This window comes from Capricornis sumatraensis, chromosome 15 (genome assembly GCF_032405125.1).
Source record: "Capricornis sumatraensis isolate serow.1 chromosome 15, serow.2, whole genome shotgun sequence".
NCBI classification, from domain to species: domain Eukaryota; kingdom Metazoa; phylum Chordata; class Mammalia; order Artiodactyla; family Bovidae; genus Capricornis; species Capricornis sumatraensis.
Window position 1 is genome coordinate 19,638,835 of NC_091083.1, and position 121,896 is coordinate 19,760,730.

General features: G+C 39.3%; 1 protein-coding gene and 1 pseudogene across 1 annotated transcript; both read right to left on the reverse strand.

The window, feature by feature from the left end:
• Nucleotides 1-24,278: 24,278 nt before the first annotated feature.
• Nucleotides 24,279-118,679, reverse strand: UPF2 (UPF2 regulator of nonsense mediated mRNA decay). The gene is made up of 22 exons (XM_068986999.1): nt 118,633-118,679; nt 113,255-113,631; nt 110,069-110,848; nt 100,295-100,455; nt 96,983-97,180; nt 96,373-96,522; nt 95,020-95,123; nt 92,369-92,454; nt 80,589-80,697; nt 73,173-73,286; nt 68,089-68,205; nt 59,585-59,770; nt 57,544-57,747; nt 56,562-56,837; nt 54,038-54,221; nt 48,798-48,937; nt 43,596-43,700; nt 43,205-43,303; nt 38,032-38,199; nt 30,977-31,118; nt 29,579-29,699; nt 24,279-25,517 (listed from the first exon to the last, which is right to left on the reverse strand). The coding sequence occupies exons 2-22, from the start codon at nt 113,611-113,613 to the stop codon at nt 25,508-25,510; spliced, it is 3,813 nt and encodes a 1,270-aa protein (XP_068843100.1). The 5' UTR covers nt 113,614-113,631; nt 118,633-118,679; the 3' UTR covers nt 24,279-25,507.
• On the reverse strand, nt 62,326-62,423 carry LOC138091940 (small nucleolar RNA U3; annotated as a pseudogene).
• Nucleotides 118,680-121,896: the final 3,217 nt, after the last annotated feature.

Below are 121,896 nucleotides of genomic sequence, written 5' to 3' on the forward strand. Positions count from 1 at the left end.
TTCCCAATTTGGAACCAGTCTATTGTTCCATGTCTAGTTCTAACTTGCTTCTTGACCTGAATACAGGTTTCTCAGGAGGCAGATAAGGTGGTCTGGTGTGCCCATCTCTTTAAGAATTTTCCAGTTTGTTGTGATCCACACAGTCAAAGGTTTTAGGGTAGTCAATGAAGCAGAATTATATGTTTTTCTGGAGTTCTCTTGCTTTTTCTATGATCCAATGGATGTTGGCAATTTGATCTCTGGTTTCTCTACCTTTTCTAAATCCAGCTTGTACATCTGCAAGTTCTCAGTTCACATAATGTTGAAGCCTAGCTTGAAGGATTTTGAACATTACCTTGCTAGCATGTGAAATGAATGCAATTATGCAGTAGTTGAACATTCTTTGGCATTGCCCTTCTTTGGGATTGGAATGAAAATTGACTTTTTCCAGACAGATGATGGATAGATAAACAGAACTGATAGAGCTGATAAGAGTTGACATAGATAGAGTTGATAGGTAGGTAGATCCAGAGTTGGTAGAGTTCACAGACAGATAGGAAGTCAGATTTGAAAGATAAACAGACAGACAGACATATATTGAGTCCATATATATATGGATGAACGTATTTACTCCTCATATCAGCCCTGTGGGGTGAGGCAGGTACCACTGGAGGAAGTTGAGGACAGCATGGCTAGGTAACTTCTGGAATCTCGCAGCTGGTAGTCATCAGAGCTGAGGTTCAAGCCCAGGCCGTCTCGCTCTTGGTGACAGTGACCACTTTCCCACACAGGGTCCTGCACTGGTCATTTCTCACCCTCTAGGGCTCACAGGAGCCAGGAGTCATGGTGCATATGACCTCGGACCCAGGGCAGGCCAGGCAGTGGAGCCCGCAGGTTAGACAATCTCGGAGGCCCTCTTTAAGGCACAGACTACAACACAATGTTGACTAATCCTACAGGTTTTGGAAGCAGCTGGGCCAGGAACAGCCCCGGGTTTTCAGCTCTGCTGGCCTCATGTAAACAAGTCTCTGCCCTGGTGGTCTCTGGGGCTGTCAGTCTCTGATTATCTGTGCAAGGGATTCTGGGATTTTTCTGTCCACTGGCACCTTGCATATCTCTTCTCTAGGAAGAGGAATGATACCTTAGGAGGGGAAACCATAGTGGGGTCCACAGGAAACCCCCAAATCCCCAGGCTCCCCCTCAGCCCACTTCTGAGACAAGGGCTGGGATCTGGGGCCCTTGGGCAGGGAACTGAGTGCAGGCTGCTTTGAGCCACGCAGGCTCGGAAGCTGCTGGCCCTGGGGCATGCTTTCAAAGGCATGAAGAGCTGCGGGAAAGCTATGGAACATTTCCTGCCCAGACCTGAAGCTGATGGGATCATTAAAATGTAACCTGTCCAAGGCCATGCATGGGGCCTAACACACAGAGGGAGAAGAGGCCCAGCGACCCCTAACCAGAGGAGCCTGGTTAAAGTTAGATCAAGGAGAGTCTTGTCACCATTCATTCTCCACTAAAAAGAGTCAGGGCTCTGGGGAGAAACAGCTGATTCCACAGCTTGGGACCAGAAACCACAAGATGAGCCCAGAACATATGCTTGTGCTAGAAAGGGAGGAAGTACTCAAGGAATGGTGGGGCCGTGTCAAAAAGACACAGAGGCTGGCCTTAATGGGCTCCCAGAGACCAGATCTGGGATGATCTGAGCATCAGGATAAATAATGATAAAAATGAGTCATAATCCACTGGATGAAAACCACAAGTCCACACATATGTTAATTGATTGATTGTGTTAATTAATTTACTCGGATATTTAGAATTATTAACCATAATTATATTTGATGCATAATTGGTTACTTACATAGTTTCAAAGTATTTCTCCACAAAACACTTACTAATTAGAGACAAAAACTCACATCAGTGGAGAAACTTGGCAGACAGACCTTAATCAGGAATTAGTTCCATCAGTGACAGAGCAAAGAGAAAATTGTGCCATGAGAACAGGAACCACTTCCATTCCTACCAAGATTCAGACCCTGAATCTAAGCATGAGGCAACATCAGAAAACTTAAATTGTGGGACACGCTATAAACAGTAGTGTCTGTGATGCTCAGAAGTGTTGAGGTCATATAAGCCAATAAAAGACTGAGGGGCTTCTCTGATGGCTCAGTGGTGAAGACTCCACCTGCCAATTCAGGGAACACAGGTTTGATCCCTGCTCCAGGAAGATTCCACATTCCACGGAGCAACGGAGCCCATGTGCCCCAACTATTGAGCCCGTGCTCTAGAACCCAGGGGGCTTCCCAGGCAGTGCTGGTGGTAAAGGACATGCCTGCCAACACAGGAGACATAAGAGATGTGGGTTCGATCCCTGGGCTGAGAAGATCCCCTGGAGGAGGGCATGGCAGTGTACTCCAATATTCTTCCCTGGAGAATCCCCTGGACAGAGGAGCCTGGCGGGCTATAGTCCATAGTGTCACAAAGAGTTGGACACAACTAAAGCGAATCAGCCGGCCCTGGAGCCTGGGAGCCCCAGCTACGGAGCCTCTGTGTCCTAGGGCTTGGTGCGCTGCAAAAGAGAAGCCACAGCCATGAGCAGCCCACGCACCACAGTTAGAAAGTAGCCCCCACTCACCACAGCAAGAGACAGCCCTGTGCGGCAACGAAGATGCAGCACAATCGAAAACAAACACACAAGTTAATTAATAAGGACATAAAAAAATGCTTTTAGTAAAAGACTGAGAAATGCCTCCCAGGCAAGGAGACCAAAGAGATGTGACAACTAAATGGGACACAGGACCCTTTTGCTTTACAATGGACAATTACTAGGATCACTGGATGGTAGAACAGGGCAGACTGACTTCATCTGATGGTTGTGTTGGTGGAAAATATTCTTGTGTGTAGAAAATACACGCCAGAGTATTTGGGGCATGGCCACCATGCCAGCAGTTTATTTCTTAACACTTTTGGGGAAAATATCTATATTTTTTCACCAGGTTTCACTAGGAATTTCACAGTTGTTTCTAGTGACTCAGTCTTCTGCAGAACTGCGGGTCTCGGAGACAGCAGGGAACCCAAGAGACTAGACAGTCTGGTCCCTTGTCTGAAGGGGTGAAGGGTTTTCTTGCCCCCCATTTCGCAGAAGAGACAGTTGAGACTGAGCTGGCAGTGTGATGGGCCTTTGGTCACTCATTTCACAAGCGGATGAGACTGGAGGAAGAGATGGTGGGAACCACATACAGAACAGCAGGGCACCTGGGTGCCTTTCCCTGGAGCCCCGCTTCCACCCTGTGCCCTGGAGTCCTTCTTGAACAGGAAACTGCTACATTGAAAGCAGTAAAGAAAAATCAATAGGAATGGATGGTCAGGGCTCAACTTGGATGACTGGGGACCTTCTGCCTGTTTTCAAGTCCTCCCAGCAAGAAAAGGTCCCACTGCAGCCATTCAGGGCCCCTGCAGCCGGTAGGGACGGGGTCAGGGAGAAGGAATTCCGCAGAAAGAGTCTGCTCCAGGAGAAAGGTGAGTATTACCTATGGAAGGACAAGGAGTCAAAGACATTTATTTCACGGAAAGTGTCTCTGGAAGAAGCAGACCTGGAGACAGGAGAGGTTGCCCTGGTCGCTCTTCCCCTTGACTGTGAGAGAAAGTCCTATCTGTGCCGGGAGGGGTCAGCCCACACGAGACCAACTTCCCTCATTGCACACAGCCCAGACAGACTGGGAAGCCGGAGTGATGGTTATTGCTGTTCAGTCGCTTAGTCTTGTCTGACTCTTTGTGACCCCACGGACTGAAGCACACCAGACCTCCCTGTCCTTCACTGTCTCCCAGAGCTTGCTCAAAATCATGTCCATTGATTCGGTGATGCCATCCAACCATCTCATCCTCTGTCATCCCCTTCTTCTCCTGCCTTTAATCTTTTCCAGCCTCAGGGCCTTTTCTAATAAGTTGGGTTTTTGCATCAGGTGGTGGAAGTATTAGAGCTTCAGTTTCAGCATCAGTGCTTCCAATGAATATTCAGGGTTGATTTTCTTTAGTGATAGGCTTGTTATTTAAAAGGAGAAATAAGAAAAGCTGCTAAGTCTTGTGGCTGGGGTGGGACAGCATAGAAGGACCAGCTCAAGAAACACAAATGCGACATCAGGCTGGAGATTCCTACAGCTTTGTCCCCTGAAGTCAAGCTACTTGAGACATCAAATCAAAGACGCCAGTCGTCTTTAGAAAAGACAAGCTGTCCTAAGCTTGATGAGGCTTTCCCCAGGCTCCTGGGGGAAAGATCATGGGCACAAGGCCCTGTGAATGGTGGTCAGGGTCATTTCCATTTTCACATCTGGAGGAACTGGTCCAGGGCCACGGCAGGGACTGGTAACACAGCATCAGGGTCAGAACACAACCATCCCCCCATTTGTCCCCATGACTTTCCTTCCCGTGCCAACTCTTTCCACCAAGTGAACCTCAGTCTAATGAAACGGAGCCAAGGCTGGTCCCATCGTTCTAGAGGCAGTGACCTGTCAGCCTGCCTGAAAGTAGTCATGGGGTGGCAGGGAAGGAGGCTGCCCACTTCCCTACAAACTCACCCAACGGTTTACACCCATGAGATATATGCAGGGCCTTATAGCATGGTGTTTCATCTGCCTGAGGAATTACAGAACCTCACAACCAAAGTGTACTCAGGGAATCTGATCTTTGAGCTACACTGGTGGGATATCAGATTGCTTGCTTTAACAAAGAGACCCACATCATACTGGCTAAAACAAGATGGAAATCTCTACCTCTGTCATGTAGACGTTCAGACACACAGGTGGAAGGATCATGGTGGCTCCACGACAATCAGGGATCCAGGACTCTGCAACTCTTTGCTCTGCCATCCTAAATATGTGCTTCCATCTTGTGGCCCAGAACGGCTGCTCCAATTCCTGCCATCATGTTTACATTCCAGCCATGAGGAAGGCGACATGATGAAAGGCAAGGGCATACCACCTCCTCTGAGGATATGACTCAAAGTTTACACACATCTCACTGTCATGCGTATCCCATCAGCCAGGATGTTGTATCCTGGTCACAGACAGCTAAGAACCAGGCTAAGAACCTAGCAACTCGAGCACTAAGTGATGTGCAATAATAATGGTTCAGTTCAGTTCAGTTCAGTCTCTCAGTCGTGTCTGACTATTTGCGACCCCATGAATCGCAGCACACCAGGCCTCCCTGTCCATCACCAATTCCCAGAGTTCACTCCGACTCATGGCCATCGAGTCGGTGATATCATCCAGCCATCTCATCCTCTGTCGTCCCCTTCTCCTCCTGCCCCCAATCCCTCCCAGCATCAGAGTCTTTCCCAATGAGTCAACTCTTCGCATGAGGTGGCCAAAGTACTGGAATTTCAGCTTTAGCATCATTCCCTTCAAAGAAATCCCAGGGCTGATCTCCTTCAGAATGGACTGGTTGGATCTCCTTGCAGTCCAAGGGACTCTCAAGAGTCTTCTCCAACACCACAGTTCAAAAGCATCAATTCTTTGGCACTCAGCTTTCTTCACAGTCCAACTCTCACATCCACACATGACTACTGGAAAAACCATAGCCTTGACTAGACGGACCTTTGTTGGCAAAGTAATGTCTGCTTTTCAATATGCTATCTAGGTTGGTCATAACTTTTCTTCCAAGGAGTAAGCGTCTTTTGATTTCATGGCTGCAGTCACCATCTGCAATGATTTTGGAGCCCCAAAAAATAAAGTCTGACATTGTTTCCACTGTTTCCCCATCTATTTCCTATGAAGTGATGGGACCAGATGCCATGATCTTCGTTTTCTGAATGTTGAGCTTTAAGCCAACTTTTCCACTCTCCTCTTTCACTTTCTTCAAGAGGCTTTTTAGTTCCTCTTCACTTTCTGCCATAAGGGTGGTGTCATCTGTATATCTGAGGTTATTGATATTTCTCCCAGCAATCTTGATTTCAGCTTGTGCTTCTTCCAGTCCAGAGTTTCTCATGATGTACTCTGCATATAAGTTAAATAAGCAGGGTGACAATATACAGCCTTGAAGTACTCCTTTTCCTATTTGGAACCAGTCTGTTGTTCCATGCCCAGTTCTAACTGTTGCTTCCTGACCTGCATATAGGTTTCTCAAGAGGCAGGTCAGGTGGTCTGGTATTCCCATCTCTTTCAGAATATTCCACAGTTTATTGTGATCTATGCAGTCAAAGGCTTTGGCATGGTCAATAAAGCAGAAATAGATGCTTTCCTGGAACGCTCTTCCTTTTTCCATGATCCAGCGGATGTTGGCAATTTGATCTCTGGTTCCTCTGCCTTTCCTAAAATGAGCTTGAACATCTGGAAGTTCACGGTTCAAGTATTGCTGAAGCCTGGCTTGGAGAATTTTGAGCATTACTTTACTAGTGTGTGAGGTGAGTACAATTGTGTGGTAGTTTGAGCATTCTTTGGCATTGCATTTCTTTGGGATTGGAATGAAAACTGACCATTTCCAGTCCTGTGGCCACTGCTGAGTTTTCCAAATTTGCTGGCATATTGAGTGCAGCACTTTCACAGCATCATCTTTCAGGATTTGAAAAAGCTCAACTGGAATTCCATCACCTCCACTAGCTTTGTTCGTAGTGATGCTTTCTAAGGCCCACTTGACTTCACATTCCAGGATGTCTGGCTCTAGATGAGTGATCCCACCATCGTGATTATCTGGGTCGTGAAGATCTTTTTTGTAGTTTTTTGTGTATTCTTGCCACCTGTTCTTAATATCTTCTGCTTTTGTTAGGTTCAGACCATTCCTGTCCTTTATCGAGCCCATCTTTGCATGAAATGTTCCCTTGGTATCTCTAATTTTCTTGAAGATATCTCTAGTCTTTCCCATTCTGTTGTTTTCCTCAACTTCTTTGCATTGATCGCTGAGGAAGGCTTTCTTATCTCTTCTTGCTATTCTTTGGAACTCTGCATTCAGATGCTTATATCTTTCCTTTTCTCCTTTGCTTTTCACCTCTCTTCTTTTCACAGCTATTTTTAAGGCCTCCCCAGACAGCCATTTTGCTTTTTTGCATTTCTTTTCCATGCGGATGGTCTTGATCCCTGACTCCTGTACAATGTCACGAACCTCAGTCCATAGTTCATCAGGCACTCTATCTATCAGATCTAGTCCTTTAAATCTATTTCTCACTTCCACTATATAATCATAAGGGATTTGATTTAGGTCATACCTGAATGGTCTAGTGGTTTTCCCTACTTTCTTCAATTTAAGTCTGAATTTGGCAATAAGGAGTTCATGATCTGAGCCACAGTCAGCTCCCGGTCTTGTTTTTGCTGTCTGTATAGAGCTTCTCCATCTTTGGCTGCAAAGAATATAATCAATCTGATTTTGGTGTTGCCCATCTGGTGATGTCCATGTGTAGAGTCTTCTCTTGTGTTGTTGGAAGAGGGTGTTTTCTATGATCAGTGCATTCTCTTGGCAAAACTCTATTAGCCTTTGCCCTGCTTCATTCCGCATTCCAAGGCCAAATTTGGCTGTTACTCCAGGAGAAGGCAATGGCAACCCACTCCAGTACTCTTGCCTGGGAAATCCCATGGACGGAAGAGCCTGGTAGGCTACAGTCCACGGGGTCGTGAAGAGTCAGACATGACTGAGAGACTTTATTTTCACTTTTCACTTTCATACACTGGAGAAGGAAATGGCAACCCACTCCATTATTTTTGCCTGGAGAATCCCAGGGACGGGAGCCTGGTGGGCCACCATCTATGGGGTCGCACAGTCGGACACGACTGATGTGACCTAGCAGCAGCAGCCAGGTGATTCTTGACTTCCTACTTTTGCATTCCAGTCCCCTATAATGAAAAGGACATCTTTTTTGGGTGTTAGTTCTAAAAGGTCTATAATAATGGTACTATGTAACAAATGTATATTGGGGCATCAACTAGCAATTTTGTCACACAAGTAATGCATTTTAACTGCTCAGAATTAACAGGAAAGTCTTTTTCTCCAAAGCTGGCACTTTCAGGTCTCAGCTGGAAGCAATTTTCTCTGCTCAGAAGTGCGTGCAGGATCCGAGACACACTAGACAGTGATCAGGGCCACCCCTGGTCTCTCTCAGGAATCTGTCCTAATATCCTACGCTCTCCCTGTTGTCTCCACATCCTTTTCTGCTTTGGGCTCAGCCCCTGGGCTCCTACTCTGTCATGGGGAAGGCAGTGGGGCAAGAGCTGCTGGGGCACCTCCATCTGTACATCAAGACTCTACCTGACTCATCTGGTCATAGAGGGGACGACAGAGATGTGGCCCCGGGGGAACCGAGCCTCGGTCTTGGCCAACAGTGACTTCTCAGCCAGCTCTCAGGGCAGCCGAGGCTGTGGGTGGGAGCCAGAGCCGGTCCTGCGGGCAGATGGGGAAAGGTGGAAACCACCCTCACCCACCTGTGGACCAGTGTCAGTGGAAGATGCCTGGGAAGATCGGGGATACCTGCCCTCGAGCCAGGCTGAGGGGCCAGGTGTACATGTGCTGGCAGCCGCATCCCTGCCTTTCTTTTTCCACTGAGCCACTTGGAGCATCCTCCTGCACTGAGGGAGGTGCCAGGTGGCCTCGGACACTTGGCATTCAGGACCCCTTTGGCTGAGGCCAGAGACAAGGAAACTCGGAGTCCAGCGTTTAAAAGCCCTGAGGCCTGGAGGGAGAACAACACCGTGGTGAAACACACAGATTCAAGTCAGAACTCTGAGACTGCAGTCCCGGCTCCAGCATTTACGAGCTTGACCTGTGGGTGGGTTACCTGGTATCTCTACCTCTGAGTTTCCCATCTATAAAACGGAGATCACCGTGCCTATGGCATGGGGTGGGTGAGTCATGAGTGGGCTGGCGCTGGTCAGCAGGCCCTGGGTGACACCAGCCACCCCTACTCCTCAGCATCTCGGGGCCTCCACTCCCGAAGCATGGAAGCGAGGAAACTGTTCCCACACCCAGCAAGGGACACTGAGGGTGAATGTCTTGCAACTCTAGCAGGTTCTCCGTGTGTGCGTGTTCCCCTCTTTTTTCTTCTCTGCTTTCCTGGGTCTGGCTTCTCTGCAGAACGGAGGGAGGCGGGTGACTCTCCCCACCTGCCCCCCAGAGAATTCACATGCATGTGTGCGTGCTCACTCGCTTCAGTCGTGTCCGACTCTCTGTGACCCCATGGTCTGTAGCCTGCCAGGCTTCTCAGTCCATGGGATTCTCCAGGCCAGAATACTGGAGGGGGTTGCCATGCCCTCCTCAAGGGATCTTCCTGACCCAGGGATTTAACCTGCATTTCCTGCACTCCACACAGATTCCTTACCACTGAGCCACTGGGAAGCCCAGAGAATTCACACCAGCTCTCAGTCCAGAGACGGGTCTGCAAGGGCCCTGTTTGTCTGTGTTCTGGCCCATCATGACCATCATGACTGACAGGATGTAGCTGAGGATAGAGGAAGGCGAACAGGGCGCCTGGTGCTCGCCAGAGACAAAGGGTGTGGGGTGGTGGGGGGCAATGGCCCGGGAAGCCCTTCAAGCATCACGAAGAACATCATCACCATCAGCCCTGGAGCCCGTGGGGGCTGAGGGGCGCTGGACAGAGGCACACCAGGAGAACATCAGGGTACTTCAGGAGGATAGAGGAGGACTTTGAGAAGTGACCCCAGGGCCCCGAGGGCAGGGTCCATCCTTGTCCAGTTCCAAGAGGCAGTCCTGATCAAAACATGAACCCATCCACTTCCTTATTCACTTATCACACCACCACCGTGATTCATCTCATTTCTCCAGCACCCACTGACTAATGATAACACTAGGAATATTGAGAGAAATCTCATTGCAGCAAAACTCATCAGAGAGCAAACAGAAGCTTTGGAAACAGAATCAGATTCTGCCAAAAGTCAGACACCATGGCTTTGACCTGGAGATGGCTGGACTCCGGGGAACTTTCTCCTTTTAGAGACGCAGGACGTGTGGAGGTGCAGGAGGAGGGTAGGGTCCGGGGCACTGCAGAGCCCAGAGCTCCTGACTCTCCTGCTCAGGCCTTCTGTGATCTCCTTGTGATGGCCCTCTCACCCAGTGTCCAAGCTTTCTCCTTTTTCATTCATATTCTCAAGTCCATCTTTGCACTCCTTGTACCATGTTTTGTCCTTGTAGCCTGCACTCTTCACTAAGGTTCCATGAACAGTTTCCACCTGTGATTTCACAGAGGTTTATATCTGGAGCAGTCAGGTTTTTACTTCTTAAAACTCTTAAACCTTTAAGTAAACATGAGCTCAGAAACACAAGGCAATCTGCTAGCTGCCCTTTTAGCTCTGTGTAAGGTCCAGACTGCGCAACACGGGTTTGCACTTATACAAAGCCTAACCTTCATTTCAAAAATATTACTGGTTGTAGAAAAGCATTAAGTCCTGCAGAGCAGGTCTCTACCAACCAAGATGATAAATGACTGTGACCAGAAAGGGGTGTCCTGTCATCAGTGGATGTTTCCACAGTCTATGGTGGGAGTAATCAGGTGGGAACTATGCTCCTCTGAGCTTTGTGGAAATAAATTTAACTATTGTATATGGTGAATAGACTCTTTGTTTTGTCTTTAAAATCCAGGCAACTTTTTTCTTTTCATGTATTATTTTCTTTTTACTGAATAAAGTGTTCCAGGGAGGTACAGAAGGTTATCTGGGTTATCCTGTGGCTTTGTCTGCTCCCCAGAACATCAGTATATATCCCCAGGGATTCATGATCCCTGTTTCAGAAGCCCAAGACTGAGGTCATGTCTAGCTTGTTAAAAAGATAGACAGAAAGGGGGGCTGCAGAGCTTTAAAGGGATCAGACCCTTGAAGTAATCAGTCATTTACACTATAGTCTAAATTCTCCTCCCCTTTCCTAAGGAGATGTTGCAAGGTCAGGAGAGAGGAGCAAGGAAGAGGCCCAGGACTGGTAAGGGCAGCAGAAGGTACAAAGAGAGAGGGAAGCTGGGATTAACAAAGTCAGCCTTCACCTCTGCGTCCAGCCCAGGGCCAGCCCTGATCCTCTGACATCAGTGAGCAAGCATTTATAGTATTTGTTACACACCTGCTAGTACCAGAACATTCCATTCTGAGGCCCCCTGTCAGGGGAGGGCTGCATGGAAGCCCCAGGGAGACCAAGCCTCGCTGGGACCTGACTGGGAGTTCAAGCCACAGTATTGATCAGCCCAGGAGATCCTTTCAATCTCCAGGCACCTCTGGCTCCACATTGTCTCAGATTTTAGGCTGCCTGTCCCACCCTTGGAGAGCAGAAGGCCCTGATCTGGGGTGGCCAGACCCATCCAAAATGTGACTTATAGATTGGGCCAGAAATGATATCATGGCTCTGGGCCTTGAGAATTTCCTGCAGGGCCCAGAGGATAGGTTGCTGGAATGTCCCTTGTGCTGTCTTCAGTTCCGGCTGCTGCACTAGCTGCCAGCTGCACTCCCAGGTCTCAGGGGTCTCAGGAAGGGGTTCGAGCTGGCACATCTGAAATTAAAGCAGCCTGCCCCATGCATCTCTGGGACCCCAGGAGCCCTTTCAACTGAGGATGATTTGGGGCCTGCTGCAACGGCAGGGGGTCTCCCTGACATCCCTAGCCTGAGTTTGTGATGGGGGTAGGGAGCAGAGTCTGATTATTCGAGCTCAGTTTATTGTTTAGGGCCTGGGAGACTCCTGGGAGGTGAGACTGTGCTGCTCGGGGTGAGGCTGGTCCCTTCACGTCTATGTGGGGACTCACTGTCTTCACTGCCGAGTAAGCAGTGGGCATCTCGGGTGTGACTGCACCTCAGGTGAGCGTGCTCATGACCCATAACTGGTGGGAGCACCCAGGTTTTAGCATTTCTGGGCCAGGTATCATGTTCAGGGCTGGGCGTGAGTCACCTTAATTTCTTCTCGTGACAGACTTGTGCAGTCGTTCCTTTACCATCTCCACGGAAGGATGAGGAGACTGAAAGTTAGAGAGGCCAAGGTCAAGGTCACAGAGCCAGCAAGTGACCAGGCGACACTGGACAAAAAACCCGTCCTCTGATACTGGCTGACCCCACAGCCAGCGCCCTCTGGGTGGGAGGAGGATGCTCCAGGGACCCCCGGGCCGGTGAGGCAGCGTCCCCATGTCTGAGGTCGATCAGCCGGGCCTGGGGCACCATCCAACATCCTGTCCCCAGCTGGTGGATGTAGGAAGATGTACTGGTAAATGGAGGGCTTAGAAGAGGTCATGAGAAGGGGTTACAACCTCCATCCTTGCAGGGCGGAACCTGAGCACCCAGGTGAGGTCACACCCTGCTCAGGGGGCACCGGGACCCCAGGTAAAGGAGTGTTCCAGGATGGGTACAGATTCTGCCACGTCAGCAGGAAGCAGGGCCTTCCTCCGTCCACAGAGGCCACTCTGGTCTCACATGCACTCATTTCTTCAGTAAACCAGGTGCTGAGAAGGCTCTGTGCCCACTGACCACACTTCCCAAATCAACAGTCTCCACCAGGGGCTGCCTCTGCAGACAATGGAGCCAAGTGTCGGAAGCCAGGACTAAACCAAATCCTGGGTCCCGCCATCACTGGGCGTGACTCTCCCTCCCTCCACTCCCCCTCTCCACCAAGGGTGGGCATGGCCAAAATAAACTGAGCAAGCCCCACCAGCCTGGGTGGTTCCTCCACTGGCCAGCGGGTCCACGGAAGTCATGAGGTGGGGTGGAGCGTGGGACCCCATGGAGCATGGCTCTCTCCCAGAGCAGTCACAGTTCCAAGAGGTATGTGTGTTCTAGAACTCTTTCAGAATCTCTTAACAGGGAGAATGTGACTTAGATTAGCTGTGGCCGCACAGGCTTGGGGGCAAGTAGGGTCCTCAGCGGCAGACAGCACTCCCGTCCTCCCCATCCCCACCTCCACCATAGGTGTTCTTCCTGACCCCCTCCCAAGGGGTGATGCCTTTATTACACGGAGCCAGAAAACACTGGACTGAAAGCAGGCCTCTCTGGAGTATATTCTCCCACCACAAATCAGGAGGGACAGTGCTCAGAAAGGCAAACACTCTTTATGACCCAACAGGGCGGGTCTCAGAATCTCCTGATTTCCTAAAAATGGCATGTGTGGGTCTGAAAAGGATTGCCTGAATTCAATTTTCAATGAAAACATTTTCTCAAAAAGAAAAATTCTGGGAGAGGATCAGTACAGAACTTTGTTGTCAGGGGTGGGTTGTGGAGGGATGGGGAGCGTGCAGAGACTGCAGAGACAGAGCAGCCTGGGAGAGCAGAGGGTGGACAGGGAGGGGAGGAGGGCGTGGAGACGGGCCTCTGGGCTGGGCTGCAGCTGCTCCTCCCCTCCTCAGGCCCCACCACAGCCCCTGACCCAAGGCTGGCTGCCCACTGCTCCAGACTGACCTTGCCCACCCAAACGTTGACCCCATCTGCAAACACAAACAAGGCCACTTATCTGCATTGCCTAACCAAGGTAAACAGCCCTGTGAGGGCCCAGGCCCTGCCCTCACCCTCAAGGTCAAGCTGCTGGGCCAAAGGTATGCATGGGGTGATTTTTTTTTGGTGACTTATTTCCTCCTGGCAGGACTTCTGGATTCAAGTGGTTTCGGTTGAGTAGGTCTTTAATTGTCATCAGAGAATCCTAAGTCTAGGAGGAGCCTGAAGCAGTTGTAAAGTCCCTCCCCTGCCTCTTTGGCCAGCTTTCTGCCGTTTTCAGAGGAAGAAGCCCCATAACCACCACTGGTCATACTTGGCAGGGACAGGAAGCCTTTGTGAGGTCTCAGCTAAATCCTTCTGGTTTCGGGGTGGGCTATTCCCCTCTGGCCCTGTCTCTCACATAAACACAGGGCTGGTACTGGAGGGCACGCCGCCGCAGGCCTCAGCACAAGCCTCAACAGCTAGAAGACACTGTCCTTTTCCCAGCACATTTGGGAGATGATGGGCCTGACTTCCTGTTCTGGATGTGCTGCCAGCCAGCTGTGTGACCTTGAGCAAATCCCCTAACGTCTCTGAGCCTCCGAGTCTTCACCAGTAAAGTCACAGGGCTGGACTAGAGGGTTTCTTATATGTATGTCTGTCCAAATTCATGTGTTGAAGCACCAAACAACCCATATTTGAAGACAGGGCCTTTTAGGAGGTGACCAAGGTTAAATGAGGTGGTTAGTGCTGGGGTCCCTGGAAGAAGAGGAAGAGACACCATAGCATCCTTCTCACTCCCACCAGTGTACAGAGGACAGTCCGTGAGACGGCAGCGAGCTGCAAGCCAAGGAGGGAGGCCTCGCCAGGGTCCAGCCCTGCCAACACTGTATTGTTATTATTTATTTATCAATTTACTTGGCTGCACCAGGTCTTAGTTGTGGCACTCATGATCTCCGATCATTGTTGAGGCATGCAGGATCTTTAGTTGTGGCATGCAAACTCTTAGTTGGGGCATATGAGATCTGGTTCCCCGACCAGGGATGGAACCCAGCCCCCTGCATTGGGAGCATGGAACCTTAGCCACCAGGGAAGTCTCCCTGCCGACACTTTGACCTTGGACTTCCAGCCTCCAGCACTGTGAGAAATAAATGTCTGTGAAACTTGGTTATGGCAGCCCAGGCAGACAGGCCCTTCTGTCTCTGCCATCCTGGAGTCAGTAAGATGGCTGGAACCCCAGTAGGAAACCCTCGTCTGTCCAGAAGTTCTCACGGGAGCTCTGTCTCTGATGTCACCTCTGGCAGTGAGTTTCTGCTTCCAGACTTCTTTAAATGTAGATCTTTCAATCCCTCTGGGTTCTGGGATCCCTAAGCTGGGGTGGGGGTGGGGGAACTGGGGCTGCTCCATCCTTCCCCAGGCTCTGGAGCATAATATGTGTCTAACAAATGCTGGTGGATGGCAGACAGATGTTAGGTAGGTGTACAGATGTGTGGATAGATGGATGGATGGGTGGACACATGGATGGATATCCTTTTAGTTTCGTCTGCTCTGTCTCTCCATTGAGTAATTTCCAGGCTAATCTTCCTAACGTCCAGCTTGGCTCATGGCATGACCCAAATACCTTCAGAGGTTGTGCACTGCTTGCCAAATACAGTTCAAACTCCTCTGCTTGGAATCTGGCCCCCACCTCCTTCTCCCGTTCTGCTCTCCTCCTTTCCCACTGTTCTGCAGCCAAATCACATTAGGCAATCTCTGCACTCCTGCTACTCAGGGTGACCCTCCGACCTCCGCATCTGCCCCACCTGAGAGCTTGTCAGAACTCTCAGGTCTTTCCCTAGACACACGGAATGAAAATCTGCACTTGAGCAAGACCTCGCATGAGTCATGCTCGTGAGAGTTTGAGAGCCACGGTGTCTGCAAAGCTCCTGCCAGTAGTCGTCAGTTAAAACCTTTTACATCATTTAGGGTTCAGCCTGCCTACAGCCCCCACCACTGCTCACAGCCCCCATCCCACGTGGCCTAACAACACCCCCTCACACACACCCCTACACAGACACGCACACACATGCTATTTCCTTTCTCAGAACCACCGCAGCACTTGGTTTATGCCTCTCTAGCCCCAGGGCTCACATTGTTCCTAAGGTATAAGCATTTGAGATGCATCCCTGTGTTGTAAACTACAATTGTCTGGTGAGTAAGGACCTTGTTAGCCTATTTCAGTGTCTCAAAAGAAGCCTTGCACCAAGCAGGTGTCAGACAAATGCATTAAATAAGTGAACGGATCAATAGAGGACAGGTTCCTAACAGGGGAGGAAGGTCCACAGGATCCTCACTGATGGCAGCTGCCCCAGGCATCCTGGGGCAAGAGTTTCACATGCCTGGTCCTGCCTTTCAGGAGCCTCTCAGTTTGCCTGCCCCGCTCCAGACCCCAACTCTGGAGTGACGGGGCATCACTGTGGGGCACAGGACCCCTACAGGCTGTCCGTCTGTCTCATTCATGGGAGGAATGAGGAGGTCGACCTTGTCAGGGAAGGACAGCTGAGCTTGCAATAGCATCAGCAAAGCTGAGTCTGTCCTCTTCAGCTGTCAGTTCCCACACTGGGATGTCAGGACAAATTCATAGATTTCCTGACCTCGGTGAGCTCGTTTTCCTCCCAACCCATCTTGTTGGGAAGCAGCTTCAGTTGCCTTCACCCATCCCTCCCCCCTTCTCAGGACCCTGGTATTGGGTCAGTATATGGTGCTCTCCGTAGTTCTTATACTACATGGTTAAAACCAGAATGATTCTCGGAAGATCAAGAGCAAGGCAAGGATGTCTACTCCCATCACTTCTACTGGTTACTGTACTGGAGATTCTAGCCAATGCAATCAGGTAGGAAAAAGAAAAGTAATCCGGATTGGAAAGCAAGAAGTCAAACTGTATTTGCAGATGACATGAATCCATTACTAGAAACAACTACCAGAACTGACTGGGTTGAGCAGCACCACAGGATACCAGACTAGTGTGGAAAACTCAGCTGCACCTCTAGAAATTAGTGATGAACAATCTGAAAGTAAGATTACAAAAACCATTCAATCCATGACAGCTCAAAAATAATAACACAATTTCTAGGGAAATCCCAGCAAGATACTTTGTAGACAGAGACAAGCTTATTCCAAATTTTATATGCAAAGGCAAAGGAACTAAATCAGCTGACAAGTTTAACAAAGAATAAAGTGGGAAGACTCACTCTTCCTGACATCAAGACTCACCATAGAGCTACAGTAGAACAGTGCGGTATTGGTGAAGCGACAGACCCAGAGGTCAGTGGAATAAACTAGAGAAACCAGAAAGAGACCCACTTGGTAGGTTCTGTGGTTGTTGTTGGTTTGACAAAGGTGTAAAACTTACCCAGTGGAGAATGACAGCCTCTCCAACAAATGGCATTGGAGCAACTGATCATCCATGGGCAAAAAAGAAAAAAAAAAAAAAACCCTTAAACCTCATATCTTATATCAAAGTTAATTCAAAGTAGATCATGGACCTAAATGGAAAATGTACCACTATTGGACTTTTAGGAAAGAAGGACAACAGAAAACCTTTGGGATCTAGGGCTAGGCAAAAAGTAGAGTTATCACCAAAAAAGATAAGTTGGACTTCATCAAAATTTGAAACTTTTGCTGAGCAAAAGATGCCATTAAAAGGATGAAAGACATGCTAAAGATTGGGGAAAATCATTTGAAAACCACATATCTGACTTATATCTAGAATCTCTAAAAGAATTGAAAGAATTCTCAAAACTCAAAAACAACACACAGAAGCAGACCCTGCTTTTAATTAAATTAGAAAGGAGGAAGACACAAATAGACATTTCACCAAAGAGGATATGCGAATGACAACCACACAAAAAGATGCTCAATATCATTAGCCGTTAGGGAAATGCAAATCATAACAAGGAGACACCAGTACACACGGACTATGGCAGCTAAAATAAAAAAAAAAAAAGCAGTGATAAGACCAAATGCTGGCAACAGTGCGAAGAAACTGGGTCTCCCCACATTGCTGGTGGGGATGGACAGTGGTGCAGTCACTCCAGAGCACAGATGGGCAGCTGCTTCTTAAGAAACTAAACATGTACTAGGCACAGGACTCAGCAGCTCTACTCTTAGGTATTTGTCCCAGAGAACTGAAAACTTACATGCGTACAGAAACCTGTACACACACTAAACTGTACACTTGAAAATGGTTACAATGGTAGATTGTATGTCTATTTTACCAAAATTAAAAAAAAAAAAAACTTGTACCAAAATATTTACAACAGTTTTATTCAGAATAGCTTCAAACAAATGTCTTTCAGTGGGTGCATGCTTCAACTCAGGGACATCCACCCAACAGGGTTACCACTCATCCATAAGAAGGAACCATATGCATTGGCTTCAGTGGAATCTCAAGGGCATCATAAATCCATCATTGATCTATATTGTGCAGTTTCATTTACATAACACTCTCAAAATGACAAAATTCTACAGAAGAAACCAGGTTAGTTGTTTCCAGGTACGATGACAAATTTTATGTGTCAACTTGACTGGGCTAAGAGATGTGCAGGTTGTTGCTGAGACACTATTTCTGGGTGTGTCCATGAGGGTGTCTGCAGAAGAGACGAGCATTTGAATCAGTAGACTGAGTAGAGAAAACGCCCCTCCTCAACGTGTGTGGGCATCCACCAGGAGATCAAAATGTGAAAAGAAGAAGATGGAGGAAGGGGTACCTGCTCACTCTGCTCGAGCTGGGACGTCCGTCTTGCCCTGCTCTCAAACAAGGGTGCTCTTGGTTCTCTTCTTCAGACTCAGAATGGACTCACACCATCGGCCCCCAACTCTAGGGCCCTTGATCTTGGACTGTGAGCGCCTCTGGGTCTCAGGCCTTCAGATTTGTGTTGAACTGTAGAATTGACTTTTATGCTTCCCCAGTTTGCAGGTGGAAGACTGTGAGACATTTCAGCCTGCATAATTCCATAATTGCCTATTCTTATAAGATTCCTCAATATTCCTATAAATAAAATAGAAGAAAACATACATCTGTTTATCCTTCGTTCTGTTTCTCTGAAGAACTACTCCATCAGGGATCAAGGAGTAGAATGCAGGAAGGACTTCCTTTGTGGGGACAGAACATTTGCGTACCTTGAGGGTGGCAAATCTACCCATGCAATCCATTCTGCGGAAACACAGGTACACGCACATGTAAAGCTGTGGAAACTTGATGGGGCCTAGAGTCTAGTTACCGATGTTGAACCAATGTCAGTTTCCTGGTTTTGATGTTTACTGTCGTCATATAAGACATCACCACTGGGGGAAGCTGGACAAAGGGTTTGCAGAACTCGACTATTTTTGCAGTCTCTGGTGAGTCTGTAACTATTTCAAGATAAAAAGTTTTTAAAAGTAAAGCACGATTAGAGATTTTGCAGTTGTTTTTTTGATTTCCTTCCCGCAGTAACGCCGGGGTGGTCGACTGTCAGGCACTGGCCCTCCGTGCTTGTCTGCAGATCACAGCAGCAGGAACAGAGCACCCGGAGCCGGTGCAGAAACCTGGGTGGACCACGCAAGGGGCAGGATACCAAAGTCAGAGGCTGCCGGCTCTAGGGACCTAAATACACAGATCTCTCTCACACTCCAGCACTTCCTCAGGCTTTCTCTTGAGGGGGCCGTGTGGGCCAGTGGCTCTAGCAGGTTCCTGCTGCAGCAGGCGGTGAAGAGGAGGGGAAGAGAGGCCCTGGTGGGTGTGGTCTGCCTGGTTCTGTGACTGTAGGAAGCCAGGGGTTTGCAGAGGGAGGCCTGGGCCTCTGGGAGGGCCAAGGGCAGGCTGAGGCCAGAAGGCCCTGGCCTGATCCGGATGTGAGCCCAGTGCGGGCTGTCTCAGGTCTGTCTCCAGGGTCTCTCAGAAACAATGCAAAGCAAACAAACAAAAGTCAAATTAAAAGGAAGGGAAAATCAGGTCAGGCAGAACAGAGAGATCCATTTACAATCAGCCCGTCTCCCCAGTCTGCACACGGTCCAGTGGGAGCGTCTCCTGGCTCCACACTGCCAGGGCCTGCTCCTCACAGCAGGCCTGAGCTCCACGTGCACAGTGGGGCAGCACTCTGGAGCAGGGGCCCTGTGCCCCTGCCCAGGGCCACATCATGGCCTCAGCTCTCAGGCCCAGACCCTGGCCTGCCCACCTGCAGGCTAGGCAACTCCAGAAACCAGAGCCATTTGGCAGTGGCCCTTTTCCCCAGCAGGCGTGGAGCCAGAGTATGCAAACCCTTGAACGGGGCCGTGGGGGCCTCTGGGCAGCACCCCTACATGAACAGCACCTGGGGACTGTCTGCACTCTCCATCTGTCTCTGCATGCCCCGCCCACCCAACTGCACAGCCCAGGACCCCACACTGCCTTCATCCCACCCTTTCCTACATCGACCCCTCCTAAGCCAGCCCTTTCCCCTCTTACCTAGGAAATCTGTCCCCTTTCCACCATCACCCCATCGTTTCTCAGCCGGGCTCTTCCCATTTCCTACCTCCAGGTCTCCCCAGTTCTACTCCAGCCCCTACAATCTGACCTCCACTCAGCAGCTGGATGATCCCATGAAGTCGGACTGAGTCAACCACACCACACCCAGAAGAAAATTCACACGCCCCACTCTGGCTCGACTCCTCTCTGTGCCCACCTCTCACTGGTTCTTCCCTCCATTCCTCAAGCAGGCCATGCTCATACCCCCATCTCCAATCTCTCGTTTGGAATGTCCTTCCCCATCTTCCAGGGGCTGATCCTTGTCACTCAGGGAATTGAGCTCAAGGGGCCACAGACCACGGCGTGTCACCCCCAGAGCACGTGGGCTGCAGTCTGGGTCTCAGGGGAGCAGAGCCTGGGAAGGCGGTTAGAGTGCAGTGTTCATGAGGGAGCACTCTGGGGACCAGCAGCCAAGCAGCAGGTGGGCAGGGCAGGCTTGATGACAGCTGGACTGGCCCGTGATGTCCTGACTCAGGATAAGGACACCAGGCCTTCGTGCTCCTTCTCCGAGCAGCCCTTGCATGTGGGCCCCCAAAGGCCCCCTACCTCACCTGCAGCTAAGCCCGTCCCAGAATGGGGCCTTCGGCATCGCAGTATCCATCTCAGCTTCTCCCATTTTGATATTCTTCTTTTTGTTCCTGTGTGCTCTTCCCTCAAGAACAGAAGCTCCACAGAAGCAGGATTTGCTGTGTCGCCAGGACCTTAGCCTAGCACATGGCAGGTGCAGAGTGAATGCTCTCCACTCTCCATCACCCTGAAAAACCCACTATTTGATTCTCATTGCACAGGCGACATCAATGAAGCTTTGGCTGAGAAACTTACCCAAGGAACGGCAGGTGTGCAATCCCAGCCAGTGCCCCTGCCTTGCTGGAATCAAGGAAGAGGCTGCACATTCATGAGTGGCTTGGAACAGATTATCAATTACCGGAGGATTGGGGTCATACCTCACAATCCCTCCTGGGCTCAGAGTTAAGTCAATGACCCCCCTACACAGAAGTCATAGCACCACGTGCCCTGCGCTGCACCCAGGCGGGAGCGGGGCAGGGCAGGGATCTGATGAAGCTGAAGACAACCTGCTTCCTCTTTTCAGCTCTGCTGCATGTTCTGCCCCCTCCGCTTCTTCCCCTCCACCATGTCCTCTCGAGGAAGCCTGGCAAAAACCCCACCAGCCTCAAGGGGGCTAAATCTTGTCAATCTGACCCTCATCCATATCTGTTCTGGGTGAAAGGGTGCATTTCAGACAAAAGCCCATGCTTTTCTGGGATGCTGGAAGACCCCGAAGCCACCTGTGCTACTTCTGGAGTCAGAGGACCTAGGACCTTGTGTGTTTCTCCTTAATATTCAACCCTGTTACTGGCAAGAGATATATAGAGAAAACAATTAAGAAAATAAAGAGGTTTATGCCTGAAATCAAGTGGCCAGTGATCTCTGGGGAGACAGATATTGTTTCTCTCTGACAAGGTAACGGGACGTGGTCCAGGCCTGTTTCACTGAAAGGTGGCATTCCCACAGCAGTTCAGGAACATTTTTCTGTGGGTAATAAAGTGGAGCTTGTTGGAAGTTCTGTGTGATTTTCAGCCACCCAGGTCTGAACGCAGGATTCTTTGCACACTTGAAGGGTCTACGAACTCAAGGGCCAAGCTTGGCCAACTTTGAATCTAACTACATACGATGTGCGTAGCACACAGAAGCTCTAGTGTTACTATTACTACCACCACTGGTAAACCTTTATTGTGCACTTCCTATATATCAATCTTTGTTAAGACCCTCAAGTCCATTATCTTGTTAATTCCTCAGACAACCCTAGTGAACTGTCTACAGACTGAAGTTTAGAGGTCAATGACCATCCAAGTTCATACAAGTAGGAAGCACAGGAGTTGGTGCTCAATAAACATCGAATGAGTTACTGAGGGTGTCTGCCTGGCACCTCCACATCCTCTTTGGGAATAGGTGTTTCAGGCCTCTGGGCCACTAGTGAGAAAATGTTCCAGGCCTGAGGGCTCCTTAGTGGCAAGTGTGTACAGGTGCACACAGATCTCAGGGGACATATGAAGTCCCCCTGCTCACCTCCTAGATTACAAAGCAAACAATGCATGGAACTAGATTGACAATTTGCCCGTCAGTCCGAACGAGAAATGCCCTGCGAGTGCTGGCCCCAAAGTCTTCAGGCCAGCATCGAGTCAGAGTGAACTGGGAAATGGGAGACTAGTGGGACTTGTGTCCAATTCCTGAGCTCACCTCGTCAAGCAGATGAGAACCCATCACATACCCAGCCTGGGGTTCAGTGGCATTTGGGTCAAGTGCAAAAGTCCTGCTGTGGAAATGGCAGGACAGGTGGTTGAGAATATAGCCACATGCGCTTCCTGGGGTAAAGCAAGTTCCCTCAGATTTCTCAGCGTCCAGGGGGAGCATGTGATGAGCACCTTCTAGGGTCCCCTAGTGTAGCCTGGTGCTCCTATAGATAGGAGTTCCATGTAACTCTTGCAGAACAGCTGCTAAGCACCACCCTGCAATTAATCTCATCCCCACCCGGGGGCAGGTGGGCAGCACCTTTGATGAAAGCTCAAGGTGGTGGTTTAGTTGCTAAGTTGTATCCGACTTTCGTGACCCCATGGACTGTAGCCCACCAGGCTCCTCTGTCCATGGGCTTCTCCATACTGGAGTGGGTTGCCATTTGCTTCTCCAGGGGATCTTCCCAACCCAGGGATTGAAGTCGGGTCTCCTGCATTGCAGGCAGATTCTTTACCAACTGAGCTACAAGGGAAGGACAGCATCTAAATCAAATGAGGGATGAGGGAACAGCAAGGTGTCCTAGAGGAGAAGAAGCTTGAACTACATCTTGAAAGTAACCAAGCCAGGCAGTAAGGAGAGAACAAGGATTCATAGCAACAGTGCCATCAAGGGGACCCTTCCTACATGCCACACACTGCATAAGCAGTTTACACATATGGTCACCTAACTTCACAGAATTGTCTCATTTCTCCCTTACTGGAGTATCAGTCCCATGGGAGCAGGGATTTTTTTCCCCCCCTACCTGTGTATCCCCAGTGCCTGGTAAACAGAATGGGGTCAATCAATCCTTCCCTTTCCATGGTCGCAAAGTATTCATCAAAATGTTTAAATCCATAAATCCAACCAGACTGACTGTCCAGTGTCACATAGGAAACCAAAGAAAAGGTTAAAAAAAAAAAAAAGAGCGCTTGTAGACATACATGCACATACTCAGCAGAATCTGAAATGCTTTCCCCAACAACCATAAAACTAAAACCTCCTCCAAGGAAACAAAACATTTGAGTAATAACCCAACAATTTCCAAAGTTACTCCTCCAGAAAGAAGCACTTACTGAGATAACAGATGGCTGACTGTCCTTTGTACTTTCCAAAGGTTTAAAAAAGCGTCACAATAAGAATGCCAAAACGTGATTTTACTTATAGCATGCGAAGTATTTTTAAACTGACTCCACCTCCACTTTGTCTTTATTCAAAACAAGCCTAGGGAAGAGCACTAGACAGAGCCAGCGCAGCTACTCCAGTGCCGGCCACACAGAGCAAGAGATATTTTAATGAGATGTTGTATAGATAAAACATTTGGACCCCCCAAACTTTAGAAATAAACGTGTAGCTATGTGGAAAAGCTTCACGTTTAATATCTGAGTGAACCCCAGTTATGGACGAGTGTAGGAAGTGGCCTCGTCCAGGTAATTCTTAATGCTCCTGCCTGCGAAGCCAGTGGTTTCACAGAACTGGCCCCCTTGACCGCTGATCACTGGTCCGGGGATGGATGCTGTGCCAAGTGGGGCCGGCAAGTAAAATGGCAATGAGGGCTGGGAAACAGTGTTGAGAGAATTGAGTTTTGAAACTTTATTGTCTTTTTCTTTCCAAATATGAATGACTCTCAGTTGAATTTTAGCAAGAGTGATTGACTACAGTCCCACCTTCTGGATTGTCTCAGTCAACCTTGGAATGAACACCTGAAAAAAACTGAAAACAATGGTTCTCGCGATTCCCTTCTGAGCTGCCCGTCTTACAGCGGCGTTTATCAACCCTGCTGCACACCCTCAGGTAACAACATAAACGCCACCCAGACCAGATGGTGCTGTGCCAGCATTTTCCATTGTAACTGGTTCAAGCCTCTTCAAAACATGTTTATTCGATCGGATTCCACGGCCTACTTTCTGTACTGACCCCAAGGTAAGCTGACTCAGGCACCCAAGAAAACAATGCAAATAACAGATGCTAAAATGAAAGCAACGATACAAGTGAAATGCAAACAAAATCATCTCTAAGACTATAAAGAACAGAGATACCCGTGGAAGATACTGATTTACCCATTTAATAGGTTTCCAAAACCCAAACTAAATAAAACACAACCACACCAAATCGAAATTACAACACTTTATTGCAGCATCGGCAAAGGTCAGATTTCTGAAGCTGGTGAAGATCGGGCAGCATTTCCATGTGAAATGTTACAACTTTACAGTTTTGTTTCTTATTTAATTCTACATGCAGAAACTAAAATATGGTGAAAGAAAAAATGCAAAACAGCTAGAAAAAAAGATGTAATCAAGTTGTAGCTTACAGATGTGCTTGCTCTTCAACTAAATTCACTATGCCTACTGGAAAGCAAACGAAAGACAACTATCCTAGTAAATTAACAGATTGGCCAGAAACAGACTAAGAACTCTCATTTCTATGTAGTGGGGGGAAAACAAAACAAAACAAAAACAAAAGCAAAATAAAAGCTCTACTGTTTCCATACTTTGTTTAGAGACAGAGGCTGTAAACCCATGAAGGTCAACAAAATCTCCGGATCCTCTTCTCGCTGTCCTTTGTCCATCTTCTGTGGTGTCTGCCTGGCACGCTGTTTGTTTTCAATGATACTTACAATGGGCTCGCCTATCCCTGTTCTGAGGCTGGTGTCAGACTCCCTAAGCCATCTGGGTTCATGCTGTGTGTACTAATCGTCTTCACATTTTCCCTTTACCCTAATAGGCAATGTTGTATTACTGACTCTGATGGATAAAACTGATTTTTCTCCCCCATTCCTTGTTCCTCATGAAAGAGATTCCTAAACAAAAGCCTTCCTGGTGGATTATCTGGTACCTGGGTATCTTTCATCATTTTGCTGTCCTGCATATAAGTTTTCACTGGAAGATTTCACTGCTTGCTCTACACTTTTCTACTGTAGTTCTGGAGCCCCCAAATGTATCTTCTTTCAACACAGGATGTTCAATTCAGAGACACTGAAACTCAAACCAAGTTTAAACTCAAGTTCATTTCCCCCATACCATTACCATTACAACCGTCTCTTCTCCGGCTCAGTCATCTCACTGACGCTCTTCCTGGTGTAACTGCTCAGGAGTCAAGTCAACCACCTCATTTCTTGACTGCCATTCTCAAGAGAAGATGAACCCTCACGTGATTTCCATTACAAAAGGCCTTTTCCGCCTTGTCTGGAAGCGTCGGCTTGTTCCGGTGTTGGCAGAGGCTGCTGTTTCTGCCTCATGGCCCCAGCCTGTCCCAGGTTTAGATTCACAACTCTCTAGACCGACATGCTGAGATGTGTCCACTGCTCTCATTCAATTGCTGGAGGACTCCACTATCCACAACATCAGATACAGGACCTAATGAAATGACACGTGCTGCTGGATCAACGTCTCCTAGAGGCACAAACAGGGCAATGTTAAAGAACCAGGACTGAGGATGCCCCTCCAGCAAGAAAATGCCCCTTGAGCACCACCAGCCACTGTTCACTGACTGCAGAGAAGTCAGTGTTTTTTAAAGAGGGTACAGATTCCTACTGAAGAAATAAGAGGGGGCAGAGGGGCACTAAATGGGGCAATTCTGACAGTGATGGGGAGGGTGGGCCCGTCAGCTTTCCTATAACTACTTTCTAAGATGCTGAAAACTCATGGTTTGTGTCACAGCTGAACTGCGTAACCCCCAAATTTATGTGCTGAAGTCTAACCTCTGAACCTCAGAACGCAACCTTATTTGGAGAAAGGGTCACTGCAGATGTAATTAGTTAAGAGGAGGCCAGACTGAAATCCGATGAGCCCCTAATCCAGTATGACTGTGTCCTCATAATAGGACACCTGGACAGACACACACCTGAGGAGAGCCCCACATGAAGAGGAAGGCAGGGATCAGAAGGTGCTGTGGAAGTCAGGAGTGCCAGGGGCTATTGGCAAACCACCAGGAGCCAGCAGGGAGCTGGGAGCAGACTGTCCCTCTCAGCCCTCAGAAAGAAGCGACCCTGACTTGACCTTGGATTCCGGCCTCCAGAGTGCAAGATGGGAGTTCTGTTGTGTGAATCGCACCATGTACTATGCTGTCTTTTGGCAGCTCTAGCAAATTAACACAGGTTGCCTACACAACGCCAGTTGCATTAGCAAGAAACTTCCCAAGACTAAAATGCAAATAAGGAAAAGTCTCTCTTCAGTTGGATACATCTGCAAGTTGTACAAAACTGAACAGAATGGAAAAAGGTCAGTAACAGGAGTACTCCCTGAGAGAAAGAAACAGTCTCTCTCTTGATGTCAAGACAAAGCAATGGTCTAAAACAGAATATTTTAGACAAATGCAGTGAATAAAGGAAAAGTGTTCACAGTCTTTGATAAGTGAGACACACTTGCCATATAATCTCTCACTATATATAATCACTCTGAGAGTGGTCCACACTCCAGCAGCTTTGACATCACCTGACAGCTTGTTAGAAACTAATGAGAACCAGCAGTTTAATGAGAGTCAAGATGGTTAAAATGTGTATTTTAAAGTTTGAGGAGCAATGGTATAATCCACACGAATTTACAGAGTGTAAACTGTGTTAGTACTGACATTTGCCAAAGATGCTATTGTTCAGTTGCTAAGTCATGTCTGACTCTCTGCAACCCCATGGACTGCAGCACGCCAGGCTTTCCTGTCCTTCACTATCTCCTCGAGTTTGCTCAAACTCATGTCCACTGAGTCAGTGATGCCATCCAACCATCTCATCTTCTGGTGCCCCCTTTTCCTCCTGCCCTCAATCTTTCCCGTGATGCTGAGTTTCACAGTTCTTTCAACACTAGCAGAGTGGAAAGCAACCCTGTCCTGCCTTACAAAACACCTGGGTAACTGTATTACTTAAGAGTGCTATTGCCATTTTAATTCATTATAAGCAAAACGCTTATACTTTGTTAGACATTAATACCCAGGGAGAAGGGCTGAAATTTTAACTGACAGCCTATTTCAATCCTGATTAGAAAATATAAAAATCATTACAATTAATGTCTGAGAGCCTTATCAAAATCTAAGGATAAGAAAAACTTAAAACTGTTTTAATAACCAGGTTTCTAGTTTCCCTTCATCTGCCATACAATGTCAACAATATTAATAACTTTTAAAAGAATACTAGCCAAGTTAGGATTCAACTGAAAACAGTTCTTTAGACCTCACAGAATTTCTTCTGCTTCCTCCTGTAGGAATTCAGCACCAGGTAGCCAAGGATCATGGCTCTAGATAAACAGCCTCCCAATGAGTCTGGCCCAGCAATAAAAATAGAAGAAAATAAAGAGGAGCCAAACCACCAAAAGACACTACCCCATCAGCTAATTTTCTTCCACATGACTACACTTCACTTAAATTTAAGTTTAAAAAACAGCAAAAAACACATGGTACTTGAAAGGCTCAGAAACTCATTTTTATGCATTTGTTTGTTCCTCCCCAATATTCATCCATACCTGCATTTTGAGAGCTCTGGCTTTAAAAATACCACAATACCATGAGACTTTACAGAGGGTCATTTTAAAGAGCACTGTACAAGTTAGGATTTTATTTTCCAAATCAGTATTTTAGGAAGAGATTTAAAATAGGTAAAGGAAGTAGCTGAAGAATTGGAGTCTCACAAAATCAGGAAAACAAAAGGGAATGAGAACTGGGTAGCATAACATAGGAAGAAAGTTTATTAAAAGATTAAACACAGATTGGTTTTTTTTTGAAGTTTCTCTGTCCATTCAACAAACATTTACTGGGGATCAACTACATGCTAGGCACCAAAAGCTGTATAGGAGACAAAACAGAAAGCAAGACAAGGCTCCCTGGGTCCTCAATTTTCTGGGGGACGGAAACAGGCTGGCAGGTGATGAAGCACTGTAAGGTTTGGGGAAGCACTGTGACTCAGGGCACCAAAGTGAGACTTCTGAGTATCAAGGTGAGACCAGATGGAGAAGCAAGAGTTATCCAGAGGAAGAGCCCAGGAGGGTTCCAAACAGAGAGAGGCAAAAGACAGCGAAACTAGGAGAACTAAGAGGCCAGCTGGGTGGGAAGGAGGGCAAAGAACAGTAGGAGAGAAAGCCAGTAAACAGAGTGCACCCTATCATCCAGGGTCGTGTTATCAAGTGAGGAGCTGGGACTTTATCCCATAAGCCATGAGTAACCCTGAAGGATGTGAGAACTCAGTGACAAACCAATTTGCTAAACTTTGAAATTAGATTAGAGTTGTCTGAGCCTATGTGAAGTGACAGTCACTCAGTCATGTCCTACTCTGCAACACCATGGACTATACAGTCCATGGAATTCTCCAGGCCAGAATACTGGAGTGGGTAGCCTTTCCCTTCTCCAGGGGATCTTCCCAACCCAGGGATCAAACCCAGGTCTCCCACACTGCAGGCAGATTATTTACCAGCTGAGCCACAAGAGAAGCCCAAGAATATTGGAGTGGGTAGACTATCCCTTCTCCAGCGGATCTTCCCGACCCAGGAATTGAACTGGGGTCTCCTGCACTGCAGGTGGATTCTGTACCAACTGAGCTATCAGGGCCTGGGCGTATAGTTCAAAGTAAAACATTAGCAGGAACACAAATATTCTTAAGTGAGTAAAGACACAGGATGAACATCTGCATTTCCTACAGTGCTACTACTCCAGCAGTGGACCATTTCTGCAACCCCAGCACCTCTCTCCACACCTGCTCGCCCACTCCCAACAACACGTTGATATCTGATGGCTCTGACAGCCTCAGTCTAAACACTAATACCCCGAGGCAGACCTGTCAGAGCAGCGAAGCCTATGCCACTTTTGATAATAACCCAAACACAAGAGAGAGAACGAAATCGATGGGGAGGGGTCTTCAGATCAGATCCTGGCTAAACTTTCAACAATTTTATTCCTTAAAAACAAGATGAGTGAGGTCTTATTAGGGAATATCTTCTATGTGAAATACCTTACAGTTTCGGTTATTTCACATCAGGCAACTCAAGTTTAAGAAGAATCGGCATGGGTCTCAGCAGGATATTTTATAATTTAAAAACTAACAAAATACCCCCCAAAAAACTCAATCTGCATGCCTCAAAGTCTAACAACAGGTTTTAGGTTTTTATAAACATTATGATTACTTAACACTGGCTTAAGAAATTCTAACAAAAAGCCTGTGACTTCTCTCCAATTAATCAGTAACTAGTCCTCTCTGTAAATGCCAAAGAGAAAACTTTTAAAAATCCAAAAAAGTCAAAGAAAATGAAAACCAATACTGGTATGACTAAAATCAAGATTTTATAAAACAAACAAAAAAGGTAACTATTTTATAAACAGGTTTTTTTTTTTCTCAAATAACTGCAACTCAAAGACTCTTCTATTGTGCTAATCCTTGGGCCTTTATCATTAGGTATAATCCAGAACTATCTAACTTACTCACACAGACACCATGAAAAAGAACTAGTTAAGGCAGAAACAAGCGAGATCGTCATACCTCCCACCAGTCTTAAAGATTAGATCGGCATTAGGCGCTCCCTTTGGGTGTTGGTAACGAGGCCGCCGCTCCCGATTGGTGTTTGCTGGAGCTGGGCGTTGGGCAAGAGACTGCAGCATCTCTGTAGTTAGGAGCAAAACAGTAAAGGCATTAACATTGGTAAATGTACTTCTCCCAATAAGCAAATAAAGGGAGATCAAATTTATTAGTTCTGTCAGGTAGCTAACTAAAGAAAAATCACCATTATATGGACTAAAATAATTGAGAAGTATTGGAAGAGCAATCAAGAGAGGAGATATGCTCTTGTGTACCATATAATACCACGCTCCCTTACAGGCAATGGGGCCAAAACTGTGTGTCTTGTGAGGCAGTGAAACAGCATAAGAAGCAGTAGAGTACAATAGCTGAGAGCATGGTGTTTGGAGCTAAGCAATATTAGATTAGATCCTAGCTCTGCCACATACTAGCTATGGGGCTTTTGGCTCAGTTTCCCTAAATATAAAATTTCATTTACCTCATGGAATTATTGTGAGGATTAAAAGCTATGATCAAGTACATAAGCATCTGGCCATAATAAGCACTTCTACTGAGTGTTAGCTACCATTATTTTATTATTAAGAACACTGAGTATTGGGAATTCCCTGGTGGTCCAGTGGCTAGGACTCCATGCTTCCACTGCAGGGGGAACATGAGTTCGATACCCAATCAGGGAACTAAGACCCCGCATGCCTTCAGTCATGACCAAATAAATAAATAAACACGGTTACTTTTTAAAAATTAGCATCAACCAAAGGAGAAGATTCTAAGAGTGGGATTTAAAGACAGAAAACGAAATATTTATTTATACAACAATCTCTTGCACAAAAAGCAGTGAGTACAACACTATATAAAAGCCATGTTATAGCTCCGAGGGCCTTTTAAGGTGTCTGTGGACTCCATATGTAGAGTTTAGCTAATCCAAGTGTGCTGAGTATGTCTGCATAAAACTGGAATCCTAACTTGATGCCCTCAAATCTGGAAGGAAGAGGGTCCTCAAGACCAGGATTCCCAAGCAGACAAGAGATGATATTTGCTGAATAATAATTTGCTCACAGCTGACTGGTAACACAAGGCAATTAAAACTTGGTACTATCTCACCTGCAATCCAGCTCTTACAGTATGGAATCTAACTGAATTATAAGGGAAGCAAAATATGATAAAAATTACATTAGTGTTATTTTATAAATAAGTGAAAGAAAAATAAAGACAGAAAGGAATATAAAAAACAATCAACTTCTCAGGCTAAATATAAACAAATATGACATGAAAAGGAGCAGAATAATAGCTCTGATGTTCTATATTTTAAAAACCCAAAAGGCATCACAATTTTCCACTTCTGTCCTGGAAATGATCTGATACCTTGATAATCTTCTTGTTCTTGCCGTTCATTGATATCTAGTGTGAGCTTTTTCATTCTCATCCTCTCTTCTTGTTCTGCTTGTTGCTGGTTCCAATGATTTGCAGCAAGTTGGGAAGACATAGGTACATTAAGGATCTTAAACTGAGAAAAAAAAGTAAAGAAACCACAAATGGCTTGAGAAAATCAAGAAACAAAGATTTCAAATAAATCAGTGCATACATTCATTCTCAGTCACTCCCAGCTCGCTGTGACCCCATGGACTGCAGCCTAACATGCTCCTCTGTCCATGGGATTTCCCAGGCAAGAATACTGGAGTGGGTTGCCATTTCCTACTCCAGGGGATCTTTCCCAACACAGGGACTGAACCCACAAGTCTCTTGTGTCTCCTGTACAGGCAGGCAGATTCTTTACCACTGAGCCACCTGGGAAGCCCAAATAAATAAGTAGAGCTAAATGAGGTTAGAAAATTAATTTTTCCTTTCCTAATAAGTCAATAAAGATAGTACCACCTCAAAACATACACAGACAATAGTGTTACTCTACTTAAGAGATAAACTCATCATGGTTGGATAAGAAGTGGAAGGCCATCAAGTTCAACGTCCATAAAAAGCAGACACTCCTCTTTCCTTCACCCTGTTTTGAAGCAACACATCTAACAGGGGATCATTTTCCACTGTGCAGACCCTGTTACATATGGCTAACTGTCAGAAAGGGTCTTATACAGCAACCTGTAATCTGCACCCTTTTCATTTCTACTCTCTGGACTATACAGAACAAATCTAGTCCACCTTTAGGATTATCAAGTCTTCACAGTCTAAAGATAGCTGTGATGCTGGAAAAGAGAAAGAGTTTAGCAACTGAACAATTAGTTATGGGGGAATAATTCTTATCTATGGAATGTTTTGTTTTTAGCAGGATGTTCCTGGTTCAGGATTGTTAACAACTATTAAACCAAAATAACTATCTTTTGCATTTGTTTAAAACTAAAAATTCTTTAAAACATTACATAATGGCTCTATTACATTAAAACTTTTGCTTTAATAAGACATTTTCTTTCAGTTCATTATTCCAATTCATAGACATTTGAATCTAGAAAGACATAATCAACAGTATTTTCCTTTCTTTTCAACTACTTACTTCACTGGTACAAATTTTTCTTTTCCTACTGACTACCGAAGAAAGTTATTTCTGGGCACAAATCTGGTGCACAAAGAGATCTTTCACTTAAGAACTAAAGATTCCTATAAGGCTACGCATTTCACATTTCTAGAAAAACCGTTGCACCAGAAGAACCAACTCCCAAAAGTCAAATAAAGAAATAAAAAATCAGAACAAAATATACTTTTTATTCAGACCACAAAATAACAGTGATGTTTCTTCAAATAATATTCCTAAAATTGAACATATTCCAAAATTCCAAATAATGTTTATGAGTTGAAACTTTACTTAATAACCAAGTACTCTGAGCTCTCATTTCATGTTTGCTAACATTTTAAAAATAAAGTTCAATAAAAATGTTTCCTTAAACAAAATTTCACATTTTAAGAAGTAAAGACTTCACTCCTCATTCTGAAGTTGTATGGGTTACACAGTATATAATCTATCTACTTTGAACCAAAAATATGTCTGTTAAAATACAGACACGTAGTCTTACTTTGACCCATAGAATTTAGAATTCAGGACTACTGAAATGAATTTACTTTTCAAAGCTCAAAAGTTTCTGAAGGTAGGTTTTAATTTTATGCCTACACATTCTGAAAAGATCAAAAGGGTGTGCAAACTGACACAGGTATTGTGAATTTTTCATATGTGCCTCAGGAAACAGAGGGATGAATGAAGAAAATTGATTATTTATTGTTGTATAAGTTGATCATCCCCCTTAATGGATCACTGCCTTGTTGTGGTGAAGGGGCTTGCATAACTCAAAGCTGTGAGCCAAGCCATGCAGGGCCACCCAAGACTGACAGGTCATAGCAGAGTTCTGACAAAACGTGATCCATTGGAGGAAGGAATGGCAAACCTGGTTATGCCACATTATACCCAGGTTATACCTGGTTATACCACCCTAGTATACCTGCTGAGAACCTCATGAACTGTATAAAAGGCCAAAAAGATATGACACCAAAAGATAAGTCCCCCAGGTCTGAAGGTGTCCAATACACTACTGGGGAAGAGCAGAGAACTACCAATAGCCCCAGAATGAGTGAAGCAGTTGGGCCAAAGCAGATACGATACTCAGTTGTGGATGCGTCTGGTGATAAAAGTAAAATCCGATGCTGCAAAGAACAGTACTGTACAGGAACCTAGAGTGTTAGGTCCATCAATCAAGAAAATTGGACATGGTTAAGGAGATGGTAAGAATAAACAGAGACATCCAAGGAATCAGCAAACTAAAATGGATGAGAACGGACTAATTTAATTCAGATGACCATCCTATCTACTACTGTGGGCAAGAATCCCATAGAGAAACGGAGTAGCCCTCATAATCAACAAGAGTCCGAAACACTGTATTTGGGTACAACCTCAAAAATGACAATAATCTCGGTTCATTTCCAAGGCAAGCCATTCAACATTACAGTAATCCAAGTCTGTGTCCCTACCACCAATGCTGAAGAAGCTGAAGTTAATCAGTTCTATGAAGATCTAGAAGACTTCCTAGAACAAACACCTAAAAAAGGTGTTCTATTCATCACTGGGGATTGGAATGCAAAAGTAGGAAGTCAAGACATACTTGGAGTAATAGGTAAGTTTGGCTTTGGAGAACAAAACGAAGCAAGGCAAAGCTTAACTGAATTCTGCCAAGAGAATGCACTAGTCATAGTAAATACCCTTCTTCAACAACACAAGAGATGACTTTACACAGGGACATCACCAAATGGTCAATAGCAAAGTCAAACTGATTACATTCTGTGTAGCTGAAGATGGAGAAGCTCTATACAATCAGCAAAAACAAGACCTGGAGCTGAGTCTGGCTCAGATCATCAGCTTCTCATAGCAAAACTCAGGCTTAAACTAAAGAAAACTGGGAAAAACAATAGGCCAGCCAAGTATAACTTAAGTCAAATCCTGTATGAACTCATAGTAGAGGTAATTAATAGATTCAAGGGACTAGATCTTATTAACCGTGTGCCTGAAGAACTGTGGACAGAGGTTGTAAAATTGTACAGGAAGTGGCAAACAAAACCACCCCGAACAAAAAGAAAAGCAAGGCGGCAAAGTGGTTATCTCAGGAGCCTTTACAAATAATGGAAAAACAAAGAAAAGAAAAGCAAGGGAGAGAGGGAAAAGTACATCCAATTAAAAGTAGAGTTCCAAAAAATAGCTGGACGAGGTAAGAAGGCCTTCTTCAATGAACAATGTTTAATAACAGAAGAATACAACCAAAGGGGAAAGATGTATATATCTCTTCAGAAAAACTGGAAACAGCAAGGGAACATTCTGCCCAAAGATGGGCACAATAAAGGATAAAAATGGTAGAGACCTAGTAGATGCTGAAGAGATCAAGAGATGGAAAGGATACATGGAAGAGCTGTACAAAAAAGATCTTAATGAACTGGATTACTGTGATGGTGTGGTTAGTCACCCAGAGCCAGACATTCTAGAGTAGGAAGTCAAGTGGACCTTAAGGAGCACTACTGTTAATAAATCCAGTGGATGCGATGAAATTCTAGCAGAACTATTCAAATCCCTAAAGGATGATGCCATCAAGGTTTTACATTTATTACATCAGCAAATCTGGAAGACCCAGCAGTAGCCACAGGACTGGAAAAGATTAATCCTTGATCCCAATCCCCAAGAAGGGTAGTACCAAACAATGTGCTAACCATCAGATAATTGCACTCATCTCCCATGCTAGTAAGGTCATGCTTAAAATCTTACATGCTAGGCTTCAGCATTATGCAAATGAAGAACTTCCAGATGTCCAAGCTGGGGTTAAAAAAGGATAAGAAATAAGAGATCAAATCACCAATATTCGCTGGATTAAATAGAGAAAGCAAGGGAATTTCAGAAAAACATCTGTTTCATCGACAACGCCAAAGTCTTTGACTATGTGGATTATGACAAACTGTGGAAAGCCCTTAGAGAGACGGGAATAACAGATCATTTTACCTGTCTCTTGAGAAACCTGCATGCGGTTAAGAAGCAACAGCTAGAACCCTGTATGGAACTGATCCATACAAGATCGAGAAAGGACTATGACAGGGCTGTCTGCTGTCACCCTGTTTGTTTAACCATACGCTGAACACATCATGAGAGATGCTGGGCTGGATGAATTACCAACTGGAATTAAAAGATAGGTGGGAGAAACATCAACAACCTCAGATATGTGGATGATACCACTCTAATGGCAGAAAGCGAAGAGGAACTAAAGAGCCTCTTGATGAGAGTGAAAGAGTCAGCTTAAGAGTAAATATTAAACTAACATCATGGCATCTGGCCCCATTACCGCATGGCAAACGGAAGTTGAAAAGGTGGAAGTAATGACAGATTTCCTGTTCTTGGTCTCCAAAATCACTGCGGACAGTGAATGCAGCCATGAAATCAGAAGACAATTGCTTCTTGGCAGGAAAATGATGACAAACCTAGACAGTCTGTTGATAAGCAGAGACATTACTCTGATGACAAAGGTTCGTAGTCAAGGCTATCATTGTCTCAGTGGTCACGTACGGCTGAGAGAGCTGGACTGTAAAGAAGGAAGAATGCCAAAGAATCGATACCTTCGAACTGTGGTGCTGGAGAAGACTCCTGAAAGTCCCTTGAACAGCAAGATCAAATCAGTCAATCTTAAAGGAGATCAACCCTGAATATTCACTGGAAGGACTGATGCTGAAGCTGAAGCTCTAGTACTTTGGTCATCTGATGTGAACAGACAACTCACTGGAAAAGTCCCTAACGCTGGGAAAGATGGAGAGCAGAAGAGGGCATCAGAGGATGAGATAGCTGGACGCCATCACCGATGTAAGGAGTATGAACTTGGGCAAACTCCAGGAGATGGTGAGGGACATGGAGGCCTGGTGTGCTGCAGTCCATGGGGTAACAAAGAGTCAGATGCAACTGGGTGACTGAACAAGTCGATCTTCACAGAAAGATATTCCTAAAGCTCCTTTTAAATAAGAAAAACCAAGGCTCAGTAAATGTGTCAATGTAGCAAAGAAAGTTCAGGAACTGTATAGGAATAGGAATCAATTCCCTGTGACAGTTCAGCCTATGGAACTGAAGTTGCCATGTACTGCCCTCGACAATTATTAAAAAAAAAACACAGGGAAAGTCTGTTCAGAGAACTAAGTTATCCCTAGAAGAGAAAAGTAGAAACTCTGGACTTCGAGAATCCTGTGAGCCATGGTGAACCAGCAGTTCCAAGTGCTGAGAAGAGTAGTTTTACAAAGACTCCAGCACCAAGTCTAGGGTCTTGATCAAAAACAAACCCTTATTTTTGTAGGGACTGGGTAGAGGATGAGGGAGAAGGGAAATGTCAGGGCTTAACTCTGGCCTGAAGGTGAGAAAGTGGGGAGCTTTTGTAAAACCTTGAGAACCCTAAAGTCTAGGACAGAGGAAAGTCCTGTTGACTTTACGGAATTATGAAGAATATCTGACAAAGATCCAGCAGTGCTCAGAAGCGAAGTCAAGTTAACTATATACACGTGAGTCATGATGGAAAGCCTGTTCCCAGCCCTCCATTGTGTGATTCTAACTGGTACTCAGCTTTCACATCTCAAGACTTATTTGCACCACAGCAAAATGATGGTATGCTCTACAACTTTGATCTTTTGAGTAACAAGAAATTACCTGACAAAGCAGAGATAGAAGATGAAGGTAGGCACCATCTCCTTCAGCCTGTTCTGGAAGGGAGGGAACAGAATGTCCCTCGCATCACAGAGGATATTCTGGGCCTTCCTTGGTCATCCTCTACAACAGCAGTCTCCCTCTCATCACCTCCTCCCCATCTCAGTCTCCTATCCTCTTAACTTGCTTTATTTTCCAACAGAGCATTGTCCTCAACCTGACATTATTTCTTGTCTGCCTCTTAATACTAGAATGAAAGCTCCAAAGAGAGGAGGGACTTGGTTGACTGCAATATTTCTGCACATGAACAGTGCCTGGTATGTAACAAGTCAATAATAAGTAGCTGTTAAATGACAATTTAAATGAACGTGGGAACCAGGTATCAGACTGGTCTGACAAGCTGTTCTAGCCACCATATTTCATAGATGCTTCTGTTAATTATAAGATGCACCATTATTTTACATACCACTAAAACAGAAAAAAATGCTGTCAATTATCCTAAGATTCCAGCAACTCTAAGAGGCAGCTTGAACTCAGAAATAATTAAGTATGAATTTTTTTTTAAACAGAACTAGTAATAAATGATGTATCCTTGAGTTAGATCTGGGAGCCGGGCTCCATTTCCTTCAGGGCACTTTCCACCATCAGCAAATGTAATATGCTTGTCTCTCTCCTTCAGCTGGTGTGTGCTCACATGGCCAGGGGCTACATCCTGTTCATCACCATAGCCTCACACTTGGACTGGTATTTGGCAGAGCAGACAAATAATATTTGAGGACTGAATGTATGAATCAAAGTGATAGCTTAGTAGACAGGGGAATGATTGTGAGGGCCATCTGTGAGATAAGGGAAAGAAAAAGGAGGTGGTTTAAGGAGAATGGAGGAGAAGGATCAGGGGTCAGAAAACAATGTTTTTTTTTCCCAAAAGCCATTTGGTAAGTGAGCATTTTTTTTCAAGATTATCTGCCATCACCCTCCTTTCTTTTCTCACTGTAAGCTTACTGATGAAACCTTCCTACTGAAAGTCAGTATGTGTATCTTCTAACAAATGCATATGACTTAAATTTTAAATGTTCTTTCCATTAAAAAACACCCATCTATTTGATGGAAGTTGTGTATAATGTGTCTTCTGTGCACATAACAGATAAAATTATTTCTACCACTGAATACCATTCTTTTCCCCCTGTAAGCAAGAACCTATAAAACAAAGTTACCACTTACACTTGGTAACTACCAGTGAACCGGGAATACACTGCGGATAGATTCTCACCTGTTGCTTATTGCCTTTTCGGGTTAACATGACAAACGGCATTGTGTCTGCAGACTCTGTCTCTCCCTCCCCACCACCAAGTGGGGGTCCTTTCCTCAGCTGGCTTTTGAGGTGCAAGGGAATGGCAACATCAAGTTGGTGCACTTTAACAGATTCGCCACTTCGTTGCTTAAAGACAGAAATGAAAAAAATATAAATAGCCCAATAAATTGTTTGTAATTCCTTCAGTGCTATATATTTTGGAATAGTCATTAGAGCCAAGAAATCTTTCTGAAACCAGGGTTGCCCACCACCTGCACACATGCCTTAGAAGGATACAATTTGGCTCCTGCTGATGGGTCAGGCCTCTCCCAAACTCAAATACACAGTGCTGCAGGTTCTCCTGTCCTGTCTGAGTACACTGTGCCCTTTCACTCACCCTCAGAGCGCACATCTTCCTTTGTAATTATCATGGGCCACAACCGCCTCCTTATCTATGAGAACCTCTACCTGACCGATGGGTTCATCACTGTGCCCTTTCTCTGGTGTTTCCTGCTGTGAGCACATGCGGTCAGAGCTCAGTATTTAAGAGTGAACAGATAACTTCCTACTTGTTAGTATCAATTCTTTTTAACATTTACACTGGATTTATCAACAATTATTAAAACAAATCTTCACTGATGGATGACTTACTACGTGTTAAGCTTGGAGACAGTAGTATTAAAAAGATAATCTCTATCCTCAAGAACTCATAAGCTTGTTAAGTAAGAAAGAGAAATTAATTACGATTCATCTGAGTTGTGTATAACGTGTACAACAGACTGACTACATACGACTGGTTCAGAGTGGGTGGGTGCTGAGATTTCACAAAAGGTTGAATGAAAACGGGACATTTGAGAACGTTAAAGACTTCACAGGCCTTCTTCCAACCAGATGGTAAAAGGGCAGTTTGGGGGATACACAGAGAATTTAGACAGTGGAAGAACAGGTGCAAAAGCAAAGATGTGAACAGCAGGTGCATTTAGGGAACTGCAAATAATTTTCTAAGTCTGAATGAATGGAGCACGAATGAGGAAAGAGATGAACATGATACTTCAAATCTAAGCAAGTAATGCTAAAAGGGCATGAAGGTATTAAAACTTCTTTACTGCCATTTAAATACTCTTTTGATACAGGCACCATATTTGCAAGAGACTTGCAAATCAGCAAAACGGTAATAAAGGTGTAAGGTTTTACTGTTTTTGATTTCTCAGCTCCAACTGTTAGAATTTGGTTGAAGTTCTCCCAGGTTCATAAGATTATTTATAAAGATTTTTTAACTTAAAATTTGAAACAATCATGTCAGAGGAATTTTGATATGTAAATTATCTTTCTTTCCTGACTATAAAATTAACATATTCACTTCATAAACTAATAAAAAAATATATTAGCAAATGTGTCCATACCAATTCCTACAGCTATCTCCCTCTGCCTGACTCTAAGACGCAACAATTATGAACAATGGGTCATGTCCTTCCAGATTTTTTTCTTGCATATATACATATATGAACATATATATATGTGACACATACAACACATATGAACAGGAGCAACCATGATGTATATTATTCTATACTAAACATACATGTTTCTTCTTCTTTTAGATTCTTTACCTTGGGCATCTAGTACAGAGCTAATTATTTTATTGGCCCTCTACTGACAGCTTAGACTTTTTATTTCTATTACAGTGTCACACTTTTCATGCACTTGAGAGACTATTAAGGGTACACTTTTAGATCAAATGGCAAGTCATTCTGACAGGTTTACTAAATTTCTCTCTAAAAAAGGCTGGACTCACATTTACCAAGTATAGATGTTTACCCACTTAACTACAATAGGTACCATCACTTTTTAAATCTTAATATTTTATGACCTGATGAAAAGGCCCTTCTTAGTTGGCTTGTCATTTGATTATCAGTGAGCTTTAGCACTATATTCTAACAACAACAAAATGAGTCATTCATTTCTTCTCATTGGTTTGTACAATCACTTTAGCTTAGTACAAATACTGACTCTTGTGTTGTGTCAGCTGTAGATTTTTTTCTCCTGGTTAGTTATTTCTAAAAAGATTTCTATGGCATTTCGTGCTGGAAAGTAGTGTAACAAATGGTTGATAAAAGACTGCACCACTCACTACCCTTTCACTTTAAGCATTTTTTTTTTGTTTTTTCTAAGCCTGTTTCTTTAACTGAAACATGGGAATACGAATAGTATCTAACAGCTAACGGCACTGTATGAAGAATAAACGTAAAGTCAGTGCAGTGCTCAACAGTCTTTACAATCATTAAAATTATTTGAGAGATTTGCAAGTAATTATGGGGTGGAAATTAAAAACAGAAATCCAGCTTTATTTTTTATTGACAATTTGTTGAAGATATCATTTTCCTTCATATGATTTGAGATGTTAACTCCATCAAGATTAAACTGCCATGTTCTAAGGTCTATTTTAGATTCTGGCAACTCACTCCAGTATTCTTGCCTGGAAAATCCCGTGGACAGAGGAGCCTGGTGGGCTACAGGCCATGGGGTCTCAAAGAGTCACACATAACCGAGTACACACGCAATGCAATGCAATGCAAGGTCTATTTTGGACCCTCCTCTGTTTGATTAATCTATCCATTCCTGTACCAAACTACTGTTGTATGTTTAAAATGTTTTATTATCTTGTATGTCACTTCTACAAGTTTCTTAACTGTTCAGTTATGAAGAATTTAAGAATAATTTTATTAGGTTCATTCTATATCCATGTCCCTGTTCTTCTCTTCCTCCAACCCTCACCTCATCCCCCAATTTCCCTGATGGGACAGAATGAGGACTGCATGAAATTTAAGGACATGATTTATAGAGAAATGATGTCTTTACAATACTGTGTCTTCCTATGATTTTTAGCAAAAGGAAAAAGTCTGTACAACTGTTCATTTTGGGTATCTGATAATGATTTAAAATCAGGGCCTAATAGTGGATGAAGTTTTCTCCTATACATAAACACAACTGCAAAAATGTGTATTCAAACTTCCCTCCTCTCTGATCACAACCTCTCACCCTTCCAGCTCGCTTCTTAAGAACTCTCAGTAAGTGATGACCATGGAACCACACCGAAATCTCCCATTCCTTTGACTTCATCAGCTTTTCCACCTTTTCTAAATGTTGGGGTTTGTCAGGGCTCAACCCTGAACCTGCTTCTCCTCTGTCTCCACACTTTACATCTGGATGAGCCAGTTATTGCCATGGCTTTAAAAGTACTCTAACAACTGCTCAGTTTATGTTCCTCTTCTGCTCTCCAGACATTTCCACTGACGCCTCACAGGCTCCTCAAACTTACCAACTGCAACTCCTACTCGCACTCTCCTGTTTCTTAGAGACAAGCCAATGGTCCAAGCCACAGGACTGGGTGGCATCCTTGACTCCTTGGGCCCCACATACTGCTACCTAAGCAAGCACCAAATAAATCCAGTTCATTCTGCCTCCCAAATAGCTTTCAAATCCAGACTTCTGTCCATGTGCCCTGCCACTCTCCTAGACAGATAACCATTATTTTTCAGCTAGGTTACCACCACAGCCTTCTAACCACACCCCTGGTTAGTCTCTCTGCTTTTAGTCCTGTCTCAGGAGACCAGGGTTTGATCCCTAGGTTAGGAAGATCCTCTGGAGAAGGGAATGGCAAGCCACTCCAGTATTTTTGCCTGGAGACTCCCGTGAACAGAGGAGCCTGGTGGGATACAGTCTGTGGGGTTGCAAAGAGTCGGACACGACTGAGCGACTAACACACAGTCTGAGTGTGTGTGTGAAGTCACTCAGTCATGTCCGACTCTTTGTGACCCCGTGGACTGTAGCCCGCCAGGCTCCTCTCTCCATGGGGTTCTCCAGGCATGAATACTGGAGTGGATTGCTATTTCCTTCTCCAGGGGATCTTCCCAACCTAGGGACTGAACCTGGGTCTCCGGCATTGCAGGCAGATGCTTCATCCTCTGAGCCACCAGGGAAGCCCATAGTCTGAACCAGCTCCTTCAAGGACTGTGCCACTCCCAATTACCTGTCTCATGCTGTGACCCTCCCACAGACAGACTATGTTCTAGTACTACTGGCACCCTTTTTAAAGTTTTTCAGACAAGTACTTTTCTGCCCTGATCTGGACCTCTGACACAGTTTCTGCATTAATCCTAATTTTTCACCTAGATGGTTCCTTTGTACCTGTCTTGTCTACAAGTCATGGTCTCAGAGATGTCTTCTCTGATTATCTCATCTGAAAAAGGCTCTTCCTTTACACTCTACCAAAGTATTCTGTTCCTTTGGTTCCTGAGACTAATGTACCTGCACTGCTAATTTATACATTATCATAGCTTTTGGCCTTAGTAGTGACAATGAAAGTAAAATCCATCTTCTCTAAAGGATTATTCCATCAGCATGTACTCCATAACACTCCTCTTTCAACTGACGTTCTCTAGCCACATGCCCATTTTTCTCCTCTTTCTAGTAAAAACTTCTCAAGTCAGCTCTACCTGTATCCAGTATGTTCACTTCTCCCTTTTCCATTTTCCACTGAGCCCACTCCGTGGAGCTTTCACCTACCACTCCAATGACAAAAGCCCTCAAATCACCAAAGGGCTTAACAATAGCTACAAATAGGGCTTAAGTAAATAGTTCATGGGATTTTACTCCTAACTACAGAAAACATAAAACACAATTACCTAAATCACTGGAAGATGGAGCTTTTAATAAAATCCAGTATCTTAATATCATGAGTACTTTAAACATCAAATAACCAATATTCTTCCAGATATTTATATACAAGTTATTCAAATTATAAATCAAACTAAAGAATTTGCTAAATTAAATTTCCCCAAATTCTAATCTTCTGTAGTTTGACTCCTAAACAAACTGCAAGTAAAGGGTCTTAGAAAGAGAAAAGGCAGAGGGTGATACAATGAAATTACTCTGCTCCAAGTCTGATAACATTTATTTTTTCTACTCTATTTCAAAGAAGCATAGCAAATCAGGATGTAGGATGCCAGAAATATTGGCAGCCTCAAACTGCCTAAGTTAGGAAAAGCTGCTGCAGAGGTAAATGTTTAGAGAGCAGAGACTCTCCCATCACAATGAAGTGTGCTGCAATATTTTATATTAAAGTACTTTGGAATAGAGCAACATTTAATACCTGAAGGTTTTCTAGCATCATTTTATCCAGAGCTTGAATGAAGTCTTCATCTTCTACACAAGGTACATGTTTCAGTCCACCTCCTTTAATCATTACCTCCTTATTAAAACAAAACAGAAACAATTCAAACTGGGAATTCTAATTGTAATGTTTTCTATGGCAGAGCCTTGTGTATTGATAACTTGTTCAATATAAGTCAAGGAATGAGTTAGGTAAAATAATAACATTATTAAATATTCAAAGAACCTGCAAATAAAGAAAAGTGTTTAGATAATAAATCAAAAATGAATTTCTAAAGAAATATTTCAGTAATCACAAAAATCAAAACCTTGGTGGCTAAAACTGAAATATGATGAACAATTTCAAAGAGCAAAGTTTTAATGATACATACAGTATTTTCTTCATCAGTTTCATTCTCTTTATTTGAATCCGTGAGATAATCTGTATTCTCTTCCTCTTCCTCCTCTCCTTCATCATCATCATTATCAGAACCCTCCTGAAATTGTTTAATATTTGTAGAAGATTAAAACTTTTGAAAAACTTTACTAATAACTTTACATGACTTAAAAAGATGTTAAAATTTATGTATAATTATTTCTTATTCTCCAGTTTCAGCCTTTTATGCAGTCTGCCTAGAATGGTAGGGCAAAGTCAGCTACCAACTCTTACTACACACCAGTAGCTAAAAAACCCATTTTACATCTTCCACTGACCTAGTAATACAAAGATCCTTTTTAGAAACTTATCCATGAATTCCACAAGGAACAAGTTTCTTACACCTTTCATATTTTTCTCCTTCCTAACAAACTTGAGACTGATTTTTCTCACAGTAGTTCTTTAATACCCATGTAACTCTGCAATGAAAACTGACAATTCAAATTTAACATCATTACCATCTGAAAGCAATGACACTATATTTTATAAAGTATCTCACTGCATAAAGCATCTCAGGGTGGAGTGTACTCTCACAGCATTTTGTTGCTCACCCAGTTCTGATGAAGGACGGATAAGCTTTATTGTCTTCATTTTTATATGTGAAAAAACTACTGCTTGGAAAAGTTAAATGACTTGCTCAAGGACACGTGCTTTTTTAAGCCAAAAAGCTAGACATTCTGACTCCCTTTGCTGGTGGCTTTCAAGTATTATATTTCCCCTATCTCCTGTCAGTACCCTGACATCCTCGTCTACCAGCCAAAATTCCTCTTCAAATGGAAGACTGAGCAGAACTCCAGTGGATTTTCAAAGAGACACAAAAAAGAAACCATAACCAAACCCCCCCCCAAAAAAAGGCCACACAGTGGCGGCATTCCATCTGAGGAACCTTTCAACACAATTCACTCCCACTTTGTTCCATAAAAGTTAAGGGGAAAAAAAAATACTGCACTAAACCCAGCTGCTTCTCATTGTGCTGAGAGAAATAAAGGGAATGAGAAATAATTCCTATGAGAAAACAAATGATTTAAATGTGTTATAATACACTTAGTATACCTAGCAATTAATTTCAAAAATCTAAACTATTAATACTTTACAGATACTTGAAAACTTTTAGAATTTCTGAAGTGGAAATATTTGAGCAAAGTACAGAAATGCATTAAATTTTTTGACAAAATTCTATACTTCAAAATTAAATCTGCAATAGAAATGCACTTCAACTGGCTCTTGGGAATAAAAAATCATTTCTTTACACTGGAAAGATACTTCCTATTCAAAAACTAAGCTAAAATGCATGAATTTTTTCTTTCACCAATTTTTATATTACTTTGGCCACCTGATACAAAGAACTGACTCATTGGAAAAGACCCTGATGCTAGAAAAGGTTGAAGGTGGGAGGAGAAGGGGACAACAGAGGATGAGATGGTTGGATGTCATCACCGACTCAATGGACATGAGTTTGAGTAAACTCTAGGAGATGGTGGAGAAGGCAATGGCACCCCATTCCAGTACTCTTGCTTAGAAAATCCCATGGATGGAGGAACCTGGAGGGCTGCAGTCCATGGGGTTGCTAAGAGTCAGACATGACTGAGCGACTTCACTTTCACTTTTCACTTTCATGCATTGGAGAAGGAAATGGCAACCCATTCCAGTGTTCTTGCCTGGAGAATCCCAGGGACGGGGGAGCCTGGTAGGCTACCGTCTATGGGGTCACACAGAGTCAGACACGACTGAAGTGACTTAGCAGCAGCAGCAGCAGCAGCAGCAGCTGGGAGATGGTGATGGACAAGGAAGCCTGGTGTGCTACAGTCCATGGGGTCGCAAAGAGTTGGACACGACTGAGCGACTGAACTGAACTGAACTGAGGTGTTAAGAATAACTTCAAAAGGCCATCCGGAGCTTGGAAGAGTTGTGGAACAAGATGGAAAAGAGAAGTACAACGTTTCTGTAGAGTTTCACTCTAGCCCTATTCTTTTCTCAGTCGAGGCATATATTTATAGAATATTCTACACATTGTCCTCACTACTTTATAATCAACCCATCTTCTCTCTCTAAAAATATTCTCCTATGTTTGGAGGATAGTCATGGGAAAGGGTGGTCCTGGGTGGGAGAGTAACAATTCCAATTCCATTTCTTAAATAAACCAACCATACTCCTTTCACATCTCCTCCCAGCCAAGACTCAGGAGTCATCCTGTTGAATTTTTTTTCCCATTTAGCAAATTCACATATATTATGTATAATATCCACTTTATAGCCAGAAAGAGTTTAAAATGATACAATTTTTAAAATTATAAAGTTCACTTTTTAAAAGCTGAAATGCATTTGGAGAAAATATCACAAGTATTCAAATGAGGAATCTATAGGAAAATGAGCTATTCTTTAATGTCACATTTACTGAGGATGTTTCATTTATTAGTTTCTTTATCAAATTAGTGCAAAATCCATAGACAGCCATAAGATTTAAAAATACGAAATGGAACATTAGTCTAAATATACAAAACACTTATTTCCTTTTGTTGTTATAAAATACTTAATAAGCCAATTTAAATTATATAATTGAATGTTTCTATGATCTCATTTTTTAGAAAAGCAATATAGCAATATCTATTTCATAGAAATGTATTATAGAAACATATTCCAGTTCTAAATTTTTATCAGCTTATTTATATCTACTTTAGGGGAGCTGTCAGGTTGGAAAGAGAAAGTGATGACAATACTGTACTGTTTAAAGTTTGCTAAGAGAGTAGATCTTAATAGTTCTCATTACAAGAAAAAAACATTTATAACTGTGAGGTGATGAATGTTAACTAAACTTATTATGGTAATCATTTCTGCCTTTCTCTCTCGTGCGCGATCTCTCTCTCTCTCTCCCTCTCTCTATATATATATATATATACCAAATCACTGTTGTATGTACACCTTGAACTAATGCAATGTTATTATCAACTATATCGCAATAAAACTGGGGGGAAAGTGGCAGCAAAATAACCCAATATAAAGATGTACTTCCACTGCCTATAAATGCTAGCCAAATTTAAAGTGAAAGTCCTTCAGTCAAGTCTGACTCTTTGCAACCCCATGGAGTATACAGTCCATGGAATTCTCTAAGCTAGAATACTGGAGTGGATAGCCTTTCCCTTCTCCAGGGGATCTTCCCAACCAAGGGATCGAACAAACCCAGGTCTCCCACACTGTAGGCGGATTCTTTTACCAGCTGAGCCACACAGGAAGCCCAGCCAATTTAAAAAGCCAAACAAACAAGCTGCCTTTTATACAATCATTCATTTTTAATAGCGAAGCTATCTGCTATGTAGTCAAATTAAACAAAATGTTCACTAATAGCTACAGACCCTCAGGGCTAATAGAAACAAAGACTTAGGGATTTTTACTTCTAACTATAGAAAACCTTAATTACTTTAAATTATGGGTCATTTAACTCACTCCAGTATACTTGCCTGAAGAATCCCATGGACAGAGGAGCCTGGAAGGCTATAATCCATAAGGTCGCAAAGAGTCGGACACAACTAAAGCAACTTAGCATGTATGCATGCATGGTCGTTTTTCTTTCATGCTAAATGAAGCTTTTAAAAAATCTAGTTTAGGGCTCCCCTGGTGGTCTAGTGGTTAAGAATGCACCTTGTAAGGCAAGGGACACCAATTTGATCCCTGGTCTGGGAAGATCCCACAAGATATGGAGCAACTAAGCCCAAGCACCGCAACAACGAAGCCTGTGCACACTAAAGCCAGCACTCAACAACAAGAGAAGCCATGATGAGAAGCCGTCGCACTGGAACCAGAGAACACCCCCCGCTCACCACAACTAGAGAAGCTCATGTGCAGCAATGAAGACGCAGCACAGTCAGAAATAACCCAGTTTATGAACCTATCTTATGAATGCCTTAAGTAATCTATACTCCTTTATACATTAAACAACTCATAACCTCTAAACATTTGCATTCTATTTACTATGAATCAAAACTTTAAAATTTAATAAATTCCATTTCCATAAAATACTGTATTGATTATAAGTATTGATTATACATTTATACTTTTTCAGTACTTAATTAAAATCACACTTCTAAATGATCACTCTCTCCTAAATGCTTTTAGCACCCAAGCACAAAAAGCCATGCACATGATGTCATATTATAAGCTTAAAAAGTGAAAAGGTCCTAATTTCATGGTATACATTTTATTCATCAGTATGTTATTGTAATTCTTACCTGACTTTCCATTTTCTTAACCTTCTAACTTAAATATATATTAATGTAGACAGAACAGCATAACAAACCCTTACTTACTCATTACCCAGCTGAACAATGATCAGCTAACCAGTCAGTTACAGTGTCTTCTACATCCCTAACTCACTGCCCAGTCTACTCCAAATGATGAACCCAGACACTCAGTCTTTCAGGTGGAATTTTTAAAACTTAAAGCAGGTTTAAAAGAAAAAAGTGGAAAGAATTAGAACTATTATGTTGAATCATATATAAAAATGACAGTTTGGTAGGTCCAAAATGGTAGAACAGTCATTTCATACGGTCTGGCCTAACAGACTTTTAACAACAAAGACAATGGTACATGATGATTTTCAGATTTCTTATACTATCAGATCTGGGGAAAACAAAGTTACTAGTATCTAGTCAGCAACTTCTTCATAAAACCCATAGGTTAAAAAGTCCACACTCAAAAATGAGATTAAGTTACAGAGCAGATCAAATAATTTTTTGTCTTCAAATTGCTTATTAAATAAAAATCCTAACCATACTGATGGTTAACATGTCATTATACTTTTACCTAAACTCACAGAAAGTATACCACCAAAAGTCAACCACAATGTAAATGACGGACTTAGGGTGATTATGACGTGTTGCTGTAGGTTCATCAATTATTAACAAATGTACCACTTTGGTGGGGGATGCTGACTGGGGGAGACTGTGTGAGTAGATAGGAGAAGGTGATATACAGGAAATCTTGCTATCTTCCCTTTAATTTTGCTGTGAACCTAAAACTGCTCTTTAAAAATGCTCTTAATAGTAATTTAAAAAAATCCTATCATCAGTATTTTCTTACTCATAAAAACCCCTCAATTAATCCAGCAGTTTTATAATAGACATAAACTACTAGTTACATTTACTGCTATAAATAAAAGTCATCACCTCTTCCTCTGGCTCATTCACTTCACTTTCATTTCCAGATTGTTCCTCTGTTTCAGCTCCTCCTTCTTCTTCTTCTTCATCTTCTTCAAGATTTTCTCCTTCTGTCATAGAATCTTTAGAGTCTTTGTCATTTACGAGGCCTTGAAGTGAGAAGAAAGTAGAAAAAGACTTTACAAAACAAGATAAAGGCAAAATTTCCAAAGTGAATATTATACCATTTAAAGTATATATGAAGATAACTCAACAGTCATGTTCTCAGTTCAGTAAATTAAGAACAGAATTTAAAGCTATTTTAAGAACCATTAAAAAAACTAAACAGTCCTTTATTTCAACAAAGGAGCACAGATATATTTCTTTAAAACTAGCAAAAAAATAAAACACAAAAAAACCCCACAATTATTTTTTTTACTTCCTCAGAGCTTCAGACTATCTGAGTCTCAGATGAACAAATGGCAGCCCATATAGTGCAGCTTTAGCCACACACAAGGCAACCAGTTACATATTTTATCAAATGGCATTTCAAGAATCTCTAAAAACTTAAAGATACAATAAAATTATACTGCTTTAATGCAGAAATCACATTTGACTCTTAATTTGAATATCTGCAAATTAAGACAGAGGAGGCAGATACACGGTGACACTTCTAACGTGTGTCATCACAGAGCTGTTTTTTCCTTCCTAACAGTGTGTTCCTCCAGAGGCAACGCCCTCGTGTGAATATGGGCCACCTCCCATGTTCATCCACATCTCACTGCCTAGTAAATTCTTCTTTATTATTATGTGAGTTCCAAACTACACTCTACTTTGAAGGTGCACATTCCACAGCCTCATATGATCTGACTTTTCCCCACAATTACAAGTCTTAATCAAGCCTTCTCCCGTAGTTGGGGCAGACTCTTCTGTATCATAAAGCATATTTCCTTGGGGTCCTGCTCATCAAATTGCTTCTCAATATAGAATATCTTTCAATATGCTCTTTTAAATTCTATACATTCTTCAAATTCAGTCTAAGTTTCCTTTCCTGAATAAACTCAATGAGTATTACTTTTCCTCCTACTTGTTCCTAAAGCTACTTGGAGAATTGATCATAGAATTGATAAAGCTACTTGGAGAACTGCATTTAAAGATACACCATGCAATGGTTTTTCTAATGATTTCAATAAATGTTATGTCACAGTATAAGGCCTTTGAGAACAAAAAACTTCTTTTATATATTCAAAACTTATTAGAGGCCATATATTGATAAATACACAGTAGGTGTTTAGTAAACCCTTGTTTATTCACAGAATCTTACACAATTAGAGCAGACAGAAACTTCAGTAATGATGGGATTTAGCCCTCTCTTTTATGAAGTATACTGGAGTCCAGAAAGTCTGAAAAACTAACACAATCAACAACAGCAAAAAATTACTCGTGTCTTAAGTCTGAGCAATTAACTAAGAACTGACAAAAACAGAGACTACAAAGTGATGAAAGCAGGTACAATCAAGTTCGGAAATTAAAAAGGTGAGGAGAGATGGATGAATCTGTGAGAGATCTATTTTGAAAAAATATAATAATACTGATTAAAAAAAAGCTGCTGTCTCTGATTGATACCACTGACTCACTATTTTATTCATGTATTTATTTGAACGGGAGCAAAATACTGGGCTTTTATGTGATCAAAGGCAAAAAATTAAAAATCAGGACCGTATAAACCTAAAAATATCACAGCACTGATAAACTGACATGACCTAATATATCATTCGGAGAAGGCAATGGCACCCCGCTCCAGTACTCTTGCCTGGAAAATCCCATGGATGGAGGAGCCTGGTAGGCTGTAGTCCGTGAGGTCGCTAAGAGTCAGACATGACTGAGCGACTTCACTTTCACTTTTCACTTTCATGCACTGGAGAAGGAAATGGCAACCCACTTCAGTGTTCTTGCCTGGAGAATCCCAGGGACAGAGGAGCCTGGTAGGCGGCTGTCTATGGGGTCGCACAGAGTCGGACACGACTGATGCAACTTAGCAGCAGCAGCAGCAATATATCATTACATCTTTTTTATAGCCACTTTAAAATATATGTCATGAGGAGAACTGTAATGGTAAGTACCTTTGTTTTGATAGCCATAATTTGTAAGGAAAATACTACTATTTCTAACACATTTTCATTTGCATTGCAAGTTAGTTTCCAAAGAAGTTTATAAACATATTTTGCATTTGCTAAGCTGGATAATAAACTCTTCAGTTGCTGACCTCTAGGACACACTCAGTCTAAAATAAGCAAGGCAGATAAAAATGCACATATAAAGGACATGGCATTAATAAAATGTAAAACCTAGAGAGTAAAATGTTTACAATATGGGTCAGAATGAAGTGTACTTGGACCAAAGTCAAATATTGTTCTCTTGAATGTGAGCTACTTTGGTGCCTCAGTTTTCCTGTTCTTGACAGAGAGTAATAATTGTAACACTCCCTCTCTTCCAAATGGTTTTTCATCCGTTATTTCTTTGTTCAACTAGACATGCTGAGCATTTCCCCCACACATCCAGTATGTCAGAAAGAGCAGTTTGAATTTTGGCTCAATCGGTTAACCCAGTGTTTTGATTTGGGCGTTACCTAACTCTTTGGTCAAGTATGAACAATACCTTCCACTTTAATTTTGGGAAACAGATAGTACTTAATAAAAATACCAACTCTTCCTGCCCTCACTTATTTGATTATGTTACGTTCATTCATCTATTGGGTGTTCTACTTTCATCAGTTTCCCTGTGCTCTTTATGTAAATAATGATACCTTGGCACAGGAGCTATTTTCACTTCGAACTTATTTTTTCATTGTACAAAAGTCTTAAAACCCAAATATGTCAACGTGTGCATGCTTTCCTGTATCATTTTAAAATTTAGGAAAATTAACACCTCTCCAAATATCTGATGATCAGATCTATTTTTAACTTTTTAAAAATAAATATTTAACTCTTTAATACATCTGGAGTTTGATGATATAAGATGTGGCTCTGTATCAATTTTCCTCCCAAATGCTCACCTGTTGCTCTTATCCTATTTTAAGACTCCTATTTCATCATACACTAAATTGTTTTATATTAAACTGGGATGACTTCTGGGCATTTTATTCTGCTAATTTTATTTCTAATTTATGAAATATACTCTTCTGTTGTATAAGCAATTTATTCATGACTTTTTTCATTTTTATTACCTCCATTTCTGTTCCTTATGATATAATCTACAACTTCCAAACCAGAGTTATATTACATTGCTTATTACCATGTTGGTTTTGTTCTTAAAAAGAGAATGTCATAGAGCTAGTAATTCTCTCTACCTTGAGAAAATCAAGATACACACAAAAATAACAACGTTATTTACAGTGATGCAAAATTAGCAATAACCCAAATGTCAAACAGAATTAATGCATTCACACAAAGGAAAATAAGACCGCTGTTTTAAAATTAAAGGTTTAGAAAAGTATTTTGTCAGAAAATTTCATAATACATTAGATAGAAAAAAGTCCAGTTATAAAACTGCAAACGTGAAAAAAATTTTAAACAGAACATGCATCAAAATGTTAATAACGTGATTATCTTTGCATACGAAATAACAGTGATTTTTGTTTTCTTGGCATTCTTCAAATTTTCTGTCATGAACATTTTTATTACTTTTAATAATATTAAAATGTTTTTTAAATATAAGAAAATTCTATTAAGTTAGCACTGGATTGCTATAAAATTAGAATGATAATAAATTTACAAGTGGTTGAAAACAAAAAACTACCAAAGGCAAGATGCTGTATCATCTTATGGTTTAGCAAGGAAACAGATTTAATATATACTTATTCATGTGTATCTTCTCTCTGATATTTAGACTCTAAAACAGAAGGGAAATGGGTCTACTTGAGGGCATAATGATCCTAGTTGACACCATCTTTAGAACTGCATTTGCAAATGATGGCCTATTTTTTTCCTTTCCACACTCTAAAGAAGGACAGATTCTTCAAAAGAAGCCTCAAGTTCTTTAATTCTTTGCTCTATAATGTATAAATCATACTGCTCTCTTTACTGCTACCAAACTGGGTATCCAATTAGTATTTCCTTATGCCCACTATACAGGGAGTGCCATTCATTCTTAAGTCTTTGGGTAACAAGACTATTTCAAAGCATATAAGTAAATGAAATAAACAAGTAGATAAACAATCTGCTTGAAATAATCACTGTATACAATTAGAAATCTGAAAAGGAAAAGAAAGTGGATTATTTGGGACAAAGTTAAACAATAAAAAGAACCACATGTGTCTTTATAGGTTGGTAAGTAGGAAAGTGAATAGTTACATAATCAGTAGCATCTTTAAAGCAATGCTCAGATAGATAATAGCAATCACATTCTTCAAAAAAGGGTTTGCCTTGGAGAAAGAAACCCTATTAATATGACGATGTAGTATGAAAAAAATAGTTTTAGAGGAAAAGAATCACCAGTGCCTTTGCCATGAAAGTGGTTTCTCGGATATGCAACATAGTAAATTTATACAATTATTACAATCGGTCATGGTAAGGATCTCCTAATAAAATGCTAAATTTGTAGGCTGAAATCATGTCACTTTGAAATGACTACAACATGCTAAGAACTATCAGCAAGCAAATCACACTGGAAAGGCCCCACCTTATTCCAATTACTTCCACTAGCAAGGCTAGTCAGCTTATCCAGTTCCTTACCAATTCTTCTTCCAGAACAATAGCTAAAGGACACTGAGACAGTAAAGAGACCAACTCTCCTGCAGCATGCTTCTCACATGTCCTCTAGTCTTTAGAGGGGGAGACAACTTCCTCAGTGACGAGGGTCTGAAATTCTGTAGGATAGTTTCGAACTTCTAATTGGCACTCCCTTTATAGTGTCAAGCCTGCTCTGTCTTAGGAAATAGTGTTTGTTGAAAATATATACCGTATATGAGATGCTTTAATCAAAAGTAGACTTTTAGCAACCAAAAACTATAAAATTCAGAGAGGCTGACAGGATTGTTTTTCCATCACCATCATTTGTTTCAAGTTTTACATGACTGTTTTCCTCTAATTTGGGATTTTTAATGAAGAAGTAAGCCACCCAGATCTTACCTAACACTATTATGTAACACTCAGCATCAAAAAATTAAAAGTATACAAAAAGTAAAAGCTAACTGGAAACATTATAAAGCAAATCCTAGAAACAATCTGCCAAATAGCATCTTTACCTTTTCTCTGTAATTAATTGCTTACCTAGTTTTATTAAGAATTCTCGTTCCAAGTCGTGTACCTGCCTGATGGATTCTTCCAGAGAATTACAGAGTTTGATCTTTGGTCTTAGCAGTTCTAGTGTGTCACTGATCATGTAATCTATGTCAATAGGAAATGGATGGTCTTTTGTCCAAACCTCCAAACTTTTCTTCCACCAAACATAACGCTGATAACAAATGAAAAATAAATTTAGCTATAAGAAATTAATAACAAAATATTTAAAATAATAATCTATATTGTGACTTCACCTAGTTCTAACAACGAAGCTAAAGAGTTGGACAAGACACCTACATTTTTATTAATGGTCAACAGCAACGATCATAACACATTTATTTCCCTCCATCTAGTCTGTTTCTAAGCCATTTGGTAACTTTAAATACACTCTTTTACTATATCTGTCGTAATCTTTTTTAAAAGCAAGGAAAAATTATAAATAAACACCAAATATATTTTCAGGTACTGAAACCAGGCAGAAACTCCATTCCCACATCCCAAAAAGGGCTTGAAAGTATTTAATTTTACAAAAACAACCAAACTTGAGGCCATGGTTTTGATACATGTTTCTCTATACTACTTGCTTTGATATTTTAAAGAGTCAAAGTATCTAAAGACAGGGTTACTGAATATATAAAAATCAGAAATCAACAAGCATTTATTGAACATCTACTGTGTATATGGCACTGTTCAGATATATTCCCTCTTGTATTCTAGCCTGGCTCCTTCCTTCTATTTTGTACCTGTAATTCTCAAGTTTAACTAAAAAGCACAACCCACAAATTTACTTGTATATAAACAGCCATTTCTCTGTTTGTTTAATCATCCTCTCCAATTTGTTCTGCTGCTGCTACTAAGTCACTTCAGTCATGCCCGAAACTCTATCTTTGCTATTCCAACTGTGGGAACTCAGAGCCTGTTAGACATACGGAATCTTATGACTCCCCCATCATAGGCCAGCTGAATCACAGCGTGTGCACTGTAAAATATCCTCAGGCAATGTGTGTGCACACTGAAGTTTAGAAGCACTGCTGCAGGGGATCTTTCTATCTGACTTCCAGTACATAAATGGACACTATTACAGGTAGCATACACTGACCACCTCTCCCAGGCCTCACCCACTTCTTACTTCCATGCTCTAAGTATATCCTTGCCACACAGTCCTGCTGTTAATCATGTGAATACTTTTGTCTCTTCCTACTTCTGAATATCTCTGAGTGGCTCTTTTCTGTCAGTGATGTCAGAGTGAGTGCAAAGAAGGATACTCTTCTCAAAGGAGCCCTGCTTTTGGGCACTGACAGTGACAGCTGACATTCCGCAGCAAAATTTGTTTTCAATACAGGCTGTCTCCAACTTAAGGCATTCCTTCCATGCAACAAGGAATCTGAGTCACAAATCTGCAACACCACCTCCCCATTGCTGGCTCATCAATTCAGAAAATAAGGGGGTAACAAGTTATCCTTTAGTGCAAAGGTACAGTGGTAGAGAAAGTTAAAAAACAGCTCTTCCCCAAAGAGTAGTTACTCCCACCTAAACCCAGCTACTATTTGGATGTATTTTTGATTCTTCAAGTTGTAGTTTTAAATTTATTTTCATCAATGGATAAATGAAAACAACTCTAACAATAGATTATATAGAAAGGAATGATCAAACAGAACTGAATGCTACCACTGGTACTTTATTTCAGTAACATCTGAAGAACTCAAGGAGCTAGCCCCCCTAACAGCACTTGTAACATTGCATTTAATGGGAAATAGTGACTGGATTCCAAACAACCAAGCTACAGGCTAACTTTTGGAACACAAACTGCAAAGAAGTTGTAGAAATGTCTCTGTATTTGTATCTGATTTAATTTACACTGTATTTGCTCTAAATCACAAGTTAACATAAGTAAAGACGTGGAAAGCACAACCCAAGAGTTTAACAAGAATGAATAAATATTTCTTGTAGTGTTAACGATGGGATTTTTTTTCTCTTTTAAAAAAATTTAGAAAGATGAATTTTAGATATAAAACCAGAACACAGATGAGTGAGAAGATTATCATCAAATGTAAAAACATTACACTTAATTCATGAGTTTCTGTACCAAATAAAAAAATAACCCATATACCAAATTTATAAACTGTACCAAAATAATTTCCCAAAGTAATGATTAATCACAAAACTTAAAATGCAATCAGAATGTTTATGATAGAACATATCATATATTTAAAATATCCAAAGCCTTACAAGAATAAATCTAATCTATGAAAATATCTTATACATAATATATGAATGCTAATTCTTCTCTAATGGTTTTTTCCTTGATTTTTTTTGGGGGGGGGGTGGTGCATGCTGCACTGTGTGGCTTGCAGGATCTTAGTTCCCCAACCAGAGATTGAATCTTGGTCTTCTGCAGTGAAAGTGTAGAGTCCTAACCACTGAATCACCAGGGAATTTCCACTGCTTTAATATTTTTGTAACACAAGCAATGCATTATATGATGGCCAACTGCATATCTTAATTTGTATACCTGAAAATACACAAGGAAGCAATCGAGTTTTCGTTTACTGGAACCTCTGTCAAAGTACTGGCCACAGGTATCCAAAATAGTGCACACCAGTCTAATCCTGAAAAGGTGCTCAGGAGGGTCCAGTGAACTTGGAGAGCCATCAGAGTTAACACCAAATGAAGTAAAAGAATAAAGAGTTCTAAAAATAACAGCCGATTCCACCATTCTGTAATTATAAAGTTCCCCCAAGAACTTGGCACTGCTGATACGTCTCTGATTAAATTTAGGTTGATTAACCTAAAGCAGGAAGAAAAAAAAAAAGCAGATTTCCATTAATGAACAGAAATGTGTTTGAGAAGAGCTAAAATCATCTCTGTCACTTGACAACATCACTCACTGAACAGAGAAAAACTAATGGGTTCTTTCCTTCTTTTCCAATAATAGGTGTCCTTTTTTATCTCTGCAGGAAATGTCTATCTTTAAAATGTTTTAGTAAATACAGCATGTTAAATATTAAATTTAATACTAAATTGTTAAATGAATTAATAGTTTATGAAAAAAGTTAAAATGTAATTCTCCCTATCAGCCCTCTATAACTTATTTTCTCTGTAATCCATAAATTTTAAGGAAACAAGCTTATAGAACAAGCTGCTTACAGAAATTCTTATCAAGTGAGTATCAATTCTCCTAATTAATAAATTTATGAGTTCCTATAACGAACTCTAAGAGTGACCTAGAAAGAATAAAAATTTACTATATTCTTCTAAAATAACCTCAATTGGATTGAGAAAAAGAGGCAAAAAATATTTTAGCATTAGCATGAGAGGAAACTAGAAAATCTGACACAAGTAGGGTTTATTAAGAAATCACTATTTCCAAAAGAGTAACAGTAAATGACATCATATGGGGAAAGGAAGGTTTTCAAATCCTTATTTTTCAATAATAGGATTTAAAAGCTGTCTAAATTGTCCACAGATTTCAATTTGGTGCAAATCTTTGTTACCTCCATTCCTAATCGAATATCTTCTAAAACTCCATCCACAACATGGATTCCAACATCTTCCTGGTAGAGCACTAGTCCTGCTAAGAGGTTGGCTACACAGTGAATGCTGTTGTATTTCACATTCCAGATGTTTATCATACAACAAATCACATAGTCTTTCACTTCCTGATCCTGCCAAGGCAACTTTCTCATCTGTCTCAAAACCTAAATGAAGAGAATTTTATTTAAATTACTAATATAAGCACAAAGTAGCCCAACATATCCAATAATACAGATATTTTATGACTGTACAGTCACAGAACTTTTGAAATGGAAAATACTTTAGAGGTTCCCTATCAGCCTCTTCATTTTAGAGTTAGGAAAAATAAGATTTTTCTAATTATTGGCAAAATATATTCACATTTTCCCTGTATCTTTCATAATATCCTCAAATTTCCTAGAGTTTCCAGGGTTTCAATCAAGCTAACAGTATACACTCATACTCAGGTCACTGCAAGAAATACCCAAGACTTAACAAAAATAACGTGTTCTTTTGTGCATCATTTGATGTAAATAATCTCAGACACTTCTTAATATAAATGAAAAATGTCCAATAAGGAAATAAACTAAAGATCAATTGGTTAAAAGACCACTTAAGTAGTAAGATGGGGACACAACATCAAGACTGACACAGTTTCCTTGCATGTAAAGCGGGGATGACACTTAGGGCATAAGTCTGCTCTAAGGTTTTGACAAGTTAAAGTGTGAGAAGTACACAGGAACATGCCTGGCACATTATAAGCACCCCATAGAAGTTAGCTATTACTTAAAAAAAAACTCTACTGGTAATGAGATCATCAGCAGAGCTCTACTTATCATCTAGTTCTTTCCACATTTATTCTGAAAGAAAATAGATACTGTTAGCAGCTTGTAAAGTAGTCCTTTTACCTCTACTCTATATCCACAATCCAGCTTTCAAGCACTAAGTATGTTCTTTTATCAGCTTCAATGGAAATGTTAATGTCATCTCAAATGCATAAACATTCCATACTTTTCAAACTTCTAGCCAATTCTAAAGCCCCTTCCAAGTCCTATTTTTTTAAACAACTACTGTCTCTGGCTCCCTGAAGCTGGTTTTGATGTTCAAAGTTGCACTATCATTCCTCACCACCTTCTACCCCAGCTACTTATAACACATGTATTATTCCTTGCCTCTTATCCATAGGTTTCCTCTGTCCAGAATTTGTCTTTTTTTTTCCTGAAAAGAAAAAAGTCCCATACCATGTTGTTTCAACTCTGTTGAGCTGACCAAGAAATGTTTATTAAACATGTCTTTTTTAGAAGTGAAGGTTCCAATGAGGTAACTATAATAATTAAAGCTAATAGGTCAGTGGTTCTTAATTTCTTCTGGAAATCAACCCCTGCTGAGAATCTAAAGAAAGCTATAGACCCTCTTCCAGGAAAATACAGTCAGGTCCAGAGATTTAAAATCATTAAATGTCAGAGGATCACAGGCCTCCAAAAACTTACTAAAGGTTAAGAACACTGGTACTGAAGCAAAATATTTAAAGGTAAATTCACTACAGAGTGTCAGAGACTAAGTAATTGTTTCAAATATACACAGCATCAACAGTAAATACGGAGAGAATTACCATTTTAATTAGGTTAGAAAGGAAACAACCTATGTCCCATAAACTAAGTATCATCACATAAATTCCCTCTAGTGATGACTTATATGGAATCAATCACTTCACTGCCAAGACTTTAATAGCTCTGCTTCAATTTCTCCATTTACAAGATTTGAACACTGCAAATTACTTACATTTCTTATCTATACTATGTAGGGCACTGAAGCAACTGATAAACTGAGTTGATTTAGGAAAACTGAAATATATGTCCTTGACCTAAAACAATCTGGTGTGGGCTACAAAGAAAGTGAACTGCATCAGTACAATTATCATTAGGATGAGAAAGAATTAATTTGGTTGAATGTTATTAATACACAAGCTCAGCACTACCACAAATCTCAAGTTGACTACTGTTCTATTTCATTAAAATTTACCTTCTCGGTGGTAACCTTGGAGAGATCTTTGTACAAAAGCTTCCGGACATATTCCTGAAGAGGAGGACGTTTCTTTTTCACTGTTTTTTCAGCTGGAGGTGGGTTGCAGTAGTAATATGCATTTTCCACCATTGTGACATATCTTGCATCGAGATGCATTGCTTGTTTCTTTCTCATCATTTGTTCCTAAAATGTATAAAGCTTAAATCAGTCAAAATACTTTCTTCTAAGGTTTCTTTGTTCCTAACTAAAGGTGCCCTTTCAGGGAAAAGGTTTCAAGATAAAGACCTAGAAAAGGGAAAAAAATAATTACTAGATATTTCTAAGAGTATACAAGCATACTAACTGCAAATTACTCCATAACTGCTTGGTCTTAGGCTTTCTCCAAAGAAATACTCAGAGAACTTTGCTACAAATTAAACTTCACTTAAAACTCTGCCAAACTACATGAACTTTACATAAAACAAGACTTACATATGAGTGACTGAAGTTAAGGGCTGAGACAAAAACAGAATAATTTTTTTATTCATAGAGCTTGGGCCATCCAATGTTGTACCAGGTAAATCTGACATATCTCTACAGACAAGAAAACTAAAAGCCTTCCAATGTCTTACAACTCGTCCAGTGACCTCAGCATCAGCTCAAGGAGGTTATTAAAACAGTCAATAATCATCTACTTCAGGCTTCTTAGCCTCATACTACTGACATTCTGGACTGGAAAGTTCTTTGTCTGGCAGGAATGGGAACTGTTCCATACACTGTGGGATGTTCTGTAGCAAGCTACACCTATACCCACCACATGCCAGTTGAGAACCACAGATGAACCAGTTGAAGATCTTCAAACAGCACTCCTAGTTCTTAAAACACCACTATAGTAAGAATTAAAATTACTGAGTTTACTCAGCCATTCATCAAACATTTTACTTGGCACTTGGCACTCTGCTGGAAGTCACCAATGAACAAGAGAGAGACGGTCTGTACCTTTGTGAAGCCTAAGAGTCTGCTGCAGGAAGACAGAACAAACAAGCCAACAAATAAACTAATCTTTTAAATATGAATTGTGATTAGTGTTATGAAAGAAAATAATGAGAGTAAGAAGAGCCCACTTTAGTCAGGATAGGTTAGGGACAGCCTCTCTGGGAAAGCGACACTGAAGTTTGTGCTCTGAAGGATGACAAATGTTGAGAGCAGCTGAGGCAGAAGCAATAGCCAGACAAGAGACAATGAGGCAACAGAAGGATCTGCTACAGGAACTAAATGCAGGCCAGCATGGTGCCGGAACCAAATGGCATGAGATCAGCTCTAAGTGGGGAGAGGTTCAGGGAGACCAGACTCTGCAGAAGTTGGTAGGAACAGGAGGTTGAAGCATGTGGAGGGAAGCGCGATGAGCCTTAAGAAGGTGTCTGGACTAGGGTGGCAGGGGGTGGCAGATGGAGGCAAGATTTCATGTTTTGGAAAGACAGTTGTGTCTGTTAAGTTCAGGAAGGGCCGGGGTTGCAGCAGGTTCATAAACTCATCACCTAATCAGTGCCCGGCCAGGTATGTATGGGAGGTTTGCAATTAATGTTTACTAATACACAAATTAATAAATGAATTAAAAAAAAAACATTCAAATCTTTCCCACTGTCTGTGTTTCTATACATGTAAAGCCATCACATACTGGGGAGAAGTGTGATATTCTTAAGTTCAGTTATGGGTATACCAAGGTTCACAACTGTTTCACTTGTCTATGAATCTGCTAAAGTACATGGGTTGTAGCCTAGCTCCTCTCCTGACATCTACTCTACAATCCGTGAATACTTATTTAATGCTGGCTCCTCCAGACAGAACAATTCCCTGTTGAACAGGGCTAGAGATAATGACCACTCCTTTTAGGTTCTTTGGACGAAACATCACTTATCATTTGTACATACATAACCCAGTATTTTCTTCTCTCTTTTGTATGTTTTTTTTTTAACTTTTTAAAATTGAGATATCATTAATTTACAATGTTGTGTTAGTTTTAAGTGAACAGGAAATTGATTCAGTTATACATATACTTGTTCTTATGTGTATATATGAGTCTGCTTCACAAATAAGTTCATTTGTGACATATTTTGGACTCCACATATAAGTGATATCATATGATGTTTGCCTTTCTCTGACTTACTTCACTTAATGATAATCTCTATGATAATGCCATAATGTTGCAAGTGGCATTATGTCATTCTTTTTTTTTTGGCTGAAAAATATTCCATTGTGTGTGTGTATAAATATATGTATATACACACCACATCTTCTTCATCCATTCATTTGTCGATGGACATTTAGGCTGCTTCTCTGTCTTGGCTATTGTAAATAGTGCTGCTAAGAACACTGGGGTGCATGTATCTTTTCAAAATATCATTTTCTCTGGATATATGCCCTGGTGTGGGACTGTAAGATCATATGGTAACTCAATTTTTAGTTTTTTTTTTAAATTATTTGTTTGTTTTACAATATTGTATTGGTTTTGCCATACAGTGACTTGAATCCACCATGAGTGTACATGTGTTCCCCATCCTGAACCCCCCTCCCACATCCCTCCCCATAACCCAGTTTTAAATCAACACAAGTTTCAACCTGTTATGAAGACTACTGTTCTGTTATTCAGAACCACTTCCCATAACATACACAGCAAACTACTTTTAACATCAGTCAAGAATAATTTTAAATGCCAACCAGTTAAAAGGTTATATGTGTTCCCAAATAAATATGAATATATTTTTTATATCATCCCATAAGCATTTGGGTGCTTTACATGTTCAGAGAAATTTCTCTAGTAACAAACTATAGAAATGATCCCTGAAAATACAGTTTTATCCTTATCCATCAGAGGGTGAACAGAATGAAAACCACAATCACAGAAAACTAATCAAACTGATCACATGGACCACAGTCTTGTCTAACTCAATGAAACTATAAGCCATGCCGTGTTGGGCCATCCAAGACAGATAGGTCATGGTGGAGAGTTCTGACAAAACACAGCCCACTGGAGAAGGGAATGGCAAACCACTTCACTATTCTTGCCTTGAGAACCCATGAACAGTATGCAAAGGCAGTAAGATATGACACTGAAAGATGAAATCCCCAGGCCGGTAGGTGCCTAATATGCTACTAGAGAAGAGTGGGAAAATAGCTCCAGAAAGAATAAGGAGATGGAGCTAAAGCGAAAACAACACCCAGGTGTGGATGTGACAGGTGACGGAAGTAAAGTCCAACGTTGTAAAGAGCAATACTGCATAGGAACCGGGAATCTTAGGTCCATGCTGCTAAGTCACTTCAGTCGTGTTCAACTCTGTGCGACCCCAGAGACGGCAGCCCACCAGGCTCCCCCGTCCCTGGGATTCTCCAGGCAAGAACACTGGAGTGGGTTGCCATTTCCTTCTCCAATGCGTGAAAGTGAAAAGTGAAAGTGAAGTTGCTCAGTCATATCTGACTCTTAATGACCTGATGGACTGCAGTCCACCAGGCTCCTCTGTCCATTGGATTTTCCAGGCAAGAGTACTGGAGTGGGGTGCCATTGCCTTCTCTGCTTAGGTCCACGAATGAAGGTAAATTAAGTCGTCACACAGGAGACGGCAAGAGTGAACATCAACATTTTAGGAATTGGTGAACTAAAATAGACTGGAATGGTAGAATTTAATTCAGATGACCATTGTATCTACTACTGTGGGCAAGAATCCCTTAGAAGAAATGGAGTAGTGCTCACAGTCAACAAGAGAGTCTAAAATGCAGTACTTGGGTACAATCTCAAAAATGACAGAATAATCTCTGTTCATTTCCAAGGCAAACCATTCAATATCACGGTAATCCAAGTCTATGCCTCAACCAGTAATGCTGAAGAAGCTAAAGCTAAATGGTTCTATGAAAACCTACAAGACTTTCTAGAACTAACACCCAAAAAAGGTGTCATTTTCATCACAGGGGACTGGAATGAAAAAGTAGGAAGTCAAGAGTCATGCAATCCTCAAGGGCAATTTGGCCTTGAGGAGTACAAAGTGAAGCAGAGCAAAGGCTAACAGTTTTGCCAAGAGAACACAATGGTCATAGCAAACACCCTCTTCCAACAACAGAAGAGAAGACTCTACACATGGACATCACCAGATGGTCAATACTAAAATCAGACTGATTATATTCTTTGCAACCAAAGATGGAAAAGCTCTATACAGCCATGAAGAACAAGATCGGGAGCTGACTGTGGCTCAGACCATGAACTCCTTATTGCCAAATTCAGACTTAAATTGAATAAAGTAGGGTAAACCACTAGACCATTCAGGTATGATCTAAATCAAATCCCTTTGATTTAGATACAGTGGAAGTGACAAATAGATTCAAGGGTATAGATCTATCTGATAGGCAGAGTGCCTGAAGAACTACGGATGGAGGTTCGTGACACTGTTCAGGAGGCAGTGATCAAGACCATCCCCAAGAAAAAGAAATGCAAAAAGGCAAAATGGTTGTCTGAGGAGACCTTAAAAATAGCTGAGAAAAGAAGAGAAGCTAAAGGCAAAAGAGAAAAGGACAGATATACCCATTTACCCATTTGAATGCAGAGTTCCAAAGAATAGGAAGGAGAGATAAGAAAGCCTTCCTCAGTGATCAGTGCAAAGAAATAGAGGAAAACAATACAATGGGAAAGACTAGAGATCTCTTCAAGAAAATTAGAGATAACAAGGTACTATTTCATGCAAAGATGGGTGCAATAAAGGATAGAAATGGTATGGACCTAACAGAAGCAGAAGAAATTAAGAAGAGGTGGTAAGAATACACAGAACAACAATACAAAAAAGATCTTCATGATCCAGATAATCACGATGGTGTGATCACTCAGACATCCTGCAATGTGAAGTCAAGTGGGCCTTAGGAAGCATCACTGTGAACAAGGCTAGTGGACGTGATCGAATTCCAGTTGAGCTATTTCATATTCTAAAAGATGATGCTGTGAAAGTGCTGCATTCAATATGCCAGCAAATTTGGAAAACTCAGCAGTGGCCACAGGACTGAAAAAGGTCAGTTTTCATTCCAATCCCAAAGAAGGGTAATGCCAAAGAATGTTCAAACTATCGCATAACTGCACTCATCTCACACGCAAGTAATGCTGAAAATTCTCCACATCAGGCTTCAACAGTACATGAACTATGAACTTCCAGATGTTCAAGCTGGATTTAGAAAAGGCAGAGGAATCAGATATCAAATTGCCAACATCCACTAGATCATCAAAAAAGCAAGAGAATTCCAGAAAAACATCCACTTCTGCTCTATTGATGATGCCAAAGCTTCTGACTGTGTGGATCACAACAAACTGTGGAAAATTCTTCAAGATATGGGAATACCAGAACACCTTAACTGCCTGCTAAGAAATCTGTATGCAGGTCAAGAAGCAACTGTTAGAACCAGACATGGAACAACAGACCGGTTCCAAACTGGGAAAGGAGTACGTCAAGGCTGTATATTGTCACCCTGCTTATTTAACTTATATGCAGAGTATATCATGTGAAATGCTGGGCTCAATGAAACACAAGCTGGACTCAAGATCGCCAGGAGAAATATAAATAACCTCAGATATGCAGATGACACCACCCTTATGGCAGAAAGCAGAGAGAAACTAAAGAGCCTCTAGATGAAAGTGAAAGAGAAGCATGAAAAAGCTGGCTTAAACTAAACAGTCAAAAAACGAAGATCGTGACATCCCGTCCCATCACTTCATGGCAAATAGATGGAGAAACAATGGAAACAGTGACAGACTTTACTTTCTTGGGCTCCAAAATCACTGCAGATGGTGACTGCAGCCATGAAATTAAAAGACTCTTGCTCCGTGGAAGAAAAGTTATAATCAACCTAGACTGCATAGTAAAAAGCAGAGACATTACCTTGCCAACAAGTCTGTCTAGTCAAAGCTATGGTTTTCCAGTAGTCACGTATGGATGTGAGAGTTGGATTATAAAGAAAGCTGAGCACCAAAGAATCGATGCTTTTGAACTGTGGTGTTAGAGAAGACTCTTGAGAGTCCCTTGGACTGCAAGAAGATCAAACCACCCTGAAGGAAATCAGTTCTGAATATTCACTGGAAGGACTGATGCTGAAGCTGAAACTCCAATACTTTGGCCACCTGATGCAAAGAACTGACTCATTGGAAAAGACCCTGATGCTGGGAAAGACTGAAGGCACGAGAAGGGGACAACAGAGGATGAGATGGCTGGATGGCATCACCAACTCGATGGACATGGGTTTGAGCAAGCTCTGGGAGCTGGGTGATGGACAGGGAAGCCTGGCGTGCTGCAGTCCATGGTTCGCAAAGAATCAGACAGGAGTGAGTGACTGAACTGAACTGATAAGCATTGGTGTATTTCAAACCAAACTCACCCTCTCTTTCTTTCTTCTATTTTCTCATCTCTGTGACTGGCACCATCATCTGCTGGGATGCTCAAGATGGAATCTGGGGTCTTACCTTAGGGCACTTTCTCTTTCTCATTATCTCACCACATCTCACCAGTTCTACCTCGTAAAATTCTTCATATAGCCAGTTACCATTCCTCATCTTCCCAGCCTTAACATTTCTTTTTTTCTCTGTAAGATCTGAAAACAGCCATTTCACTGTTCTGTCTACCTCCAGCCTCAGCCATCTCAATCATCTCCTCTACACTGATCTTTCTAAAAAATTAAATCTGATCATACCTATCCTACCTGCTTAACATCTTTCAATAGCTACTCACTACCATCGGGGGGAGGGGGTATCAGTTTTTTAGCACAGCACTCAGACTCAGGGTGCTTTTTATAATCTAGGCTGCGTCTACCTCTCCAGTCTTATCTGCTGCCACTTAACTCAGTGTGTCTCTCTTCTCTGCCTTTGAGGTTCAGGTTAGTCTCTAAAATAAATACTAATTTTTCAGGAAACCTTTTATGACATATCAACACTAGACGAAGCACCTCTCCTATGTAGACACATATTACCCTATGCTGACCCACAGTATTAGATCACATTCTCCCTCTGTGTATTTCAATTGTCTAATTACTCATCTGAGTTATAAGACTATAAAATCCCTGAGGCCAGGGACTATCTTTTTCACTTTTATATCCCAAGGGTCTGACAGAAGAGTCTGCACTCAACGAATAAAAGCATCTATTAGGGAAGATCCTTTCTGACTCATTAAGTCTAAGTCCTCCCTCTGTAAGTGCATAAGATCCTCTGCACACCTTTCCCTGGTAAAACACACAGAACACTATACTGGAATTAGCACTAGATAGGGACCACTTTAATGCCAACTATGTTTGTTTCTTTGTAGTAACCCCAGCCAATCAGCAAGAACATCATCCCTGCAGTTCAGTGCCTGACACACAGGAGGAGCCCCGAAAATGTTATACGATAAATAAGGCTCCTATCCAGAAAGCAAGACAATCAATGATAAGGCTGGCTGCTCTTGCTACAAGACAGGGGATACACTGAGCCACGAAAGCCAGTCAAGCAAGAAGGACTTTGGTTTGCAGCAATGGGATAAGCATCCATACCATGACTAGTAAACTTTCCCCAGCAAACAGTAAACATAGACAGTTCAGTATTATAAACAAAATACAGTCACTTTTAAAAGCTAATCTTTCTTGGCATCTCTATTACATTATACTATGTAGTGTCTTATTTAGCCATATCAGCTTAAGCCAAAGAGGAGGAAGAGTTTTTCCTATGTTAAAATAAAAATTTGAACTTGGAATGATTATTATTCATTTGAATAAGCCTAAAAAGAATGTGGAGGTCAACTCCATATGATTTCACATTAATATTTTGTCTACTAGAAATAAATTACTATGTATTTTCATTTTAAATATCATTGTCAGAGAAATAGTCAAGCTTATAACTAAATTCTAAAAAAATAACACGTAGAGAAAAAGACACAATCAGCACTTCTATAAAAGCGACACTGATGCAAAGACAGTCTATGTCCAGGGATTCCTAACCCAGTGCTCTCTTTGACACTAATTCAAAATTAGTAAGGGATAAAATTCTGATACCCCTCGCCCACCACACTGTCTCCCCTGTGAAGGCTCCAAGTGAATGCATGGATATTATTAATAAGCATAACTTAACTGCTTAATAAACTTGCTTGCCATTTTGGCATGCTAATTAGCTTAAGAAATATCTTCTCTACCAATTAATTTTTTAAGCTTATGTTTTGTTTTTTAATTTTAAAAATTTAAGCTCCATCATTTATGTGGTTATGGCACAGTAACAATGTACCAAGAATATTCAGAAAGATGGCTCTAAGTTTATCAAAAGTTATCTGGGGCTGAATTCAATCCCACTCTACAATAGTGTGAGCTAACTGATAGCCAAATGAGAATATTTCCTATAGCTACTCAGGGATGGCTGGAGTTCTTGTTTAGGTAAAATGTTTAAATGGTTCAGCAAGGTAACAGGCACTGGTTAAAATTTTTAACCCCGGGAGTAAATCAAGAACTTCAAGCTCTTGCTAGTATCCTCAAACCCTTACCAAAAGCACACTGGTCCTCAGGTGAGATTCTGGAGATCTGAAAAGAAATCTTCCACATGTTTCCAGTAGGGTACATGCCATTTCAATATGGTGATGGGAAAAGTCTGATAGAAGCATCTGTAATAATAATAATGATAAAAACCCACAAAAACAACATTTCAATCCTATTAAAGGAAACATTATATACCTAATATGTGGAACACCTTAGAAAACGGTCACTGTAAAAAAAAAGAAAAGCTAAACACAACATTATAAATCAACTATACTTTCAACTAAAAAAAAAACTAGTCTACTTTAGATGTCAAGCTTTATCACAGGGTATCTTGTGTTCAACCATAAAATTTTATCTAAAAACTTCAATATATTCAATGTTATTCCTTTTAGAAAGATATGTGAAAATTTATTTATCAAAACTTATATTTATCAGGAGATGCTACATATTTAAATAAATGCCACATACAAATAGCTAACATTTTCTAAATATTTTCTGGCTTGGGTTCATATGACATTTACCTTTAAAATTTTGAAAACAAAAGGCTTATTATATGAAACTTATAACACATTACAACATTTTAGTATTTATCTCCCCAATATTTTTGTGTATATTTTCTAAACCAGAATTTGGCTTGTATTTTGGCTAGCATGAGTATTTTCCATGTCCTTATTTTTCCTTCGATAGTTTAAATTTAAATAATTTAAAGGGTTCATTCAGTTCAGTTCAGTCACTCAGTTGTGTCCAACTCTTTGTGATCCCAGGAATGGCAGCACACCAGGCCTCCTTGTCCATCACCAACTCCTGGAGTTTACTCAAATTCATGTCCATCGAGTTGGTGATGCCATCCAGCCATCACATCCTGTCATCCCCTTCTCCTCCTGCCCCCAATCCCTCCCAGCATCAGTCTTTCCCAATGAGTCCACTCTTCCCATGAGATGGCCAAAGTACTGAAGTTTCAGCTTTAGCATCAGTCCTTCCAGTGAGCACCCAGGACTGATCTTCTTTAGAATGGACTGGTTGGATCTCCTTGCAGTCCAAGGGACTCTCAAGAGTCTTCTCCAACACCACAGTTCAAAAGCATCAATTCTCCAGCGCTCAGCTTTCTTCACAGTCCAACTCTCACATCCATACATGACTACTGGAAAAACCATAGCCTTGACTAGATAGACCTTTGTTGGCAAAGTAATGTCTCTGCTTTTGAATACGCTTTCTAGGTTGGTCATAACTTTCCTTCCAAGGAGTAAGCATCTTTTAAATTTCATGGCTGCAATCACCATCTGCAGTGATTTTGGAGCCCAAAAAAATAAAGTCTGACACTGTTTTCCCCACCTATTTCCCATGAAGTGATGGAACCAGATGCCATGATCTTAGTTTTCTGAATGTTGAGCTTTAAGCCAACTTTTTCACTCTCCTCTTTCACTTTCCTCAAGAGGCTTTTTAGTTCCTCTTCACTTTCTGCCATAAGGGTGGTATCATCTGCATATCTGAGGTTACTGATATTTCTCCCAGCAATCTTGATTCCAGCTTGTGCTTCTTCCAGCCCAGCGTTTCTCATGATGTACTCTGCAGAGAAGTTAAATAAGCAGGGCGACAATATATAGCCTTGACATATTCCTTTTCCTATTTGGAACCAGTCTGTTGTTCCATGTCCAGTTCTAATTATTGCTTCCTGACCTGAATATAGGTTTCTCAAGAGGTGGGTCAGGTGGTCTGGTATTCCCATCTCTTTCAGAATTTTCCACAGTTTATTATGATCCACACAGTCAAAGGCTTTAGCATAGTCAATAAAGCAGAGATAGATGGAACTCTCTTGCTTTTTCCACGACCCAGCAGATGTTGGCAATTTGATTTCTGGTTCCTCTGCCTTTTCTAAAACCAGCTTGAACATCTGGAAGTTCACGGTTCACGTATTGCTGAAGCATGACTTGGAGAATTTTGAGCATTACTTTACCCTGCTTATTTAACTTATATACAGAGCACATCATGAGAAACGCTGGGCTGGAAGAAGCACAAGCTGGAATCAAGATTGCTGGGAGAAATATCAATAACCTCAGATATGCAGATGATACCACCCTTATGGCAGAAAGTGAAGAGGAACTAAAAAGCCTCTTGAGGAAAGTGAAAGAGGAGAGTGAAAAAGTTGGCTTAAAGCTCAACATTCAGAAAACAAAGATCATGGCATCTGGTTCCATCACTTCATGGGAAATAGATGGGGAAACAGTGGAAACAGTGTCAGACTTTATTTTTTGGGGCTCCAAAATCATTGCAGATGGTGACTGCAGTCACGAAATGAAAAGACCCTTACTCCTTGGAAGGAAAGTTACGACCAACCTAGAAAGCATATTCAAAAGCAGCAACATTACTTTGCCAACAATGGTCCGTCTAGTCAAGACTATGGTTTTTCCTGTAGTCATGTATGGATGTGAGAGTTGGACTGTGAAGAAAGCTGAGCACTGAAGAATTGATGCTTTTGAACTGTGGTGTTGGAGAAGACTCTTGAGAGTCCCTTGGACTGCGAGGAGATCCAACCAGTCCATTCTAAAGGAGATCAGTCCTGGGGGTTCTTTGGAAGGACTAATGCTAAAGCTGAAACTCCAGTGCTTTCGCCACCTCATGCGAAGAGTTGACTCACTGGAAAAGACTCTGATGGTGGGAGGGACTGGGGGCAGGAGGAGAAGGGGACGACAGAGGATGAGATGGCTGGATGGCGTCACTGACTTGATGGACTTGAGTCTGGGTGAACTCCAGGAGTTGGTGATGGACAGGGAGGCCTGGTGTGCTGCAATTCCTGGGGTCGCAAAGAGTTGGACATGACTGAGCAACTGAACTGAACTGAACTTACTAGCCTGTGAGATGAGTGCAATTGTGCAGTAGTTTGAACATTCTTTGGCATTGCCTATCTTTGGGATTAGAATGAAAACTGACCTTTTTCAGTCCTGTGGCCACTGCTGAGTTTTCCAAATTTGCTAGCATATTGAGTGCAGCACTTTCACAGCATCATCTTTCAGGATTTGAAATAGCTCAACTGGGATTCCATCACCTCCACTAGCTTTGTTCATAGTGATGCTTTCTAAGGCCCACTTGAAATATAATAAAACTTCCCCAATTCTTACTGATGGAATTTTTTAAAAAAATTTTGCTACTATAAACAACACTGTAATGCAACACTCTTGTAGATAAATTTAGCTACATTTATGATTTCCCTAAACCAAATTTACAGAAATGAACTTGTATCAAACAAACGTATATTCTTCCTACATATGTCAGTAATTAATACAAAGAGATATACTAATGTTTAAGTTGTTCATGGTATGATTCCGTTCAATGACAGCACTGAAAAAACTTTCACAACCTCTCTTAAAATGCTGTCCAAAGTTTCCCTAATGTACTCTGTAGGCTCCTGAGAATCTCCAGGTAGGTTTAGGAAACTAAACCCCCTGAATATTTATAATGATCGTTTAAAATATTTTAAACATTCTTAAGAAATCATGCAGTAAAGAAACATGTTTGTTTAACTCAGGGTTTTCCAAATGTATTTGAATCCATGAGACCCATTTTGTGTGACATAGGTAAGTGATATATCAAGGAAATCAACTTGATAAAACACTTGTTATTGTTAGTAATGACCAATTTCAAATGTAGAAAAATTATTTCATCTGTGCTGTTATGGTGACTGCAGCCATGAAATTAAAAGACCCTTGCTCCTTGGAAGAAAAGTTATGACCAACCTAGACAGCATATTCAAAAGCAGAGACATTACTTTGCCAACAAAGGTTCATCTAGTCAAAGGTATGGTTTTTCCAATAGTTATATATGGATGTGAGTTGGATTATAAAGAAAGCTGAGCGCCAAAGAATCGATGCTTTTGAACTGTGGTGTTGGAGAAGACTCTTGAGAGTCCCTTAGACTGCAAGGAGATCCAACCAGTCCATCCTAAAAGAAATCAGTGCTGAATATACATTGGAAGGAGTGATGCTGAAGCTGAAACTCCCAATACTTGGGCCACCTGATGCAAAGAAGTAACTTATTTGAAAAGACCCTGATGCTGGGAAAGATTGAAGGCAGGAGGAGACAGGGACGACAGAGGATGAGATGGCAGGATGGCATCACCGACTCAATGGACATGAGTTTGAGTAGACTCCGGGAACTGGTGATGGACAGGGAAGCCTGCAGTCCATGGGGTCACAGAGTCAGACACAAGTGAGGGAGTGACTGAACTGATGCTGTTATCAGCTTTACCACACGCAACTAGTTAGTTACTAGTGAGTTTCTAGTTTGATTCCATAGTGGACAAAAAACTGTAATTTGAGTAATTTCCTTTTTTTTTTTTTAACTTGCTGAGACTTCCTGACTGATTTTGGTTCATTCATGTGCATTTGCAGGGACTGTAAATTCTGATTCTGTTGAATATACTGTCAATTAGATTAAGGTTATTAATTGCATTGTCCAATCTGATACATACTTATTCACTTACTTACTTGCCTGCCTATGCTTTCAGCTACTAAAAGGTGTTTTTCAGTATTTCACTATGACTGCAGATTTCTCTTTCTTTGTTGATTTTTGCTTCATGTATTTTGAAAATACATTATTGGATGCATACTGATTTATGAAGGTAACACTATCTTTATGAACTATCATTCTTTATTTCTAACAATGTTTTGTGCCTTAAAGCCTACTTTGTCTGACAATAATGAAGCCAAGTGCTTTTTCTTATTTTTTTTAGTGCTTTCTTGATATATTTCCCCCATCTTTTCACTTTAGGCTTCCTGGTGTTAATATTTTAAGGGCATCTTCCTTGTAGGCAGCATATAACATTGTTTCAATCAAGTCTTATATTCTTAAGGCTTTTACTTAATATATTTTGTCCTTCCACATTACATGTCATTACTATTATAGCTGTATTTATATCTACCATCTTATTATTTGTTCTTTAGTATGCTCATCTATTTATTGTTCCTTTTTACTTTTTTGTCTTCCTATAGATTAATTAAATATTTCTTAACTGTATCATTTTCCAGCATTTATAAACTAAAGCATTAAAACTTTAGATTTACCTATTAAAAAATATTTCAAATGATTCAGCACTTACCTTTAAACAATGCAGTGTATCATTTTTTGTGAACATCTTAAACTTAGTGAGTTCTCCAATAAAACGAACAGTTTTGTTCTTTGTTTCAATATTGATCTGGTCCTTTTTTCGTACCTACAAATGAAAAGAGACACTGCTTAATAGTCTGAAATCTGTGATAAAAACTGTTATTTTAATAAGATTGAATCACTCAAGATATTTTAAATAAATTTGGGTATAGTTTCTTGCTATATTCAAATTATTCTAAGACATAATTAGCTCCGTGGAACACCAGGGCCAGAACGTGCTTTCCAAAACAGTTTCATGGTCAAATAATTTGGGGAAACAATGCATTTCATCAGCCTTAAAGAGGCTCTCAAACAAAGAAATTTGTTTAACTTAACTCAATGTTCCTTAAATTTCTTTGGCAACATAAAACATAAATCCCTCTTTTGAAATGTTAACAACTACTAGTTTGTTAAATTAATATTATAAGGAATATACATTAGGAAATGCTCCTTTAAAAGTAATAAATGCCTAAAGCTCACTTAAGCAGAAAATATTAAGGCTTAGTTAGTGTATTATAGTTATGAACTATATACTACATTTTTTATTGTAAATGCATTAGTACAACAAAATTTCCAATATAATAGCTATTTTTTTTTATTATCAACAGTCACAGTCATAGATCAAAGTTCAAATCGTTTGCAAATATAAGCCCTCTACTCAGGCACACATTTCAAAAAATACTGGACATAACGAAGTCCTATTACAACAGTACAATGTGAACAGACATATCAAGATAACTGTAAATGGATTTAATCTCAGAATTATATTTTCATCAGAAAACCAAACCTGAAGTCTAGAAGACTTTTCTTTGAACAGTAACAATAATATGGCAGTTCTCTATAATAGTTTACTGTCCTTATTTTTCAGAATACTTCCTATTTGTTCCACACAACAATACTGAGAAAGGAGTAAAATCTGTATAAATCTGATTTAATAGTTAAAACAACAACAGAAGAACACAAAGCTTTCAAATGACTTGACCAAGGATCAGTACCAAAACCCCAATCTCCTAACTCACATTTGAGAATTCAACTGTTCAAGCATGTGCTGGAGTTCAAAAAATAAGTCTTAACCAGGATATCCCTGGTGGTCCAGTGGTTAAGACTGTGTGTGTCTGTGTGTCTGTGTGTCTGTGTGTCTGTGTGTGTCTGTGTGTGTGTGTGTATGTTCTAACCTCACCCATACCTGGACAATGAGTGACAATCTTTTACATAAGTATTAATCTTCTACATAGACAATTTACACTTAAATGGAATTCATCATCTTCCTTTTAAGGACCAACTTTCTGTAGCAAGCAAAAGTAGGTGTTTATAAACTTTTTAGATCTTCAGGGATAATTTGTGAACAAAAATTTGCTAGGTTTAATTTGTTAGGCTTAATTCCCAGCTCTATCACTTAACTGTTACTTAAACTTTATGCCTTAATTTTCTCATCTGTAAAATAGAACTAATCAAAGTAACCTGTATCATATATGGTTGTGGGTATTAAGTGAACTGATACATACAAAGCACAATCAACAGTATAGTGACTGGGACCATGAAGAGTTCAATAAATAATAGTCATTGTGAGCTTTATCCACATTTGTACATGCATCACTAATACATGGGCACAAAATTAATGTTCACTGACTGAACAAATTAATGAAAATGCTTAATGTTTATATATACATTGCAATGCCATGAAAGAATTAAGATATGCAGTTCACAACACCTGAGCTCATGTGGTCGTTTTGTGCCATTTGGGAGTGAGGGTGGGAGTATATTACCCTGGACAATGCATATAAAACTTCCTGAACCTACTCACTCACTCAGAAAAATATGGATAACAACAAGGATGATGACAGTGGGTGGTAATGATGATAACTATACTTCACCTAATACTAAGCAACTAATGTCCAGGACAAAAGATTATACAAATGATGCTTGCAAAGTGTTTTAAATGATACAGTAAAATGCTTCTGGGAAATAAAGAATGAAAAACTGTACTAAATATAAATTCACCCATGAAAAACTACAGAAGCAAAAAAGTAAAAAAAAAACTAAAATATTAACAAAGTTTAAGTGATGAAATTATGAGATTGCCCCCCACTTTCTTCTTTATGTATTTTTGTATTTTCTAAATCATCCAGTCTGGGCATGTGTTTCTTTTACAATTAAAATATAGAAACAGAAAAAGTAAAAAGAAACGTTTCAAAAATGATATACATATACTGAAGCTGAATCTTTAAAGGGAGAAAGGCTGGGAAATACATACATATGCTTTTACAAAGCTCCTTGGGCGATTCTAGATGTATAAGCTCTGTGCTGTGCAGAATCACACAATTTTTAAATTATTTGTTTTTAATTGGAGTATAATTGCTTTACAATGTTATGTTGGTTTCTGCCGTACATGAACCTCCCTCCCACCCCATACCATCCCTCTAGGCTGTCACAGCACTGGGTTGAGCTCTCTGCAGTCATACAGCAAATTCCCACTGGCGATGCCACTCTCTCAGTTTGTCCCACCCTCTCCTTCCACTGCTGGGTCTACAAATCTTTTCCCTACATCTGTATCTCTATTGATGCCCTACAAATAGGTTCATCAGTACCATTTTTCTAGATTCCACATTTATCATTAATATATGATATTTGTTTTTCACTTTATGACTTACTTCACTCTGTATAACAGGCTCTGGGTTCATCCACCTCACTAGAACTGACTCAAATTCGTAAGGGCCATACGATTTTAAGTATTACTGAGCATCATAGTTTCCAAAACACGTAACACAGTGTATCATTCACAATTATTCTTACACATTATTGAGGTTAAGGTAGTACAATCTAACTAAAATGACAAGATTACAGACTTTTAAAATGAGGTATGAATTATCTCACTCCCTCATTTTCAATGAAAAAAAAAAAAACAAGGTTTTTCAAAAGACTGTGACTGACAAAAAACTTATTCTGATTCCTCATTCAACATTTTCTAATCTCATTTGTTGATTCTTTATGATCAAATGGTACATCAAACACTTCTGCAAAAGTAAATACAGATTAACAATGTAAAATTTTCTATGTGTTTAGTTCAATCATGTCTTAAAAGATTTTATTTATATAATCAAATGTAGCAAAAATGCTGCTTACAACTCATGTATTAGAGACAGCTAAAACCAAGATTAATCGAATAACTAGATTCATATAATGAGTTAAAATCTCTTCAGCTATGTCAACATACAAAAGTAAGAACTTCCAAGGCCTATCATTCATTATTCCCCTAAAGGAAGAACTCTTTGCCTCAAACTGGCCCCTTAATAACTTCACGCAAATATTGTATATCCTCCATAATTAGCTCATTTGTTTTATACAAACATTCAATCATTCAACTAATATTTTGGAAAATCTACTATACACTAAACACTAAGTAGGCACTGGGTTTATAAATAGATAAATCTGCCTTCAAAGAAACTTTATTTATATTATTCTAGGGACTATTGATTGCCAAAGTAGGGAGGATAACACTCTTTATTTACTGGGGTGGTGCGGATCAAACTTCTACTTAGGTTTTTGTTTTTTATCTCATACTTTAAAGTTACCTTTGTATGTTTTATGATATACATAAAATATCTGGTAGAATTAAAAATGCATATAACTTATAAATACGGTCAACTTATGATATGTAGTCAACTTATTTTACCAAGAGAGGTTTGATCAAAAAAGTTAAGAAACCAGATTTCAAAAATGTTGAACAGTGAGGGTGATTATGTCTATGTTTAAGTAAAAGTTGTCTTCTCCATTATTAAAGAAGCAGCCCTTGCTAAAAATGTGGAGAACACAGAAAACTAGAAAGGAGTTTCTCTTAAGTCCACTATCTAACAGCCACTGCTAATATACCGATAGATACCTTTTTCTATTGGTTACTTTCTAAGCATTTTAACATAATTGTGAATTTATTATGTTTAAGACTTTAGAGCTTGCTTTTTCTCCCCTAAAAGTACTTTACACATAATTTGAAAACTTTTGGTAAGTAAGACTTTCAATGGCTCTATATCATTTCAGCATTGTGATTATATAACCATTTTTAAATCAACTGTTGGGCTTCTAGATTATTTTCCTTTTTCCCCCTATTACAATTCATGATGTGAATAAAGCTTCTGGGGTACTCAGGATCATTTGCTCAGAACAGAGTCTCAGAGTTGTCTACTGTATGAATACCTCCAATGATCTTGAAACATACTGCCAAATTCCCTTCTTCAAATTACAATCTCAAGTATATGATAATGGTTTCTCATTTCTATTACCTTCACTAACCAATTAGTCAAATTAGCAAACCTGTTGTTTTAACTAGAATTTCTTTGACTACCAGAGATTTTATACAGTTTTGCCAACCAACATTTTTTCTCAGGTGAGGTTCTTAAGCAAGAAGCAAATAGGATCAGATTGTGACAATATGTTACAGCTAGAGAGAAGGCAAAGATGGGGAACCTGGTTACACAGCTATTCTAATTCAAGCTACAGAGAGTGAAAGACAGTGGCACTGGGACTGAAGGAGAGACACTAGCCTAAGGACGTGTTTTAGAAGGTATTATCAATAGAATTTGGCAAACATGGGTTCCTGAATGTCAGAGGGACAAAAGTAGAGCTATTTCCCTTGGTGATTATATAAACTATATTGCAAATTTACAGGAATACAGAAGTTTGTATGAGGAAGTGAAAGATAAAGATATTTTTTAAAAGAAAATGAGTTTGTCTCATGGATGTATTTAGCTAAAAGTACATGACAACTAATTAAGCACCAGGAGAGAGGCTCTGTTAAGAGACAGGTATGTGAGGCTGCTGGGAAATAGATACCAACCAAACCCCGGGGAAACTGCATTCTGTCAAAGAAGAATACTACGACATAACTCAGGCTGGAAAAAAGAGTAAGGGGATACTGAGAAAAGTAGTCAGAAGTGAAAAGCAGGAGAGCATGGTGCACAAAAGGGGTCATTATTATTACAAGGGCATCTGTGTCCAGGCACTGTGTGATGAGTTTTGTATGCATTATCTCATTTAATCACAGAGAACAATCCTATTTTAAAAGATAAAATTATCTCATTTAATAAAAGGAAACTGAGGTATGGAACATTTAAGTAACTTGGCCATTGTGGTGGAGCCACAGTGATAGTCAGAATCCTCAGGGACATCAACTAGGATGAGGTGCTTAGGAGAAAGTGAAGGTTGCTGCCAGGGCAATATGATGGAAAACAAAGAGCAACTGTCAGAAGTGTAAGAGACAAGTATACTCTACAGCACTCGAACAAGAAGGAAATTAAAGAGGATGGGGAGGGGTGCAGCTGTGTAAAAATTCTTGTTTATACCTTATTTTAAAGATAGGACAGTGCTGAGCACATTTACTGCCTGATAAAAAGTCAACAGAAAGTCTGCAGATCTGAGGGTGGGAAAGGCTAGATCAAGAGGAAGCAGAGGTGATGGATGACACCAAGTGCCTGCTTCTCTCCGGAGAGCAGCGGCTCCCAAAGACTCTCTGGAATCCTGATACTTTCCTCGCAGTAATGAAACCTTACAACAGTAACAAAAATGCCATTTCCCTCAACTCTCACCCCAGTTTTCAAAGATGGGACAGAAGTACACAAGAACAGAATTTTCGTAATTTTAGGTTTCTCACCAAAAGCACTAATCATGTGTGGTCCAGCAACTTATATTTTGTTTGACTGTAGCTTTGGTGGAGGGGTACGTGCATGTAATTCATACAATACTGTCATACTGTTGCTGCTGCTGCTGCTAAGTCACTTCAGCTGTGTCTGACACTGTGCGACCCCATAGACGGCAGCCCACCAGGCTCTCCCGTCCCTGGGATTCTCCAGGCAAGAACACTGGAGTGGGTTGCCATTTCCTTCTCCAATGCATGAAAGTGAAAAGTGAAAGTGAAGTCGCTCAGTTGTGTCTGACTCTTAGCGACCTCATGGACTACAGCCTACGAGGCTCCTCCATCCATGGGATTTTCCAGGCAAGAGTACTGGAGTGGGGTGCCGTTGCCTTCTCTGATATTGTCATACTGCCTGATAGTAAAACACTGTCTTGTCTGTATCTGCCTGATGGGCTATCAACTATATGCCTTCAGGCCCATCTGCCCCTAAACTAGTAGCATTTATCAAAATGTGTCCTTCGAGTGTATAGTCAGCCCCTTCCAGGAGGTTCACAGTGCTCATTATCCTATTAAAGCATTGAGAATTCTTACCATAAAGCAAAAGCAAAATGGTTTGACTTTCTTGATCTCAGTGTTTCCAAACTTTTCTAGACACAGAAACCTGTCCTTGTGTAGTAATATCTACAAATGCCTAAAACACACTTCAGCAGAAAAGCTGGTTCAGAAAAATTTACCTACAAATCTCATACTAACAGATTAACACTTATGGCAGGAAGCCTTCAGAGACCACCTACCTCCACAGAGAATTTGCCTCCTCTAGACTCAAGGCACTGAGTCTCCAACAATTCACTTGGCAAGTAAGCATGCATTTCCTTATAACATCAATATATATTTAGGGTTTAATTTTTTATTTCACTCTTGCTTTTGTATTTATGCCTTATCTTTCTAATTATATCATGAGGCTCCTGACCTCGAGAATTATTTGTTCTGGTGCTCAGCCCTACTACTGATGTGGCCAGAGTGAGGGTAATAAAGTACATATTGAGCACAGCAAACATTTATGTGCATTCTAAGCAACTTGCTATATAAAGCTACATTTTACAAACACAATTTTTCCACTGGCATACATGAACACTTGCATTTCAGGTCTTTTCAAATTCTACCAATGTTCACTTTGTCACCCCTAAGGTATCACTGTACTTCTTTCAAGCCAAGATGATGGGGTAACATGGGTCTGGGAGAACCACTCACACACACTCTATTAAGAATCTTTAAGGTAAAGATTTTTAAGGCAAGAATCAATAAAAACATGGTCTATGACCACATTCACTGAGATCAAAACTTCATGTGCCCCAAATACAGGACCCCAACACCTAAAGAGGCATCCTACTGGCACTGTGCCCTGAATCACAGCCAACCCTATGTTTCTTCTGGTGACCCCAAGGAGGCCTGCTGGCTCTCCTGACCTTGGAGAATGGTTTTACTTTACAAAAGCAAAGAGTACAGTACGTACAATGGGAAAACAAGGTAGCAGCAGCCACTCATCTCCAAACTGGAATAGCATTTGTAAAATTCAAGTGTTGTTGAATAGATTCACATTTTAAAAATTCAGAAGTCCATACATTCTGAACTGTTATACCACTATCAGATTTCATAACGTGCTTACCAATAAAATAATCATATTCTCACTCATAAGTGTATATATATATATATATAACACAAAATAAATGCTTAAATACATACATGAAATCTGAAATCCCCCCTCAGCATGGAACAAAGATCCTCTGCTACATCAGACATGCAGGGATGCAATGTAGCAACCAATCTTGCATAAAATGGTAGCAAATCCAACCTGCAAAAGTTATATGTGATATGTGTAAAAGGAAAAGCACACCAGAAATAACTCACTTTAAAATAATTTAAACTTTCTCAGATATAGTCACACATTAAAAGATTATAAAAACTAGTAATCATACAGACATGCCCATTAATTGCCATCATAATGAAGTGTTTGGAAATTCAATTCGCCTTGTGAAAGTTTATTAATCATCTGGTATTTTCCATTCAGTGCAATTATCGCACATCTGCAAATTTCATCAAGTATACAATTTTGATAAAATATGAAACAGCAAAGAAAACATGGCTTAAAATTTTAATCACACAGTACTGGGAAGATAAACATAAAGATAACTTAAAAAGAACAAAACAATCCTTTTAAATCATTTCCTTCATTTATCCATGGATAAGTTATTTAGAAGCCTCAAAGTAAAGTAAAAGGGTTAACCAATAACCAAAAGAGTATCTAAGAAGTCAAAAAAACAGCACAAAACCTATACACTAACTTATTTTACCCATTATAAAGCCCACTTGGACTCTCACATGGGGCCGACCTACCCTTTCTCTAGACAATCAGTGCAAATATGCATTGCTACCACCCTCTTCCATCATCAGAGCACTTTCTCACCAAATTTGGATACAACTCCAGGATTCAGCACTCCAGATAGCCAATACTAATCAGAATCAACACACAAACTAAAAATTTATTTTCCATTCCTGCCACACATTATTTTATAAAACTCGATTATCCAATGAGTCAACACTCAGCAGATCAGACTCTGAAAATGCGAAGTCATGAGGAAAAAATAAAAGCAGCAAGTAATGGGACCTAACAGTAAGGAAGGAAGCAAAAAACTAGAAAAATTCAAAACAAGAGCTCAAAAACTACAACCCAAAGCCATTTAGGACAGAAATAATTCTACAAGTCTTACACATCTCTGAATATATCATTATACCACAGAACCATGAAAATGGTTTATCATCAGAGAAAACTCTACCTACCATGAAAGACTTAAATTAGATCTGGAAAACTCCCAGTGTGGATCAATATAAGCCTTATCTGGGAGAAGGGACATGGTGAGGAAGGAAGAATGGAGATAAACTTGAAAGGTGGAGCCAAGGGGAGGAAAGTACTCATAGCCTCAAACACTTCGTATTCCTCTTTGACCATCACAATTTTTTAAATTATCATTTATTTTTTCTTATGAACGTGCCAGGCCCTGTCCTAGGCATCTGATATCCATTATTTATCTTGTTGATCCTAATAACCATAATCAGCACTTCAGAGATAAGGGTACAGATGCTGAGAAGTCAAGAATATGCTGCCTCCACAGTAGTACTTCAATATATTTTAAATGCATTTTATCCTTCTTTAGGCTTCCCTTGTGGCTCAGCTGGTGAAGAATCTGCCTGCAATGCAGGAGACCTGGGTTCAATCCCTGGGTTGGGAAGATCCCCTGGAGATGGGAAAGGCTATCCACTCCAGTATTCTGGCCTGGAGAATTCCATGGATGGGTCGCAAAGAGTCAACTACAACTGAGTGACGTTCACTTCACTTTGTCCTTCTTTAAAGAAATGAAAAGGACAATCCACTCTGTAAAGAACTGAGGTATCCTGTAAAACACTCTCACAAATTTGTAATAATTTTCTTAACATCTGCTAGTACCCCCCACAAAAAATGCCTAGGGCAACTGCAGACTTAATTTTCAAGCATAATAGATGGATTCATACTAATATCAAATTTACTTTCTAAATTTTCAAACTTCAGTTAGACTATTACATTTTAATATATTGCTATTATATTTTAGTTACAATGTTGGTTTTTTCATATTCACTTTAGTAACAAATAATTTTTTTCCCCTTCAGTTCATGATCAATTACAAATATAGGACTTTAAATCTGTGCCCAAGCTCTACCCCTCCCAACTGCCACATTGCAGGTCAGTAAAATTAAGACTCAAATATTGAGGTCATGGGATAACAAAGAGTTATGCACTGGGAGTTGAGAGGCTCAGGTTCTAATTCTCCCAAACAGTACCTCTGTGATCTCAAGAACTGACCTGACCTCATCTTCTATTAGTTTCTCCAGTCTCACCGGACCCCCACTAATCCTCAGAGCCTCAGTACGGGCTGTTCTCAGCAACTGGAGTCTACTTTCCCCAAAGATCTCTGCCACTTACTCCCTCAGAAAGGTCAAGTCTTAGTTCCAATGATACTCCCTCCATGAAACCCATTCTGAATATGCCACTGAAACTGCAAATCCATCCCACTCCCATCTCCTTATCCCACACAGTTTTTTAAAAAATAAAATTTATCACTTTCCAACAGACATAGTTTACTAACTTGTTATGTTTGTTATCTGTCACCCTCCCCACTAGAAGGTAAGCCCCATGGGAAACAGTTTGTCAGCACTCACAACAGTATGTAGAATATCGTAAGTGTTCGATAGATACTTCTTAGATAAATACTTTTACCTCTTATTCTAAAACATTCTACAGCATATTAAGAAAATATCATCCTATTTCTATAAGAATAATATTAAATTGATCAAGTTTTATATTTTATCAAATAAGAGCTTATCAAATATCTTTTATGCAGTTAGTGGGGTAATCATATAGTTTATTGTCCCTGCTGTTATATATATATTAATAAATTTCCTATTTAAAGTATCTTTTCATTACTATGATTAATTCTCTTTGATCATGCTGAATTTTTATCTTTAATATACCAGTAAATATAATTTGTTAGTGTTTTACTTAGAATTTTTGTATCGACACTTCAAAGTGAGACTGACCCATACTTTTGATTTCCATGCTCTTTTTCTGTTGTTGGTAAGATTTTGCCTATTTTTCCATATTTTTTTCTTTCCTATGCTCTGGCAAAAATGATAGAGCAGAGAAATTACTCTGATAACTTTTACATTTTCTTCCATAATCACTGGTCTATTTAATTTTGTGTTGAATCAATTTTGAAAATGTTTATGTTTTACAAAAAATTACCTGTTTCACTGAGGTTTTCAAGTGTTTTCTAAATATTTCTAGCATATCAGCTGGCTTATTCTTAAAGTTTTTATTTTTTTTAATATTTGCTAAATAGTTCTCTATTTGGATTTTTTTTTAAGAACTAGCTTCTGAGTTTACAAAATCAATTCTCGGTTGTCTTTTTCAATGTATTTTTCAATAAAATTTGAGATTATAACATGTAGCATCAAAACCTAACTGAAGTATGTCATCTTTTTTCTTCTTTTCCTGGGCAAGTCATCTACACTTTGCTGCACTATTTTCTTCTTCCAGTTAGTTCAATCTACTTCAAAGTTTTTTTCCAACCCTAAAAGAAAGATGGATAGACCCATCCATTTTAAAGTAAAGCAGCCTGGGCTTACCTGGTGGCTCAGTTGTAAAGAATCTACCTGCCAGTGCAGGAGACAAAGGTTCAATCCCTGGTCCAGGAAGATCCCACATCCCATGGAACAACAGAGCCTATGCTCTAGAGCCCAGGAGCTGCAACTACCGAACCCCATGTGCACTCAAGCCAATGCTCTGCAATAAGAGAAGCCACTCCAAGGAGAAGCCTGCACAGCACAACTAGAGAGCAACCCTCACTATCCTTACTACAGAGAGTCCACACAGCAACAAAGACCCAGCACAACCAAAAATATAAATAAAATCATATATATATTTTTAAAAAGTAAAGCAGCTTTTGCTATTCACGGAGATGCACATCATTAAACTATTAACAACAGGTCAGTGCTTTCAGCTTCAACAGGAACTTTAAAATTAGTTTAAGGAACCACTGCTGCTGCTGCTAAGTCGCTTCAGTCATGTCCGACTGTGCGAGCCCATAGACAGCAGCCCACCAGGCTCCCCCGTCCCTGGGATTCTCCAGGCAAGAACACTGGAGTGGGCTGCCATTTCCTTCTCCAATGTATGAAAGTGAAGTCGCTCAGTTGTGTCTGACTCCTAGCAACCCCATGGACTGCAGCCTACCAGGCTCCTCTGTCCATGGGATTTTCCAGGCAAGAGTACTGTAGTAAGGTGTCATTGCCTTCTCCTTAAGGAACCGCTAGACGATCTTAACTCTTTAAATTATACCTTTCTAAGTAGTCAGTATCCCTAGTTTTTGTTTCTTTTGGAAGTAAAGTTAGATAGTCCATTCCTCAGAATCCTCTACTCCTAGTAAATTCACCAAATCCTCCTCAAACCAAGAAGTTCCTAGTTCCTCTTTTACACTATACTTTTTACAATTAAATGAAGAGTTGATACTAAAAGTCATCTTGCCCCATTTAAACCTTCAAGTTCTGTGAACATTCATTACTTCACAAAATAAGATCCCTTACATTGTACATAATGTAAGAAATTACATATTTTTCAACATTCATAATTATTTAAGTAAAATCTTCTGACTTTTTCACTTTCCTACAAATGCAAGCTCAAAGGGAATGGAGTGCTAAATGCTGTACCAATCACATAAATGTTATAAGACACTTCAATCAATATAAAAAGCAAATTTCTGCATTAAATTTTAAGCTAAATATATTTTATTTAAACTTTCTGAAAGTGAACTAGAAAATAAACTTAGATCCTTCCTGTGAAAACTGAATTTTATAATCTTCTGAGTGATAATTATTTTTACCAGCAGTTAATGAGTGAACAATTTAAAAAGAATATTTCTTTCTTAAACAATAATGAAACCTTGCTTATACTTTCAAGGTCTCCCGAATCACACATTTAAGTATCCTACAAGCAGTTAATGATCATCAAGTAAGTAAACATCTAGTCACTAACTACAAGAAAGCAGAATTACACAGTTTTGTTCCTGACCGGGGAAGGGGGGCAGGGAAATTTTAAAGGTTTTTAACCTCATAATCTATCAGGTTTTTAGCTGTTTTCTCTCTAAAATCTAAATAATTTAACTGTTGAAAGCTATTATATTTCTGTGCTCAAAAATGCCTGGAAAAAAATTAATGTGAAAGAACACTGTTACTGCTTATTTGAATACAAAGGTTTTTCTTCATAGGAAACACCAAAGCAGATGATTCAAAAGGGACAAAACAAAAAAAGTGAGATCATTTACTCTGAAACAGACAAGCAAATGCCCCAGTAACTTTTCCCACAACATTCATGCTCCTCATGCAACAGTGCCATCAAGTGGTACAGTGCTAACAGATTTCCCAAAACTCAGTTTCTCATTCTTAGCAAGGGAAGCTTCAATTAGAAACTCTCTCCCCAAAATTCCAGCAAATGCTCCTAAAAGCTGGATCAGGAAAAGCTAAGATTGAAGTAAAGCACTTCACTGGTGAATAGTGTTCTGTCTATATTAATGTAAAGAGACTCTGAACATCCATCCATCTGCTACAACATGGTGAAATCCACAGGTCTTCAAAGTCATGAAAACCAATACCAGGTTCATCTATTTTCAGAATGAAGAACTAAGAGATGCTTAGGAACGTTCCCTGATTCCAGCTGACTTCATACCTGAAAGTTCACTTAGGTGAGGGAGCCTTGGGAGGGGGCTAGGAGTGTTCTCTACCTTGATCTAGGTGTGGATACACATATAATACTTAAGATGTAAACACTTCATGCCTTACGGTCCAGCAATCCCACTGCCGGGCATATATCCAGACAAAACTATAATTTAAAAAGATACTGCACCCCTATTTCATACAGCAGCACTATTTATAACAGCCAAGACACGGAAACAACATAAGTGTCCATCAACAGGTGAATGGATAAAGTAGTATAATGGAATACTACTCAGTCATAAAAAAAAGGTGAAATAATGCCATTTGCGGCAACATGGATGGACCTAGAGATCATTATACTAAGTAAAGTAAGGCAGGAGAAACAAATACCGTATGATATCATATGCAGAACCTAAAAAACAACACAAACAAATATATCTAAGGAACTGAAAGAGACTCACAGACAGAAACAATAGACCTGTGGCTGCCAAAGGCAAGGTCAGGCACTGGAGGGGAGGATTGGGAGCTCAAGATTAGCAGACGAAAACTAGTATATACAGGATGGATAAACAACAAGGGCCTACTGAATAGCACAGGTATATTCAATATTCTCTGATAAACCAAAATGGCAAAGAATATGAAGAGGAATATATAAGTCTGAGTCACTTTACTGGGAGCAGAAATTAACACTGGAAATCAACTACACTTTAATAAAATTTTAAAACAAGATATTAACACTTTTCGTGAAATTTCAATTAAATGTGTGGACAGTTATACTACAAATTAACTATAGAATAATATGTAAATATATAATTAAGGGGATTTCTATAGATTTAATTTCAGTGGATTCATTAAAATTAACAGGCTAAGAGGTACAGTCCAGCCTTTTCAAAAAAAATTTTAACCACTATTTATTTAATGAAGGAAGAACACAACTGAAAATTAAACCAGTGCTTCAGATCAGACCTTGAAGAGCTATAAAGATGGAATAAATCAATTTTAAAACTTTTGTCCTTCAAATGATACTAAGAAAGTAAAAGACAACTCACAGAATGAAAGAGACCATCTACAAATTATATCCCATAAAGGATGTGTATAAAAAATTTACAAAGAACTCGTACAATAAAAAGACAAATAATACAATTTAAAAGGAGGCAAAGGACTTGAACAACTTTCCAAAGAAGACAGACAAATGGCCGATAAGCACATGAAAAAATGCTCACAATCATTAGCCATTAGGGAAATGCAAACAAAACCACAATGAGATAAATTCCACTTCACACTAAGACAGCTAAAAGCAAAACAGGGACAGTAACAAGTATTAGTGAGGATATGGAGAAACTGGAACATTCATACATTGCTACTGGGAATGTAAAATGGTGCAGCCATTGTGACAAACAGTTCAGCAGTTACTAAAAATATTAAACATACATTTACTCTGTAACACAACAAGTCCATTCATATATATATACCCAAGAGAACTGAAAACGTGCTGCTGCTGCTAAGTCGCTTCAGTCGTGTCCGACTCTGTGCAACCCCACAGACAGCAGCCCACCACGCTCCGCCGTCCCTAGGATTCTCCAGACAACAACACTGGAGTGGGTTGCCATTTGCTTCTCCAAGGCATGAAAGTGAAAGTGAAGTCGCTCAGTCCTGTCCGACTCTTCATAACCCCATGGACTGCAGCCGACCAGGCTCCTCCGTCCATGGGGTTTTCCAGGCAAGAGTACTGGAGTGGGGTGCCATTGCCTTCTCCAACTGAAAACGTATGTTCACACAAAAACTTGTATAGAGTCACAACAATACACTCATAATAGCTACAAAGTGAAAACTGCTTAAACGTCCATCAACTGACAAATGGGTAAACAAAACGTGGTAGAGCTCTATAATGAAATACTATTCAGTCTTCCTTTTTAATACATGCTATGACATGGACGAGCCATGAAAACATCATTCTAAGCCAAAGAAGTGAGGTGCAAAAGGCCACATATTTTATGATTTCACTTACAAGAAATACCTAGAATAGGTAAATCCATAGAAACTGAAAGGAGATTAGTGGTTTCTTAGGACAGGGGAGAGAATGGGGAGGTGGGAAATGGAACTGCTTGCTAAAGGATATAAGGTTTCTTTTAGGGGGACGAAAATGTCTTAAAATTTTATTATTGTGATAGTTAAATATATTTAATAGACTAAACTGTATATACTTTATAGTGGTGAACTGTATTGGTAAACTGTTATGAGAATTATATCCCAATAAAGCTGGTTGCTGTTATTTTTTTAACTAAAAAAAAAAAAAAAAAAAAAAAAACCTGTAAAGACCTTCTTAAGATTTATTTAGTTTAGTGCTTCCTTAACCAAACTATATAGACAAGGTAAGGCAGCTAAATTCTCTATCACATATACACACATATAAAACCTTTGGGTCCTCATAGGCACTCAAGTCATAGGCACTCAAGTAACTACTAAGTAATTTTCCGGTTTTTTTGGTCAACACAGACTAGATGGACTAAATGGACAAAGAGGGACTCCTGGCCATAGAGAAAAATAAAGATACTCACTAGGATTCAGGTCCCTTACAGGATGGGGAGGGAAATGCCACACACAGAGGGAGGCACCCCCCTTTCCCAAATATGTTTGAGAATGTTCATGAAAACTGACTGTGTAAGAGGCCACAAAGAAAATTTCAAAAAATTTCAAAAAGCAAAAATCACACGGTATTCTCTAATCACAGTACGATAGAAATATGAATTACTAACCAAGTCAGAAAATGAAGAATTTCTAGAAAACACAAAAATAGAAATCACATGTCAGAACTAACAGATACAGCTAAAACCAGGGTAAGAGGACAGCAATATATTAAATGCCAAAAAGGGAACAAAAGGAATGAAAGAAAACAAAAAAGAAGAAAATAAAGATAAAACCCAAAAACAATCAGTAGGAAAATAATAAAACAGTAGACTACATAGGTAATCTAGAAACTGAGTTTTTGTGTGCATGTGTGTGAAAAAACCTAAAATGAATAAACCACTAGCTAATATAACAAAGAGGATGAAGAAAGGAAAAATACAAAAACGGGATTGTTTCTAACGGCAAAGACTGGAATGTCCAAAATGATTAAATATAGTACATTCATAAAAGGAAACTCCTGCTAAATTTAAAAGAAAATAACAATAGAAGTCTTTATTATTGATACGAAAAGATTTCCAAGCTATACTGTTAAGTGAAAATAGTAAAGGTTGGAAGAATAAGTACAGTAAGTTGCTCCTGTGTAAAAAACAGGAAATACAGAATGTTGGCATGTTCCTGCATATGCAAAAGAAATTTTGGAAGGACACACAATAATCAAGACAGTGGCTTCCTACTGGGAGGAGAGTAGATGCGGAGACAAGGATAAGGACACTTTCTAGCACAAGGTTTTTCACTTCAGTATTTTCAGTCCTATGAATGCATCCACTTATTTTTTAATAAAAATTTTAATTGCATATGACCAATATTAATTCATCAAATATTTTCAAGCACTTATGTGTACCAAACAATATACCTGATGTTGGGGATGTTCAAAATGAAAAGATCTGGTCCTCTTTTAAAGGCCCCATATTTTTAGTTTCATAGGAATACAGGCAGCAAACCAACATTGGGCTGTAACTAATATGCCTAAAGTGATGTGCCAAATTCTTCATATGTGTGAAGACATTATGTTGAAAGTCTACAAAAGAGCACCTATATATACATAAGGAAAATAAGGATGGTTGTTCAGAGAAGATAACTCTTACCCTAAGAGTTCAAGATTAAGTCAGAGGTTTTCAGTAAATAAAAACAGGATATCCCAGACAGCAGAAAGCAGAGGCTTGGAAGTAGAGAGCAAAGGGTATTCAAGAAATCATTACAGATCAGGATTTTGCAAGATGAAGAATAGCTAGAATGATGACTGAAGAAGTTGAAAAGGGGCTAGATAAGAAAAGGCATTAAATACCATGTTACACAAGTTTATCACTTTCTGTCTGTGAGGCATTGTGCTAAGTGCTGAAGAAAAAGAACTAAAAATGCCTCCCTCCTGCAACTTAGTCTAGACAACAATGTCCAGGGAAACCAAGAAAGAGGTTTTTTCAGTAGTCTCCTGTGTGACCTCTCCTGTCTCTGGCTCTGCACATAATGTTGCCTCTATCAGAAATGCTCTGGACATTTCCTCTCCACACCCATTTCTCACCTCACTCATTCCTTTCTCAGGAATTGAATTAAATGACCCTTGTTCCAGGCAGCCTTCTCTGACTCCTGAGACTAAATCAATCAGTTCCTCTGTTATATACTCCAAAGCACGCTGGGATTCTTTTTGTCAACTGCACTTAAAATTCTCTTTCTTCCTCTCCTAACTGTAAGCTGCACGAATACAAGAGTTGAATCTGTCTTGTTCACTACTGTACCTCCAGCACTAATCACAGTATAGAGTAGATCTTTAGTGAATGAATAAATTTTAGAACAATTTTAACCTTTCCTGATCACTCAAGCTGACTATAAAAAACCTAAATTATTATATTTTTATATTTCAGGTATATAAGACCAAGTGGTCTCTTCCTCATGGCTCCAAAAAGCCATGCATTCCAAGTACTTATATCTTTATTTTTTTTCTCTCCTCTCAGACCATAATCTGTCACTTCCTACTACTTTCAAGTCTGTTTCTAGCAGACTCCAACACTTCTAGTTTGCAGCTAACTGCTGAGCTAAGCAGATAAATCCAGTAACAAAGAATGTAACTGGCATAAGACCAAGTAAGAGTATATATAGATAGATAGATAGATAGATAGATAGATAGATTTTCAGTCTTCTCCATGGACAGGGGAGCGGGATGGAATGGGGACAAGGGGAGACAATATGCTCTCTTATAAATGAACTACTTAGTATCACTGCATAATTCTTTTGTTAAAAAAGCCTTTTATTTTGGCTAAATTTGCTTCATTCTATGCTAGAAGTTCCGATAATTGTTACTGTATGTTTATTCATTCATGTGAACAGATGAAAAGAAAACTACGCAAGTAAACATTCCATTGCAAAAGTAAAAAAGAATTACTTTTAAAAAATGGTCCAAAATATTAAGGCAAAAACTATTTGAAATTCTGAGTTTGAAACCAGAATGTGTCTGACAGTCAAAAACCTTTTAAGTAACTGGCAATATTATTTTTTCAGTTGTTCATGAAATAATGGTGCACCTTGTAACTGATGGCACGTCAGATTTGAGGAAATGTAGCATATAATTTTACATAATAAAAGTAATTAATCTAAGACATTCTCAATTGGATAATTCTGAATTACTACTCACTACATTAGCACATCCTATCTCCCTTGCCCCACTAAAATGAAAAACCAAATGCTCATATTAAGGCTGCTGACAGGGATAAAAACAAATGTAAATGAAAAAAGTAGTGATTTGTTTTCACTGAGAAATGGTACCAATGAGAGACCAACAAATGAACCAAATTAAAATTTTGCTTAAGAAGTCTTTAGTGAAATCCCACAGAATCTTTCTGGAGGAAGTATCTATATTAGCTATGAAGTATGTAATCATCGTAATAGTTAACAAAATCCTTTAATTATTCCCTGTTGAATAAACAGAAACAGATCTTCTCCAAGTTCCTAAAGTCAACAACCTATGACCTGCTATGGTCATCTCCTAAAATATGTGGGTCAAGTAGGGACTTTAACTTAGTTTAAGAGAGCATTAGAATTCCCTATCAGCATTATGAAATGGAATACACTTCTTGAATTACTAGCAACATAATCACCAATGTGACCTTCAAGTCCAAAACAGCATAATGACCAAAAAAACCTTGAAAATTTTCATTTAAACACAACACTTAAGAACTAGATAAAATCAATTTAGTCTGATCTTTCCACAAAATAAAAATTCTCCAAAAAAAATATACTATTTATTTTTTCTCCTCAGAGGAAAAGGTGTAAATAAATTGCTTCTAGCAATGATTACATTATTATTAAGTTCCTATTATTCTTAAAATAACAGGAAAGCATCAGAAGGAATATTTCCACTAGAGCTCATGAACAAAAATCAGGGAGAAGTAAATTTTAGAAAATATGCTAACAACAATGATAATAACTTATGTTGATAAGTGATATTTTTAAAGAGATAATTATACAAGAACTTAGCTCTTACAATCACTGCAGTGTAGAAATACTAAGAAATTACTCTTTTTTTTTTTTTTTCTTTTCAAACCTACCTTTGTCTGGGAACTATAAAGAGCGCCCGTACCAACTTCTTCCTATTTGCTTTCGTGTTCATGTTCATGCAAAAGTCCATTGCTGCCTAAAGGAGAAAAAGCAAACATTTTTCTTAAAAACAAAAACAAAGAACCTCAATTTAGCTACTAAAACAGCACGCTAAAATGGATTCCTAATAGTTCCTAAATAGTTCACAATGGTTTTAAGACACCAGTATTACAAGGAAATTCCAAACTTTAACAATCATCAAGCTTAAGTTCCTCTTTCCTTATATATCTCAAAACATATTTCACAAACTTATTAACTGCAACCTAGTGCTAAAAACAGAACTTCCAGGGGGTAGATTGAAGATCTATGGTGACAGGTTTGGTAAATAACTGCATGAAATATGCAACCCATGCTTTTGATCTCACAGATCAATGTTAATATCAAGAAAGTTTTCTGATAGAAGTTACAAAGTAGCAAGAAGCCAGGAACCAAGAAAATTATTAATGCTAATAAGGATTAAAAAAGAATAAAGACAGACCATGTACGAGAGAGAGATACAGATTATAACCAGAAAAATTTAAGAGTTAAGTGCTAAAATGGTTAAAGTGCTAAAACCAACTAAGATGGTTTACTATTGACAATCAGATATAGCAACAAACTAAAGAAACCACATCATAGGACTATAATTGTTATTTAGTATAGCAATCCACTATTTTATATTTTAATTAAAAAATGTGTTCAATATTTTATCAATGTATCTAAAATCTAATGTAAGTGTAGAAGAAAAGCTGGGAGAAGTCTATGCTCTGGGAAACCACTAGAAAACAAAATTATGAGTAATTGGTATTTTTAAAATACAGGTATATATATTATTTAAATATTAAAGATTTTCAATATACATAGTTTATGAAAACAACATTTAAGATATATTTTAAAAAGAAAATAACTACTATCAAATAACCCTACTGGGTATCACCAGTATTTTCCTTCTATAACTTCACATAATTATTTTATCATTAATTTCTCAAACTTTAGGTAGATTTGAGGATCAAATACAAAGATTCTCTGGTGGCTCAGAGGGTAATGAGTCTGCCTGCAATGTGTGAGACCCAGGTTCGATCCCTGGGTTGGGAAGATCCTCTGGAGAAGGAAATGGCAACCCACTCCAGTATTCTTGCCTGGAGAATCCCCATGGACAGAGGAGCCTGCTGGGCAACAGTCCACAGGGTCACAAAGAGTTGGACACGACTGAGCAATTTCACTTTTCTTTCTTTCTACAAAGATTCTCTGATTTCCCTATAAAGGATGTCAACTCTTCAGCGACACTCACTGAAAAACCTTCCATTTGCTAAAAACTTTTGATGAAATAAAACACAATTAATGTTGATTAGATTCAAACCCAGTAAATGCACATTGAAAGTATTCACTAAGATTGAATTAGTCAAGAGTAAAACCAATTTAAACTTTTTCTTCTGCTTGTAAAGGGAGTAAAATAAATTTTATTAAAATTTATATTTTATAACATTAAAGCTTCTTACAGCTAATTAGAATAACAAACAGAAAAGCTGAAAGCACACTAAAATTCCTTCAAGTAATTCACCCACATGAAATACTGAAAAATTGTGGACTAGGATAATAAAAATCCCAAAGGTCACCCACTCAGAAAAAAACTAGTTTACACTATAAAATGTCACACACAGACACACAGACACACACACACCCCTTTCAAGTCAACATTTTTTGAAAAAGAAAAAATAAAGAAAAACACTTAATGGCTAATAATGGACTACGTTTCAACAAAAATTAGGAAACTGATAACCACTATCTACTGTCAGTAAATACTTTTAGTTGTTTCCCCTGAACTGAGAGGCTCATTTTGTTCATGTTAGAAAAATGTCTGTTAAATACCCAAGTCTGAATAACCATGTTTCATCCCTCAATTCTTTCAAGTAAAAATGGTACTCTATAAAAAGTAGCAGTTTAGCTTGCAACTTAATCATACAAATGGCTTTTCTCAAGGCAACCTTGAGTCAGCAGACAGGCTTTAGGCATCCTTCTCATTTTATCAAGTTAAAAGGAAGTGTACTCAGAGGTTGAAATGAAACAAAATCACTAATTTTTACAGATTCATCAAAGAGATCTAGAAGTTAAAGTGACACTGTTTTTTAATCGCAAATGCACAGCAATGAAGACTACAACGGCTATTATTAGAGTCTGCTACCAATGTAGCTTGACTTCACGTTAAAATGCCAGGTTTACCCATCATCACTTTTGCAAATGTCAAAAACAGTGAAGAAGTGGGGGAAAAACTCCTAGTATTAGTATGAAAAGAGTTTTGACCTTACGGACGCCCTGAAAGTATCTAAAAAGACACTGGGAATCTAGAGAGTACTTAAGAATATCTGGTCTAAAACAGTATTTTCCACACCGTGGCAATATGTGAAGGGGAGAGGTGTCAAGCCTACAGGACTCTAGATTCTACCCCCAAACACAGCATCTACAAATTGGCTCCAACTGTGTTCATTTTGAATTCCTATATTAATTCCATTTGAAGAAATGGCTCATTCTACAGCCAAAACTGCAAAAACCACAGACACACCTAATTTCAGCTATCCTACAAGGTCTACATGCTTTGAGTAAAGTTACACAGAGGCACTCATACCTTGTCTATCAGATCACGGTTGACGCAGTTGGGTAACTGCTGGAGGAAAGCATCTACTATGAGCTTGAGATGAGATCCAGTGCTGGCTTCTTCATCCTCTTGTTCTAATATGAAATAGGATTTTAAGTAGGTTTAGAAATATACATAGACAATATAAGAATAAAAACCTTCAATAAGATGTTATCTGAGGCACAGATAATCTAAAGCACTTTTCTTATGAAAAATGAAGCACTTTTTCAGATATTACTCTTGAAAGAAAGGATATCTTTAGAATCATAAGCCTAAATCACTAATCTTTATCAACTATAAAAGGGAAAACTTTTACATGAGAAGTCATAAGTTGCATGTAGTTTTAGAGAAGATCTACTATTTCTATCTGTTGAACATCCCTTTTCCCATGTCTTCAACTTAACAGTATTATCACTGTTTCCCCTCAAAGGCAATCCATGGGATTCTGATGGGAAAGGGTGCTGCCCAAGCACAGATACCATTACTCCTCTCGCCACAGGCAAGCATGACACAGGACTAGCCAACTCCTCCAAGATGCTTATACACAGACAGTAGGACAGAATCCCTCTTTTCCTCAGATGTCACAAGCTGGTTTGAGCCAAGGGCAGCCTCCAGCCATGCCTCCCTCCCTTCATGACATGGAGAACTAGAGAATCAGCAGCAGGAAACAATGAAACCCACAGAGAGAAAGGCAAACCTGACAAAGGCATTCTTCTAATAAAGAATCCTAACTAATAAAGAAACTTGATAGAAGTATTCTGGAAATAATGAACAGTGTGATATTTTTATTACTAAATACAAAACATTACTCAATAGTAAAGACAGATAAAAATGACAGATGAAATGATATACCAACTGAAATGATATACCAATTGTCTTTTTATCTCTCAACTTTCAAATGCATTTATGTTAAGATTGTAAAGATTATATCAGAAATAAAATACATTAAGGACAATACTAAAAGCACTGAAGTGCAAGAAATATCTATTAAGATTTAGATTATCACTAAAGTTTGTAGTCACATAATATGGGACATGTAGTGTTTATGTTCCAAATCAAATTCCAAAAAAGTGAGGGCCTAGAAACAACAGGAAAACAAGGAATTAAAGAGTAAAGACCCATATTCACAGGCAAGAGCTTTGTGTATAAACACTAATCAAAAGTTAGGAATTCCTTGGCAATCCATTGGTTAGGACTCCGCATTCTCACTGCCGAGGGCCTGAGTTCAATCCCTGGTTGGGGAACTAACATCCCACAAGTCACATGGCATAGCCAAAAAATAAGTAAAACATTACATTTAAAAAAAACTAATCAAAAATTAAAAATTTTGGCAAAAATGTTTACCTTGCTCATCAAGAAGTTTCTTTGTAAGATCTTCAGCTTCATCTCCACCCTCTAGCTCCAATGTATCATCATTAATTTCCAGGTTCTCCAACTCAAGTTCCAAATCATCAGGATTTGATACTTCCTTATTATCCTTAGGTTCCTTTGTCTCTGTTTGAAATCAAAGAATCAGTATCACTGAATTAAAAGTCATACTGAAATCCAGCTGCAAAAAATAAAGATTCACAAAATCTGCAACATTTTTCTTAGAATCTACATTTATATCTGGCAAATTTGATATTTAGATTCTTAAAAATACATTGTGCTCATGGAGGACAAAAACCATAATTTCTTTGTGCATGACATCTGTTCAGAGAAGAAATGAATGGATGGGTGAACTGATGAATGGAGACATACAAGCCATCAGGATTTGTGGTAATGATGAGGAGAAAATAAATCTGATTAGATAGTGGAATCAATTAAGATGTCCATATTATTCTGTCACTCATTTAATCTAGTGACTTAATGTGCATATAACAAAACTAGTAAGTAAAAAAATTTTTTTTACAAATATTATTTGAAACTAAAATTTATAGCACTTTAATATAAAAATTTGTCCTCCAGCATTTACCTTTGGAATCATCCTTGCTGGACTCTTTATTCTGACAACTTTTTTCATTATCTTTAAACAAGATGGCTGGAACAAAAGCTTTCAAATCAATGAGGTTCTCGTAAAAATTCCGAGCATCTTCATCTTCCCATATACCACCTTCTAAGTCATATTCTCCAGGTTTACCAGGTGTAAATATATCAATTCCAGGCCCATGCTCTACAGTAAAATAAATCACGGGGAATTAAAACCAATGAATCTTGAATGTTTCAATTAACAGATACCTCTTCAGTCAACAAGTCCTCTTGATTATGCATGTAACCATCTTTACCAGAAAATCACAAATTCTGTTTTAAGTAAAGCTCTAAACCAGGACAGATCAAAGGAAAGTACAGGATAAACATGCTTTTCTCTCGAAGTTTTAAGCAACTGATATGAGATTAAGTAGCTATTTGATATATTAGGCCCATCTTCACAAAGCTTAAAACCAATGTAAGAAATACATAAGCCTGGCAATTCCTAAACATCTAGCTTGAAGTTCCACCTCCCCCATGAAGCATTTTTTTAATACTCCCCACACTCTGTATGATTTTATCTCAATTATGTTCACAAGTTTATGGTTTATCTTACCATAAACCCTTAAGAAGCATCCCTCCTTTTGGTATTAAACTTGGTATAAGACAGACTGCCATAAATGGTCAACTGATAAATAACTAGAAAGGAAGGGAAACAATGATGAAGACATATATATACATTTCAGTAGAGAGTGGAAAACCATGTGTTTGTATACACACACAAGCTACATTTACATACAACTATAGATGCTTAAAATTCAGAACATTAAAAGCAATTTTCTACTTCATGATCACAAGACCATTCATGATTTTATCTGTTCTCACTGTACTTCTCTCCAAACTAGAATTATAAAAGAATGATAATGCAGATTAAAAATAGCCCTGAGAAAATTAGTCATTAAAAGTCATTTAGGAAGAACAGGACAAAAACAATAAAGTACTGGCTCTCTAACTCATTACTTATATGCCTGACAAAAAACATATTTAAACTCAGGACACTAAACCAATGTAAGAGAAAAGACTGATAAATTTAATTTCTTTTTAACAAAAATGTAAATAAAAGCAGGGAATTTCCTGGTGATTCAGTGGTTAGGACTCCAAGCTTTCACTGCCTAGGGCTCAGGTTCAACCCCTGGTTGGGGAACTAAGATTCATAAGCTATGCTGTGTGGCAAAAAAAAAAAAAAAAGAGCAAAGGACAAACTAGAAGCCAATACTGGCAATATTTATACAAAGGAATTAATATCCATAATATAAAGAGCTTCTGCAAATAAAGTCCAAAATCTCAATAGAAAAAAATGGATAAAGCCTCTGAACAGATAAGTCAAAGAGTATATCAAAAGATCCTAACCTCAGTACTAATCAGAATAATGCTAAATGAAACAAGCATTTATCACTTTGACCCATTAGATCATGTTTAAAAGATTGATATCACCAAAGTAGAAAAATTACCAAAGGTATAGAGATCAATCAATCAATCAAATAAATGCAGAAGTTATATAAATGATATAATTAAGACAAGGACATTAAAACAGTTATTACAACTATACTTCATATTCTCAATAAGCTAGAAGATATACTAAGCATGTTGGAGACCATGGAAAACATAACTAGCTTCTAGATCTCTACATGAGACTATCAGACACCAAAAAAGGAAAAAAGAGTGCATTGGAAGACACAGCAATAGAAACTAAGCAACAGAAACTAACCAATACCAAACAGGGTGGAAAAAAAATACTAAAGCAGAGAAGACAACTTCAAACGTAGTGGTATTTGAATTCCTATAGAAGGGGGGAGAGGAATAGAATACATATTTGAAGAAATAAGGTCAAGATTTGCTAAATTTGATAATTATAAACCCAGATTCAAGAAGCCCAACAAACCCCAAGCACAAGAAACATGAAGCAAATCACACCAAGTCATTATCATAATTAAGTTCTTTAAAGTCAATGATGATAATATTTTAAAACAACCAGAAAAAAAAAATACACATTTTAAAAGAACAAAGACACAAATGATAGCAGCTTTCTCTCTGGAAACAATGAAAGACAGAAGACAGTGGAACATCTTTAAATACTGAAAGAAAAAAAAAAATCTCACCCTTAAATTCTGTACCAGGTGAAAATATCTTTTTAAAATGATGGCAGAATTTTGTTAATTTTGTTGCATAGCATTTACATTTATACTGTAATAGGTATAAGTAATCTACAGATGATTTAAAGTATATGGGAAGATGTGTGCAGGTGGCTCAGACGGTAAAGCGTCTGTCTACAATGCAGGAGACCTGGGTTGGGAAGATCCCTGGGAGAAGGAAATGGCAATCCACTCCAGTACTATTGCCTGGAAAATCCCATGGACAGAGGAGCCTGGCAGGCTGCAGTCTATGGGGTTGCAAAGAGTCGGACACGACTGAGCGACTTCACTTCACTATATGCAAATACTAAGCCATTTTAAATGAAGGACTCGAGCATCTTCAGAGGTTCTGGAACCAGCTCCCTGAAGATACCAAAGAAGGACTATAAATGTTTTCACAGTATACAATGGATATTTTCTTATTGAGAATGTAAAATACAAAATACTTTCCTGTATTATAAACAGATACTTTACAAATACTTCACTCTTAAGATTTTAAGTAAATAGGATTTTCAGATAATAATGTGTTAACATTTATCAACTTACTTCTCAAATAGTTGGTATATTACAGTAATGTATTAGGAGCCCTACCTAGGAAGTTTAAAGCACTTTTGCAATAATATGAGAACTCATTTTACAAAATGATAAGTTTATCTTATAAAACTGCAAGGTAGGTTTTAGTTCTAAGTAACAATTTATGATAATACACAATTCAAAACAACTAAATTAAAAAAAAACAACAGAAATATTACTATCCCAAAGGTCCAATCCACCTCATTACCTACCTGAGAAATACAGTAAATCTTTATATAGTCCCAAATATAGTTTAAGACAAGCCCTGTTAGATACAATCTAAGAATACCTATTACAAAAGAACCTAAAGAAACCCATCATATCATTATAAGTTAGGCTTCACTGTTCTAACCACAAAGACTTTTCCATTCAGAGAAGCATTTTAAGTAGCTTTAGGTTTTTATTAGGTCTTAATACTACTTCATAAAAAAATTTTTAAAGGCATTTCAAAACATCTAATTTTAATAATATACATCTGAGAAGACTAGAGAGATAGAAGTGATTAATGCTTACTAAAAAAAAATTCACAGTGTTTATTTTTAAGGATATCTTACCTTCTGGTGTTGGTTTATCTTGAGGAAGATCTGGCATATTTTCATCCAAAAGGTCTGCTAAGGATTGAGAATTTGCCAGTAGCTTTTGATAAGACATAGCAAATTCTTCATACTGTTTATGTCTATCTTCACTTAACTCCCCTTTAGAATGTAGAATACGCCTATAAACAAATGATGAAATAATCTGACAATCTTATCAAAACAGATGTGATCATCTACTATTATACTGGTAATGTTCCGTAAAATCTGATTTTATCAAACAAGCTTATTAGCACAACCTTCTTTAATAACCTATGTTTAATACTTAACATTTTCAAGATGTATCTAAAAATCAAAACTTACATCATCAAATTCACCTTAACAAATTAATTTTTTAAGCAATTAAAATTTAACATTGGTTCTTCAAAAAATATGAAGTGTGATTAACAAGTATGCCTGCAGAAATACAAAATTTAACAGTATGCCACTAATGAATTTTTAGTGTTTTGTTATAGTCATATACCCCAGACTTACAAGTTGGTTTTCAAAAACAGGTTAGAGACTCAAGTACCTTTAAACTTTCACAATGATTTGATTCAAGATTATCTTGAAAAAGCCTGCATCTTCCCTACAGTGAATTCTCAATCTTACTATTCAAGCACTCTTTATTTAGTCATTTAACAAATATCACTGGAGCAACCCACTTAATCAAGGTCAGGCTACTCTGAGGAGCAGAGGACATAGTATTCTACCACTCTGCAACAGTTCACTAATAAACCACCTACAGTTATTAACAAATATGTAAAACTAATGAAAAATTTTCAATTGTACAGTTGAGTAAAAGTTTACTACATTAGCTTAGATGGTTGAAATGTCTATAGCTGGACTCAATTTTTCTACAACTAAATACACAGTAGTGTAAGACATGAAATTTATAAACCTTATTGCAAATACAATTTCAAAAAGTCAATTATAAATTATAAATTAAGTCATTTTCAAAAGTAATATATAAAAGAATTTTTATTCCTTGAGTTTTCTCCTGAACAGAGAAGAAAATGAGTTAGATGGATTTTTTTTGTGTGTTGTCATTTTCTGAAAAGTTATAGAAAATGAAGTTTTCATGAAGAAAAAAATCCTTGCCTACACTTACTTATTTATTTGGAACATTTCTAAACTTTCCCAACTTCCCTCATTCTTATCAACAGGAACTTTTGTTTCAATGCTACAATATTTAAAATATTAACATTTTCTATTTTTAGGAATATCAGGTCCCATTTACAAATACAAGATAGATCAATACAAAAAACAATTACAATTCATTACATTCAATCCTTTTTTCCCCAACACCTGGCCTAGTAGATCTAAACTGAGATTTTTTTCACTCATTTTCTTATTATTTAAATACACACTACACAATATCATTTTACAAACAGATTAGTAAAACGCCAAGACAGTTTAACCATAATAATCCAGGCTAAACAGTATTCCTCTAATAACACTGTCATTAAAGAACAATTTTTCTCTTCAAATATTTCAGACTAACTTTCCTTTCACTAAGCTTTATGAATTTTTTTAGATTAGAGCAAAAACCCAAGCATTTAAAACTATTCAAGCCATGATGAGCTTGGTAGAACTTTTAATTAGAAGTCACATTATTTTTCAAGTTAAAAAATCCATTAAAATTAAATGATTTGAATAAATAATTCTCAAACGCAGGCTACTCTAAAATGTTCTATAACTATTAGAAGAAATATTAATAAAAACTTTAAAAATTTATTCAGAGGCAAATTACGTTAAAAGAGATATAAGTTCCAAGGAATTTCAAAACCCCTAATGACAACTAAGATCCAAAATTATTTCAGTGCTTAAAACAAAATTGAAAAATATCTCAAAATACCATAATGTGGAACTTTACTTCTCTAATAATTTGGGATTCTGATCATATGAAGAAAACACATCCAGTTTAGGTTATACAATATTCACTAAAGATTTATGACATACAAGCTGTACCAAGATGGTGCCTATTCCCTTATCAACCTCACTTTGAAACTTTTGCCTGGACTTTGCATTCAGTCAATTAAATGACTGAATTCTATGAGGGGTCCCAATGTGTGCATTCAGTTCCTATCCAGTCCTCGCGCACGCGTGTGCACACAATCACGTCTCTCTGCAACTCCATGGACTGTAGCCTGCCCGGCTCCTCTGTCCACAGAATTTTCCAGGCAAGAATACTGAAGAGGGTTGCCATTTCCTTCTCCAGGGGATCTTCCCGAGCCAGGGATGGAACCCACACTTCTTGCATCTCCTGCATTGGCAAAGGGATTCTCTTCTAGTCCTCCTGCAACCAGTTAAAACTCTGAAGCTTCGGAGATACTCCTCGCTCTCCTCAAAACCTCAATTCCATGATTAAACTTTTAATAGTACTAATTTACTTAACTACTTAATTCATACATGTTTAGGTTACTATCTAATAAGAACAGTCCTAAAGGGCAGGCAGCTTAGACTTTGGTTGATTTTCTAATAGAACCTTATACTGTACAATCAGAAAGCTGTATAGGACAACAATGAAAAGGCATTAGAAGAGATCCATTATATACAAAACATACATAGTCATATGTATTTTCCTTGACCATTTATTTAAAATATATTTTCTTAATATCTAATTTCACAGCATGTAGTAAGACTACAGACTTCAAGCAGAGAAAGAAGCCATCGCAGGTGCCTGAAAATTCAAAATTCCTCGTCATTTAGAAGTTCTAATGAAATTTAAATGAAACAATTTCTAATGAATGTACTACATAAGTCAGTTCTTGTAAGTTCATGAAGTCCACAGGAAAAGTTTTTCAGTTTGATTAAATTTTAGAAGGCCTGTATGAGGGATCTACACATACACAGCACATCTGACCAGAGTACATTTTCTGTACATCAGTGCACATCTCACCAAAATTTCTTATGTGAATTCCAATTCCACAGAATATAACACTAAGCAAAATCAAGCTTAAAATATGGTTCATCATGTATCATTTTAATTACAATCTTTTCAGAAGCACACCATTATAGAAAGTTGCACCGAAACCGTTCTTTTGAGGCTGTCATAAATCAGAGGTCAGCAAACTTTCTGTAAAGGGACAAATATTAATATTAAGCTTTGCAGACCATATGGTCTTTGCTGCAATTACTCAAGTCTGATAGCATAGCACAAAAGCAGCACAGACAATATGTAAACAAATGAGTGTGACTATGTTCCAGTAAAACTTTATGCACACTGAAATTTGAACATCGTGTAATTACTAATCTGGCCTGAAAGCCATAGTTTGCCAATCCTTGTCATAACTGGAGATAACCAAGTACCACTGTTAAATATATTATAAACAAGTTCATTCCCTCTCCTGGTTTCATTGCATGATAGGGAGGAACTGGTACTATTTTAAAGATATGAAAAGCAAGCAATAAAAACAAAATTAATTCCAAGTCTTATTCACTATAAAAAAAAGAAAGTAGATGTCTTGCACCTAAAATATGAGATATCACTATCTAGGAGCACCTCTAAGGTACATCAATCCTTGATTTCTGGAGTGTTTTTTATATTATATTTAACATTAATTTAATATTATAAATCTGACTATCTCAAATAGTCCATTCTGGAATTAAGCAATATATCTCATAAGGAAAGCCACATATGCCTCAAAAAATTCTTATATTGAGTCATTCATTTTTTTCCATTTTTAAAATTTTTATTGTTATTGCCTGGCCTTCATGCTACTTCTTTTATTTTGTACAGTGTTTATTCTGTTGTTTTATATTGTTTTTAAAAATGAATTTTTAAAAATAAGCTATGAAAATTTAAGAAATTTAACATACACATTTTGAGAATCATAAAAACGCACAAAGAGAAATTCTCATTTGAAAAACTTTCTGAAGACTTGAGCAGGCAATATACTATGAACAGTGAACTAACATTTATTGATACTTACAATGTGCCAGGTACTGTTATAAATGCCTTTACACATATGCACTCACACAGGCATCATGCGCATGCACCTCGAGATACAGTGCTACAGGCATCCCATTTTACAGAAGAGAAACCCAAAGCAGAGATGTGAGGGAACTTGCCCAAAGTCACAGAGGGAGTGAATGACAAATCTAAAACTTGAACCCAAGCAGTCTGGCTCCGAAGTTCACTCTTTTAACTCCTGGATTACACTGCCTCTCAAATTATCCACTTGGTACCATATATTGAATTAGGATGTCTCTCAAATGCATATATCAAAGGCAAGTCTTCCCAAACCAAGGTGCTGGTTTTATATTCTCTTTTGGGTCCTTCTTTTATTTGGATTTGACTTTATAAGTTCTGAGTAGCTAATGGGTTTATTAGATGCCTTAAACAAAGTGCAGATGAAGATGAATACTATGGAAGATGTGAAAAAGAATGAAGAGATAGGAAAGAAACTGATTCTGTCATTTGCTATCAAAGTCACACTGGGCAAGGTCTTTAATAACTAAATCTGATCTATCACCTTCAAAATACAGGTATTTCTTTCAAAGGTACTGTGAGGATCAACTGAGATTATATACCTGATGCATTAAAGTAAAACAGTATTTTCATGAAAAAAAAAAAAAAAAAAAAAAGCCAGAGTCCACTGTAGCCAAGGCAAGAACTTAAAGTTTGATTTTTTTAATCTTCTATCAGCCAAAGTAAAAGAGAAAAAAAAATCTTGAATACAGAAAATCTATTTTAGCTTTGTCCTTAACCACTCATGTAAAATAACATAGAACACATGGCCGAATCTTGACAAAATAACCATGAAGCAGACCGATGAAAACCACTAGGTTTCACTTTTCATCTTTACTGCTGTCAAATTCTCATGAGAACTTGAATTTTCTTGAGGTTTCATTTTAGAATTTGGTTATGCATGTTGAACAATCTTACATGAAGAGAGTAGAGCAACAGTTAAGCATAACTGTCCCCAAAGATTTATTAATCAGCTAATATCAAAATCATTGACTCAGAATTAGAAAATATCTAGAAGGATATTTTGAAGTTGAACAATTTTGAAGTTGGTTATGAATGTTGTACAATCTTATATGAAGAGCATAGAGCAACTATTAAGCATAACTGTACCCAGTGATTAATCAACTATATCAACGTCACTGACTCGATCAGAAAATATCTAGGAGGTAACCATTTTGAAACATTTATAAAATTGCTAAAGCCTCTGTAAACATAATGCACAGTGATATATAACATTTTAATAGTGCTTAATACTTGCTGTTCAGTCGCTAAGTCATATCCGACTCTTTGCGACCCCGTGGACTTCATTTAATAAACAATCTTCCTGTAACGGCAAGGTACAACTTAACCGGAAAGAATATGAAAGGTAAAAGCAACACCACTGAATGTCAGGTTAATGTATTTTCAGGTTTCAACACTGTTAAAGTAATGCCTCATGAATTTGAATTAATAAAAGAAACCTCTCTGGTTACATTAACAAGGGAAAAGCCTACATTTGTTTCCTTCCCAAACTTTAAATCAAATCATTTACTGCTGTTGAACTGAGCATGCAATCATGAAGGTCATAATTCACCGGTACTGAAAAGAGAAATGTGCTCTCATTCCCACCAATAAAGAAGAAAAAAAAGAAATTAAGACACTTCAGAATTATTGAAGTATTCTGACTTAATATCTGAATTCATTTCACTATACTGCAAGAAATTAACTGTTACATAATTAAGTTATATCCAATAAAATTAAATCATTTATTCAACCAATTTTAATTAAATGCCAAAAAAATACTAGGTTATATTACCTCAGTGAGAATAAAATCTCAAAGTACAAAGCATTTTGAGTATAAAGTAACAGCACTGAAAATAATAAAAAATAACACTTGGCAAGAAGTAAAACTATTAATTCTAGACTGGAAAATACTATTAGATGATATTTTAAATGTGCAAATATTAATTTTAACTCTTAAGATCAATTACTTAACCAAAATGCATTTAAAAATAAGATTTTGTACTTAACAAGTACAAAAAGCTTATAAATTCACATTTATTAGAATTCACCCAACCCAAGGATCAATTTTATTGCTCGCTAACAACCGTAAATCCTCAGGGGCTTGTAACTAATACATATCAGCATAGCTAACAGTAGAAAAGAACAGCTGAGACTCAACAGGTCTCATTCAGTCATGCCTTCATTCATCCACTACAGCGTTTTTAAGAAAACACGAGAGATTTTATTACTCTATTTTTTAATTGGTTAAATAAAATTTTAAGTATAGACTTCAATGAGTACAGACTAACACTTCACAACCCCTAAGCACCATGCCATCTCCCAAGTTAACCAGAATGACCAAGAGCATTTACAATCCATAAACTGAAAACACAGGCTATTTCACTTTTTTAAAAACCATCATTAAAGACAATGAATAAAGGTTTAAAGTAGTTTAACTACATGAGTCTTAAATACTCACTAGCTTGGCATCTAGATTTTTAGCATTATCACACCTAAGAGAAACCTTACTGAGAAAAATGACCATCTGCGATTTATTCCTATGATAAGAGAAAACTTCAAAACGTCTACCGGATAATGATTGGCAGAAAGAAACTTCTGGAAACTGGCCATTTTAACTGTAACATACCCTCTTAGAAGTAAGCGAGACTAATATTAGGCCAAGTAGGGACTCTGCATTAATCCAATTCGTGTCTTTGCTCATTCAGGCACTTAAATCCTCACTTACAAAGGCTCTTCAAACTGAAGCTATCCTAAGGCATGAGTGACTTACTCAGCTGTATGCCAATTGTTTTCTACACTGTGATTAAGATTCTTACATCCTCCAAATAATTACACATAATTAGACAGTTCCTGTGATAAAATAACTGCTCCCAGGCTAAGGTCAATTTACATTTAGTAAATAGCCTCCTCTAATAACCAACCATAGGTCAATAGCTCTGTATTAACATGAGGAAGTTTCTAAGAAAAGGCCATGAAGCTGTGGTCTCAACACTGTATCCTGGTTCAAAATTTTCTTCTGTGACTTTAATCATGAACAAAAACAGGTCTGCTTATCTAATCTAAATGTGACCAGTGGATAAGTATAATTAATAATATATACATCATTGAGAATTCCCTGGCAGGCCAGCGGTTAGGACTCCAGTGCTTTCAATGCCATGGGCCATCGTTTCAATTCCTGGTCAGAGAACTAAGATGCCAGAAGCCATGTGGCATGGGAAAAAAAAAATACACACACACACACCATCAATTATCATTAGGCTAACATAATATGCCAGAAGTACCTAAAGTTTAGGAGTTAAGTCTGTATCAGGAATAAAAAATTATGTCTATAGTTCAAAGTGAAGAACTGGCTCGGCAGCATGTCATCTGAGAAATTTGTCTTTAGGTATAACAAAAAGTCAAAAGACTGCAGCTATAAAAACTGTAGGCCACAGGCAGATACTGCTGCTGCTGCTAAGTCGCTTCAGTCGTGTCCGACTCTGTGCGACCCCATAGACGGCAGCCCACCAGGCTCCCCCGTCCCTGGGATTCTCCAGGCAAGAACACTGGAGTGGGCTGCCATTTCCTTCTCCAGTGCATGAAAGTGAAAAATGAAAGTGAAGTCACTCAGTCATGCCCCAGTCTTAGCGACCCCATGGACTGCAGCCTACCAGGCTTCTCCGTCCATGGGATTTTCCAGGCAAGAGTATTGGAGTGGGTTGCCATTGCCTTCTCCGACAGGCAGATAAGAAGGCATCAAAAACAAACATCCAAAGTGTCTGAAAATCAGGCAGCAAATTGAGGGAACCAGAGATACTCAGCCTGGAGAAGATCAAAGGGAAACATCTTGGCAGTCTGCAAATATTTTGAGACATCATGGTGTAAAAGAAGAGACACGTCCCATGCCAATGCTTCTCAAATTATCTGTCATAAAGGAATAATTTTCTTTCCAATCACTGCACGGCTATAAAATATGATGACAATATCATGGCAATGAAAAATTGCTATTAAAATGTCTAAATGTATTGTCTCAGTTTCTCTACTTAATTCACAGGCAACAGGTAAACAGTTCATGGAACCCCACTCTGAGTAGCTTTATTCTGTCTGTACCAGAAAAAACAAGTAAATCAAAGGGAACCATTTTATGGGGAGTTAAATTTCAGCTTAAATTCCCAGCAAACAGGCTAGGAACAGGTGTGTCCAACAGTGGAATGGCTCAGAGCACTAAGCTCAAGAAATTTTCAAAATAATTTATGTCAGATAATCTATAAAATAGATTTCATTTTGCACTGGAAGGATGACTAGATTAAATCATTATAGACTCTGCCCTAAAAGCTTCTGTGAGGCCAATCAAAAACACAAAATGTAGAAAGGATACATGTATATGTATGGCTGAGTCTCTTTGCTGTCAACCTGAAACTATCAAAACACTGTTAATCGGCTATACTCCAGCAAAAAATACAAAGTTTAATTAAAAAAAAAAAAAAAACCTTAGAAAGTAGCCAAAAAAAAATCAAAAGACCATACTTTCAAAATCACCTGCGACATATTAGGTAAAACATATGTGAAAAGGAAAAAGACTGTAAAAATGACTATGTAAATTGTAACTAAGAAAGCTAATATATGTGAAAATTATTAATAGAGGACCACTACTTTCTTTTTTAACCCATTACTGGCTATAGAAGTACATTCTGAAGTTGGCTCTTCAAAGTTTAAAACAGTCCTCGCTATTCAAAAGCACAAAATGAGGATTGTTTTATGAAACATTAAGGAACACCACTGCCATCTTAAATTCTCACCTCTGAGTGAGCTTCAGCCACCACAGATTTATCCATATAGCCTCTGCTCCAATCTTATCTCTTACCTAAGCGAACAACTCACTATTGCAATCTTTTGTGGCTAAGTTAAAAGTACCTTCTAGAGGTAACTACGTAAACCAGTCCTCCCCAACTACAGGCTTATAAGAGTAAGTGTTCTCCCCACACAGGAACTTTAAAATAGGTGCAGAGTATTCAGCCAAAGGCTAACGCTTGTACCTCCTTTCTGCACACCCTCAGCCCTGCTCCACATACACACCTCCATATTGATCTAATATCCACCAACTATATCAACTTCTAGCCTTTTGATGCCTTCTAGGTGCAGATAATACACAGTAGTCTACAGTATCTTGTAACAATCAAGGGTGGCCTAAATCAGGGATCTTCACCACAGGCACACACATCATTCCTTTAGAATTTTGAATGGATGTCCCCAGGAGAAAGACTCCTGTAAATGCACTTTATAGTTGCATTTAAAGAATTTTTTCACAGCTACTTTGGTACACTATTTTCCAAATTTCTGATCTAAAATATCACTCATGAATGACTTATTCTCTTGAAAAGAGCGAGTATCAATGGTGACGTCAATAAACTAAAATACAAAACAAAAGCGAACCTGCTATAGAAAAGAAACAGTGAAAGACACAAAAAAATAATAGCAGATAAGTTAAAGTGATAGAAAAAGAAAACTTATCCCTCAATGTTAAGGAGATTTTTAAATCACAGTAAAAATCCACAATGTAAAAATCATCATATACTTGCCGAATTTCTTTTTTTTAAATCAGAAACAAAATCTATCAAAAACTCACATTTAAACATGAGTATTTAGACTGTTATTACCCTGTGAAATTTTCCTGGAATGTTAAGAAATCACCTGCAATAAGCCCTTTTCCACACGTTCTTTCAGTGGCATGAAGACTTTACATTTTTTAAAGTATGAGCTCCAAAATAAATTCTCAATTCTGAGAAACGTTTGAAAATCACCTGTTTTGTCTCTCAGTATTCTGTAGCTCCCTGTGGTCCCTTTTCAGATGTTTGGTCAAAGACGTAAAGTATTCTTTTAAAAGATTCTGGAAAGGTTGCTGTTTCTCTGGACTAATTATCTCACTAGGAGGAAAACTCAAATTAAACTTCTCTGCAGCACTCTTTACTTTCCTTGGTACAAGTCCAGCAATATCATCTCCACAATGTCGACAAAAACTAATCACCACAGAAACATGAGTATGGGATTCCCGATCAGCATTAATAATATTTTTTAGCTGTTCATAGATTAAGGAAAGACCTTCCTTGTCAGTGAAAATCCCAACTATTGTCAATTCTGCAATGAAACGCAAATCAGTTCTTAACTTGGTAATGTTAGGTGTTTTCTCTTCTTTCCTGGCTTCAAAATGTTTTTTCCAAACCTGAAGAAGTGATGGGGCAAAGTCGGCGTAGCGCTGGTGAAAGAGCGAGCATAAGTGCACAGCACAATTCACGTCAGATATTTTTAGCTTTGCTTCCACAATAGAAGCGACAGCCTCTGCAATGTATTTGCTTAAATTTAGGCCATTAAAATCATGGGACAAGGAGTCTCTCTGTTGTTCTGTAATAGTTTTTAGTTTCTTGACAAAAGCGGTATTTTTCTTCAAACTTGAGTCTAGTCGGCTAAAGAAATTTTCCTCTGGTCGGTTGTCTGGAGCATTTTGGTTTTTGCTACGAAGTTCTTTCCTTAGCTGATGTCGTTCCCAAGCTTCCTGATGAAGCTGAAGGGATTCCTCTTTCTCTCTATATAACAAACAAATAAACAAACAAGTAAGATACCTTGTACATTTTGAAGCGTAACTGATGATTCCCATAAGAGTGAAAGCCAATGAAAAATTAGAAAAGAAACAAAATCCAAGAGGAACAAGAGATGCAAAAGGCCCTTTCACCACTTTAAAGACATCTGATTAATGACAAGATAATGAGAACTCATTCTACTGATAACACCAAAAGTGGCAGAGTGGAGCATTTTTAATAACTAGATTAAAAATAATTCTGCCAACTGGCACGCTAAATGAATATAACTATTTACTTGTCAATTGTAACTCAATAAAGCTGAAAAAAATAAATGGATAAAACACAGGATTCTTAATACAAAAAAAACAAAGTAATATGTTTGGGAAAATATAAAGCCTAAACCAAATAAAAGCACCGGGCAAACGGGAAAAAATCCACAAAAAAATAGTTAAAGAACAAAATTAGAAAATACATTAAAATGCTTTGAGTTAGGTGCCACTTTTCCATACTTCAGCATTAAATAAACCTTTCTTAATGAAAGTACCTTTCTTAATAAAAGTTTAGGCCTTAAAATTCAAGTATAATTAAAAGCTCATTTAGGAACCAGAAAAACTATAGGATAAAAGCACTTTATATAAAAGGTTAGCAGACTCAAGTTTATCCTGAGAAGATTTAAAATCAAATCTGGTTATGTTTCCACTAGAAAGATGGGACATGTTTAAACAGCAGAAGTAGTAAAATAACCCGGGCAGGAGTGGGAGAATGAGGACAATCTGAGGTTTCTAAGACACCAAAATATGTAACTTTAAAATATAAATTTCTAATAAAACAGATTTTCATCTTTCTAAGATAACCAACCCTGAGTTACTCTATAATTCTACGATTTTTCCACTAATAGCTACAATATGCTAACAAAGAGTTACATCTATCTCTGAGAACAGGGATAAGAATCTCGTAGAAGCCTCCCAGCCACATAAAAACAAGATCAGCAGTGAGAGTACTCGTTAAGAGAGTATAACTCATTACTGCCATGCTTTCAACAACTCAACTATCATCTTTATTAAAAATACTTTGATATATATATAATGAATATATACACACACACAATGAAAATACTTATACTTACCTATTTATATATTTACAGGTGAAATAATGTGATGCTTTAGAATACTCAAGAAAAAAAAGAGTAATTGCAGATGCTGGGTGGATGGGAAGGGATACTAATTTATTCCATTCTATCTTTTACATGCTTTAATTTTTCCAAATAAAAAGTTGGCATTTTGGTTACCATTGTTTTTTTAAGCTCTTTGTATCGGAAGGGTGAGAGAACAAAAGTTACAGTGAAATGAAATATCCTTCCAAATTGTTTTACGTAAAATAGAAAATAAGCAAGAAATTCTCAAGAATCATAGTTCTGAATATTCTAAAACTACTGCTATTGCTTTTCAGACCTAAGACTCCAGTTCCTCATTAAAAATAGAGGTACTAAAGAACTTTGGTAAGTAGGTAACTGAGCTGTTCAAGAAACTCATAAAAATTCATATTTGCAAACAGCTTTTTAAATTACATATATGAAAGGAAGAGCCCATGCACTATTGGATTAGGTCTCATGCACTATTCATCAACTGTCATTTCTGCTACATCCTGGTAGTCTTCCTAAGAGGACTACCTCATTTTTCACCAGTTCATTATATCACTTGCACAGATTTACAAGGTTACAAATAGATTTTGATAAAGATAAAAAAGGGAAGCATTTTGGAATTGTACTTAAAGACAATGGTTTTAAGGTCAGCCTAACCTAGGTTCAAATCCCAGCTACTCTACTATTTACTGTGACCTCAGGCAAGTCATTTAATCTCTTAAAGCTTCATTTTATTAATCCACAAAACAATAAGCTTACTTCATTAGGACTACCTTAAAGACAGGTACTGATACAACTGTAGAGTTTGGCATATAAGAAACTCAACAGCAGCCATTAAGAATTGAAGATTTTCGGGAATTCCCTGGCAGTCCAACAGTTAGGACTTTCACCACCAGGGCCCAGGATCAATCCCTGTTCATGGAAATAAGATCCTGCCAGCCACACAGCATGGCCAAAAAAGAAAGATTTTCAACTTAGAAAGATTATATACTATACCATGAAAAAAATTTTCTAAAAAGCACAAACAGCTCAAATTGCCCCACACCTCAAAAAAATACTTATTAAAGGTTACTATTATTTAATTTCAAGAGTTAAAGCACTGTAAGCATGCCTGTAGTCAGTGAAACCAACAGAACAAGTAAACTGAGATACTCTCAACTCTCAAGCAACTGTACCTTGCAAATTTTATTTCAAATAATCATTGTTTTTCTAAAACATTTATTTCAATCTTCCTATTTCTACACATCAGTAGTTAGAATAAACATTCTTACTTCAACTGGGCAGCCTCTTCTTCCTGCTGACGTTTCACCTGTTCTTCTTGCTTCTTTCTCTCTTCTTCATGTTTCTTTTTTTCGTCTTCCTCTTTTTTCTTTAATTCCTCCTCTGCCTTCACCTTTTCTTCTTCTTTTTTCTTGCGTTCCTTGTCTTCTTTTTTTCTTTTATCTTCTTCCAGTTTCTTCTTCTTATCTTCAGGGACCTTAATAACCTCCTTCTTGGCAGTAAGCTTGATCTCCTCTTTTGGTTTCTCCCTGCTGCTCACTGGCCGCCTTTCACTGCAGTCTTTTTCCTTGCTGTTTAGTAAAGATTCTTTTTCTTCCATACTTGCTGGCTTTTTACGCTCAGCTGGCATTATGTTACCCAAGACAATCTGTAAGAGTAGAAGAATGTCAGCATTATAATCGCAGTGACTTTTTTTTTAAGTAATGTGACACTACTTTGTTAAGTGGAACATATTAATGCAACTTGGCAACTGTGAGAGATTAAATAAAATGCATACAAAACAAATACTATTTCAGTGATAAAATAAATCACTGATCATATTCCATATTCTATCATTATTATTATGCTTATGTCTAAGCACTTTTTTTCTTTTTACTTTTTAGTCAGAAAATAGTCTCTACAAGAAGTAGAGAGCACAATATAAGGAACCTCCATGTACCCATTACATTCAACCACTATCAACTTCACAGCTGATATTAAATGACATATCATTTAATCATAAATACTTCAGTACTATCTGAGAACATTCTCAACCAGTTTCATCCACCATACTTCACAACCATTAAGAAATGCTGGTGACACTACATCATACAATATTCAATTACAAGTATTTAAGTGGCAGCATGAACGAGCTCTTACCTTCTACAAAGCAACTAATAAAATGGACAAGACTAATAAATTTCATCTCACTGCTCTAACTGTATCAAACACAAAAACTGCTAACTATCCCAAACTAGACTAGACCTTTCAACTCTTTATTAGTAGTCAAAATTAGTCTATAAACATCATGATTACTATAAATAAGACATAAATGAAATATTCTGTTCTATACTTGACAATACAAGAGCCACCAGCCCAGGGTTTCCCAGCCTCAAGAGTACTGACATCGTGGGCAAGAGTTCTCTGGTGGGAGGAGGAAGGGCTACAGTGTGTATTGCACAAAGTGTAAACAAAGCATCCCTGCCTTCTACACAGTAGAGGCCAGGAGTATTGCCCCAGTTTTAAAAAAACAAAAATTACTCAGATATCACCAAATTTCCCCTGGGGGCAAAATCACTACCAGCTGAAAACCACCACACTAGCCACACGTGGCTACTTACACTATAAATTAATTAAACAGAATCTGAAATTCAGTTCTCCATCATTATCCATAATCCAACTGCTCAACTCCACATGCTGCTAGTGGGTACAACATCAGACAGTGCAGATATAGAGCATTTTCATCATTATAGAAAGTTCTATTGGGGAGCACTGGTGTATAGTACAGGCTCCGTACAGTTAACTGGAATAAACTCTGGAACAAAAAATGTATTCTCCAGCAAAATTCATGATTCTTTTCTAAAAATACGTGTCTACTTAGAGCTTAGTGTTCTCATGTCTTTTCTTTTATGGACAATACTTCATGTTTTAATTCCTAAATCATTTGAAAGTTGTACACAAGAAAATCAAAATACTTTTCACTTAAGAAGTATAGAATTACTTACACTACCGAGGGTTTTTTAAGCTAAACACGGTGCTCAAGTATTTTCAATACATGTTTTAAATTACATCAATAAAAACTATGTTAGCAAACAAGACATTTGCAGTAATAAATATTTTATAAACACAAAGCATTTATTTCAGCCCTCTAATAAAATATTACCACAGAAAGACGATCTAAGCCAACTGAAGCACTTTCAGTGATTTTTGGAGGCACATGTCATAGTCTGTATCTTATCTCAGCCACCTCTTCCTTCCCCTTTTCTGTTTTACTCTTATTCTCCTCCACTTCCATGTTCTATGCATTTTTTGGGCAATGACACCCAAAGGCTTCAGATAACCCTACTTGTGGAACTTGAACAAAAAATGGCTGTTAATCCTGTTTAAACAATCATTAAAATATATAAGAGCATAACTACTTATTTATGTGGCAAAACAGTGTTAATATTTATATTACCTGGGAAATGTAGTATCAACTTCTCATGCAGTTTCAATTAAATACCCACCACTGCCCTAAAGTGACTGGCTGCCCTAATGCAAGCAAACTTTCAACAGCGAATACTAATAGCTACTAGCTACTTCTCACAAAGTAAACATTTTACATACATTATCTCATTTAATAATAAAATCTTCATGAGATAAGTATTATTTTCCCTATTTAATAAATGAGTAAAAAGAGACCTGACCAAGTAAGTTGACCAAGGCTTCTACAGCTAGTGACAGAGCTGAACCAAAGTTATTAAGAATCCTGAAGAGGGTGCAGCTAGAAAACCTGACAAGAGATTCTGACTACACAAATCAGGACATCTCTCAGAGTAGAAAGAGTCCCTGATAATGCTTAAGCAGTTTCTACATTGTTTTAACTTTCAGCCTATTCTAGCTAAAAGATATGGGGACAGCTAATTCCCAGGTAATCTTACTTAGGGATATCTGTAACTATATGCAAAAAAATAATAAGTTTTATATAGAATTTGTACTTTCTGATGCGAAGCTGCAACAAGCAACACTTCAGCTAATACGAGAAAGAACAGTTCTCAAAATATAAAAAAGAATGGTACCAAATTTTATATCTCATTTATGAAGACAAAATTAGACACTAAGTTCTGTTAAAACATTAAGAAACATACTTGGAATCTGACAAACTTATAAAGGATCATCATTTATCATTTAACAGTCCCTCAAACTTTTGTGATTTTCCACAGTACTCATATATTCAATAGACTTTTAAACGCCTTCTATATCAAACTGCCGAAGTCTTTCATGAATTAGATTCTGCTCTAGAGCATGGCAAAACAGATTTTCAACAAGACCCTCAAGTCTTGGCAGCGGTATCTTCTTTGGACCATTTCATCCTTATATTACAAACACATACCAAAGAACATCTGGAACTAAATTTAAGTGAACAAAAATATGAAAAATTTAAGGTTCATGTAAAGGTAGCAATGCACTATGAGAAAATAATATGAGCTTTAAAGTCAGTCAGACTTTTAAGTTTGCAAACTTTACAACCTGCTGGCTATGGAAACAGGGCAATGTAACTTCTCTGAGTCTATTCATCCATAAGATGGAGATACTGCTACCTCTCTTACAGACGTCTTAAACTTCTCTAAGTCTAGAAGAGAGCATGAGAGAGCCATTCAACAAATGCTTATTCTCTTTCACAGAGAAAACTGAAGAGTTAAGCCTAAAATAAGAATTTTTTTAGAGTTAGGAGTACTAGATTTTAACTACTCCAATTCTCAATTCTTACACTGAGTGAACTGCCCAAGACTACACAACTAGCTTAGTGACTGGGTTGAGACTGTGTCCAGTGCTCTTTCCCCCTATATACCCTAAGACTTAAAAAGTCAAGTAGGGACTTCCTGGTGATCCAGTGGCTAAGACCCTGGGGGCTAGGATTGGATCCCTAGTCAGGAAACTAGATTCTATATGTTCCAACTAAAGATCCCTACAGATCCCACATGGTGCAGCTAAAGATCCTGCATGTCCCAAGTAAGACCTGGTGCAACCAAATAAATAAATATTTTTTAAAAGCCAAGTAAAAAATACAAACTACAGAATTCAGATTAAGTATGTATTTGTATCACATCAAATTTCAAATATGAAACAGCATTAAATTATATTGGGAAATGCTAACTGCATTTCAAATTTTAATAAACTCATGCTTTAATATTCTACCTCAAGTCTTCCAAATAAAAACTATAACTTTTAAATAGAGTCTGTAAGATAAAAATTAGTGATCTTTTAATTGGAATATGATTAGCTCCTACAAGCCAGTATAATTACATTCACACAGTCCTTAAAAGGAACCCATGCTTTAAAACCACCTTTCTAGCTCCCAAAATAGTGTCCTGGCCCTTGGGCTGTATATTTTATTTGGTTTTCTAAATATACTCTGAACTTCCAGAAGAAAAAAAAAACTACTTTACTAGTAAAACAGGTACTTTCAATGGTCTGTTGGGAGAGTGCAGAGAAAGGGGTGTTTCCCTTTAAAGCTATTTCTCCACAAAGTACCATATGGGTTATGTATGAAATCACAATGAGACTGCTCTGAAAATGCTCCAGAGTGAAAGAATGATATTTAATCTTTTCATTTTGTGTTATTCATTTAAAATGGTCTAAGGGCAGAACAGCACAAGGGCATTACCTCCCAGTCTCTGACTTTAAAGAACGTCCTCAGGAAAAAGAACTCATTCAAAGTTTTTACAAATTCCACCAGAGTTCAAAAATGGTTTTCTTGATGAGTCGTACAGCTTTTCTAAACACTTAATAACTCTGCTAAAGGGGAAAAGTGAGGGAGAGTTTTTCCTCAGGTCTGATGCATCACTGCGTGCAAGTCCTAAAAGAGCAAGAGAGCCAACGGTCCGGTCCAGACTGTCCCCTCAAGCTTATAAGCTGGCTCTGCTCCGCCAAAAAACACCCCGCGATCGCCTCTTTAGTTCAACAGGACGACCGGGAAGCCCGGGATGAAGGCAAAGTGAAGAATCCTCAGCCCATGGGACTAAAAAGAAGTCCACCCAGGAATGCCTGCCCACCACTCTCCGATCCACCGAACCCGGTCCCCTGCACCCTCTTCTCCCACAACCCCCTGCTCCCGCTCCACACGCCTCAGCTCCGCTCGCTTCCTCGCCACAACTCCCCTTCCCACGGGGTCCACGGTCACCTTCGCGGACCGTCCCTGCCCCAGCCCTAACTTCGCACCCCACACTCCCTCACCGCCGGAGCCCCACACGCTCCGGCCGGTCTCCCGCCTCCACATCCTCCCACACACACACCCACCCTCCCCATTTCCTCGCCCTCGCTTCCCTCCCGGCTCCCAAAGAGCTCTCCCCAGCCTCCCCTCGCTCTCCTCCACACCCCAAACCTCTTCACCCCGCCACGGCGGGCTCCCCGCCTCCGGCCCCGAGGCCCACCCCAGGCATATAGGGCAGGCACCCCCTCGACAGCCTCTCCTGCCTCCCTCCCGCGTTGAAGGGAGCCTCCTGAGGAGAGGGGTCTGAGGAGAACGACGCCGGACCCGCGGTCCGTCTCCTGCTCGCCGTCCCCGGAGCGCTGGGGTGCCGAGTCGCCTCACGGGTCCCCGGGGGAGTAGGAGTCCAGGCCGGTGCCCCCCAACCCCGCTCCCTCCTGGTCGTTGGGGCGGAGGGGAAGGAGGTTCCCCGGGACTTACCTCGAGCCTGTTGTCAACATTAGCCCCGGGTTTCCCAGCACCAACTCCAGCGCTCGGGCTCTCCCCTCCCCTCCCCCCACCTAGCTCGCAGCCGAGGGCCCGCCTTCCCTCACCTCCCCCTCCTCCCTCCGCCCGCCGGCCCTCCCGTCCGCCACTCACCAGCGCGGCCAGGCTGCGAGTGGGGGCGGGGCGGAGGACGGCGGAAAGGAAGCAGCTGTCCGCACTATTGCCAGGTCGAAAACAGTCCGGGCTTTCCTTCCGCCGGCATTCCCTCGCTCTTAGCTTAGCTCCGGGGCGAAGGATCGAGAGTGAATGCTCAGATAGGTGCCACACACAGAGCGGCGGCTTCAAGCTGCCCAACTCAAGGAGAGGAGCTAATTTTTCAGACAGGCAATTCGCAGGGCAGCCATAACCTGCACCTCCAGCCTGGGCCTCAGCGGAGGGGAGGAGTATTCAGAGGCCCGGAGGCAGGAAGTGGATTGGTCGCCAGGAAAGGGAAAGCGCCTGAATTGGAGGTGCGCAAGCGCAGGCGCTGGGGGAGGGAGACCGGAGGGGGAAAGCGAGAATGGAGAGGGGCGGAGCTAACAGGAGGTGAGGAAGGGCGGTGGAGGAGTAGACGATTACGGAGCGCCATTAAGGACAAATTTAGCCACGTGTTTCTCAGAGGCTTTTCCTGGAGTGTATTTAAGGAGTCTAAGAAGGGAGAGTTTGATTGGACTAATTCGTGGGGTGAGGTTGAGGATTTAGGAAGCTGAAAGCTGGAGAAGCTAAGAATATGTACGGTGAGGAAGGTACAGGTTGGTAAGGGACGGATCTAGATTTAAGAAAGTCCCGTAGGGGAACTTCCAGAAGCAGTTTTAGCTGTTCAATCTGTAAGTACCCCACGGCTGAAGAAGGATCAAGGCTTTTCTCATACAGGTCTTAGAAAGTACCCTGTTTAAAAAAAAAAAAAAAAAAGAAAGTACCCTGTTGTAGCCAGCAAGTTTTTTACAGTAGCATCATATCCGCGAATTACTGAATGAAATCACCAGGTTAAAAAATTGGACAGTGTTGCCATTTCTTCTAAATGTGGAACCAAGTCAGTTTTTTTAAAATGGCTCAGCTTATCTAAACTTATTTTCTCTTAAATTGGTGAATTCGTGCAGCAGGCCTCTGATTTTTATCGAAAAAGTGTGAGGTTTGCCAACAGAATCTGTCTGGGTGTTAAGTACTACCGGCTTTGGCTGGTCAGGAACGAAGGTGCAGAACTGGTCTTCATTCTTGTTTTTTCGTGCGGTGCTTCTCCCACAAAATAAGCTACTAGCCACCTCAAATCCTTGACGCATGTCTAAGTTCACTTGTGTTCAACTTTTGTACATTTGTCTCAATTTACTGGTTTTACTTACCTTTTTTCAAATTGTGTATTTGATATACAATCATATAAGATTCAGGTGTACAACATAGATTCACAATTTTTATTTATAGTGATTCACAATATTGGCTATATTCCCGAGCTGTATAATTATCCTTGTAACTCATTTATTGTACATAAAATTAATACCTCTTAACTTCTACCTCTGTTTCCCCTTCCCCTGCCAGCTCTCTATTGGTAACCGTGGATTTGTTCTCTGTATCTGAGTCTGTTTCTTTTCTATTTACTAGTTTCTTTTCTTTTTTAGATAGCACACGTGAGTGATAATCTACAGTATTTGTACTTCTCTCTCTGACTTCCTTCACTAAGCACAAAAGGCTTCAAGTTCATCGTGTTGTTGCAAATGGCAAAGTTTCCTTCTTTTTTATGCTTGAGTGTGTATGTATGTCATCATCTTTATCCATTCATCTGTTGGTGGACACGGGTTGCTTACACTTAGACCATTTATTCTTAGCACATAAGTTACTCTTCCAAACTGAGTGTTAATGCTTCTTGTACTTAAAAAAACCCTACCGATAGGCCCACCCTTTAAAGGACAGTGAAAAAGAAAGACAGACAAATACTGCTTTTATATCATTGATGAGCCATTAGGAGAGAACTGTCCTAAAACACCAGGCCACCAAGTTCTCCTTGAAGTTTTTTGTATTTTGTCTGATTACCTTGAGAAGATTCACCTGTGCGGTTGATCAGAAAATCTTCTCAATCCTTTGCCTGTCATCAGGTGTTAAAAAGAAACCTTGTGAGTACAGGGATCAAAAAAGAGAGCATTTGCTATTTTACATTTGTTATTTTAATAATTAGAATAATGCTATAGGTAAGTATTCTGAATTTTATAGAAACTGAATCACAAAAGATTAATTTATTAAAGATCAAAAAAACTAGTAAATATATTCTCTACTATCATACTGAACCCTTTTTTTTTAATACTGAACTCAACTGCAGAAAACCAAGCTCTTTTTGCTATATCCCACTGCCTTAATGCACATTTTTACATAGACTGAAAATGCTGCCAGTCGTTTTGTTTTCAGAGGAGTATGTCAAGCAAACCACCAAAAGCCCTCTGATATGGGGATGTCATTGAATCTTACCTTCAGGGAATACATTGCTCTGAAGAAGCCATCATTTTTGCATTGTGATGACTCAAATTTCACTATTTCTTGAAGCTAAATTATATTAAGTTTTTAAGTGTTTAAGTATTTCAGAAAATTCTCAAAAATGTCCATTCTTCTTTTTCCTGCTTCACTTGACAGAACTATACCATATGAAAAAAACATGGCAATTCCCTGGTGGTCTAGTTAGGACTGCACTTTCTCGATCAGGTTCAGTCCCTGGTCGGGGAACTAAGATCCCGCATGCTGTGCTGTGTGGCCAATAAATGCACACATACATAAAGTCAAAAGAAAAAATGAGATCAAAGAAAATGTGATAAGAGAAGAAGGTCCAGGACTAAGCCCTGAAAAACTTCCAAATATAGAGGTTAAGTCCCTAAAAAGGAGACAGTGCAGAGAGGGGAAAGCTGGAGTGAATAGCTTTGTAAAAGCCTAGAAAAGAAGTGGCTAACTGTCTCAAAGGTTAATGAGAAAACAGGTAACATCAGGCAGGAAAGAACCCATTGGATTGACACTGGGGCTCAACACTGAGTTTTTCGGAACCAGATCAGTGAAGTAGTGGGCATGGATTGGAATAGTTGACTAAATTTGGTCACAAAGAATGGGACACAACTGAGCCACTGAGCTGAACTGAAATTGGAGATGAAAAAAGTGAAGACAAGTATTTGAGGCATTTTACTCTGAAGATCAGTAGAAAATGAACTATGGAGAATGTGAAGTCAGGGAGGATTTGTTTGTATCTTT

Bases quoted from the DNA above. Each gene is read 5' to 3' on its own strand.
- UPF2 (XM_068986999.1), bottom strand. From the start codon at position 113,613: ATGCCAGCTGAGCGTAAAAAGCCAGCAAGTATGGAAGAAAAAGAATCT. The intron at 59,771-68,088 runs GTAAGGGTTTGA...TATACATTTTAG, and splicing joins TGAGGACCAGTGTGCTTTTG to GAACAAATGATGAGAAAGAA. The intron at 57,748-59,584 runs GTAAATTTTAAT...CTCTTCATTTAG, and splicing joins CCAAGGTTACCACCGAGAAG to GTTTTGAGACAGATGAGAAA.